At 47.0% G+C, this 144,179-nt stretch overlaps 1 protein-coding gene across 1 annotated transcript; it reads left to right on the top strand.

The window, feature by feature from the left end:
- The first annotated feature begins 25,934 nt into the window (after positions 1-25,934).
- Col6a3 (collagen type VI alpha 3 chain) lies at positions 25,935-104,339 on the top strand. Its single transcript, XM_050163028.1, has 44 exons — positions 25,935-26,158; positions 41,949-42,064; positions 43,539-44,156; positions 49,170-49,772; positions 55,220-55,804; positions 57,957-58,556; positions 59,974-60,546; positions 62,166-62,759; positions 64,849-65,454; positions 67,709-68,326; positions 69,247-69,846; positions 70,497-70,834; positions 72,364-72,442; positions 74,195-74,343; positions 75,392-75,484; positions 76,023-76,076; positions 76,910-76,981; positions 77,594-77,620; positions 77,721-77,765; positions 77,874-77,927; positions 78,791-78,853; positions 79,413-79,478; positions 79,782-79,835; positions 82,270-82,305; positions 82,794-82,856; positions 83,567-83,629; positions 83,876-83,938; positions 85,239-85,301; positions 86,030-86,080; positions 86,220-86,255; positions 86,694-86,756; positions 87,725-87,787; positions 89,324-89,356; positions 89,439-89,475; positions 89,583-89,594; positions 89,683-90,176; positions 91,720-91,816; positions 92,370-93,068; positions 94,266-94,368; positions 95,620-96,395; positions 98,077-98,340; positions 99,626-99,709; positions 103,108-103,272; positions 103,585-104,339. Exons 2-44 carry the CDS (start codon positions 41,977-41,979, stop codon positions 103,596-103,598), a joined length of 9,858 nt encoding a protein of 3,285 aa, XP_050018985.1. The 5' UTR covers positions 25,935-26,158; positions 41,949-41,976; the 3' UTR covers positions 103,599-104,339.
- The last annotated feature ends 39,840 nt before the right edge of the window (positions 104,340-144,179 follow it).

A 144,179-nucleotide genomic window follows, 5' to 3' on the forward strand; every position in this document is an offset into this window, starting at 1 on the left:
AAGGAGTGGAAGGTGCTCCTGCAGCACAATGGGCTCCTACTTCAGAGACTATTGGATGAAGGAGCGGAAGGTCCTCCTGCAGCACCTCCTGCTCCGACCAGCATGCCTTCCCTGCCCTGATGGTGATGGACTGCATGACCGGGGCATGCTTTGGTCAGGAGTCTTATTTCAGCAACAAGAAATAGAATCAATACAGTGGCAAATACAATGTGCTTCTCTGGACCATGGTGGTCTACATCACATCAAAGTCAGGGGCCTCATCCAGTCCTTTCCACCACCACTTGAGACCCCTTCTGAGGGTGGGTCCCTCTGAGTGTCTTGTAGTATAACACAGTTCAAGTATTGTGATTAAAGCCTACAGAAATGTGTTTTCCAGTGTCCAGGAGGCCAGAACTCTGAGATCAGGGACTAGAAGGGCCATGTTCCTTCTGCAGGCTCCAGGTGGTCCTTGCAGGCAGCTGCATTCCTCCAGTTTATGCCTCTGTTTGCACACGGCTTCTCCCTTTAGCTGTGTCTGTGCCCTCATCCTTTTATTTCTTTTCAAAAGCTTGTTTTAGTTTTATGTATATGAGCGTGTGTCTGCATTTATGTGCACCACAAGAGTGTAGTACCCATGGAGGCCAGAAGAGGGACCCAGATCCCCTGGAGTTGGAGTCACAGATGGTTGTGAGCCTCCAAAAGCATGATGGGAATTGAACCCCAGTCCTCTTCAAGGTCAGTGAGTGCCCTTAACTGCTGGGGCATCTCTGCAGCTGCAACACACTTTGATTTCTTATGACGACATTATTTATTGGCTTTAGGAGCCAGGTAACCAAAGACAATCTTGTTTCAAAATCCTTCATTGTATCTACAGAGATTCATCAATTTTTATTTTACTATTAAATAGGGTCATATTTTGGGGGCCGGGGGCAAGAGTCTGGACATATCTTTTGGGGACTACCATGTGGCTTCCCACACTTCTTGTACTCTTGACACATTCTTCTTTCCTGCCTAAGTGTCTGCATGATGAGAGCTCTGCCGTACCTGCCATGTCTGTAGACTCTAGGATATGAAAGGAGAGATTAGAGACTGCACGGAGGAAGGGGCGTCTTATAATTTGTATTCATTTAAAGGGTAAAGACTTGTGAGATTGCTCTGCAGATGAGGGTACCTGCTACTCAAAGGTAGAGGCCGCTCCCAATTTGTGATTCCTTCATCTATGCTTTTTCCCCTGTGTCATGACTCACAGATACAAAACACATTTAGTAGAAACTGAACCTCAGACTCTGCTGTCGACCTTTCCATGAGCTAATAATGTGTGTTCTGATCTTCTTGTGTTTCTGAGCAATGGCCATGAGTGCAGATCAGTTAATTTGGGACCCTAAGGGGTATAAGTGACGTCTGTGTGGGCTGTGTGGCTAAGGGAGCATGTTCAGTAGGTTAGGGCACTAAATGCATTTTCCACAGTTGCTATTCTTGAGTGAAGGTGTGTTAAGGGATCTGGCTTTATTACGAGTTGGGGGGACATCTATATTTGTGTTCTATGTGGTGCAGAGTGGGCACAGTGGCACAGAAGCTTCTTCTGATGGACCCACATCTACCACTGAAGTTTATGGTCTCTCTTAGTGCCAGAATCACACTCCCAACTCACAGACTCTCCATTGGATCTTGACATTGGCTTTTCCCCAGTTGGACTGGGATTTTTCTGAGGTTGACCAGTTATCCTTCCTAAGCTCCTGCTAAAACTGACCTTTAAACCATCACTGGAATGCCCAGACCCTGGTAATAAAGCAGGCATTCATTGCTCCTCTCAGGTGAACATTTCGAGATGGGACAGCCATATTCCAAAGAAGGGACCAGCATGATAAGTTTAGGCAAGCTGGTGACTCAGAAAGCACCATTGTAAAGGGTGGGTACTAATTACAGTAGTAAAAACTCATAGGACACTTAGAGGTAATGTTAAAAATAAAACAGCAAAGGAACTGGATACGGGGAAAATGTGGCAGAGGGAGAAGGGGCCAGGGCTGCATTTGTCCTCAGAAGTGTTAGCATATTCTGTTTGGAGCCCGTTGCCTAGCGAAATTCCACAACGGGAGCGTCATTTCTACTGGCTCCTGACTTGTCCAGAACCCTCCAGAGACCAAAGGCTTTTGCTATTTTAATATATGGGTCAATGGAAAACAGTCGGAAATCTGGTAGTTAGCACAAGTTTCACTACCAGACTCCCTTTTGAACAGACACATTTATAATTTAGCTAATATTCTAATAAAATGACACCAGAAGGGGATGAAAAATGAAGTCAGAATATTTCGGGGGAAGGAAGGAGAAGCAGAGATCAGGAACCTGGAGCTGGGAGGGACCCGAGAGTCCTTCCCTGGTCTCCCTCATCCTTGTTGGAGAAGAGGTAACAGACACAGGCATGCCTTCCACTTTCCAGACTCCAGCTGTCTCTGTTCTCGGGGGGAAGGTCACAGCTAGAGACCTGCAAGATGTGTTTGTTTCAAAGAACACATCCCGTGACATCTGAAACTCATATTTTACACTAAAGGGAGAACTCTGGCTTTTTGGACAATACTGAAGTTTCAGCTGCCTGGGCTTGTACCCCTGTTTGGGTACTGGGATGTTCCATTTGGAACCTTGATGTTTCCAACTTCACCTTAGTTAAGGATGGGAGGGGCTTCTGAAAAGTATCAGAAATGAGGAACCTCGAAGTTACCTATCTATAAGAGACATACATAAGCATACATATGCCCACCCCATGCATAGCTGGGAAGTACAAATGGCTGGAGGGATGGGTTTGGATGTCATATAGACCCCCTTAGGGATGAAAAGAATAAAAGCTGACCCTCTTGGCCCCAGGTATGTCAGGCGTGGACACAATGGGGAAGGGAGGAAGGACATGGCCACCTATAAACCGTAGAGCCTTGTATATATATCCCAAGTCTTACATAGTTCCAGAAATCTACAGGACACCTACCTCAGCCCCCGCCCCCAGTCTCCATTATAGACTGCTCAGAATTGGTTTCTGAGAGCTGTTGAGACAAACACACAACTCTCACCTTGTGGAGAATAAGGCTTTAGTCTAAAGCCAAATTTAAGTGAACATGGCCTGGGAACACATATTTAGGTTACCCCAACTACCATGCTCCAAAAATGGAAGAAGTTTCATGAAGCTTTTATGGCAAGCTAACAAAGAAAATCATAAACCAAGGGACTTTTCAAATACATTGGAGGAGACATTAAGTGGTTGGTTTCAGCATAGTTGAGAGATATCTCAGCTTGGGGCTTCAGCTGGGGACACCCTTAGCCCTTTGGTTGGTGGAGGACAGGATTTTGTTAAGTTAATACATTCCAAAGGTCTTTAAGTTTAGCAGGGTCTTAGGTTTGACACAGAGGTAAATGAGAGGACAAAGAGGGTAAATTGCAACTAGGTTCTGGACCTGCAACATTCCAATCACTCCAGGTACTAAAGTTCTAACTAGTCACCCAGCCTTTGCAGACACAGCTTCTTTCCAGGAATTCCCGTTCATAGAATCTATATGCTGTATTTAATTAAAAATAAACCAATTAATGCATTTTATAGACAGAATCTGCTCTTTCATTTCCTGGTCACTCAGAACAGAATAAGCACACAGAAACTATATTAATCACAACACAGTTTGGCCAAAGGTTCACGCATATTTTTAGCTATCTCTTACATCTTAAATTAACCCATTTCTTTCATCCGTGCATTGCCACCAGGTTATGGCCTATTGGTAAAGTTTTAGTATATCTTTTTCCTTCAGCAGCTTCATGGTGTCTCTGACTTCACCTACTTTCTCTCTATACCTCTGTTTGGATTTCCCACCTGGCTTTATTCTACTAAGCCATTGGCCGAAACAGCTTCTTTAATAACCAATGGTAATAAAACATGTTCATAGCATACAGAGGGGGCTCCCACATCAAATGCACAATTCATAACCTTCCTTTTCTCAAGTGATTAGAGATTCCTTACTATATGTAAAGACCCTGTCTCTATGGACAGTCATTAGAGGAAGTCAACAGAGGTCAGCTGGAAAATATTTGGGGACAGGGAGAGAGGCACTTAGAATTAGAAAGTATAATTGCTTTTGAAAGTTAGGCATGATTCTTGTTTGGTGAGTCAGTCTGTAGAAAATGATCTTTATTGGGTGTGTTCTGCAGCCTGGCCTGGATGGTGCTGCAAGCTTGGGCAGGAGGTACTTCCATAGTATGTGCTGATAGAGCCCTTTGCTTCTGTTAGACATAGAGATAGGGTTTGGAATGTGGGAATTAGGAGGCATGTACCCTACCTATAAGGGACACCTCAGAAGTTACCATACTCTAGGGGGGTTTCCAGAATCAGAGTCACATGTCACTCCTTCTGGGAAACCATGGGCAGGAGGTCTGAAGTCTTGCTCTCCCTAGGGTGGCCAGTACCACCCAACAGTATAACAATGGGCTCAGCTACCCCAAGAAAACTTGAATGTGAATCCTGCAATCATGGAGAAAAGTGTTTGCTTGTCCTGCTCCATCTTAGCTGGCAAAGATGGTATCCTGTAAGTCCTAAAGGGTGGAGGTAGGGCCATTTGGAAGATTCTAGAAGAGGCAGACTCTTGTTTGGTGAGGTCTAGTCTGATAGGTAGTTCAGAGCTGCCCATTGTTGTCTTCAGGAACGGCTGGCATCTTCTGGAACTTTTGAGGGGCCAATACCTTCACTGTCTTAACACACTCAACCTGTTTTCAGGATACCCTTCCAGACCAGTATGACTATCATGCTTTTGTTACAGAATACTGAAATCTGGTGGGTAGGGGAGTGGAGTACCTGACTAGACAGCTGTGAAGTTGAGATTTGATTCATATCTGGCTCACTTTACTTTTGGTCTGGCTGCCTGGAAGCAGAGCCAGCAGTAGGCTCTCTTAAAAATGGCGGACCCAGTGGGAAACACTGGGCAGGAGGGAGGACCACAGGAGATGGTAGGGAGTGTGGAAGGGGTTTGTGTTGGGTGCAGCTCCTGGTCTAGAGCACACGCTAAGATGCTCTGCTCTCCACCTCTGCCAGCCTTGGGTGCTGGGCTCTTTTCTGGGGAGATGGCTCCAACGCTCAAGGACCAACTTCTGAGAGAGGTCCTCACATGGGCTTTGCCCAGTTGAAGCTCCTGAGAGATGGGCTTTCTTGGCTCAAAAGGAGGACAAAAGCGTGGTGGGAGACAGTGATGTGGCCTTAATCACAGTGAAGAGCTGGGACACGTCCCAGCCCCAACTGCTCTAAGATTAGCCACGATAGTCCCCCTCGACTGGGATTCCTTGGGGCTACAGAACCTTGGCTGGTAGCCATGATGGGGCACAGCTACCAGGCATCTCTCCACAGGATACCTGGAGGGATTCATTGCTTGGGACAGTGAAGGCAACAAAGGGTACAAAGGACGTCCTGAGACTCGGAAAGCCTTTCCCCCACCCTGAGAACCTGTGTGTTTCATTGTGATTTGTATCTTTCCTTCCCACAGGGTCTAGCAGGTGGGGACTCTCAGGGGTGGGTGGCTTGAATGAGTGAAGCAATGATACAAGCAGGCTAATGGCCTGGCAGTCCCACTGGGGAAGACACCCCTCCTTATGTGATCCCTTTCAGTCCTTCTAGGAGATGTACTTCAACCCACCCACTACCTCTCCCAGTATCTCTGCTGCAGATTTGACTCATACCCTGGGCACCTTCTACATACTAACTGGAGGTGTAAGCTGTCTAGGTGAGAAGTGATGGGGTAATTTTTGGGTGCCCAGTGACCATGCCCATGGCCAAAGAGGTGAGTAGAGGAGACTCTGAGGTGGGGAGGCTCACCCATGGTGACGGTCGCTGTTTACAGCTTCCTGGCCATCCGTGACTGCAGCCAATGGAAAAAGCCCTTCACCAGTGCTCATAAGCCATGAATCAGTGGCTGCCCTCACTAACGGCTTTAGTGAGTATCTCATTTACTTTGCCTGAGGGAGGGCTGAGGTGGCAGCTGGAACAGGACACTCTTGTGCCAGTTCCTATAAATGTTCGTCGGGCATGCCTCATTGACCCCCAGTCAGGGTTTCAGCCACTCCCTGTCTGTGGTCACACTGAGAGGGTGGGATTTGATCCTGGCTCTCCTCAGTTACTCATCGCTAGCTCATCCACCCACACAGCTGCTGATGGTCCCCTGTCCTGGGACAGCTTCTGTAGGGAGTCCTCATTCCTGCTTCCCCCCTCTCTAGAACGGTTTTCATCTCTCACCATTCCCTTTTGTGGGGCCTCATCTCTCCAGTCCTGTTGATTAGCCGGGGTTGACAAAGATGTGGGTATCATGTCTTGTTTAGGATAGCAAGATCTTGTCACAGCACGTAGAGTAGCTTCACCTGGGAGCCCACACAGACCTGACATTGCCCTGGCAAGTGGCGCCTGTCTTATCCAAGGTGTCAAAGAGGCAACTGTGGAAAGTGTTTCTAGGCTAAAAACAACCTGGGTGTCTCTGTCATTCCAAAGCTCCATGTGAGTTATGTGTACCAGAACAATCTCTAGTCTGTGAAACATTTGTACTTATTCCTATCAGTCTCCATGGCAACACCCAGAAAGATGGGTGTTATTCCCATTTTACCATGGATGGAGCTAAGGAGTGAGTGGCCAGATCAAAATCTCATGGTTTATCCCTGAGAGACCAGTGTCACATCCGACCCCATCCTGGGTGCTCATGTGCCTGCCTTGCCCCTGCCTCTGCTTCTCCATTGATGCACATAACCTGTGTTCTCTCATTTCTCTTTACCTTGTCTGTGCCCATTTCATTGTATTCTCCTTCGCCGCGTCCTAGCACTATGTGACCATGCACCGGTTTGTCATTATAGATTTACCATCTCAGGCAATGTGTACCTGAGAAGGGGGTACCATATACTGTGTGATCTTTTGTGCCAGGCTTCTTTCACCTAGAAGGAGGTATTTTGGGGGGGCATGGAAGAAAGGGTTTGTTTTGCTAACACTTCCACATTGTAGTCCCTCACTGAAGCAAGCCAGGGAAGGAACTCAAGGCAGGAACCTGGAGGCAGGAACTGAAGTGCAGGCCATAGAGGAACACTGCTTATTGGCTTGCTCAACATGTTTTTAAAGCCTACCCAGGTTGTAGCACTATCTTTTTATACATGATTAATAGCATATTATATAATTTGCATTTTGTTTATGCACCAATCACTGAAAATTTTCATATTTATATTGTACCTGTGTGTGTGTGTGTGTGTGTCCTAGGGAGTATTAAATGCCAACTTGCCACAGCCTAGAATCACCTGAAAAAGGAGTCTCAGTCCAGTAATTAATTTATCAGGTTGTCTGTAGGGGATTGTTTTGATTATTGATATAGAATGGCCAGCCCACTATGGGCAGCACCATTCCCTAGGAAGATAATCTTAGGCTGTATAAGAAAGATAGCTAGGCACGCGCCTGTGAGTGAGCCTGCAAACAGTGCTCCTCTACAGTTCTTCTGCCTCAAGTTCCTGCCCTGACTTCCCTTAATGATGGACTATGACCCAGAAGGGAAAGCCAGATAAGTCTTGTCTCCCCTAAGTTGCTTTTGGCCAGTGTTTTGTCACAAAAACTAGAATAATGTGTGAACGCACTTTTTGTGGCACACGTGTGGAGGTCAGAGAACAACCTGGGGGAGTTGGTTTTCTTCTTCCACCATGTGAGCTCCTGAGATTGAACCAGGTTGTTGGCATCGACCACAAGCACCTTTACTTGCTGAGCCATCTTGCTGGCTCTTCACTAATTGTATGATGGGCATTTATGTCATTTGGATGCTATTAATACTGCTGTCATGAGTATTTGTATAAAAGCCTCTGAATATACATACAAAACTGATGTGTTGCTTTTATTGGTTAATGAATAAAGAAACTGCTTTGGCCTGTGATAGGGTATAGTAGAGCTAGGCGGGAAAACTAAACTGAATGCTGGGAGAAAGAAGGCAGAGTCAAGAAAAGACATACAGAGTCAAGAGAAGACATGTAGCCACCAGAGGAGAAAGACAGGAGCCACCAGCCTTGTGGTAAAATACAAAATAATAGAAATGGGTTAATTTAAGATTTAAGAGCTAGCTAGCAATATGCTTAAATGATTGGCCAAGCAGTAATTTAAATAATATAGTTTCTGTGTGGTTATTTTGAATCTGGGCAGCTGGGAATGAATAAGCAGCCTCCCCCAACACAAAACCATATATATTCATATCTCTTAGATGTATAGAAATGGAAATGCTGAAATGCAGTAAACTAGCTTAGTTTGAAGAGCTGCTGAACTAGTTTTTTGAAGTCTGCATTGTCTTCTGTTCCCACCACAGGCTTATGAGTTCTGTTTTCTCCATGTTCTCACCTCTGCTTAGCATCTTAGTCAACATAACGCATGTGCAGAGGTACCTCACTGGGAGTTGTGATGCTACCCTGATGCCTGCCCACTGCATACTCTCCTGCATCCCTCACTCATTTGCTCATCTCCTTTGGGACAATGCCTATTCAGGCGCTGTCTTAGTTACGGTTTCTATTGCTGCAATCAAACACCATGACCAAAAAGCAAGTTGGGGAGGAAAGGGTTTATTTGGCTTACACTTCAGCATTGCTGTTCATCTCTGAAGGAAGTCAGGACAGGAACTCAAACAAGACAGAGTTTGATTGCAGAGGATAAGGAGGGAAGCTGCTGGCTGTCTTGCTTCCCATGGTTTGATCAGCCTGCTTTCTTATAGAATCCAGGACCACTAGCCCAGGGATGGCACCACCCACTATGGGCTGGGCCCTCCCACATTGATCACTAATTGAGAAAATGTTTTGCAGCTTGATCTCATGGAGGCATTTCCTCAGCTGAGGATCTTTCCTAGTTGATAATACTAGCTTGTGTCAGGTTGACACACAAAACCTGCAGTATAGGTACCTTTCTCACTTCTTACATTGGGTTGCCTTTTTTGTTATTGAATTGTAATAGTTCCTAATATATTTTTTGCTTCAAATTCCATACTCATCTATACACTTTTCACATATACCATCTCTTTCTATAGTGTCTTAATTTTCTTGAAAATATCTTATGAAGAATATTAGCTTTGAAACATGATGAAATCCAATGTATATTTTTTCTTTTGCTTTTGTCTTCAGTGTGTATGAAGATTTCATTGGCCAACCCAAGGCTGGGAAAACTTAGACCTGTGGGTTTCTTTGTCCTCAGAATCTTATAGTTTTAGCTTTTGCATGTAGGTCTTTGACTCATTATAAATTAATTTTTGTATTTGATGTGAATTAGGAATCTAGCATTGTTAATTGGTTGATTTTTTTTTGATATGGCTATCCATTTATCCCAACATTAATGACTGAAACAAAAGGCTTTTTTTTCCACCTCGGAACTGTTTTGTTGAATAACTTTGTTGAACATGAATGCAAGGGGCATCTATAAACTGAGCAGGAACATAAGGGTTATTTTTAGATTCTACAAGATTCTCTTAGTCTTCACCTATTACAATATAAAACCTATATTGTCTTGATGCTGTTTTCTTTGTAGTAACGTTTGAAGTCAGGAAGAGAGAGTCCCCTTCAGACTCTGTTCTACTTTTTCAAGATGCTCAGGGTACCTCATATCCTTATGAATTTTAAGTCAGCTTGTCAATTTCTACATTAAGCTTCTGATAGCTGGATCTTCTTACACCCATGAGACAAACTCAGATTGACAACAGAAGTTCAGAAATGCAGTTGTTGTAGGGGCAAGGGAATGTGGAGCAGGAGCAAAGTGGAAGGAGAGTCCGAAGGAGACAGACTCTAGGGGTGCTGTGGAGACACGCTTTCTTTGGTTGAGTGTCCTCTCCTGAGACGTGGGCAGATTAAAGACATCAGTATCATCAAGTTTAACAGAGCTGTTTAGCAGCCTCAGAGAAGCATTTCTACCAAGCTGGGAACAGACTCTTTTGGGGCTAGTGAGAGAAGAAAAATTTGCTTTCAATGATGAACTTATTCTGCCTTTAATTTTCATACAGCCAGTTTGGGCTCCACAGTTGCTTATTGTTTTGGAGATTTTTGTATTCCAAACAACTTCCTGAAAACCAAGGCAGAATCACCTTTGGTTGTGATCTTGATATATGAGCTAAGGACTGGATATGGGGTGTGACCCAGAGTCACTTAGATGATGAGGATGATGAAAGGGACCAGCAGAGGTTGATTTGCTTCACAAAAGCAACAAATCTCACTAATGTGTTCTTCCAACAGAGAGCTAAGCAGTAAAAGTTGCCATGCTTGGAGGCTGCAAAGAGCCAGAGCTGAGGACAACTCAATGTTCTTCTCAGAAAGTTTATGTTTGTGTGAATTAATTTTAAATGTTTACTTGACATAACCTGTAGTTTTCCAATAAGAAAGCCACAGTTGAAGGATTGACAAGATCAGATTGGCCTGTGCACAATGGAGGATTGTCTTTATTGTTAATTAAAATAAAAGGCCCAAGCCCTCATGGGTGGTGCCATTCTCTAGGCAAGTGGTCCTGAATATATCAGAAAGCATAGACCTTCCTGCTAGCCAGTAAGTAGCACCTTCCATGGTTCCTGCTGTGTGTGATCGCAAGAAGGCCTGCTTTCAAGTTCCTGTCTTGATTTTTTCCAATGATGGATTATATACTGGAATTGTAAGCTAAATAAAACATCTCCTCCCCTACGTTGCTTTGTGTCATAGTGTTTTTATCACAACAGCAGAGATGAGACTAAAATAGTTAATGCTGAGACTGTGATACCCCACAAGGAAAGCCACAGGCAAAGAGACCGGGAAGCCTTGGAACCTCCAGAGGACTTCTACAGTGGTCCAGCCCTCATTCCTTCTTACCACATTTCCAGATCTATGATACGAAGGCCCCATGCTCTATATTCTCTCAAGAGACTTCAAAGATCATGTTCTCCAATTCCATAGCTGAATCCAGATTGGTGTGGCACAAGGTTGTGGTGTTCATTAGACTAAACAGCAGGCTGAGGGTCTGAACTGGCCTTCTTCGCTACTCGATAACGTCCACTGTATTGACCATGTACATCTGTTTGGTTGACCATTACCATCTGCTTGGTTGACCACGCACAACTGCGGCTACTTGGTTAAACATGAATATCCACTTGGTTGGCCATGCACGTCTGCTTGGCTGCTCATGCATATCCTCTTGGTTGAGCATGCACAACTACTTGGTTGAGCACATATACACCTGCTTAGTTGGGCACACATGTCTGCTAGACCATGTACATTGATTGACCATGTACATCCTCTTGTAGGACAATGCACAGGTACATTCTCTTGGTTGACAATGGACATCCACTTGCACATTTGTTAGATTGACACTGTACATCTGCTAGGTTGACCAGGCACATCTGCTAGGTTGACCATGTCACCTGATAGGTTAATCATGCACACCTCTGGGTTGACCATGCATACTTGCTTAGTTGACTATGCAATCTGCTAGGCTGTGCATGCACACCTGCTCGGTTGACCATTTACATCTGCTTAGCTGAACATACATATTCACTTGGTTGACCATGCATATCTGCCTGGTTGACCGTACACATCTGTTCGGTTGATCACATATATATCCATCCACGTACACAGCTGCCTTATTGACCACACTGTGGTGGTGGTTATTGCCACTCGTTGGAGTGACAAGGTTCACAGAGTGCACAGAGCTAGTCAGATCATCCTTCTGAGCACCTGCTGGAGCTCATAGCTTGCCACAGTGACTCAGAATCTGAGAACACGATGATAAGTCAAGAAGGCTCCTGGTGGCAGAAAAAGACATGTATTACTGGGCACTGGATGACACAAGAACCAAATTCCAAGTGAGGAGCATCCTGAAGTTCAGCAGGCCTGATGACCTGCCATTGATGAAGCAGTTGAGTGCAACAGGATGATTTACAGGACACTGCCTGCCACACTGACACCTCAGGGACTGACTGGGTGGATGAGAGAGGACTGTAGATTAGATGGACAAATAAAACCATCCTGGCCCTGCTGGGGAGAACGGCTGTCCTTGTGAGTGGCAGACCTCTCAGCATCAGGAGAGGCCTCTAGAGCAGTCAGTCTGACCGTGGAGTTGGTAGAAGGTTGGTTGGCACAGCCTCACCTGTACCTGGAAGCTCAGATGTGAGGACTGGAGTGCAAAGATGAACCATGAGTAGGTGCTCATGATCTTGAAGCTGCCATATTCCTATCTGAGAAGAGATGGTTATAACAGAAGTATTCCTAGACCTGAGACATTCAGGATTCCTGAAGTCATCTGAGATATCCACTGCAAAGAATTATAAGCAATGTGATGTGACCTGGCCAATGAAGGGGGTTGTGGACACACACATGCACATGCATGCACATGCACACACATGCAGACACACATGCACACACACATGAACACACATACAATATAGCACTAGGGATTGAACTCAGATATTCTTGCACAGATGTTGGACAAGTGTTCCACTGCTTATCTAAATCCCCAGCCTACCCTATATACTATATTAAATTTGACATATTAAATTTAAAAATCACTTGAACTGTGAAGTCAGTGTCCTCTAAATCATACTGTGTGGTATAGACTTGTTAGGAAATGATCAATTAGTAGAAGGCAGAGGTCATTTTAGTTAGTAAGTAGGTATTGTCAGAAGTTTCAAAGTGCCCAGTTTATACTCTGGGGTGAAGAGACAAGGGTAGGCTTTGAACCTGATGAACACAGAGATGGATACATTTTAGGACAAGACAGGGCATGGTCAGAGGAGAGCTCTGCGTTAGGGAATGATCCTCTACACTCCAGCAATGCACAGGCACTGCAGTCCCTTTCTCAACCAACTTGCCTGTCAGCTCTGCCGTGCATACAAGCAGTCCGCAACGCTGCAGGCTTTCCACATGGAGCATTGGCTGCTTCCTTGTGTCACAGGAAAGAACTTGTGGGTTGCTCTCATCAGCTTGAGTCTGCATTGCTGAGCAGAAGAAGCAGCCGTTGTGTGTCACTATTGTGCAGAAGAGAGACGTGGAGAGTGGTGACATCTGATATGCAATCTCAAAGCCACTCTGTATCTGGCTGAACTAGTCATGGACTCCAACACATCATGGGGCACCAAGGTGAAAGTCATGGAAGACTCCAACGGCAAGGTCCACAAGAACTTCCTGGCTAATGGAGCTGACTTGACATCCTTTGTGACGCACTTCGAGTGGGATATGACCAAATATCCTGCCAAGCATTCAGTCACTGGTGAGCATGGTGGACACACTGACCAAGCAACTGGTATAAATTGAGACAGACCTGAAGTTCTGCACAGCCACATACAGTGTTCTGAAGGCCAACCTGAAGAACTTGGAGAAGAAATCCACGGGGAACCTCTTCACTTAGACACTGAGAGATCATCAGCAAAGGACTTCGTACTTGATTTGGAATATCTCACAATCTTGCTTGTCATCGTTCCCAAGTCAAACTATACACAGTGGCAGAAGACATATAAGTCCCTGTCGGACATGGTGGTCCCTCGATCAACCAAACTGATTGCTGAGGACAATGAGGCTGGCCTCTTCACAGTGACTCTCTTCTGCAAACTGACTGAAGACTTCAAAGTTAAAGCCAAAGTAAACAAGTTCACAATTTATCTCTTAAGATAGTAGATGCAGAATAAGAATTGATTAGGAATATGCAGAGGCCCTCATTTCTTTGGCATCTAAGAGGGTGACTCCTGGGAAACAAAGGCCTAGATCAACAGTAAAGCATACCATGACCATGACCCACAGTCACCCCCTGAGGCTTCTCTGAAGGGGGGCTGTGGGTTTCAAGAATGTGTTGGGCTCTCTCACTTCCTTCTGATTGCCTTTGTAAAGGATAATGAAAAGGGAAAAGCCCGAAAGCTTGAAACTTTAAGCCAAAAGTCTATTTCTTCAAATTGAAAAGTGGTACTTTGGGACCAACACACTTGATGCTGTTGCTAGGAAACCCAGTCCTAATTTCCTACCCTCTAATCATCCTGGCGAACTTAAAACCAGTATCAAAGGGGAGGTAAGATATTGGATTTTCATCGTGGCTTTTCCCCCCCTTTAAAAAAAGGATATGGCTTCTCCCCTCTTTCTTTCCAACAAACCCAAATCCACTAATCCTCTATCCCATCCTTTTTCAAATCCTGCCATCTGTCCTGGCAAATGATTTGGTTTTGGTCCCCATCTGTCTGTTTCTCCAGGCCTTCAGATGTCCTTCTCTGGACACCAGATCATCTCTGTCTCATGTTAGCCATCTTTCCCTCCCTCTCGAGTGTGTCATGAGTTTTGGTCAAGTAACTCTTCAGCTTGTGTGCCTCTGAGAACTAACTATGACCCCACTATGGGTTTTGATGCCTATATGTGAACCTATTTTGATTCCCCAAACCCTTTCTCTTATTTCCCCAGCTCCTGTGCCTCCCTTAGAGCCCCACCCTGGTTTTTTGATCCTCGTGCAATGGTCTTTTGCCTCTTCCATGGGCTATCTTGAGTCTGCCTGGATGCACTGTGTTCCTGCAAGCTCTCCCAGCCTGGATGTGTTATTTCCTGCAGGTCTCCCTTCTTCCCTCTTCCCTGGTTTCCATCCCTGTGCGCTGGAGCATATCCTTTAGTAGAATTCTGGTAAAAGTAATGGACAACAATTTCTTGGGGACTTCTCTTACAGCATCTTTCTTCCAACTTTACTTTTGATTAATAGTTTGTTTGAACACAGGATTCAAATACTTCCCAGGCATTTGGAAGCACAGCTCTCTTGTTCGGTTGCTTCCAGAGTTACTAGGGGGAGGGGGAGGATTAGGTACATATTCTGATTCATGATGTCACAACCATCTCTTGTTGTGACAAGATACTTGAGAAGATTAACTTTAAAATAGGAAGTGAAAGGTCTCAGATGTAGGGTCAAGGGACACTGAGATGGACCATTGTGGGGTAAGATGTTTATTAGGAGAGTTATTAATTCCATGGGTAGACAGACAGACAGAAAGACAGACAACAACATGGCAAGGCTTCTGGGGAGAGTTTTCTGGAGTCAGACAGTATGGGCTGGGGGGAGCCTAAGAAGCATGGGTGCGGGGCCTATGAAACAGACTCAGGCCCATGTAGCTGAGTCAGGCTCCCTTCTGAGAGGATGCAGAAAAGATTCTCAGTTGGAGCCAGCGTTTAGGTTTCCTGAGTTCCCCACAGAAGGCAGGGAATGGGGTTTGGAGCAGGGTGTGTGGTCACTAGCATCCCTTCGGTATGATCCCAATTCATAGTCAAGAAGTCTGGAGCACCCAGAAGCCTGTTAGCTGGAGGTTCACACAATGCCCTCACTAGTGTGCCCGTCAGCACTTGTAGGAAGGCAGGGGCTGCTGCAGGTGGTACAGCCACAGCGGAAGTCTGGTCTGCTTCCTAACAGCGAGGAAGAGTTTATTTTAGCTTATGCTCAGAGTTTCGGCTCACTCTCCAGTGGCTCCGTTATTTTGGGGGCAGCTGTGCACAGAGCACTGTGGCATGGAGCAAGTGTCACCTCTGGCAGCAGCTGGGAGCATGGTGCTGTGGATGGGTATGAGCAAATGCATTTGGAGCCTAGAAGCTCTGGATCCCCAGGAGCTTGAATTATAGGCAGTTGTGAGATGCCTGCCATGGATGCTGGGAACTGAACTCCGTGCCTCTGAGAGAACAGTCTGTGCTCTTAACTGCTGAACCATCTCTCCAGACCAATATCTTTTCTTCGTTCCCTGTGAATATTCACTATTACATAATAGATATATGAATGATGTTATATATTATAATTATATCACTATCAATATAAACATTAGCATTATAATAATTATTATATTAATATTAACTCCCCCATATTAATTTATTTATTTTTAGGTAAATCACGATTTAGTGATATGCTATGTAGGGTATTACTTTGTAGTACTGACTGGCTTCATTATGTAGATCAGGCTGACATTGAACTTGCAGAAACCCTCCTGCTTCTAGAGTGCTGGGATTCCAGGTGTGTACTGCTAGACCTGTCTCCCTTAATCTCCTCTCTTTCCCTTCCCCTTTTCTTTCCCCTCTCTCTTTCTTTCCCCCTCTTTCTGTTCTTCTTCCTTTCTATCTCTTTCTTTCTTCTTTCTCAGTGTGTTAGTTAGGGTTTTATTGCTGTGAAGAGACACCATGATCATGGCAATTCATATATAGAAAAACATTTAGCTTGGGCTGGCTGACAGGTTAAGAGGTTTAGTCCACTATTGTCATGAAGGGGAGCATGGCGACATGCAGTCAGACATGGTGCTGGAGAGGTAGCTGAGAGTTTTACATTCAGGCCAGTAGGCAGCAGGAAGAGAGAGTGACACAGGACCTGGCTTGAACGTCTGCGTCCTCAAAACCTGCCCTCTAGTGACACACTTCCTCCAACAAGGCCACACTTCCTATGAGCCACTTCCTATGAGCCTATGGGGGCCATTTTCATCCAAATGGTCACATTCATGCTTCCCTTTTCTCCTTTTTTTGTTCTCACTTTTCTTTGTTTGTTTTTCCTTCTTTCTTCTTTATGTCTTACATCTCTGTTATTTCCTTAGAGGGCATGGCTAGTTGTTCATATTAGGAAGGAAGTAGTAGAAAGCTAGTTGGAATCTATGCATTTACCAAAAAATTTGTGGAACAATAAAGTTCCCAGTTGGGTGGGAAAAGGACTTCACCTATTTTTCCAAATCAGCAGGGTATATCTTTCTTGAGATCCAGTCCTCTATAGGGAAGCCTGTGTTTATGCCACAAGGACACTATAGTTTGAATTGTGTTCCTCTGAATAGAGGTATTAAAGTCTACCAGCCAATATTCACAGTGTGTCTGTCCTTGCTCAGAAGCCAAGTCATTGTGTGTGCAACTAAGTAATGACATGGCTACTGGGGAGGGGGCTGGGTCTAACCAAGCATGGCCACCATGAGGATGAGAAGAGAGAGACGGACCCCGGAGAGCCTCACAGGAGGCAGACACAAAGAAGCTTCACCATGAGAGGCTGTCATGGATGAGAAGCACCTGGAGCCATGAGCCACCTGTAGCTGGAGGCTACTCTCTGGGATGCTCTGGAAACCATGTGACTCTGCCACTCCCTGACTTTCAGCCTCTGGGACAGTGAGAAGACAGGTTTCTGTTGCTTCAGGCGCTTCATCCTGGTGCCCTGGTGAATGAACACGGGTGTATGTGCCTATCGATATTGAGTGATTTCCATTGGGGAGGTCCAGGCAGGGAACCAGCTTCCGCAACAATTCAACTTCATTCCTCCATTCTCTTCCCTTGGCGGCATAAGATCCACCCTTGTTTGTCTGTACTTACTGTTCCTGAGTCTGGCTCTCTGGGGGTATCTCTTAATTAACTGCTCTCGACTTTATTAGGTTGCAGACTTAGGGTCTTGCATCTATTCTGCACAGACCTCCAACAAATACATGTCCATTCAGCCATAGCTCAGTTTTGGAAAATAAAAACAACCCAAACTTCTTATTGCTGAGAACCTTCACTTTGTCTCCTCAAATACAATTTCTAGTTCTCGAGTCTCTCTAAGGTCACAGCATCCACAGCCCTTATTTCTCCAAGATGTAACTGCAGATGCCCACTTCGGGCATTCCCAAGCAGGGGTGCTGGCCTTTCTGGGGCTCCTGTCAAGTAACATCAAGATAGGTCCTGGATGGGAATCTCCATGGAGATTTGTCTGGGCGGCGCCTCCTGGTCCTCAGATTCCACACAGAGCCCCTCAGGACACGTTTGTTCACTGGAAGCAGGAGCTGAGATGACCGTGAATCTATAGTAAGGAGAAGTCTGACTCTAAGCACAAAGAACAAAACCTCTGCCCAATCCCTGGCTGTTTGTATCAACCTGACACAAGCCAGAGTCATCAGAGAGGAAGGAGCCTCAGTTGAGGAAATGCCTCCATGAGATCCAACTGTAAGGCATTTTCTCAGTTAGTGATCAAAGGCGAAGGGCCCAGAAAGCAGGCTGAGCAAGCCATGGGGAGCAAGCCAGTAAGCAGTACCCATCTATGACCTCTGCATCAACTCCTGCCTCCAAGCTGCAACCCTACTTGAGTTCCTAGCCTGACTTTCCTCCCCACTTGCTTTTTGGTCATGGTGTTTTGCCGCAGCAATAGAAACCCTAACTAAGACAGATTACTAAAGAGAGACTGGATCCACCTACTTTTTACAAATGGCAGTTTACATTTCAAACTGGAAAAAAAAAGCAAAGAGTCAAATCGAAATTTTCATGTGGTCCTATAATTATAAAACCAAACACATCTTCACTAAAGTCTTTGAATTCCAATCAACTGCAGAAGGCTTCTTGGCTCCTCTCACATCCAGGCTTGTGACAGCCTTAAAATTAATCAGCTAGACCTGGTTTATGGCTTCCCAGACTTCTAGGAAGACTGTTATATTTTTAACTGGGTGATCTTGCAAAATTTTCCTAGAGCCTGCTCAGGGCTGATGTGGCACTTTCTGGTTCACACAGGCGTCCCACCTCCCCAGAGGCAGAGTTAAAGTTCCCCCTCCCCAAGTTACCGATTCAAGAAAAACGTAGAAGTCCTCAGGCATTTCTTTCTTTAAAAAAAAAAAAAAAGGTTTTGTCAGAGAGGTTTTACCGCAATCTTCAGGTCAAACGTCGATTATAACGCCATATTATGAGTGGGATGCGCCATGTTCTCCAATGGACCCGTGTATGAAAGGCTTTGTCCCAGTGAGGGAGGTTTGGGGGGTGCTCTGGAAGTGATTGGATCATGAGGGCCCTCTTACCTTCACTCTTGGATTAACTCATTGATAGGTTTATAATTTATAGACTTTTGGAGATGACGGGAAGAGGTGAGTCCCCGGGGGCATACTGCACAAGCACGTGCCCCCTCCATGTGCTTTTTGGTCACTTGTCCCCTGCTCTCTGGCCATCACGAGCTCATCGAGGTGGGCAGCTCCACCCCACAGTGCCCTTCAGCCTTAGTAGAGCCACAAAGCAGCCAGCTGGCCATGGGCTGTCACTTCGGAACTGACACCAAGTACTTCCCCCTTGAAGCTGCTTTTCTGAGGTACTTTGTCACAGAAATGAAAGTCCGACGTACGTACGTACTAACACGGGCTCCAGGTCTTCATGTGTCTCGGGTTGATGTTGTGGGGGGACATCTGGCATTCGGTTTACCTTTGGGGTCTTCATGTCAGTGATGTGTCTATTTTGCTTAGAAGAATGTTTTATGGAACACTTGTAGAAGGTGTTATGGAACTATAGAGAGAATATTGTACTGGCTTCAATGGCCTGCTGGCCCCGGACACGTTTTGTAGTTTGTCATCTTTGACACAGTTTTATGAGTGCATTGTGCAGGACGTTTTGGCTGTGTCAGGAACCTAACTTGAATTGTTGTAGAAAATGAACACTCTCCCCCCTTTTTTTTTGACTGATATATAAGGCCGACTTGAGATGAAAGTAAGACCAAACTCTGGGGCAGGCCTGTCGCTGATGTCTGGACTTAGGACAGCTGATCATTCTGTCCCCTACCTGCTCTTTGCTCTCTGGTTTCCTCCAGAGGGCAGCAGACAGACAGCTCCGGGAATCACATCACTGAGGGCTGAAGGGGAGCTGTGCGCCAGGTGGAACCCTGAGGCTCTGATTGGTCGCATCCATCCTGAACCGCCCCCGTGGTTGCCCTGGGAGGCTCTGCAGGAAGGGGACAGAGTTCTTCTCATAAAAGGAGACAGTGGGAAGGAGCTGGCCGAGCCACAGAGCCAGCAAGGGACTGTTGGCTGCGGCCAGCATGGCTCCCATTACACCTTCTGTGTTTCAGCGGGTTAAAGGGAGAGGCCAACTGATTGCCATATTCAACGCTGCTAGAACAGCATTGCGTGTGTAACAGAACAGAGTCCTGGCCGATCTCTAATTCGATAACTCCTCCTGCAAGTGTGCCTTAAAACAGGAGTGTACAGAGAGGGGCAGCAGAGACTGAAAGGGCCAGAAGAGCCTTGGGAGTGCCTGCCCCTCATTTGCCTCTGTCAGGTTCCTGGCAGGAAGTAGACAGAACTGGACACGGTGAGCATCACTTGGTTCATGCATGGAGTCATTGGGAAGCTCAGAGGAGAGGCCTTGAGCCAGCCCTCCAGTGGCACTTCCCAGGAACCCCAGCACTAGCCTCTGCTACACTTCGGAAAATCGGAAACAAGATTGAGGTTTAGGAACATACAGCACAGTTGCCAACCAGGTCTGAGGGGGTGGAGGGCAGTACCCTCCAGCGGCTGCTGGGTGCTGGAATATGAATTTGGGATGTTCACTCTGCCACTACAGCTTCTGCCATCTCCCGGAAGACAGGGGAGGGGCTGGGGTGCTAAGTCCAACTCCCACAGCCTGAGACTGTCTCTTAACACCCAGAGGGTGGCATTTTTGCTTCTCCAAGATGGTGTATCTATGTTCAAATGCCCTTGAAGCAGGGTGCCCTGCACAAGTGATTGCTGAGGGAGAGTGCCCACCTCATGAGGGTGAGTGAAGAAGACCAAGGGAAGGACAAGAAGCCAGAGTGTGGCTGAGGAGATCCCTGGGGGTGCATTCTCAAGTGAATTTTGTCTGGAGACAGAGAGGGGTGGGTGGCCACTGTGTGGGCTGAGGAGGGATCATACCAGGCCTGAGGAGATCCCATGGGAGTTCAGAGTGTGGACTGAGGAGATACTTGGGGGTCAGGCTTGTTCCTGAGGGTAACCCATGGGAGTTTAGTATGTGGGTTGGGTGGGTCCCATGGGGATCCAGGCTGTGGGGAATGGTGTATGAGATCCTATGGGAGTTTGGGGTGTGAGTCATGATTAGAGGTTGTCTGGCCCGGGGTAATGGTCTAGAGGGTTGTGCCCACATAAGCTGGTCCTGGATGTGGGCCATCCCATGGGAGCCAAGGTCAACCCTGTATTAGTCATCTAGGGCTGTGTAACACGTTGTCACACAGTACGTGCATTGGTATCCCGGTCAGGACTTTGGGTGTGGCTTGGCTGGGTTCTCTACTTGGGGTCAGTAGGTTGGCATCTAGATGCTGGCTGAGGTTCACATCTTTCTGAGCTTAGGGTCTTCACAGCTCCTTGTGGTGGGTTTCAGGAGTCTGTTACTGTGGCCATAAGGTTCATGTCTGGCTCCCTCAAAGATTATTGGTCTGGGCTGTTGGGCACTGCTGGAGACTCCTATGTTAGCTTGCTGTGTGACCCTGTCAAGGGGAAGCAGCTGGCTTTGTCAAGGCTAATCACTGTCATTGGGGATGGGCTCAACTCACAGTGGCAGAAGTCTCCATCTCCACAGTTCTGGGGAAAGACGCTCAAGAGCAAAGCACCAACAGCCTCGATGTTTGGCCAGGTCTGCTTCCAGCCCAACTCCACTCTCATGGTCTAAACCTCCCCAAGGTCTTTACTATGGGTGATTATAATGTCACCTTGCCACAAACTAGAGTCACTTGACTAGGGAACCTCCCATGAAGAAGTGCCTTGATTTTGATTTGAATGCAGGCAGACCCACCCTGATTGTCAGGGGCACCTTCTAGAATGAGTTCAGCTCATGAGGACGGTAGAGGGAAGAGCACCTTGCCTGGTGACTGCTTCCCCTCCATCTGTGGCAGTGCTGATTCACCCTGTTGTCACTGCCATCAAGTCCTTTGCTGATAGAAGAAGCAACTGTCACGGTTTCTTTGTGACTTAGGGACCCGACCCGTGGCTCTCTGGGAAACTTCCTGGCTTCTGATACCAGATTGGGACTGCTGAGGTACCCAGCTGCATGGACTGAGTAAAAACTAGTAGTCAGGCATAACCATTGAGGGGTTGCCCTGACTGCGGAGGAGGCACCCAGACTCAAGCACTGAGTAACTACCAGGTTCTCAGCCACTCAAGGGCAGTTCTGCCACTGGTACTGTTTTAAGGCTGACTTGATAAGCCCATGGCATACACAACATAGCCTGGGGAGTGGTGAGTTCACCACATGGATGCAGATGGACATTCAGATCAGAGAAGCCAAGGAGAGAAGAGCCCTATGAAACAGGAAGTGATGGCGGAAATGACTCTCCCACTACCACTGCTGTGTGTGGTAGCTTCAGTGAGGGAGCCATGCCCCTTGTCAAACTGCAGATGGCACTGATCAGGAGTGTTTAGACAGGGCTCTGGTCACTGGGGGTCTTTCTAGACTCTGACTACAAGGCCCAGAATCCACAGGCACTGGCCCCCGAAAGCTTGGGATTGAACCAATAGCCACTGTCTTTCGTATGGAGGACTCCTGTTGTTAGAGGCCGCTTATTTGTTTCCCGGCTGCCCAGACTCCCAAAATAATCACACAGAAATCTGTATTAATTGCAATGCTGTTTGGCCAATAGCATAAGTGTATTTCTGGCTAACTCTTATATCTTAAATTAACCCATTTCTATTGATCTGTGTATTGTCTCATGGCTGTGGCTTAACAGCAAGGTTCTGGCATGTCTTTCTCTGGTGGCTGCTAAATGGCAGTCCCCTGACTCCACCTACTCTCTCTATATATCTTTTCCAGCCTGGCTATATTCGTTTAAGCAATTGGCCGGAAGCAGTTTCTTTGTTCATTAATCAATAAAAGCAACACATATACAGAAGGACTTCCCACACCAGACTCTGTGAGGAGGACCCATAGCATGTTCTAAATGAGGATGGCCTATGGAAAGGTCAGCCAGAGGAAAGTCACTGGTGCCCCCTGTCCACCTTCTGCACAGCCATTGGCAGTGCATCCAAGGTGGACCTAACCCCCATCCCGCTCCAGAGCACAAGGGAGCCCCAGAGATGGACCCTGCTAACTCTTGTCTTATTGGGCTCAGAAAAGGCAACAAGGGTCCCCTCCTGGGACCAAGTAGCAAAGTAGAATCCCAATTATTGATGGTTGAGTGAGAAAGACATAGGACTGGGATCTCTTAGCCAATACAAGGGAGATTTGCCAAGGGTGTCACCAGGTTCCAGAAACTTCTGTAGTCACAGGAGGTGTGGAAGAGGGTCTAGATCAGGGCAACCATTACAGGGTAAAGAGTTTAACCCTTTGCTGATCAGAGGCTCTTGCTTCTTTAACCCTGGTTATACCTGGTTCAGCACCCACATGCCATTTCAATGAGACTAAATGAGTAGCTGTTTTGAAAAAGCATGGTTGCATTTGAACTTGACAGAGAGAACCCCGTGTGTGATCTTGTGCAAAGTCCTGGCTCAGTTAATCTCGGTGGAATGAGTTGCTTGGGACATAACGTTGTTGTTAAAAGTTGTCTTTTGCAGCAGCCTTGGGCAGATAGATCTTCCTAGTGCAGACCTTGCATCCCAACCAAGGCAGCAAACATCTTGGTGTTTAGGGGGGCCAGGATATATGCCTGCAGGGTAGAAAAAGGATTTGGGTATGAGCAGGGAACACTGTTTCCCCATGCCATGTGGGGATTGTGGCTTTTACACCTAGAGCCTCTGTTCCTGATTCATTTAAAGGAGGTGGGTGAGGAAAGCCCCAGGTCAAGTCTTCATCCTTGTTACCACCCACGCCACACCCAGCGAGTGAGTTCCCATGAGGTCCCAGTAGCTTAGCGGCCCTCATTTCAGGGCATCAGGAGTCTGTGGAGCTGCAGGCTGAACTTCCTTTCTGGGGTGCTGCCTCCTTTACTCCCCTCTACTGGTAGGCGGTAGCATATGGATAGAGTTAATGATTTCACTTTTCTGTACACGGCATTGATGGGATGGCCTAATAAAATACACTCTTCAGATATCTGCCTGTGTTTTGTGATTTCTAACTCTTCACATGGACCACCCGATGGCCGAGTGGTGAGAAGCGTATGGCTATCCAAAGTTGGCCCTCTGACCTGGGCTCTGACTAACTCGGTGGGAATCAGAACAATGTTACTTGTCCTCTTGCAGCATGGCTTTACTCACCAGTGAAACAGGAGCATAATTTTACCTAACCCAAACTATCATGGGGACTGGAGAGACGGCCGGGTGCATGGGAGCACTTTCTAAGCAAGCAAACATGAGGACCTGAGCTCGAATACCCAGGACCCACTTAAGAAGCTCGGGGTGGCCAAGTGTGCCCCTGTAGCCTCAGCCCGGTACAGTGGGGGAGAGGCAGGATTGCTGGGGCTTGGTGACTGACAGCCGAGTTTCAGGTTCAGTGAGAGACCTTTCTCCAGGGAGTAAGGTGGAGAGCAAGCGTCAAACGCTGGAACCTGTGATTTTCTCGGCCATCTAAGTGCGCATGCGCAGTCCTCCTCCTAGCGCATATTATTTGAAAGGGCTTCGGGTGGGAAAAGTCCTCTAGATTTGCAAGAGAGAGGTTGAGTGGAGATGTACTTTTAAGTGCTTCGAAGGCACAGAGTTCTGTAGACACCCATGTTCTGACTGGAGAGCTTTCTGAAGAGTCCGGGCCAGAGAACCACCCCCATCCCACTACCCACATCCCAGTGTGCCTCTGAGGAGGAGGCCAAGCCTCACAATCAGAATCATTATGTATAGAGCTCTCTCTCCATCTCTTGCCTCTCGCCCTGGCATCAGAGCTCTGGTTAGCGGCAAGCCAAGGAGACGTCGCTAATTGCTGGGTTTGATATTTGAAAAGAGAGATTATTAACAGAGGTCTCAGTTTAGAAACTTCAAGAAGAAATGGGAGGGTGTGGAGAGGGTGGAGGGGGAGATTGCATTTCCTGTTTTCCTTTCAGATGGTGGTGGGAAACCATGGATACCCACGGAGAAATTCCAAAACTCATTCCTTTTCCTGCCAGAGGCCAGGCCCAAAAGGTGATGGGCAGAAGTGGTCAATTTATTATTGTTATTTTAAAGCTATTGAAGTGGGTTTAAGTTGAGTGTATCTTTATTTTATATAGATAAGTGTTTTTCCTGCATTACTAGCTGTGTATCATGTGTGTGCCTGGTACCCAAGGAGTCACAACGGGGTGTCAGATCCCCTGAAACTGGATGGTTGTGAGATGCCATGAGGGTCTGGGAACTGAACCTGTGTCTTCTGCAAGAGCAGTTAGTGCTCTTAGTCACTCTTGTCTCTCCAGTCCTCTGTCGTGGTCTTCTTCTCTTTCTTTCTTTCTTTCTTTCTTTCTTTCTTTCTTTCTTTCTTTCTTTCTTTCTTCTTTTTTCTCCATCTCCCTCTCATCATCATCATCATCATCATCATCATCATTATTATTATTATTATTATTATTATTATTATTATTATTACTGTTACAGACAGGGTCTCTCTGACTTGGAGTTTGTTGATCTGACCAGATCTCCTGGTCAGTGAGACCAGAGATCTTACCTGTCTCTGCCTCCCCAGTGATGGGATGACAAGCATGGGCCACCACTGGCTTTTTTTTTCCCTCCTTAACATGTGTTTTGGGGTCAGGATCCAAGTCCTCAGGCATCAAACAGTTTACCAGCTCCTGTGGTTCTCAACCTGTGGATCGCGGCCCCTCTGGGGTTGCATATCAGATATCCTGCATATCAGATATTTACATTAAAATTTGTAACAATAGCAAAATGCGGATATGAAGTATCAACGAAAATAATTGTATGGTGGGGGGGTCACCACAGCACGAGGAACAGTATGAAAGGGTCGCAGCATGAGGAAAGTTGATGACTAAGGGGTGTCTCCAGCCCTTTAGGTCCCCATCTTTACTACACTTGATTTCTGCATCAGCAACATTTATTTGACTGAAAATTATAACTCCTAGCTCATGATCCCTTCCTTCCTTCCTTTCTTTCTTTTTGAGTTGGAGTTTTCAGGAGTCCAGCTAATGGCTTGCAGGGCAAAGACGGCCCTCAGAGGTGACATCAACTTGCAGAGCAGGCCAGAAGCAACAGAGCCCAGGGTCTGGTTTTCATTTACAGTTTGGGTCCGTCCTACAGCAGGGAGGGGAGAAGAGGGGGTCTGGAGGAAGGAAGGAGAAGGAGGAGGAGGAGAAGAAGGCAGGGGAGGAGGGAGAGGGAGGTGGGAGGGAGAGGAGGAGCAGGAGGAAGCCCTGACTGTACCCCTGGACCCTGTCCAGTTTGGAATTCAGTCTTTCACCAAAGGCTGCTCAGTTCTCCAGCCTCCAGCCTCCAGCAAGGATTGCAAGAAGGGACCGCGTCCTCCGATCTTGGAGCCCCCTTCTCTTGGTGGGAAGGGTTGCGGCAAGAAAAAGAGATTTAGTGAGGGAAATATGTGTCCTGGTGAAGCGTGACTGAATCTAGAAGCCCAGGGACACGCATCTTCAGGTTTTCTCAGGGTAAGTGTGATTTTATTTTTTCCCTGCGGCATGAAAGAAACACTTCAACCAGACACGAAAGTTAGTGGCTCCTATGGGCACCCTGTCAGTCAGGGTTTTTTTTTTTTTTTTTTTGTCCAGATTTTAGGTTTCTAGAAGAGACCACCTCTGTTTCTTTCCGTTGTGGTCACTAGGCTTCTTTAACCTGCTGGAGGTTGTGGGTTTCCCAGCTGTGTCTAGGTTTGCTGCTGCTGGGAGTGTTCTGTGTGTTCCTGCTTGTGCCCTGTGCACCCCCGGCTGGGCTGCTGTCTGCCTGCTGGTTTGTGGAAAATCATCCCTCCTTCCCCAGGCCAGCTGGAATCTGCTTTGTTTGCAGAGGCATCCGATGGGAGCGTGGGGCAACCTGTAGACCCCTCTGTGTTCTCCAAGGGTCACGGGTGGGAGTTTACTCCTAAGTGGTTCTGCTGTGGGGAGGCTGGTCAGGCAAACTGATGTCTTCTGAGTTTGGAGAGATACTTGTGCCCAGGCTTAGGGCTGGGCCAGGGCTACTCAGCCATGACCATCAGGGCTTTCTTTTCAGGAACCTGAAGTCACTGTTGCAGGAGCTGTCCTTTAGGGGTGAGTAAGGGAACTTCAGGCCTAAAGGAGGAGGAACGTGCTGCTAGGGGCACCTTTCCCAGTGGATAAGGCAAGGCTCAGGGCTGCCTTGGCCTGGGTTCTCCAGATGGGAGGCCTGTGCCAAGTTGGGAGGCCCAAGGGCTATTCCCTGGCCATGAGGATACTGGGTGGGGTTCTGGTCCTCTGTCACTGAGGATAGAAAGTCTTCATGGACAGTTGCCAGCCTGTTTGGGGACCTATTTCAAGCTACTATAGGATCAATGCAAGGGTGGGGCCATGGGGAAGAGTTCATTGGAGTACTGGGCAGTAGCTAAAGAAAAAGGAATTTCATAAAAGTCAGGCAAACGTGCGACTGGTCTGGACCCCCAGAAAAAGCTGTTATGAGAATGAGGGGGTACCATATATCCTACAGGGGGCCATTTGTCTTCCTTCCCATAGTTGATCCCAGACGAAAGCCCCAGGATCTGAGCACATCAAGGGTGCTCATGGCACCTGAAGATAGTTCCCAACATCTCAGGGGCACACAATTCTGAATCCATCAGGAAGCTGAGGAAAAGCATTTAAAATAAAAGGCTCTTAGCTAAGCAGTGTAGAGCCAGCTGGTTGCTGTAGCTGCCAGCACAGAGATTCTTGACTTCTTTCCTGGGTGATTTCAAGCCGGAAGCTTCCAGTGCAACCATCCTTCGGCTTTATAGGTGAGGAAGGAGGAAGAGGCTCTCAGGTGCCAAACAACTTACCAGGGCCCACCTGAGAGGCTGGGCTTCCAGAAGCTTCCTTTCCAAGGCATGGCTGGAGCCATGGGGCTAAGGGTTCCAGCAGTAGGGGACCCTGATGAATTTGTACCTACATGTGGGATAGGCCAACAGATTTATACCCTCAGAGGAGACTGTCCCCTGTCCCCTGTCACATTCTGTTCAAAGGAGCAGGACAGTTGGCTTCGTCTTCATCAGGATACACCACTCAAGGGAAAAGAGGAGAGGTTCACCTCAGGGAGGAGGGCATGGCGCTGTGATTGGGATTTTAGTGTGGGACAGGCTAACATCCAGGCCACCTTGAGGGCATGGAGGACTCGCAGTGATAGCCTGAATTTTGCTCCATTCTGGTGTGGGCTTCTACTGAGGGTGAGGAAAGGAGGGGTGTAGAATGTCTTTTAAAGAAACTTAAGATTGGGAATAGCGATCCCATGTCTGGGTGTCTTTGATGAGACAAAAGCTTCATATTCCTACAAAGGGAATTCTTCCTTTTCCTTTCTCACAGCAGTGAGAAGCCATTCGGCAGACACTGGGTGGGGAAGATGGACAGGATGGGTGGCACAGAGTGGCTCTCCTGGATTTTTCCAGTCTGGGAATTAGAGGGTGTGGCCACAGTACCTTCCCAGGGGGTGGCTGAGGTGTCCTTGGCCTAAAAGTGTATCCTACATTGGAGGTGTGTACCACACCCCATTCTGGGGGAGACCCTCAAGCCTAGGACCTTAATGATGTATCCGAGACAAAATCAGCATGGTTCTGAGCGAGCATTGTCTGTGTCCCTGTGCTCAGCTTTATAGGTTGGTAACACTGTAAGTGTATTTTATGAGTTCATACAGCACAAACAAATCTAGCACCGCCCACAAAGTGGGAGAAATTCCTTTATTCAATTATCTGCTGGGGCCGTGAACTCTGACCTTAGTTTCGGAGTGGAACATACAGACCCCAATGCTGAAGGACTCCATCTCCTCCTGAGACCACCCCCCTCCCTGGAACTGGGTAGAAGTGTTTACCATCCGAGGCTCCCTGGCTTCCTTGCCTTCTCCAAACATTTGGTGACTTGGAGAAAGTGCGGCTAAAGCAGAGCAGCCGTCTCTGTCACCACCTGCTTCTTATGTGAAATTCCACATTTAGGAGTTAAAGTTCATTAGCGGGTTGCCAGTTCTGCTGCATGAGATGTTCTTGAAAGCATGCTAACTATGTTAGAAAAAAAAAAGTGAAGTTACTATCACTTCTTTGCAGAAGAAGCTGCGAATTGGGTGTCTTTTGGGGAAGGGTGACAGGTGATACCCAGGGCGAAATGAGACCCCATGGACCAACGAGACTTTTCTAAAGTTGGCCTACAGGCAGGAACTGCACATGGTGTCCTGGCGGCGGTGGCAGGCAGGCAGGCAGTACAAACACACAACTGCTACATGAATAGTTGGTGACTTGAGGTGTGACCTGACATTTAAAAGTCCTATTAGCTTAACATAGAAAAATAAAAGCACAAAATGCTTCATATTTTAAGATTTATTTATTTTTTTATTATTTCTAATCACGTGCGCATGTGTGCCAGTGTGTGGGCATGGACTCAGTGCAGGTGCCCGCGGTAGCCAGAGGTGTTGGGTCCCTCTGGAGCTGGGGCTTCTGGCAGTTGTGAGCAACCTAATATGGATGCTGGGAACTGAACCCAGGTCCTCTGCAAGACCAGCGAGTGTTCTTAGCTGCTGAGCCATCGCTCAATGCCTGCTTTGGGTTCTAAAACATGATGTTAAGGTAGATGAGGACGTTCCTCTTTGCCCTTCCACTTCTAGGTAAATCTTTGTGCTCAGTGGAGTTTTAAAACCCCAAGAAATAACTCTCGGTAAAAACCATTGCCATCTAGATCGTAGAGCTGAATGTCTTGTTCTCAGGAAGCACCCGCCAGGTCCTGATTTTTAGAGAGACACTCTTTAGGAATTAATTATGTTAGCTTTTAAAATTGCAATCCCAGCACCACAGATCTGTTTAGGAATGGAAAGGCCAAGTGGACCCAAAACTGCTTCTGGGGTGCATTCTAGTTTCTTTTCACTAGAGGGCGGTGTATCCCAGAGTGTCAGGAAAATGAACGTTGCCAGCGCTTCCAAGGTGGGGTTTCAGGGCTTGTGGGGGAGTCAACCAACTCACACCCCAGCTGTGGGTGGCAGTTAGGATTGGCCTACAGCTGCTTCAGCACAGTCTCTGTGATGGCTCACATTTAAAATTCCACTTTTCTTCCTTGATTATGTGTGAGCGTTCCGAAGTGAAATTCATGCTTCCAAACAACACATTCGCCACTCTTAAGCAATTCCGTCTCAAAAGTACTGGGAAATTGGTAAAGTTTTAAAGGAAACACACTTGCTGAACCTAAATTACCAGAGCCTCCATGGGAGCATGGGGACTAAAGCCTGCTTGTACACACACTGTGGGAGCTCTTATTTTAATACTGGAAGGGGTATTAAAATCTGCTGATTTTATGCACGCCCTTAAAGTGTGCATAACCTGCCCTTTGCTGTTCTTCCCAAACATCTTTGAAAGAAATTCACACACACACACACACACACACACACACACACACACACACACACACACCTCATTTGAAATACTTTTTGATTAAAATATATTGGTGACTCTCTGACTTACCATTCACGAGGAGCAGGGGCACTAGATTCGACCTCAGAGCACCGCTCCCTTCTGTTAGTTTACCCAGCACAACATGCTGGCAGATCTGCCATTTTTGCTGCACTCCAGGGTGCTCAGCTTCAAGATCAGGGTACAAACATGAAGAAGGCCTAGGCTCTGCTCTTCGGGTTGGTAAATCCATGGCTTGTGTTTGGCTGTTGAGGTCTTACAGAGAGCATTGTCTTGGTGAATGCTTTCTCCATACTCTTTGGGGACATGGGACATGCTGTCAGAGAGGCTGACTGCTGGTGTGTGGCCACACTGTTAGGAGTGGTAATAATGCCAGCCCCACCCAATGCTCTGTACCTGCCTGCTGGATTTCACCAAGCATGCACCCAGGACCCAGGCATGGGTGGGGGTGGATAAGCCTTAAGAAGTACCATGGGTTTTATCATGGGTCAGACAGAGGACTGACCTCCAAATTACACAAAGAACTAAAGAAACCAGACATCAAAAGACCAAATAACCCAATAAAAAATGGCGTACAGATCTAAACAGAGAATTCTCAACAGAAGAATCTCAGATGGCCAAAAGACACTTAAAGAAATGTTCAACAACCTTAGTCATCAGAGAAATACAAATCAAAACAATTCTGAGATACCATCTTAATGCCGGTCAGAATGGCCAGGATAAAAAAAACTCTGATGGCAGCTTATGCTGGAGAGGATGCAGAACAAGGGAATGCTTTTCCATTGCTGGTGGGAGTGCAAACTTACACAGCCCCTTTGGAAATCAGTGTGGCGGTTTCTCAGAAAATTGGGAATCAACCTACCTCAAGACCCAGCAATACCACTCTTGGGTATATACCCAAAGGATGCTCAATCATACCACAAGGACATGTGCTCAACTGTGTTCATAGCAGCATTATTCATAATAGCCAGAACCTGGAAACAACCTAGATGCCCCTCAACTAAAGAATGGGTAGGGAAAATGTGGTACATTTACACAATGGAGTACTACTCAGCGGTTAAAAAAACCCAACAACAAAACAATGACAACTTGAAATTTGCAGGCAAATGGACAGGACTAGAAAAAGCCATCCTGAGTGAATATGTACTCACTCATAAGTAGATAATAGATATAAATCAAAGGACAACTAAGCCATAGGCCACAACCCCAGAGAACCTAGGTAACAAATAGGACCCTATGAGAGACATACATGGTTCCACCTAGGAAGGGGAAGAAAAGACAAGATCTCCTGAGTAAATTAGGAGCGTGGAGGGCGGGGTAGGGTGAAAGGCGAGTGGGGAAAGTGTGTAGTACACTCCTATCCAAACAGCTAAAATGAGGAGGATACAATAAAAAATTAAAAAACAAAATTATTTAAAATGAAAATAAAAAAGAAGTACCAAGGGAAGAAAGGGATTTTTGTATTTTCTGGGTTTTCTTTGGAGTTGATGCAGCAGAGGGGTCACTGTCACCATTGCTTGAAAATATTCTGGGGGGCCTGGGGTGTGGCTCGGTGGGGGAGTGCTCAGTTCTCAACACCACACAATCTCAAAACGGTGATGCATGCCTATAGTCCCAGCATCAGGAAGATGAAGGCGGGAGGATCAGAAGCTCAAGGCTAGCCTTGGCTATAAAGTGAGGACTAGACCGGGCTGGGCTATATACGTGAGACTATCTCAACAAAAGAAATCTGGACATTTGAAAAGGGAGAGAATGAGACAGATACAGGGTGGCTTGCTACGCCACCGTTTAGAGGCAGGGTCTGGCTGTGCATAACCCGTCACCATCCTCTCTTCTCCTTAAACATCCAGAGGTGTTTGTGAGGTGGGCGTGGCCAGGGAAGGCCTCACTGGGAGCCATCTCTGTTGAATCCCCCACGGTGCACTGTTCTCTTGACTTCCACAGCCCCAGCACTTTGGGAACCAGCCGCTGGAAGAAAGAGCACACAGGTCAGATTAATTTCAGAAGTGACCAGCAGCTGGAGATGACTCAGGTCTCAGGGGAAACTATTCCAGAAAACTAGCGTTTTCACTTCTGGAATGGTCTCTGGTTGAGTCAGCAGCCAGCAATGGCATCTAAAATCTGCTCAGCTTAAACCCATCTGTGGCGCTGTAGGGGAGGTCAGAGACCTGCTAGGTTAGACTCAGTGGATGCAGCTGTAACCCAGTGGTCCAGGGATCCCTGCCAGCTCACACCAGTTGGCCCGTTTTACTCCTAAAAAGTAACCCTGGGGCAGGTTGCTGGTAGAGGCATTAAGGAGGCAGATAAGCTGTCACAAGACCTCTGTCTACTTAAAGGTGAGTTTTTCCTCTCACACTCGAAAGCAAGCCAAGGCCTACTTCTTCCTTAGGGTCGTGAGAATGCTGTGGCCACTCTCACTCACAGATCCTCAATGGGACACATGGTTTTGAGTGAGGCTGGTGGAACCCAAGTCTCTCGCCAGCAAAGGAAGAAATGGGACAAATGGGAGGCGGGCTGGGAGTGAGATCGTGGGTTGGAAAAAAGTGCCACTGGCAGAACTGCTTGTGGAGCATTTTCTAGCAGGCGCTCTCCATGATTGTCAAAGCCCATGCTGTCTCCGCCTAATGGTTATAATTATCTGCAGAAATGGGCCCAGCGTCCCATCTGGTTAGCACACAATTCAGATCTCAGAAAGCCTTTATGTTTCATGGTGGCCTTTAGCATGGCGGATCCAGAACTTTCTGCCTTCTGATTGTTTTCTTGGATTCTAGAAATAGACTTTAAATTCCATTCCTAAATAGCTAGACAACTCATCCAGAATTTGCTTCTGTCCCTTCTTTTGGAGTCAGGGACTCATGTAGACCAGGATGGTCCCAACTCACTATGCAGCTAGCTGGCCTTGAACTCCTGAAATTCCTGCCTCTGCCTCCTAAGAACTGCTTCCAGACAAGGAAAAGAGCTAATGTGTGTGTGTGTGTGTGTGTGTGTGTGTGTCCATGTCTTCCACAGGGGCTCTCGTTATTAGAGGTGGCCATACCCTCTCTTTCTCTGTCACCTCTCTATAGCCCCCTATGGTGGCTACAGAACATCCGGGCATTGCCCTGTTAGGTCCCAGCAGGAGGAGCTGGTGCTCTCTGGTGCTGGCATGTGACAAGGAGGGTGTTTGCTCATGCACGATCAGAAATGTTGAAAGAATTTGCAGTCACAGGAAAGATGCAGACTCTAATTGTTATTGTTGAGATAGAAATACAAGGCCATAGTTGTCAAACCAATGAAAATACTCAACTTCTGATGCACTCCTTTGGTGTGTGTGTGTGTGTGTGTGTTCCAAATCACTTGCTTCTGAAGAGTTCTGCAAGGCTGGGTCAAACAGTCACATAGTAAACCCTACTCTCTTCTGCTAGGTCTCACTATGGAGCCTCTGCCACAAGGGGGTAGGGAAGGGTGAGGGGAAACAACAGGAGCGGGCACTTTGATTCTTAAAGGTTTCTAAGTGCAGTGGCCCACAGAATCCTGAAGAGGATGTTTCATCTCTTGAAGCTGGAGCTTCAGGCTGCTGTGAGCTGTCTGATGTGGGTACTGGGAACAGAACTTGGGTCCTCTGCAAGAACAGTATGTTCTCTTAACTGCTGAACCATCTCTCTAGCCCCTACTTTGATCCTTAGTCAAGACAAGAGGGCAGGAAAGGCAAGTGTAAGCAAACCTCCCAACTGTAATGAAATTTGAGAACTCATTCCACAGTGGTGGGGGCTACAAAGCTGGGCTCTTGTTGTGACTTTTGGTGATTGCTGTGGCCCCAGCTTGAGCAGGACAGTGAGGCGTTAATGGAAAGCCTCAGAATGTGAACTCTATAGGAGAGCAGGTTGGTTTTATAAAGCGGTGCCCGGAGACATATCAAACGCAAGGCTTCAAAATGGGAGCTCTGAAAGCATTTATGTCTTTGTTTCGAAATTATTTCCTTGTGTGTGTATGTGTGTGTGTGTCCTTCTTAAAAAAGATTTCCAGACATGGACAATGAAAATGCTTTTGAGGAGGCTTAATGAAAACTAATTTGGCAGAATTGCAGAATGGCCTGGGAAAGACTGCAGCACCATCATGACTGCAACTTGAAGCCTGGGGAGGGCAACCTCAACAATAAAAGGAGTTTCCAGAAACCCCAAGTGGGCAGCAGCCACGTGGGAAAAAGACACCTCAGCTCTGTGAAAAAGAGGCAGTGAGATACAGGACTTAGACCTGCTAACCCTAAAGCCGAGGACACAGTTAGTAAGGCACTTGGGTTTTTGAGTCAGTTGCCCCAAGGGCACGGAGTCCTGGACAAAGGGACCCCACCCAGCTAGAGGGTCCCAGGCAGCCAAATCTGACTTTGATGTTTTCATATTGGGAATAATAGAGCTGGACATTCACCAACACCGAGGATGTCTGTTCTTACCCCCCTCCCCCAAGACTCGGGGAGTTTCCTGGAGGTCTCTGCCAAAGGCTGCCTGCCTAGCCTGTACCATTTCCTGAGCTTTGCCTCTTCCTCGGAGCCGTGGACTTCAGTCCAGATGCTGGCACTGTCTTGTTTTATCTATGTGGCTTTTGCAAATCATGCTTCCTCACTGGTGTTACTTTCTCATGGTAGGGGTGGCAAGCAGCCACCAGATGGTTGGAAGGATGGGGGACGTCCTGCCCCTGAGATAGAAGCCAGTGGCTATCTCTTCAGCCCACTTCACTTTCCTTCCAGAGAGTGATGAGGAGAAGCGGGTATGGCTATCTCTGTTCCCCTTCATTAAGGGAAAAGGGGGCGTGGCTACCTCTGCTCCCCTTCATCAAGGCGGGCAATCCAGGTCATGATCTGGGGAGATGATGTTTGACCTCTTTAGTGAAATTGAGATGGAAGCTGCTCTCCCCACAAGCCCTCCTTTGCCATTGTCCTGAGGAAGCAGTCACATGATGTAGGGGTTCCGACCCCACTGTTGAGTGTTTATTAATTTTTACGGTTAACTCTACTGTGTGGTTGATTACACCCTAGAGTCTGGCTTTCCTGGGAGCAAACCATAGAGACAATTTCTTTTCAGTTTCACACCTGGGGATCCAGCAACTTAGCTGGTCACCAATAGAATGTCAGTGATACATCACCTCCAGCTCCGCTTCTCAGAGGTGAAGGAGTCCCCTATCCTTACCTCTCCCTCAATACCTGGATGGATTCTGAGAAAAATAAAAAACAAAACCCCAAAACTCCTGTTTGTGTCACATTTATTTTGTCACCCGTGAGCCATTGGTCCTTAGGAAGCTGTTCTTCCAAGTTGAACACTGGGAAAATGAGCATCTTGGCTCAGGTCTTTCACATAACGTGTGTGCCATTTCCTTAGAGAAATTCAATTAGCGGATGGCTTCAGAAGTCTTTACAGAATCGTAGCATCAGCGCTCAGATCTTAGGGAGCTCCGAAGGCGAGGAACTCGCTTAGGGGTTGCTCTGGGGTGACTCAGCCAGTGACTAACACACGGTAGAATTAGTATATTCAAAGGATTCCCCTGTGTGAGGGGCAGGGACCGTTAAGAAACCATTAGCAAAACTACTCCACATGACTCACCCACACTGAGCTCCCTGTCCATGAGGTTTGCAGAGACATCCCAGCACTTCCTGTGCTTAACTTAGACTCAACAGTGTCTAAGTTAGCCCTCACCTCAGGCCCCACCTTTCCCCACAGGGATCCCAGAGCCTACTGCCTCATAGCAAGGCGCTAGGATATTCTTGTATCCGAATTCTCCCGCAGCATTGCTACTCGAAGGATGGGGTAATGGCTCGGCTAGTCAAGTCTGCCTGTGGAAGCCTGAGGATGGAGTTTCAGCCAAGACTCCCATAAAAGGCCTGTGCACACCTGCCGTTTTGGCTCTGGGAGGCAGAGGCTGGATTCCTGGTGACTTGCTAACCAGTAAGTCTAGCCCAACTGGTAAACTCCAAAGTCATTGAGAGACCTTGTTTCAAATCATGAGGCAGAAAACAGTTGAGAAAAACATAACATTGATGTTTGATCTCCTTATCCCGTATATGTACATGCACCCCGCCCCCACAAACACATATGCACACCCGCACAATGCTACTTAAAGTCAACATTTCCTGTCTTGATTAAATATTTAAAATAATTGAACCAGATTGCTGGAATGTGCATGCACATTTTTTGGTTGAAGTTGTGAAGCGTGAAACTTGCATGGAAGGTGGTGGCAAGTAGTGGTCTCCCAGTCTGAGTCACAAAGGGATGGGCCCAGTTCCTGGGGCATGGCGCTTTCAGAGATGCAGGTCTGTGCACAGTTGGGAGAGAGTTGTGGGTCTTCAGATATGTTAATCTAGTGTTCAAATACTACTCTAGACTAGTTACAAGACCACTAGTGACTCCGGAAGCACAGACTGCGTGAAGGAAGCAGATTCTCCATCAAATGTGCGATTACCAACTTCAGCAGAATGAGGAGTAGCGTGTGTACAGTGTTCTTCGTGTGTCCTCGAGTGCAAACCCTCAGTTTAGTTAATTTAGCATGCACACACACACACACACACACATACAGAGAGAGAGAGAGAGAGAGAGAGAGAGAGAGAGAGAGAGAGAGATTGCACTTGCTTTAGCCTTTTTAATGAAGAAAACCCTAGCATGGCCCAAAAGAGTAAAAATGGCCCAAAGGTTCTTAGGGTGGAACTTAAGATTGATAGTGTTCTATACGGTGAAGGGGTGGAGCTAGACCAGAGACCCGGTGGGAGCGAGACCAGCCACCAGCGGTGGGAGTGAGCAGTGGGTTCTCCACTGGCTGTGGGTTGTTCTCTGGGCCTCACCACCGGCACCCAGGCTTCCTCAAGACACAGGTGCATTGTGGAGCCACAACACTGAGCCCTGCAGGCTGCTTTTCAGAGTCGTGTGTTTCTGTGTCGAATGGGCAATGTCCAGGACAAGTCGAGAAAGCGAGGCCGGATATTGTAGTGTTGCCACAATCTGGCTTCACTGCAGAAAGAACTGTGTGCAGTTTCCCGGATGCCTCTACAGAGCTGACATGTTGGCAAGGGGAAGTTGAATGACAGGTGGTTTTGTGGCAGCTGAGCTATGTTCCTGAAGGTCTCCCAGTCTGAGTCAAAGGCAGGTTTTGAGTCACAGGTGGTCCTCACTGTTACTAAGAGCCCGGCTAATTAGATACCTCATGTGAGGGATTCATGCATTCTTTCTTCTTGTTATTGTTACCATTTTTTTTTGTATGTTACTGCTCTTAGTATAATGTCCTCAAGGTTCATTACATTGTAGCATATGACCGTTGTAATCTTTAAGGCCCAATAGTGTTCCACTGCATGGAAAACCACATTTTCTTACTCATCTGTCTATTAAAATCATTCAGATATTATGAATAAGGCTGCAGTGGCCACGGCTATCCAAAATCTCGCTTTGCTTTAGATTTTTGTATCTGTATTCCTGTGCATAGATTGCTGGATCATATGGCCATTCTGTTTTTAATCTTTGAGGACCCTCCATGTTGTTTTCCTTATTATCTGCCCCATTTCTCACCCCTGCTTATAGTGTCCAGGAGCCATGGCCCCTGTGCGTCTTTGTCTGCCCTGCCTCTGTGTTTTGGTAGCAGCCACTGTGATGGGCGTGATAGTGCATTATGGATCTGGTTTAGGTTGCCCTGATCTTAGTAACATCAGACATATTTCCACATGATTATTAGTCATTGTGTTGGAGAAATCCCACCTCATGCTCTTCACTCATTCAAGCAGATGAGCTTTTATTTTTGTGTATCTTTATGCACTGTGGATGCTCACCCTTAGTCAGAGATATGGGTCTCAATATTTCCTTTAGCTCTGGGAGTTGTGCTTCCAGTGTAATGGTTTTTGTATTATTGGTTGGAGAGAAATTATCTTTCCAAACTTTCTCTCTTTTTTTCTTACTGTTTGGCTGAGGATGACTTCGAACTTCCGATCCCATTTCTTCCGTCATCTGTGTGCTGCTGTTACAGGGGTGTAACCACAACTGGAAAATGGGATGTCACAGATCAAACCCAGGGCTTTGGGGATGCTGGCCCAACACCCTACCAGCCGAGCTGCAGCCCCAGCATCTGGGCAGAGTCTTTAAGTTTGATGGAGTCCCATTTGCCAAGTCTCTCTGCCTGACTGGCTTTTGGGGTCTTACACAAGAAACCCACACAAGTGCAGTGTCACAAAGCTTCTCCCTGTTCTCTTCTAGGAGGATTTGTATTAATGTTTTTCTTTATTGTTTGAGAATTTCCTACAAAGTATCTAGATCATATTCTTTACTCCTCCCAGGGTCTTCCCCAACTCCCCACCCAGCAACTTCATGTTCTTTTTTTCTCTTACATATTTTTTAACATTTTGTTCCATTTATTTGCTTGTGTGCAAGGAGGTCAGAGGGCAACTTGCAAGAACTGGTTCTCTTTTTTGACTATCTGAGTTTCAGGCATCTAACGCATGCCATCAGGGTTGGTGGCAATTATCTTCACCTGCTGAGCCATCTTGCTGGTCCTGAACACATTATCTGTTCATCTGTCCATCCGTCTGTCTGCCCGCCCATCCATCCATCCATCCATCCATCCATCCATCCATCCATCCATCCATCCATCCATCTATCTATCTATCTATCTATCTATCTATCTATCTATCTATCTATCTATCTATCTATCTATATCTACCTGTCTACGTGTGTATAAGTCAGAAGAAAATTCAAAAGGGTTGGTTCTTTCCTTCTGCCTTGTGGGTTCCAGGGATCAAATTTAGGTTGTCAGGCTTGGTGACATGAGCTTCTATGAACTGAATCATCTCCCCAGCTCTACAGCTAGCTCTTTCATTTTGAGTTAATTTTTGTATGTGGTGTGAGGCCAGGGTCCAATTCAGTCCTTTGCTTGAGGACGCCCAGCTCTCACAGCACAGTGTACAAGCCGTCTGCTTATAGAAATGGCTTTACTTTTCCTTTCCCATTTGAGTGGATTTAGCTTCCCTTTCTTGCCTAATTGCTCTGACTAGGACTTTTTTTTTGTTTGTTTTCTCTTAAAGATAAGTGAGAAAGAAGGTCATGTGACTGCTCAGAAACGCTCTGTTTTCAAACATGCCTTTTATTGTTAGGGGATGGCGTCCAGGATCACCTAGAGCTAGGCAAGTGCTCTAGCACTGAGCCCTGCCCCAAGCGACTGTGGTTTTAAATTTTTTTTCTGTTGAATATGATGCTTGCTGAGAGTTTCTGGGTATTATTTTTATTGTGCAGTGCCTTCAAGTCCCAGTTTGTTGAAAGGTTTACTTATCTCTGTCATGACAATGTGTTAAAGGGTGTCAAATGAATTCCTGAATATCTGAGATGGTCTTTGGATTTCTTTCATCATCTGTCTATCTGTCTGTCTATCTATCTATCTATCTATCTATCTATCTATCTATCTATCTATCTATCTATCTATCTATCTATGTTTCACACCGTCCTTGCATTCCAGGAACATAACCCATCTGGTAATGTGTCCTCATTTTAAGCTGCTGCATTTGAGTGTTACCTAGAATTTGCCCGAGCATGCTTGTACCAGCTTTTGTCAGGAATATTGTCTGCAGTTTTCTTTTTTGGTCATTTCTTTTCATATTCATGTTTCACTAGAAGGATGGCCGTATGGAATGAGTCTGGTAGTGTTGCCTGTTTTGAGGAGGGTTTGGGCAGAACTTGGGTTAATTCTTTAAACGTTTGATGGGATTTCCCGCTGCAGCCACCCACTCCTGAGCCCTATTTTCAGGAGGGTCTGGCAGTTAACTCAAATTCCACAGTGGCCACGTCAGCTCAGAGGCTTTCGAATACAATCTTTGTGTGTATTTCTGGAAACAACCGATCATTCAGGTTATCTGGTTTCAGGTATTCTCCTGCCCTCACACCGTTGAGGTCTCGCAGAGCCTTGTCCTAACCACACAGTGGCGAAGACTGTTGTGCAAACCACATGACATGCCCACTTTGTTCTCTTTTCTCCTTGTCCCCCACAGACTCGACCCATTCCCAAAACAGGGATGTAGACGAGATTTACAAGTATTTGGGCTTTTAATATAATAAGATTAAAAAATACACATTTGAAAATCTGTCATGTCCTTGTGAAACAGAGAGGAGAGAGAGAGAGAGAGAGAGAGAGAGAGAGAGAGAGAGAGGAGATGGGATGGGAGGTCCTGAATTATTGTTCACACTGATGCAGATGGCTGCAGCCTAGAGCTTTAATTCATGGGAAAAGCCTCTTATGACATCTAAAACCCCTAATAATGAAGCATAAAGTATGAAGTAAGCCCACTATCCCTAGATTAAATGATTTTCAGTTTTTTAAAGCAGGACAGACTTTCCTCTTGAACAACAGACTAGATGACTCCCAGTATCAGACAGCATGCTCTCAGACTCAGTACAGAAGAAAATGGAGTGAGAATCTGAAATCATATTGATGATATGCTTGGTTCTGGTCCCTCTCCTGGGCCTCTTTGAAATATCCTTGCTCACCTTCCAGCCTTCCCAGTTTCTCACTGGGAGATGCCCAGTCCCACTACCAAAGACAAATGCTCCCAAATACCAAAGACATGACAGGAATCAGTGCCTTACGTCAGGGAGAACTGAGGAGAAGTAAGGAGACCTCAGCCTAGACAGAGACATTCAGCCAGCTCTGTGCAGGAGTCTTTAGGAAGGGACCCATTCTGAGAACTGTACTGGGTGATTTGTTATTGGATCCAGGAGGATCCAGGAGGATGAGGGGGCTGGTGTGAAGTCTGAGGGGGTTGGCAGGCTTGAGGATGTGGGCTGTTGAACATTCTGAACCTGAACTTGCTTTCCTGGAAGTCAGGTTTGCAGCTGCTAGCTGCTGCATGATGGGAAACCAGGGAACGCGCACTCTGCCCTCAGCTCTGGCTTCATCGGCATGCAAGCCGAATCTCTTTGGGCTTGTTCCATGATGATGGTAGTGGAGGTTGGCACATGCAGGGAAAGTGCTGGCTAGCAAGGGAGGACAAGGCAGAGTTCGAGACAGGCCTCGGCGCTTTTGGTTGGGCAGAGCCTATTCCTGTCAGGAAGGCGAGCATCCCTGACACCCGTCACCCTCTGTGCACAGCACGAGCCCTTCACTCCCGAGCCTCTTTCCTCAGTCCATTTCCCAAGGAGCACGCTCTCTTCAAGTTGCTGCCTGCCTCAATTTGGAAAAAGGTTTAGTTATGTAGTTCCTAACTGTGGCTGACGTGTGCAGTCATTAGAGTAAGAGAGTCTTGCTTGCAGGGTTATTTGATACTACTTTCCAGAAGAGGGTGCCCACTTAGCTTGTTACTTAGCAATTGGAGTGAAAACAGAATGTTCCAGATTGTGGGGCAGGTACTCTGGAGGTCCATTCAGAAACTAGAGATATATACCTTCCACATGGTGTTTGGGAATGGCTAGCCAGAGATGATGTGCGCGTGCGTGTGTGTGTGTGTGTGTGTGTGTGTGTGTGTGTGTGTGTGTGTGTGTGTGTGAGTGTGGTATGCAGTTATATGTCACTTAATAATGGGGACCCATTCTGAGAACTGTACTGGGTGAATCCGTCCCTGAGGGGACATCAGAGTGCATCACAAGAGAACTGTAATGTTAGTAGGTAATAAACCTTGAGGAATATTGCTGTCTATAGGGGTTTTGCCAACTGGATATCACAATGACATGTCTGTTTCTGTCTGCCTGTCTGTCTGCCTGCCTGCCTGGTTTTTATCATCTATCCATTTGCAGCTGGTCCAAAGACTGAATCACACCCCCAAGCCTATTCAGAAGCCTAATATGACACAGAAAACAATAGGTTTTGGAAAAATTTGCACTATGAGAGCTAAACACTGATCATTCTTTTCTCCTTGTCCTTTCTTTTAGGTTCACACTTGGTGCTTAGACATTCAAAATGAGGAAACACCGGCATTTACCCCTAGTGGCCATCTTTAGCCTCCTCCTCTCAGGCATTGCAATGACGCATGCCCAACAGCAAGCAGGTAAAGTTTGCTTTAAAAACAAAACAAAACAAAACAAAACAAAACAAAACAAAACAAAAAAACCCTAGCACCAGTTGCTTGAGTCTAGATCTTAGCCACCCAGAGCTTGACATGGAGCCTGGGGATGTCGAGAGAGAGTGCAGCGCATGTCACAGGTAGTATACAAACTTTGCAGGCCTTTCAGACACTGTGTCCAGGCAAGGTGACTTTTTTTTCTTTGCTAAAACTTGAGTTTCAAATCCTGAATTGCTTGAGGGCTGAATTATCTTCACATTGGGTCTTAGCAGCTTCTCCACCCCACGGTTCACCATCTGGGGGACTTTCCCACATCCCTGGCACCAGTTTGCAGGAGGAAGACAATTACCGGATAAAAGTCATTTTCTTAAAACAAGAAACAGAACCAAACAAAACCCAACCTCCCTTGTCTCTAACACCGGACACAGAATGACAGTTAATCATGGAGCCACTGTATCTTAAAAAAAAAAAAAAAGATGTTTCCCTAGACAACTTTAGACAGCAGACCTTAACACCCTACAAAGAATTTGCTTTCAGAATTTTAGGGCAGCAAGGTAAATTTCCTGTGTTGGAACTAGGAGCCCTTGTCGGGGTCTCCCTGTCATTTCACAGGGGTACTGGGCCTTCCACAGTGCTGTCTACAAGGCTGGGTTCTTTAGATGGAGTATAAGGTAGCCTACCTCAGTGGGAGAACAGCAAGGCTTAGGGCCTCTCAGGGAAAACTGAGGTAAGTAGAGTGTCAGAGGCAATCTGGCTGCAGCTTCTGAAGGCTCCTCCCAGGGCCACAGATGGCTTCGTCCCAGGGTTTCTATAAATGCCGGGAAACGGCTCATCCTAAACCAAGCGTGCTACTGCTTGGAGCATAGGCAGGTTGCTCTGCTCTGGAAATAAATAGTAGCTTCTTAGAGAGCTTCTCCCTCTAAGTAGCCCCAATTTTCTCCACGTATAGAACCTACTTGTCATATTACATTTCTCACAAGGTTTTAGAAACCCTGGGGGGGTGAGTTCTCATAAAGCACTGGTGGTCTTTCTGTATCCCTGTCAGGGCCGCTTTCTACCCCACACTGAAGAGTGAGCTGCTAATGATGGTTGTTTGCCAAGACATGAGATCCCTTTGGTCTGGTCATGTGGACATGGGGGTGGGGTGTCAGATTGTCACAGTCATGCCTCAGCTCAAAGGTGCCCTCAGATCTTTCCCCTATTCTGGAATAATCCACTGGTCTCTGATTTGGGGCTACTCAGTATGGGACTTGGAGTATTGCTGGGTGTAGCAGCAGCCGTGTCCTGGTTCTTGGCTCTGCTCTGCAGGTAAGTCCTCCTCCCTGCCTCCATGGTAACCAAGATATGAGTCACTCATTAGTAGCGGAGGATCTGCTTAGCTCATTTAGGAAGAGGCGCTCCAATGGGAGATCATGGTTTGTATCAGGAGAAAAATCTGAACCAATGTCTTTTTTTGAAGTTGTCAGAAACGGTGCGGCTGCCGACATAGTGTTTCTAGTGGATTCCTCTTGGAGTGCTGGAAAGGACCGTTTCCTGCTTGTTCAAGAGTTTCTGTCTGATGTGGTAGAGTCTTTAGCTGTGGGAGACAATGATTTCCATTTTGCTCTGGTCCGACTCATCGGAAACCCACATACCGAGTTCCTGTTTAATACGTACCACACTAAACAAGAAGTCCTTTCTCATATTCTGAACATGTCTTACATTGGGGGAAGCAATCAGACTGCAAAAGGATTAGAGTACATAATTCACAGCCACCTCACCGAGGCTTCTGGAAGCCGGGCCGCTGATGGAGTCCCTCAGGTTATCATAGTGTTAACTGACGGACAAACAGAGGACAGCTTTGCCCTGCCCTCAGCGGAACTTAAGTCTGCGGATGTTAACGTGTTTGCAGTTGGAGTTGAGGATGCAGACGAAGGAGCCTTAAGAGAAATAGCAAGCGAACCGCTCAGTATGCATGTTTTCAACCTAGAGAACGTTACCTCTCTTCATGATATAGTAGGGAACTTAGTGTCCTGTATACGCTCCTCCGTGAACTCAGAAAGGGCTGGGGACATGGAAAGCCTTAAAGACATCACAGGTAAAGTCTTCACTGCCAGGCAGCTCCCTGCCCTGCTGCTCTGTGCCTACGAGCTTAGCAAATACTGGCCTAAAGCAACATAGTGCCTAAGAGATGCTGCGGGCTTCTGGAAGAGATGTTCTCAAGCTTAAAAACAAAGGCTTGACTAGTGAGTCTTCTTCCGTCTCCTGCAGACACAGCCTCCACCAATACCCAAGAAGTTTCTGAAACAGCCGACATGTGAACCTTAAAACTCGTATTCTGACAACTATCCCAAAGCTCCTTTACATCCCTTAAATAGAAAGCCTCTCTCGGACGAGCGGGCATCCATCTAGGAGCTGAGAGTTCTGGTCCACGTTTGTGTCTGGCCATCGGTGGACCATTCTTGGCCACTGAGTGGAATTTATTAAGACATGACAGAATCATAGGACAGGGAGTCCTAACTGGGATGTAGTCCAAGTTTGTTTGGGAGGAACTGAGTCCTCGAGGGTAGATGACAAGCTGGGGAAGGAGCCAGGGCAGAGCCGTGGCATCCCTGCCCAGGGTCTGCACTCTGGTGTCTTTTGTGCCCCTGGGACTGTAACCATGAGACTCTTCGGATTCTAACAGCCTGCTCACGGTCACCCTCAGAGTGTGTGACAGCAGCTGGTTATCAGCCTGGGTGTTAATATTACACAGATGAGCAAACTCAGTAACCGGAGAGTCCTTAAATCAATCAAGCCTATTGGTTTTCCCCTTTCATTGATAAGTTCCAAAAGATGGAGAGGGAAGGAATATGACAAGATCGTAGATTGTCCTGCTCAGCCCCAATCTTGCCTAGGGGCCAGGATTAGCTTCTCCATTAGATATGGGCAGATACAGGGCACCCTGTGCTAGAACATAAGTCCATGCAGCATGTGGAGAGGAGCAGAGAGAGGGTGGGGAGTAGGGAGGCATGATGGGAGAGGATCATGTCTCCTCTGTAAGAAAGAGGGTCTGCACCTAGGATTCTGAGGTGGGTAGGAGAGGAGCTGAGCAGCTCACGTGAGTGGGCATGGGTCATTTCTAGAATGCTGGTGGCAGAGGGGGCAGCACCAGGGACAGAAGCCTGGGGTCGGAGCTGTTTGGAGCAATGGGCGCGGAGGTTCCCACAGTCCTTAGGAAATGGCTGCCGACTTCCAGCAAGGTTCACTAACAACCAGAGCTTGCCAGTCGAGGGACCTTGCCACCAGGATGTCCCGCTAGCTTCCTTCAAACTCCTCAGGAACTTTCAGAATCGAAAGAGCTCTCAGATTGGGCGTTTCAAAAGAGGGAGTCCTGCAGTTTGGCTGCAGGTTGCTCTCCACGTGACTGAGGCCACAGAGAGAGGCTGGGCATGTGGCTGGTGGCTGGTTCTTGACTAGGGAAAGAGGGATCATGCAGTCAGGAGTCAGAAGACAGGTACAACCCAGAGGAAGTGAGAGAGGAAGCAAGGCTGATGAGCACCTCTTCTCCTCCCCCAAGAGGATGGGCGAGGCAGGAGGCTGGAGGTATGGCAGCTGCTGAAGTCAGTCTCCCACTAATGAAGATACTAAGGAGTGGGATGAAGGGGCAGGAGAGAATTTGAGGCGTGAATCAAGTACTCTGAGGGGCGTGTGGGGAAACCTAGGGGTGGCTCAGAACAATTTGAGCTGCTATAAGGAAATAATGCCAGACAGGTTTTCACCACAGGGACTTAAAAGCAGGAGGCCAAGAGGAAGGTGGTGTGTATCAGCAGAAGGAAACACATTGCCGTGGACGGGAAAGGCTTGGGTACACAAGTGCTTTAGGGCCGAGACATCCTAAGAAGTTTCAGAAGGCTGTTCATCCCATGGCTTCTCCATGGTCCCCCATGATCTCAGCCTTGGTAAAATTGGGGTCACCAAGGTCTATCAAATGACAGGGAAGAGACGGTCTCCCTCTTGTCCTTCCCTCTGAAACAGGAACCACGTATCTGTACTACTGGGGTTTCCTGCTTCCAGTGATGTGGGTTCTCTCATCCAGCATTGTGTTATTCGCCAGGTTATAGGACATGGAAGTATGTTCTAGATGTCACCCTAGATCACATTCCTGTTTCAGAGGGAAGGACAAGGGGAAACCTGGGGTAACAGTCTGTGGCCACCAAGATTCTCTGACCCAACCCTTTCAGACTATGGGTGTAGTGACAGACTCACTTAAAAACGTGTTTGGTAGAGAGTGGCACATTTTCAAAGTTAATGTCTTGGCAAACTAATGAACAGGAAGAGGTGATGCAGCCATTTATATGGGTAAAACCAGGAATGACCACTGCAAGAGCAGAGAATCTACCAGCTGCATATTTCTGTTTAGCTAAAACCTTTGTTTTTCTGCCAAGAGAACATCTCCGTCTTCTATGTCTAAGTCACCGGCAGCACCAGCACCAGGGTGGAGTGTGAGTCATTCCTCTCTTCTGATTAACTGCACCCTGCAATTCCTTCATACCATGTCTCACTGTGTGCTCCATAACAAGACTAAAATAAGATAAAAACCAGTAGCCAGGATCCCAGGTGCGAGCCCTGAATAAAGTTTAGGAAAAGGCATGTCGGTGGTCTGAGTAAGGTTGCAGCAGGGACCATTTCCCTGTAGACTGTTCTATATTCTAAAGCAAGAGCCTACACACAGAAAGCGTTAAGGGTCACCATTCTGAATGGACCCTGCTCTTCTTGTTAGAAGTCCCCTTGTCACCCTCTGAAGATGGATGTACCCGAAATAAAAGCTGAAGGTGACTCTGAGTTCAGCATACATTTTCTTTCAAATGTGTGCTTCTCACAGGAAACAGGAGTGTGCTGTTTCCTGAGAGCTCAGGCAACTAGGACTTAGGGCTCTTCCTTGTCACCTTGAATGCTTTCCATAGAAGGTGCCACAGAGAGTGTGACACATGAGACACAAAGTAGGGAACCAGACCGCTTACAGTCTGGTTTCTCTTGGACTTGGTGTTGGCCGTTGGTGTGCCTCGCTGCACACAAGGACCCAGGGGTCCTGGGTCTCTGTGAGGCTTCGGCTCTCGCGGCTAACAATGCATGCTCTGTGTGTTCCATTATCATGTGTGTAAGAGGATCATGGTTTTTGATTCAGTGATGACAAATTATCCACCATTTTATGACCTACTGTTGATGGTGTTCAGCCTCCTTTCCCACCCAGAGAGTTCTTTTCTGGGATCTGCACCATTAGAAATTGTTGCCAAAGGGTATCAGATATTGGAAGTGGAAGTGAGGAAGACAGCATCATGCCCTGCTATGGCTGAAGATCTTTCTATTGTCCATCTCGATCACAATTAACTCTCTTTTAAAGTGTCTAGATAGGGTGACTAAGAGACAGGTCCTTCTGTGTCCCTTGAGGTCACTGACTTAGGCCTAGAAACATAGAGGCGTTTTATGGTGTCCACCATGCAATGGTGAGAGCCATTTTTATGGTCTGTGTAACCCACATTCCCTGATCCTCTCAAGATCCTCTGAGAATCTTGTATTTTGGCTGCAGACTGGTGGAATACTTTGGAGTTCAAACCAAGGGTCCGGTCTGCTGATGTTGAATGACAGCTATTCTGACACATAAGATCTCAGTCGCTGTAGCAAAGCGATTGTCGTCTTGTATTTTGTAGGGAGGACAGTGGTAGCAACATTCCAAATTGCCACATCTCAATGGCTTAAACCTCTCTCGGGATTACAGCCTGATGTATAGTCAAGGATTTTAAGTACCTGGGGAAGAAAGAGCACACTGAAGCCTGACACTCCCTGCTTCAGCTCCCATGAGAACACTGTCTGAGAGAAAACTAGTCGGTTTTGTGAAGTGAGCTTTGTGGGTCTTTCCTCAGAGAGAACATAAACAGATTTTCTGGCACAAGGAAAATCTAAATTTAAATATGAAACACTCACTGGCACTCAAAAACCCAAATAAAAGGTCTGTTCTTGTGTTACAGTGTCATAATTATGCCCCAGAGCCCAAAAACATGACTATTCATACTCACGAAGAGGCCCTTCTTGGCCCCTGTACACCCTTAAGTATTAAAACATTTGCTGCTCGAGGTAAACCTTTGCACTTCCTTGCCCTGGCATATAGACTTACTCCTCGCTCCCCTTTACCTGAGTCTCTGTGTAGTCCGATTTTTCTGTAATAGAATGGAAGTCTCAAGTTCCCATCACAGGGTCAAAAAAGGTCTTTGACAGCCATTTTTATGTCCTTCAGTGATGACCACACCCATTTTGGTTTAGCCAATCTTAGTCCTGATAGGTGATCCACTAGGATGTCATAAAATGAGGTTGGATAATTATGTCATGGCTGGTTTCATGTCACTCTACTTAACACCGTTCTTCATTATTTGACTGAATATAGAGGCAACGCAAAACAAACATTTCTGACCCCAATGCCATGTTCGATTCCACACGGCAACACACTCGAGAGATGAGCATAGGAACCATCACACGTCAAGGGATTTTTTTTTAAACTGTGTCTGAGTTTTGGGTCCTAGACATGTGTGGAATCATCTGTTTTGATTTTCAAGAAACAAAATGAACAATATTTATCCAAGGAATCAAATAAACTTCGGGAGCTATCAATCACTGGGCCACAAACCTGAGCTTTTGTTTCCTAAACTGCATTTGCATCAAAATCGATGAGAAATGAGAGCCCAGATCAGAAGTAGCCTTTGGGTTTGTGACATCCTAATCTCCTGCAGTATGGTACCTTATCATCTGATGCAATGATACCTCCCTCCAAATTTAGAAATAAAGGTCCGGAATATTGACCTCCTACTTGGATTTTAACCGTGAAGGTATCACAGATGAAAACTGGTTATGAGTGGCCCCGTTTCCACCACAATCCCTAAGCAGTTGCCTCTTATCCAATCAGAATGGAGAACTAAAAGAGACTCCACAAGCCTTCATTGACACCGTGTTTTGTTTGTCTGTGTTTCGTGTTTCTTATTGGTTTCCAAGGAAACAAGTCAGGTGATGCATGTGGTCACGTGTTCTAATGCTTTCACTTTTGTTTTTTTTTTCTTTCCTGCATTTCTTTCCTTTAAAGCACAAGACTCAGCCGACATTGTTTTCCTTATTGATGGCTCAGACAACACCGGAAGTGCCAATTTTGCTGTCATTCGAGACTTCCTTGTAAATGTGCTTGAGAGACTCTCAGTTGGAAATCAGCAGATTCGAGTGGGGGTAGTCCAGTATAGCGATGAGCCCCAAACCGTGTTCTCCTTGGATACCTACCCCTCCAAGGCTACGGTTCTAGATGCCGTGAAAAGGCTCAGCTTCGCTGGGGGGGAGTTGGCCAACACAGGCCTGGCCCTTGACTTTGTGGTGGAGAATCTCTTCACTCGGACAGGTGGCAGCCGTGCAGAGGAAGGGGTCCCCCAGGTGCTGGTCCTCATAAGTGCTGGGCCTTCTAGTGATGACATTCGGGATGGGGTGGTAGCTCTGAAGCAGGCTAGTGTGTTCTCATTCGGCCTTGGAGCCCAGGCCGCCTCCAGGGCAGAGCTTCAACACGTAGCTACTGATCACAGCTTGGTGTTTACTGTCCCGGAATTCCGTAGCTTTGGGGACCTCCAGGAGCAATTACTGCCGTACCTTGTTGGTGTGGCCCAAAGGCACATTGTCTTGCAACCGCCGACTATTGTCACACAAGGTATGTATGCCTTTTTTGCCATCTTTACAGGAATGGGGGTGTGTTGTGTGGTGCTGGTCATGAAAGAAAGGTGGACACTGGAGTGAAGCCGTAAGTACCCATAGCCAGTCAGTCGTTCTCTGATGTGCTGAAGTCTGTATGGGCTGTGTGTGGTCATTGCATTGGTCAGAGAAATCTAAAGATGGACGAATGAATAAAACGTTCTTAGAACTTGGGTTGTAAGCAGGACATGCTCTTTAGGCTAACGCAGCAAACCTGCTACTTTGAGATATTAGACATCAATGAGTGATCCAGTCACCTTGAAAGGGGCTTGAGGGACTTGCCAGTTCTGAGAAAGCTATTCCAGGGTATTGTCTGTGTATTCTAAGTGCACTCATCAATAGTGGCTCCCCAAAAGCAGCAAAGGGGAGTGGTGTCTGCTCCTGTGTCAGGGTGGTGGACACAAGAGGGACATTTCTGAAGGTAAGGCCCAGCTGAGCACCTACTGGACGGGGTATTCATAGACCTTTCTGGTCCTCTGCTTTCAAAGGAATTGTTTTGAGTCACAGATTTATCATCTATGGCCTCAAGTGGAAGGCCTTCAGCAGCACGGCCAACTGCAGTCCTTTAAAGAAGCCAGTCAACATCATACGAGAGCTACACACTTAAACACGGGAGGTGTGGGGACACCAGAAAGGCTGAGGGTCTGAGAGCCCATCACTTTCAGATGGTATCTGCTTCATGGCCCCAACTAGGCCAGTTGGAAACCATCCAGTATGTGGGGTCACACTCCCAAAGGCTTCATTACCCACAAACACTCAGTTCACTTCCTGGTGCTGCCTTCATACAGAGATACCTTCGGATCTGTCCTTGGTCGATCAGACCCTGATCCTCATTGTTCTTCAACAGCACGTGAACAATGGCTCACAGGAGGGAGACTCTGGCTAGCATCTGTAGTCTGTGATTCTCATTTTTCTGTGTGGAAATATTTGTCTGTCTATCTATGTTTGCTAGCTATCTAAAGGAAGAGCCTGGACCTGTGAAATGACTGTTGTCATAAGGAGTAATACCCATTGTCATAAGTAATGTCCACTGTTCCCTGGGATTCCTGGCTGGTTTTTCTTAGCAAAAGGGATAACAGTGTTCTTAAAAAAATAAACGTTTTGGTGAACATGCCAGTGTATGAAATTATCAGCAGATCACTTTAAAGTCTCAATGAAAAGCTTTCTCACTGGCTCATGTATGGAGTTGACCTCTGCTTCCTGGCACTGGGGTGAACAGGCAGGTCTAGTCACAGAGTAAAGGTAGAAGAAAACGGACCACACCTCCTGGTGTGAAATCCAGCCAGAATCAGGACAGCTTCCTTCAGATAAATTTCAGACAGTGCACTGTGACAGAAAGCTCAAGGCCACAACATCTTTACCTGGCTTTGGCCCCAGAACTAACCATGTGCAAGCCTTCCCGGGAAGTCTCTTGGTATCCCTGGGTTCAGAGGTCAATCAAACTGCAGCTTGTTGTGCCCCTTTCTCTTTGCTGCTCCTCCTGTTTGGATGGGGATGGGGATGGGATACAGGAAGGGTTGTCAGTAGCCTAAGCTGCATGCACTGTGAGGAAAGACTGAAGCAAGGGACGCCGGGTCTTTACACTGCTGTGTGCCTGAGCCTTGCAGTGGCCCTGGTCATTACAGAAACAATGCCAGGGGTGGGGTGGGGATTTTCAGCCCACTGAGCTTCTCTGAGTCTGCACACACTGGAAGCAAACCACTGCTCTGTGTTTTAGAAACAAAGTAAGTACCACAACTGCCTCTGGGAGATCTGGCTCTAGTCCCAGTCTTTTGTCATCCTGGCCAGATGTCACATCTCCGTGCACTCATTCCTTCACTTCTTACCAAAAATGTTGTACCAGGTGAAGATACTCTTGCTTCAAGCGAGGCTTCAACTTCTATATTAAAATGGGCGGCGTTCTGCCCTTATATTGGATTTTCTGTAGTTAACAAGTATTTTAGATCCTTCCTCACAGACATCACTGTGAGTCTCAGTGATGAACTCCTAAATCTTCAGTAGATATTCTTGACTATTTGATATATTCCAGTAACTAAGCCAAGCACTGGGGGCACAGGGTGGAGAAGGAGAAAGAGATAGTCGTTGGGTCTGTACCACGTGAGCTACTGAACAAATGATACACTTCTCAAGTGTGACAAGCTACAATTCCACCAAATGGGGCTGTGTTAGAGAGCATGGGGTCAGGGAACTTAGCGGACCTGTCTGCAAAGTTGTAGGGCAGATACGAGCAGAGTCCAGGCATCACAGAGGGAAGAGTGCTCTAGGCAAAGGGAAAGGGCAGGCAGGCTGTTCTTGCAACATGAAGTGTGGCCTCCCTGAGCTGGCAGATGACAGGGCAGCTGGGGTTCTGAGGATGAAGAGCCTAGCAGTGTCTAGGCTTATTTGACAGGCCAGAGAAACAACTTTATTATTATCATTACAGCTGTAGGTGGGAGATTGGATCCTCCTATGGCAGTGGAGAGGAGAGAGCAGAGAGGTGACTGAGAATGGGGAGACCATTTTCCTGGGAGCATTCCATTGTGGCACGCTGGTGCTGTCAGCCGTGTGTCGAGTGCAGGCTTCCTGTTTGTGTTATTTCCCCGGGAGCATCCGTTTGCTTGAGTGGCACACGGGGAAAAGGGGAGAGCACCACGGAGGCTTAGCCAGGAGGGTCTGATGGAGGACTGGGGGCCTCAAAAGTGAGGTTTAGTGAATCAGAGAGCCCACGAGGATAGCACAGAGTGAGGGTTGTGAGTTTGAGAGCGGTTGGCCGAGGGAGGGGAAGGGCTGAAGGTCAGATTTGAGAACTTGGTGGATGAAGAAGTGGGGGTGTCATTTGTCTGAAGAGGAGAGGCAGTGGCAGGTCGTGGGAGATTTCAGGGGTGTACACGCCCTATAGTATCTGTAGAAGATCATAAGATGTAACCCTAGAAGCATGTGTGGAGTGGACGGGAGGACATAGTCGCTGTGAGCACCAGGGGCTTCAGGTGACAGGATTCCCAAGTCCTTCAGAAGACTGCAGAGAGACACAAGAGGATAGGCGGACTCTCCAAGGACAGGGGACAGCAGTACATGGATGGGACGGGGTGACTCTTGAGAGGATTTGACTGGGGATATCAACAGAAAGACTGCCGATGTCCTTTCCCAGCTCCCAGGCTTTGGGGAGAGAGAGAAGGGATCCTGGGGCTGTCCTGTTCGCGGTCACAGGAGAGAGTGCTGACGAGGCTCTTTCACAACTGAGATTAGCAGGCCCTTCAAGGTCACTCCCTCCCTAAGAGACAATGACTCACCAGAGCTCTGAGGAAGAGAAAACCTGGCCCTGTCAGATCCCTGAAGGACGCCTTGGTGCATCCTCAAGATGGATCCCAATCAGGAAGCCTGAGAATCACATGGTTTAAGAACGGGGTATGAGCTAACTGGGTGGTGGCGGTGCAGGACTTTAATTCCTACACTCGGGAGGCAGAAGCAGGTGGATCTCTGTGAGTTTGAGGACAGCTTGGTCTATAGTGTAAGTTCCAGAACAGGCTCCAAAGCTATAGAGGAACAAACAAACACCCCCTTCCAAAACAAACAAACAAAAAGGAACTGGGTGTGAGATGGTGCATAAAGCAGCCCCTCCATTTCCAGAAGTAGACACGAGAGTACACGAACCCTCAAAGGTTCATCAGCTAGTGTTAGAAGCATGTAGCGGACATAGGAACCTGATCATTCTTTGAGGGGCTTGGGCCTTTTTTTTTCGGTGCTTATTATGTTTGCCTAAGTGCTATTCTAGGGATCCCCCTGTTAGCAGCTTCCTGAAATGTAAACACAAACCAAGTGACCTCTTTTGTAACCAAAGAGGACTTGGGTCATGGAATCTGGGAACCCTAGGACACACTGCAGAATCCACAAAGCTAAATCCATGCTGTACAGTTTCAGCGTCCCCCACATGTGGACATCTGTCCTTCCCGTGGACCACTGGTAAAATGTACTGCAAGGTGCTAAAACTTGGGAGGTTTAAGTGTGACTTGCCACAACCTGGAGGTGGGCATGGCACTTTTCAGGTGGCCCCTCCCGTGGATATTTTTCTACCAGTGTGCTGCGTGAGCGATGCATGGTAAAAACATGTGGTACAAATGCGGAGCATTGTATGTGCAATATGTATGTATATTCATTCGCTTGTGTGCACATTGTTCCCAGTGAGACAGAGGTATTAGAAACCCACCACACACACATGCACTAAGCTAATCTGCAAAGACATGTTTACATTACAATCAAAGCTCCAACCCCAAGAGACTGCATGTTCTCAACTGAAGGAGGAAAGAGATCCTTGAATGGATGTTCACGGCCTAAGGAGGAAGGGCAGGTGGTGTTTCACACACAGTCACATCAGAAGATAACCGGGCACCTGGACTAAACTGCTCATGCACAAACACCTCTCTCCTGGAAGAACTCAGATTTGGCCCCTTTGGGTGCAGAGAGTGTTACAGAGGAGGCACAGCCAGAGGAGGCAGTGCCCGTGATCCTGATATCATCTTCCCAACCTCTGGTCCCTGTGATGAGGAATGAGCTGTTTTAGAATACACCGTGAGAGGTCTCAGCTCTTAGAAAGCTCTTCCTTTCCTTTATTTCCAACTTTCCTGCTTCTGTTGGGTATTATAAAATTAGATTGTCATACCAGATGTCTGGTACAAGGGATACCCAGGGGCCTTTTGTAAACACCCCCACCTCAGCTAATATCTTTACAGTATAGGAGCAGCCTGAGACATCGACTCTGGTAGAGACCTTGTTCCATGCCTTGGGTAGGTTGTCCACATTCTGCAACAGTGGCTGGGTGAAGTCACAGTCGCTGCCAGTGGAGTTCTGAGCCAAGGCGTTTGTTTTTGTGGTTTGTCTAAGCCATGCAGGCCGCGGTACGCCACTGACTGCCATTCCCATCCTGGGCTGTGAAATGAATACCCATGGCTGCCCTTGGTGGGGTGGACGCTGGTTTCCTTTCCCAAGATTTATGAAAAAAACCATTAAATGTCTGTTTTGCCTGCCAAAGGAAGTCAGATAATATAGAACCAAAGAAAAAGAGGCGATGCCCGTTCTCTTTCAGATTTTGCATTGGGCAGTGTGTGGATTTGGCATCAGGTTAGTGATACAAAACGCTTTCTGAGAAGACCCAGGCATTACTCACCCAAACTTTCAAACCTTGCTTATAGCAATGAAGAGCCAATGATCTCTTTAGTGGTGGTGTGTGAAACTAAAAGTCATTTTCTTTTCTGAAGCGATGTCTTAAGCACAGTGCAAGTTGGCATGGTTGGAAGTGAGCCCATCACTCATATGTGACAGTTCCCCTCCTGAGCGAGGGAGAGCTGTCTTTGCATAGTGGGCTTTACAGTGTCACTGTTGAACCTGATCACTGTGGCTATTCAATTCACATTTTATTATTACTATCTACAGTCATGGAAGTCAACAAGAGGGACATAGTCTTCCTGGTGGATGGTTCCTCCAGCCTGGGGCAGTCCAACTTCAATGCCATCAAAGACTTCATTGCCAAAGTCATTCAGAGGCTGGAAATCGGACACGACCTGGTTCAGGTGTCAGTGGCTCAGTATGCAGATACTGTCAAGCCTGAGTTCTATTTAAATACTTACTCCACCAAAAGGGATGCCATAGCCTCTGTACGGAAGATGAAGCCCCTGGAGGGCTCAGCCCTGTATACGGGCTCGGCTCTGGACTTTGTCCGAAACAACCTATTCACTAGCTCAGCCGGCCACAGGGCTGCTGAGGGGGTTCCTAAGCTCCTGGTGCTGGTCACGGGTGGTAAGTCCTTCGATGAGGTCAGCCAGCCCGCCCAGGAACTGAAGCGGGGCAGCATCATGGCCTTTGCAGTCGGCAGCAGGGCCGCTGATGAGGACGAGCTGAAAGAGATCGCTTTTGATTCTTCCCTGATCTTCACTCCTGCTGAATTCCGCCCTACTACTTTGCTAAGCGTGCTACCCAATCTGCTGGCGCCCCTCAGGACTCTCACTGGAACCACAGAAGGTATGGTAGCTATGGTCTGTACATACAGGAGGGGGCTGGCAGGCAGAACCGCTGAGAAAGGCCCAGTGACTTATCGATGTTTAATTGACAGAGCACTGTTTTGTGATGAAAATGGCCACAGCAAACTGTTTATTTAAGGTTTATTTTTTCTTCAGGGTTGAGACTGTGGAGTTGAAAATGTCACTCTGCAAATGCATATGACACTAAACTGTACCATCACAAGGTCATCCACCCGTGCTTCTGGCCACAGAAGTCACTCTATGCTCTGTTTTCATTAGTGACCCTGTCTAGAAACCTCCCCTGAGTCAAGGACCTTCCCTTCTGAGATGATAGTATCTCTGCTCACAGAAGATGTGGTGTAGTGCACTTAGCTTTTGACCCCTCTTTTCTCTCTGTATAAGGGGTTCCCTTCAAGGGATAACATACTGATAGATGGGCATGACAACCAAGCCCATAGTCCTTCAGCTCCCTCACTTTATATGATTGACCGTGCAGAGCTATTCCTAAAGACACAGTAAAGCTCTCAGCCTCTGAACTGGGTAAATGCCAACCTCCATCCTCAATGACGAGAAGATGGATATCCTGGAATCCAGCTTGCCCTCCTCACAGACCTCACACTGAAGGACTCCACAGTGCATGAACCTACTGCATGAGTGCCTGCTTGCTCCTCAGACCATCTGGGCTTGAGAGTACTCTCTCTCTCTCTCTCTCTCTCTCTCTCTCTCTCTCGCGCGCGCGCGCGCGTGCTCTCTCTCTCCTGAATTCACTCTTTTATAACCAAAGTTAAATTTGATGAATGAACATAGAATCCAGTTAGTCTGAACTACAATGAGGCATGGGTGGGGAGTAGTAAGTTCTAAATGTATACATAAGGGATGGGTCAATTCCCTCTGCCCATGGATACAGAAATCCACAGATGCTCAAGTCCCTTGGTTAAGATGATAAAATGCTCAAATGGAATTCATGCCACCCTCTCTCTATATATAACAAATGTGATGCCAGCGTTATAACCAATCTGAAGTGCTGACAATTAGTACATTTTTTTCAAATATTTTTGAGCCTTGGTTGAATCCCTACAAATGGGCCCCATAGAAAAACTTCTTCTCGTGCAAGCAATTTTGGCCTGACACAGGATATGATCTCTTTGCATTTTACTGTCACCTAATTTCCCTGATATCTGTGACAAATTCCGTGACACGAACAAGGAATGGAAGGAACGACTGATCCTGGCTCACAGTCTAAGGATGCTGCCACTATGGTGAGGGAGGCCTGGCAGCAGGAGCTGGTCACATTCACAGTCAAGAAAGCAGAGAGAGAGGGATGTGGCTGCTCAGCCAAGAGTTCTCCTTTGAATTCTGCCCAGGACCCCAGCCCACAGAATGATGCCATCTCCATTTAGGGTGGATCTTTCCACCTCAGTCAACCTAGAAAAACTCCCTTTATGGGCATGCGCAGAAGTTTGTCCCCTAGGCAAATTTTAGATTCTGTCAAGTTGACATTGTATTAGCTATCACACCTACGATCCTGCCACACCTCCCTGGAGGATCTGTCCTGGGTACCCTATTGCCCAGGACTGAAATGACCCTTAGGAAGACAGGAGAACAGTAGAGAATGCCAGGGGGATGAGGACTCCAGTCAGAGGACCACATACTTTGATTGACAGGTAGTCTGACTAAAGAAGGGGTGTTCCTAGGGCCGTGTGGGCCGATGTTTCTAGGGCTTTGGGTGGAAAGAGCCCTCTTTGTGCACTCAGGGGAGTCCCGGAGGGTTCAGCCAGCAGGGGCCACCACCCTGTGACCAGGAGTCTGGAGATGCCGGAAGGACAGCGCCCCTGTGCAATTAATTCCAGGGAAGGGATGCTGTTTCAGGAGTCTGGGGATCTTGTTGGTTGTACACATTCTAACTCGAGCACTTTGTCTGTCTGTGAGCAATCTCGGTTTTGTACACTTGGCTATCAGTGTGCCTCACCAGCTCTAGCCACCACAGGAGGAAAATATGCAGCCGCTTGCCATATTTTACCAATGACCCGCTCTGCCACGTTGACTTCCTCTGTGTTGTTCTCTTTGCGCCATGTGTGCCCTCACGGGAAGGGCACACATGGCAAGCCCTCTCAGGGGGCGTGTCTCACCGTGTTTTCTGTGCTTCACTGCAGTTCACGTAAACAAACGGGATATCATCTTCCTTTTGGATGGATCCGACAACGTTGGAGAAAGCAATTTTGCTTATGTGCGTGACTTTGTAACCAACCTAGTTAACAGCCTCGATGTTGGAAGTGACAACATCCGCGTTGGCTTAGTGCAATTTAGTGACACCGCGGTCACGGAGTTCTCTCTAGACACTTACCAGACCAAGTCAGAGATGCTTGCTCACCTGAGGCGCTTGCAGCTCAAGGGGGGCTCGGGCCTGAACACTGGCTCTGCCTTGAGCTATGTCCATGCCAATCACTTCACGGAGGCAGGCGGCAGCAGGACCCAGGAACGTGTGCCTCAGCTGCTGCTCCTGCTCATGGCGGGGCCTTCTGAGGATGCCTATTTGCAGGCCGCCAACGCCCTGGTGCGCGCAGGCGTGCTGACCTTCTGTGTGGGGGCCAGCCGGGCGGATAAGGCTGAGCTAGAGCAGATTGCTTTTAATCCGAGCCTGGTGTATCTCATGGATGATTTCAGCTCCCTGCCAGCTTTGCCTCAACAGCTGATTCAGCCCCTAACCACCTATGTTAGTGGAGGGGTGCAGGAAGTTCCGCTAACCCAGCCAGGTAAAGCTCCCACCAGCGTGGGCCCCTCTCCCTCTTCAGATGCCTTCCTGGCAACAGTGGCCAATGAAACCACAGAGCCGGTGACATGTGGATGATGGGTGCATCTTGGTTGCACTGGTTGAAGACACTGTGCTAGCAAACTTATAAGAGTGTTCAGCTAAGCTCTGTTCTTGCTGTCTCAGATTCTTTTGGAAACTGAACAAGGTTCTAGAACAGTGGTTCTCAACCTTCCTCATGGTGTGACCCTTTAATTTTAATACAGTTCCTCATGCTGTAATGACCTCCAACCACAGAATTATTTCATTTCTACTTCATCACTGTCATTTTGCTATTGTCATGAATCATAATATAAATATCTGATACGCAGGATGATCTTAGCTGACCCATCAGATGGGTTGCAACCTACAGATTGAGAACCACTGCTCTAGACTGAAAAATCCACGAGAAGAGGTGGGGAAGGGGAATGAAAAATGGGAGAGAAGGGGGAAAAGGGAAGGAGGGTGAGAGAGGAAGAGGGGGGGCTTGACCAATTGACTCTATTATATGATTATGTCTTAGCATCCTTTACAATCCGAATCCTTCCTTTATGTGACATTCTACGTTCAGACTCTGCCACACGTAAAAAGCTATCTGTTCATCTTTGTGCAGCCGTGAGTCCGTGTTGCTATTACCGTGGCAGATGATTATGAACCTCAGTAATTGACATATGAGAGCTACCAGTTTTCTGCCTTCATCACCCAAAAGCTAGCAAGCCTGCGCCAGTGGCTGCCTCACTGAAGTGGCTCTCAGAGCAGTTTGAGATGACATTCATATGGCATGGCCGTCACTTTTGGCTGTCACTCATGTTTTCTGGGCTTCAGCTTTCATAGATTGGAAACGTTAGTAGAGATTTGAACCCCACACCAACCCCAGAAAAGCATCGACAGTTAGTATTTTGGGTCTTAACTCTTGACCTTAAAGTTACTGAAGACATTATTGAGTTTGAGCTAATCCAAGTCAACCCAGGTGTTCATGGAAGTTAGTCTGTAATGGGTCTCTGTCACAGGAGATGGAGGTCAGTTTTCACAAGTATAAAAAGGAACACAGTTTTGATAGTTCTGTTTGTAACATGAAAACACCGTCTGTTCTCGGTGGTCTAACCTGCTGCAAGAACAGGACGGGCAGGCTTTCCAGCAGATTGCTTTGTCAAGAATGTCTGGGTGGTGGACTTGTAGACTAGCCAGCCAAGTGCTGTTACTTTGCAAATTTTCACTGTTTTGGAACAGCAGAACCATGACAGGGCCTTCGTCCTCCTCTCTTGTTGGTACAATGATGTCAGATGAATCTGGGAAGCTCCCTCAGCACGTGGTGGCGCTAGGCAGAATCCACTTGGTGTCAGGGTCTCTTCACTTACTGTGTCCATCCATTTTCCTTGTAGAGGCCCAGCGGGACATTCTTTTCCTCTTTGATGGCTCGGCCAATGTCGCGGGCCAGTTCCCTGCCATCCGAGACTTTCTCTACAAGATCATTGAGGAACTTGATGTGAAGCCGGACGGGACCCGAGTAGCCATTGCTCAGTTCAGTGATGACGTCAAGCTGGAGTCACGCTTCAGTGAGCACCAGAGTAAGACTGAAATCCTGAACCTCGTGAAAAGGATGAAGATAAAGACAGGCAGAACCCTCAACCTGGGCTATGCCCTGGACTTCGCACAGAGTAACATCTTCGTGAAGTCGTCTGGCAGCCGCATTGAGGATAACGTGCAGCAGTTCCTGGTGCTGCTGGTGGCCGGTAGGTCGGCAGATGCCGTGGCCGGGCCAGCAAGCTCCCTGAAGCAGAGAGGAGTGATACCGTTCATCTTTCAAGCCAAAAACGCTAATCCCGATGAGCTGGAACAGATTGTGCCCTCCCCCGCGTTCATCCTGGTGGCAGAGTCACTTCCTAAGATTGGGGACCTCCAGCCCCAGATTGTGAGCCTTCTGAAAGCTGTCCAGATTGAAGAGCCTGAATCAGGTATGGCACACTATTGTGAGCTCCCCTTGCAGCCCAGACTTTAGCTTTAGAACGTTAGAAGAGGCTGCTAGCTATAGGTTCTCAGATGAAGCCCTCCCAGGGCTTACAGAGAACATGGAAGTTACAGGATGTTTCCAGGGGAACAAAAGAAAAGGAGTGTTCTCTCTTTCATTTTCTAACTTGTGTCTTGGAATGATGCGGGTGAGTCTTTTTAAGGCACTAGAATATTTAATAAGAAGATGCATTATAGAGGTTGAGATAACAATAGCTTACATCTTAAAAAAAAACTCCTATCTGGTTATAAAGCCATAGGCTAGGGCTATGTCAGAGCTAAAGCAGCCTGTATCTTGATGTGAAGAGGCAAGTGATGTGCTTTAAGTGCATGTAACTGATGGAAGTCCTTCAATTACGTTCATCAAAAATCTAAAGACATTAGAGAAGACAAATGAGTTCAGTTCAATCATGAAGACTGCATTAAAATTTCTGACTGAATTTACACTCCCTTAAGTTGCTATTTAACCATTATTTATTTGGTGATAAAATGAATATATATATATATATATATACATATATATATATATATTATGGGAGAAATGGGTTATCTCCCAAGTCCTCTAGCAAGAAGGCAGCCTGCCCCACCAATAGAACCTACACATACACTCATGCACACACACACACACACGTGTGTATACATATATATTATGATCACCATCTATACACATACTGATCATATATCCTTTTTGATTGAAAACTGAGATGCTTGAGGCTCTTTTCTGAAATGAGGATTCTCTCAAGGTTAGTCTGGGTCACCCTGTGACCCTGACATAAGGGCCACATTCCTTCTTCCCACCCATTCTCTTGTGTTCTGTAGTGAACCCTTAAAGTCTTCACAACTGCAAAATGCTTGGCTCCGCTGGCTCAATTATTTTCTGCTTCCTGTTCTTTTGTTGAGTTTACCTTTTCAAGTCAGCGATTATTGATTGATTGGTGAGACAGGGTCTCACTACATAACCCTAGCTGGCCTGGAACTTGCAATGCAGATCAGGTTAGTCTCAAATTCACAGAGACCCTTCTGCCTTTATCTCTTATGGTGCCTTTATCTCTTTGGTTTTCACTTAAGAAGGTTAATGCCAAGGGCCCTCTGTGCTGGCATATTTATATTCCATTGCTGCCTCAGTGCTTTACTGCACATGTCATGGCTTACAACTGAAGGAGCTCCTTCCTAACAGTTCTTTTAGGTCATGCATCAGAATCCATCCTTCATAAGCTAAAGTTAAGATATTGGCAGGGCAGGCGGCTTCTAGATGAAGGGTCTGGGAGAGCGCCCATTTCTTTCCTTGCTCAGATTCCAGAAATCACTCAAATTCTCTGGCTCACGGTCTCGTCCCCATCCTGCGGATGTGCAGAATGGTATCTGCCCTAGTCCCTCCTCCTTCCTGTAATGATGTCGTGCCTGTTTGGGGGAATACACACTCTACATTCCTAACTCATCTTCTTCACAGACAGAAGGATTTGGTGTTGGACCTCCTTGGGGGGTTGCTATGCCACTCAGCACAGTGGTATGTTGCTGTTGTGTCCAGTCCTGAGTGAGTCACCAGCAGTTTTTCCTCTGATTTCAGGTGAAAAGGATGTCGTGTTTTTGATTGATGGCTCCGAGGGCGTCCGGACTGGCTTCTCCCTGCTAAAGGAATTTGTGCAGAGAGTAGTGGAGAGCCTGGACGTGGGTCCTGACCGGGTGCGTGTGGCCCTGGTGCAGTACAGTGACCGAACCAGGCCTGAATTCTACCTGAATTCCCATATGGACCAGCAGGGCGTCATCAATGCCATCCGCAGGTTGACTCTGCTGGGCGGCCCAGTCCCCAACACAGGGGCTGCGCTGGACTTTGTGTTGAGGAATATCCTGACCAGTTCCACAGGGAGCAGGATAGCAGAAGGCGTCCCCCAGCTCCTGATTGTACTCACGGCTGAGCGCTCGGGGGATGATGTGAGAGGCCCCTCCGTGGTCCTGAAGCAGGGCGGGGCTGTGCCCATTGGTATTGGCATTGGGAATGCTGACATCACTGAGATGCAGACCATCTCCTTCATGCCAGATTTCGCTGTGGCCATCCCCACCTTTCGGGAGCTGGGGACGGTTCAACAGGTCGTCTCTGAGAGGGTGATTCAGCTTACTCGTGAGAATCTGAGCAATATGAAACCAGTTATTCCGAGAGCAGGTGAGGACTTGGGTGTGGGTTCTTTGAGTTTCTCATCCCCATAATCACCTTGGCTATTTGTTCAGACTGTGCGCTAAAAAGCATTTTCAGTTATGATTCCTCTGCCACATGGAGTGTTAGAGATGTGTGAAAAACTAGGAGCTTTTTTTTTTTTTGAGACATCAAATAGTGAAGCTAAGATTCATGTTTGTGGCCAAATTAAAACTTCAAAAAAGGGCATGCTCATGGCGTGGATCCAGGCTCTACAGAGGAGCCTGAAGAGGACCCTTGCTGAGTGTTTAGCCTCAGTGGCACCTTTGGAAACAGCAGCCTTCTGCCCTTTGGAGAAACCAGACCACAGGTGTTCTGCTCTGGGGAAAGGGGTAGAGTCTCTGAAATATTTGTATCTTAGCACCAATGTGGGAAGCTTGCTTGGGGCCGAGAGGTGTCCCAACCGTCAAGAGGATTTCCCATTCTCTGTGCAATGGCCCTGAATGAGGTCTGAACTGTGGCTGCTAAGAGGGAAAGAAGCTGAGATACACTTACTCATCCTCAGGACGTGTCAGCCCAGGGCCTGTGCTTCCTCGGCACTCAGGCAGGGCGGTCCCAGGGCGGAAGGAGGCAGATGTGGCCTTGCGTTTTTGTGACGTGGAGAAGGGAAAGTGAGGGGCCAGGGGAAAGTGAGGGATCAAGGAAGGAAGCTGGAGTAATGTAAGTGAGAGAAAGTCAGAGGCAGGGTTTGCCTCCCGCGTGCCCTGAGGGGTCAGCTTCTCCCTGGTGTTTGGGGGAGAGCAAAGGGGCTCTGCATACTTATATAGAATATCTGGAGAGGTCACACTCATATACATTTGGGGATCTCTCTCTCTCTCTCTCTCTCTCTCTCTCTCTCTCTCTCTCTGTAACATAGGGGCATCTGTCAGGGTGGACCTTGAGGCCCTAGGGCTCCTGTGCTCAAGGGTGTGTGTGTGCGTGCATATGTGTGTGTGTGTGTGTGTGTGTGCACACGCAGAGCCTGTCTCTTGGGAATCCAGATCTATGCCTCCATAGGGCTTGGTTCCTGTTACACACACACACACACACACACACACACACACACACACACACACACACACAGAGGAGCATCTGCCAGGGTGTACCTTGAGGACCCAGGGCTCCTGTGCTCAAGGGTGTGTGTGTGCGCGCATGTGTGCGTGTGTGTGCTCGCACGCAGAGCCTGTCTCTTGCGAATCCAGACCTATGCCTCCATAGGGCTCGGTTCCTTTTCCCCCCAGTCTCCCACACATCAGAGGGACCAGTTTGTACGCCCTTGCTTTCTTCCCACCTTGTGTCCTCCACTCCTCTCTCCCCACACCTTCCTCTCAGCTTCACACCTTGAGTCCCATTTCCCAGAGAAATTACAAGGGCTTTGAGGGGAATGTTCAGAAGCTCGGCTTGGTCTCTCCCAGCAATGGTTCCTCACTTCAGAGTGATCTTTTATCCTGGGGTGGCACAGGTCTGCTTCGCCTGCCCTTCTCTTCGTGCCTGCTCAGTATGTACCCACCCCACTCTGTCACCCCTGCTCCGGTCTCCACTGTACTGGACGATTCTTCTTACAATAAATGTGCATCTCTTGGTGTGCAGCCGCCCTCCAGCAGCTCCTTCACCTTTATAAGACTTATAGGTGCGCTATGCAAGGTCTCTCCTCTTTGATTCTCATCAACCATTGCTATCCCTCCCCTCACATTCCTCAGAAAGTGCTCTTGTCCAAGACCCCTCCCTGGCAGAACCTTCCTAGCACCGTTGTGTGTGGCCTCTGTGGGTAGTTCTTGTCACAGTTGATGTCCCCTTCCTAAAGCACCATCCCCATCATGGTGTAGATACAGCTCTTTAGTTTTTGCTCCCCTCAGACTCATCCTTCCAAGTCTCTTGCTGTCTTCTCTCTTGTCTGACATTTAGATGTAGAAACACACAGGACTGGCTCTTTGGACTGGTGTTTTCACTATAATATTTGGTACTAGGATATCCTGCCCCCTGGGCATAGGTTTGATGACAGATTAGGAAGTGAGTGGTTCAAGAGCGCCTGAAGTCTGGAACCCTTGCAGTTGAAGGCATGGTCTCATCTGCTTTGCAGGGACGGGTGGCAAGAAAGATGTGGTCTTTCTCATCGATGGATCTCAAAACGCCAGTCCGGAGTTCCAGCACATCCGAGCCCTGATTGAGAGGCTGGTCGAGGACCTGGACATAGGCTTTGACACCACCAGGGTAGCAGTCATCCAGTTCAGTGAGGATTCCAAGATAGAGTTTCCTCTGAATGCCCACTCCAGCAAGGACGAAGTGCTGAACGCGGTGCGCCGGCTAAGGCCCAAGGGTGGGAGGCAGGTCTACATCGGGAACGCGCTGGAGTACGTGTTGAAGCACATCTTCCAGAGGCCGCTGGGGAGCCGGATAGAAGAGGGAGTCCCTCAGTTCTTGATCCTTATCTCCTCGGGGAAGTCTGGAGACGAGGTGGACAACTCAGCAGCGGAGCTCAAGCAGTTTGGCGTGGCCCCCATTGCCATAGCCAGACACACAAGCCAGGAGGAGCTGGTCAAGATCTCCCTGAGCCCCGAGTACGTGTTCTCGGTGAGCACCTTCAGGGAGCTGCCCCGGCTGGAGCAGAAGCTGCTGACGCCCATCACCACGCTAACCTCCCAGCAGATCCAGCAGATCCTGGCCAGCACTAGCTATCCCACTACAGGTAAGACCCGAGGAGGCAGGGCTGCTCTCCTATCCTAATTTTTTTAAAATAAAGTTTTCATACTAGTATATACTGTAGGGACCCCTCCTCCTGTCTCTTTACCCTCACTTTTCTATCTTCCAACTCTTTGTACCCCCAGAACAGTGGTTCCCAAACAATCTGACCACACCGTGGAGAGGAAAAGGCTTAGTTGGCTTATATGTTCTGATCCCAGTTGATCATTGAGAGAAGTCAGGGCAGGAAGTCAAGCAGGAGCAGAGGCAGGAGTCATGGAGGAGCGCTGCTTACTGACTGGCTCTCCATGGCTTGCTCATCTTGCCTTTTCATACCACCCAGGACAAATTGCCTAGGGCTGGAACCGCTCACAGTGGGCTGGGCCCTCTCACATCAGTGTTAATGGGGAAAATGCTCCCAGTTACTTGCCCACAGGCCAGTCTGATAGAGGTAATTCCTCACTTGAGGGTCCCTCTTCCCAGAGTGATTCTAGTTTATGTCAAGTTGGCAGGAGCACATAGGGGAATTGACAAGGTCAAGGTCCTCTTTTGCTTTTCATGGAGTCTTTCCTACCGTGCCGAGAGCACCGGGATGCACTCATCACAAGGTGACTGTCTCTCAGGAGGGCGGCGCTGAAGGCCATCCAGGGTCCCATCTTGTGGTAGAGAGGATTTTGCAAAGCCAAGGATGCTTTGGCCTGGGTCTGGGACTGCGCAGAAGTTTGTGGTAATTCTGCAGGCGGTCACCAGTCTTCTCTAGAAGCAGAAAGGCCTTGGGGAAGAAGGGAAATATGTAACTGTCACTCCAACTTGCCAGAAGAGGGACTGCAGGCTGTCCTTGGGTTTAGACAATACTTATCTCTTTATGTTTAGATATAGTTGGTGGAGTACTCTCGCCTTCATCACAGGCAGAGTCTCCCTGACGCCGAGGTCCTAGCGGAAGGGTGTTGTGCTCAGCCTTGACCCAGGCCAACTCCCCAGTTTCCTTTCTCAGTAAATGGTCTCATTTCATAATCAACTCAACACTTCACATTGTACCATTGCACTGTAAAAGCCTGGAATTGAGGCAAAAGCTAGACTTAAACTTACCGAGAGGCGATGTAATAGTTTAGTTAAAGGCTACCTGAGAGGCACCTGGAATTCTGACAGGAGCATGTGGCTCATCTTTCCCAAGATATTTTGATTAATTTTATATAAGTTGAAAAATGTTTAATTAAAAATTACTGGGACCAGAATTACTTCATATTATGGATTTATTTCTACTTTGAAATACTTGCATATTCATAACGAGCTAATATGGGCATGAGACCCAAGCCTAGACATGGAATTGCTTCTGTTTCTTATAAATCTAATGCAACAGTCTTCAGATAATTTGATTCAATTAAAAAAAACTCAGCATGAAGTAAAACTTTACAATGTAGAGTTTTCCACTAGTTAAAAAAACAAGTTCTGGAGAAAAGAGAAAATAATAGTAAAAAGAGAAAAATTATTGAATGCTATGGATTCATTAAAATGCAATTTAACAAGATTTAAGGGATATAAGAGCATCAATGTCTGGGGACAGGTAACATGACTCTTGACATGAAGCATTGCATTGCATTGTGGGAACCATTCCTCCATGGAAAGAGACAGAGTGGCAACAAATGCTAGTGAGTCGCATGGGTTCTTCTCAGTGGTGTACACTATGGACAAGTGAGGACAGTTGACCAGAGATGTCTCTCTCTTCTCAGAGATGTCAGGTTCAGTGATCACAATCTCTTTGGTGGTTTCTGCTCGTGATTCATGACTCTGTTGTTATGGTAACATAGAATTACTATTTCTCAACAATTATTATAGGTTTTTAAATTAGTAGTAACCTAAGCCATAAGGCTGAAACCCAAATAAAGTTGACACAGAGAAAGTTTTGGATGACTTAAAATAGTTCTTAAAAAGAAGTAGTTGTTACCTGTATTTAAAATGGCATTTTGTTGTTGTTGTTGTTAAAAAGAGTGCGTGTAGGTCAGAGGGCAACTTTTGAGAGTGGTTGTTCTTCTTGTCTGGGATCTTGAATTCAGGTCATCAGGTATGCTGGCAAGCACCATTAACCTGAAAACCCCAACTTTTAATGATTAAGTCTCAAAGGCCCAATATATGTGTTGGAATGTAACTTCAGTGTTGGGTCACACAGGGTGTGACAAGCTCAAGTTCCAGAGACTGAAGTCATGATAAAGTTAGATCAAGGCTGCGCAGGAACTCATCTCCACTTTCCCTTTTATCTGCAGTGATCGAAAGTGACGCAGCGGACATCGTCTTCCTGATTGACAGTTCCGATGCCGTCAAGTCCGACGGCATTGCTCATATCCGAGACTTTGTCAGCAGGATTGTCCGCAGACTCAACATTGGCCCCAGTAAAGTGAGAATCGGGGTCGTGCAGTTAAGCAATGATGTCTTCCCCGAATTCTACCTGAAGACCCACAAGTCACAGGCCCTTGTCCTTGATGCCATACGACGCCTGAGGTTCAAAGGAGGGTCTCCCCTGAACACTGGCAAAGCCCTGGAGTTTGTGGCCAGAAACCTCTTTGTGAAGTCTGCTGGGAGCCGGATAGAAGATGGGGTGCCTCAACACCTAGTCTTATTCCTGGGTGGGAAGTCCCAGGATGACGTGACTCGGCATGCCCAAATCATAAGCTCATCAGGGATCATGAGTTTAGGGATAGGTGACCGAAACATCGATCGGGCAGACTTGCAAACCATCACCAATGACCCCAGACTGGTCTTCACAGTTCGGGAATTCAGAGAACTGCCCAACATAGAAGAGAGGGTCATACTTTCATTTGGACCATCTGGGGCTACTCCACAGCCTCCCGGTGGTGTAGATGTATTTTCTCCTCCACGGCCAGGTAAAAGCTGTTTGATGCATGGTGTCAGAATGTGGTGTCAGCTGTCTTAAACGAAATGATAACTAGATTTTTCTGAAATGATTTGCTCACGGTCATGCCTGCAGATGTTAGAAGTTAAATAGTGGGGAAATAGTTCATTTGACATTGTTGAGGGAAACATGTCCCCAAAGCCAATGGTCATCAGTCCGTCAACCCTGAGGCTACCTGTAGGGCTGCTGAAAGGCTTGGCATAGGGATCCCAGTCATTGACTGGAGTCAGCCAGAGTCACACTGCACACAGCTTTGGAGTCAGGTCATCCCTCATGGTGGCTTACCTAGTGTGGTCTAGGCACCCTTTCTTCTTTGAACCCATATGGTCACCATGACTGTCCTACTTACAGCAGCCTCTTCGTGTTCCAAGTTCTCACCCATGAGACTCTAAACCAACCCCTCCAGACCCCCTGCCTTCTCCTCTTCCGGGTGATGGTCATTCAGACACTCAGTGTCCTCAAGCAGGGGTGGTTTTTCTGAGGGAGCCACGGTCCCTGTTGATTCTTTAACTGTCTCCTTTTGATCTGGGTGGCCACATTCTGTGTTGATCATACTGTCTCCAGTCTCCCATTCTGGCATTTCCAGAAGCATCTGCGATTGCTGGTCCCTATTAAACTCTCAGCCTACGTCCATGTGGTCAGGCAACTGGGTCTGGTTTGCTGAGTTCTTAAAATCCTTTTCCTTTTATTTAGGTGACTTGCCATTTATCTTCCAGTTTTTAGTGTACTGTCTGCAGGATGGGGCCAGAGGGGCATGGGCTAGGGTGGGGGCTCTCCTTACACATGAAGCAGTAGACATGTTAGCTGTCTTGATTTGCGTGTGTGTGTTCATACTCTGAGTCTGGAGACCTGAACTCCCCTCATTTTCATCTTCTTTGTATTCACTTGTAGAGAAGAAGAAGGCAGACATTGTATTCCTGCTGGATGGGTCCATCAATTTCAGGCGGGAAAATTTCCAGGAAGTGCTCCGTTTTGCCTCTGAAATTGTGGACACTGTCTATGAAGAGGGTGACTCCATCAGAGTGGGGCTGGTCCAGTACAATTCAGACCCCACGGATGAATTCTTCCTACGGGAATATTCCACCAAAAGGAAGATCATTGACGCCATCAACAAAGTGGTCTACAAGGGAGGGAGGCATGCCAACACCAAGGTGGGCCTCGAGCACCTGCGGCAGAATCACTTTGTGCCCAGTGCTGGCAGTCGCCTGGACGAGCGGGTCCCTCAGATCGCCTTCGTGATCACGGGAGGGAAGTCAGTGGAGGATGCTCAGGACGTGAGCCTGGCCCTCACCCAGAAAGGTGTCAAGGTGTTTGCTGTCGGGGTGAGAAACATTGACTCTGAGGAGGTGGGGAAGATTGCCTCCAACAGCGCCACGGCCTTCCGGGTGGGCAGCGTGCAGGAGCTCTCGGAACTCAGCGAGACGGTACTGGAGACCCTGCATGACGCGATGCATGAGACCCTCTGTCCTGGTGTGACGGATGTTTCTAAAGGTAAGCGATGTGCGCACAGCTTCCCCCATCCTGCTGACACGGAGTGTCCCTAGTGCTGCCCTGGGGGTTCCTCAGGCTCATGGCTGCTTTTATTTATTTATGACTCTGTGCTCTTCTACCTACTGTTCTAGAAGGTTCTTGTGGGATAAGAGTCAAAGTCTTATCAGCTTCACTTTTTTTCCCACTATTTAATTCTCCAGATAGTTTGGACTCACCTCTCTCTCTCTCTCTGTCTCTCTCTCTCTGTATCTATCTATCTATCTATCTATCTATCTATCTATCTATCTATCTACCTATCTTTGTGACATAGCCTGCTTTGGAGCCTAGACTGACCTGGAATTATGAAACATCTGGGTGGGCTGGTGCTGGGGTTATAGGTGTGCCTTTTATATGTTTATTGATTGGATCAGTTGCCAGGGTGGGGACATTTGTGTTCTACAGTACCTTCAATTTAAAACACCAACTTGAGATATACTTAAATACCAAATATACATGATTGTGCCCAAATAACTAACACCCCCAACTCCCAAAAAGCAAACATGTATTCAAGTTTTGGTCCCTGAGAGTGAGAAAGAGTCAGAATTAGCTGTTTTCTGAGCTTGCACGTGGAGGATCTCATTTTTCTCTTGACCTTCATCTCTCCTTGCCAGCCTGCAATCTGGAAGTCATCCTGGGCTTTGATGGATCTCGAGATCAGAACGTGTTTGTGAGCCAGAAGGGCCTCGAGTCCAAGGTGGATACCATCTTGAATAGAATCAGCCAGATACAAAGGATCAGTTGCAGTGGCAACCAGCTGCCCACTGTGCGTGTGTCGGTGGTGGCCAACACGCCCTCTGGGCCAGTGGAGGCCTTTGACTTTGCTGAGTATCAGCCAGAGCTGTTCGAGAAGTTCCGCAACATGCGTAGCCAGCACCCATACATCCTTACGGCTGACACGCTGAAGCTGTACCAGAACAAATTCAGACAGTCCTCACCCGACAGTGTGAAGGTGAGCGGGTGAGGGCTGGGAGCTCCATGTGCAGCACCGCGGGCTCCTCTCGCTTCGGGAAGCTGTCCTGAGTGATTGGTGTGGCTCACGGTAGATGAGACAGGGTTGTTGGCGCCTGTGAGGAAAGTTACTCTCTTATGGATGGACCATAGTTCCCATGTCTTCTTCCTCTTGTTAGATCCCCTTAAGCCCCCAGTGTCCCAGATATTAGTAGCTCAGCTGGGAAGAGGTGGATTTGTGATGGACCCACTTTTAATTATAGTCCTATTAAAGGTACACTGTTTGTATTCGCTCTCTGTACATACATACATCATACACATACACATCACACCACATACACATACACATACACATAGCATACATACTCACCACACTGCATATACACTAACACACCACATACACACACCATACCACATATACCACACTCCCAAATACACATTTTACACATAGCACACACACACATTCCATCACACATACATAGAGCACACTCACCACACTACACACATACCCCACTGCACATATACACAACACACACACTACTATACATGCACATAAACAGAGACACATGCATATAACACACTCGACACACTACAAACAGACACACACTCACACACACTACATCACACATACACAGAACACACTTGGCACACTGCACACACATGCACCACTGCACACACACACACAGACACATACACAGACTCACACACATACACTACATCACACATACATCTAACACACTCGACACACTACACACACACAGACACACACTCACGCACACTACATCACGCATACACAGAACACACTTGGCACACTGCATGCACACACACACACATACACATACACACACACACACACACACACACACAATGTGCACTCATGCTTTATTTGTTTGCTAAGACTGCCAAACAAAATACCACAGGCATCGTGCCTTAAACCACAAGAATTTCTTTCTCACAGTGTTGGAGGCTGAAAGGTCCGTGTGAGGACCTGGGCAGGGGTGTTCTCTGCATCCTCTCAGCTTGACTTGTAAATGGTAGTGTTCTCCATGGGTCCTCACATGGTCATTGATCTGGCTGCTTGTGGCTCGGTCATCTCCTCCTAGGAGGTCACCAGTCAGACTAGATTAGGGGCCACCCAGCAATCTTACTCAGCTTAGCTGCTTCTTTAAGGTCTTGCCTGAAAGTGCAGTCACATTCTAAAGTATCAGAAATTAGAATGTCAACTCAGTTCAGTACACACGTACACACACACATGCACACACACACACACAAATTTCTAGAAACTATCTCATAAGTATAAGAATGAGATAAACTTTTGTTGCCATTGTTAATAGGTTTTAAAGATAAATCAAACATGGATACACATTCCTTTATGTTACCTGTTGATAGCACAGTGCCCTTGACCTTGGCCTACAGTTTCGTCAACTGTAGATGAGGAATTCGACCTCACTACAACTTCTCAGTTCCCTTTCAATTGTCTTTGATGTTCCCCGGCAGTAGCGTGAGCTTTGACTCCTCCATTACTTACAGGTTGTTATCCACTTCACGGATGGAGCGGATGGAGACCTGGCTGACTTACACAGAGCTTCAGAGGAACTCCGGCAAGAAGGTAGGTCCCAGGCTTCCATGGCGTGAGAAGTGAGCCCCTCCCTACCGCCAAAGACAGACCTGCCACTTTGCTGAAAGAAATCTGTCAACACCACCTGTCAACACCATACCTGGGGTGTGGGATCTAAGAGGCCCTTGCCCTGGCATCTTGGCCCTCCATTCCTGCTTGGGCTGTAACATAAGGGTATTGAAGCTACTTTTGAGCAAGGGGCAGCTTTAGTGCCAGGACCTGGCTCCGGTTCAGAGACACATTTACCAGGAGAAGTATACAGAATTATATTATTCAGAATTATGTGGGGCTTTGGCATAAAAAGCTCAAGTATTAGTTCATTCAAGGCAATCGTATAACTGAGGATGGGATGAGCTGACTAGAAAGTCATTACCCTATACAGTTGCGTGTCCCACAGCTTAGTAGTCAAGCCACCACATATAACACAGCCAATAGTAATCAATGAAATTAATATATGCTTGACTAATGTAAAATAAATCACATAAGCTCTTATCAAGCAGATTTGCCCATGGCTGGATGAGCAGCCTTTCTTGTCAGATGAGCGTTGGAAAGTCCCGGTGTTGACTGTCACTCAGTTGCCAAAGCCAGAGATTCTAGAGCAGTGGTTCTCAACCTTACTAATACTGGCCCCTTTAATACAGTTCCTCATGTTGTGGTCACCCACAACAATAGAATTATTTCCATTGCTACCTCAAAACTCTTAACTTTGCTACTGTTATGAATTATCATATAAAATCGGATATGCAGGATATCTGCTATGTGACCCCCCAGAGGGGTCGTGACCCACAGGTTGAGAGTCGCCTCCCTAGAAGATGTTAAGGAAGCAGAGCTATGCAAGCACACTGTCTTTAAATAAAAGTTTTTATTTATTTATTTATTGTTTGTGTGCACACATGTGTGTGAGAGAGTTTATGTGGACCAAGTGTGTGCAGATGCCCTCAGAGGCTAGAAGAGGATATATTGTATCCCCTGGAACTGGAGTTACAGACAGTTGTGAGCCGTCCGTTATGGGTCCTGGGAACCGAACTTGGGTCCTCTTCCAGAGGAAGTGCTCTTAACCACCTGAGCCATCCCTCCAGACCTACCTAAGTGCATTCTATGGATTAGCTGTCTCCTGCCCCCAACACAGTGGAGAGGACCTGCTGTGTCCTGATTTTAGATGCATTAATACTTCAGTTCTCTGTAGGGCCAGTCACGGTGTCCTTCATGGGTGTCTCTTCAATTACTCAGGAGAGTTCAGTATTCCAACTCTTCCAAGAAAGAAGGAAATGGGTTTCACCAAACATGAATGGGTCACAGCAATGTTTTGCTGTGAACATTTATTTTAAAACAAACAACAAACGAGCACATACAAGGGGCCGGGGATGTATCTCAGTTGTAGAAAGTAAGCATAGCGTGCAAACTGTTCCCAGTTTGGTGCTTTGATCCCCAGAATCACCAAAAGCAAACACGGGCCAGAGAGATGGCTCAATGGGTAAAAGCGACCGCCACCTCACTTGCTGACCTGAGCTCGATTTCCAGGAGCCCACAGGGTAGAGGGAGCAAACCAATTCCTCAAAACTGTCCTCCTCTGACCGTCATATGTGTATGTGGTGCTTAAAATCACCCTCCCAAAATGAACAAATGTAAATTGAACAACAATAAAACCCCCAAATCGGATAACAGAGCGAAACCAGTCAGGTAAAAGGACATCTGGCTCTTTAATGCCTAGATGAGGTGTGTTAAATGGTTCTCTCCTCACAGGTGCCCGAGCTCTGATCCTGGTGGGTCTTGAACGCGTGGCCAACCTGGAGCGGCTGATGCAGCAGCTGGAGTTTGGGCGGGGCTTCATGTATGACAGGCCCCTGAGGCTCAACTTGCTTGACTTGGACTATGAGCTGGCAGAGCAGCTTGTGAGTTTTCATTTCTGTTAAAGGGTTTTACGCACATACTAATTTAGATTTTTTTTTTTGGCATCTCAGGACAGAAAAATGGGAGGATGTCTTGATGGCCTGGTGATTTGATTCACCTGAGACCTGCTTTATTCCTGTATGAGTCCTGGATATGCTGTCTACCTTATCTGCATGATAGAATCAAGGATATACAGGGAAGGAGAGACAGAGAGCACTTCCGGGTGGGACAATCCTCTTCTTGCCTCCCTTCCGGGCTCCTCTCTCAGTGAAAGTAGTTGCCTCCTGGGGTGGGGAGTAGGGGTGAGGGACAGGATCACTGATTCTCAGATAAGAGTGGGAGGGAACCAGCTCTGCCCCCTTCTTCCTCTCCACTTCTTTCTGTCATAAAAAAAATAGGTCGTTTTTATTGGGTAGAAGCAGGTTCAGCCTAGAACAGGGCAGAAAACGAAGTCAGTAGGGAGTTCATTGCACGAGAACACTCATGATCAGCACTCCATCTGTGGACAGAAATATAAACACATTGGGATGTGTAAGGTCAGAGGCTGAGGGAAGGATACAGAGGTGGCATTAGAGACACTGGTGACCCACACTGTGGTGGTTGTGGCTCAGTGCCCAGGGTCCCATGGCTGCTCCAAGGTCTCCTCCAGGTAAACAATGATTTCCATGAGTCTGACCACAGCTCAGAGGAAGGCAGGGCGCGGGTCTCCAATTTCGAATCTTCTTTGACCTCAGCCAGCTTCAATGTATTTGTTGGATTTTGCATTTGAGGCTTAGACATGTTTAAGTTATACTGAAAATGCAAACCTTGAATGTCTGCACTGGAAATTGGGCCCAGTCTAGGGTACTGTGGATAAGAATTATAGTTGGTTGCTCTTTCCTCTTCTAACAATGGCATCTCACCCTATGTCAAAATCTGAGCCCTCAGCAGCAGCCAGCTTTAGGAAGCGGACTTAGGTAGCTTCATTGTGTGTGCCGCAGACTGGGACTGTTACCAGCACACTGGTGTTTGCTGTTTTCTCTTCTTTATATTTATTTGTTTCCTTGGCAGGACAACATTGCTGAGAAAGCTTGCTGTGGGGTTCCATGCAAGTGCTCTGGAGAGAGAGGAGACAGAGGGCCCATTGGCAGCATCGGGCCAAAGGTACGGATACAGCTGCCTTCTTCACGCCGCAGGCTAGACTTTAGGCTCAGACACGACCTAGCTGCGTGACTTCTCCAATACCGTGGATGGGCATGAGAGAGGGAGAAAGGCCCTGGTCATATGGCCAATTCTGGACTCCTAGGCATCCCCAGGGTGTGTCATGTTGGTGATGGAGAAGGCCCAAGCACCTGACACATTCCTCTCTTCCACTAGTTGGGAGAATCTGCTCTTCGACACCTGGATTTGTCTTTAAAACAGCTTGAAAAACCCATGCCTACCCATTGGCAGCCTCACGATGTGGGTCAGTGGGACACTTAGTGCTTGCCTTGAAGGAGTGCCACCAGCTCTCTTGGTGGAGAAAGAGTCTGAGCCATTCTGATGGAAAGAGCCATCACTGAGGATTGAGTGGGCAGCACTCTCAGCTCTGCCCACTGTCCTACTGCCCTGCTGAGTGTCAGAACAGCCCCACCCAGTGACAGGACCACTGAGATGCTTTATGAGGAACACAGATGACTTCATTTCGTGTGCTTTATTTCAGGGTATCTCTGGGGAAGACGGCTACCGAGGCTACCCTGGTGACGAAGGCGGACCCGTGAGTAAAAGCTACCCTTTCCCTCAAGTTTTCCCTGGCTCCTGTTCTTCTCTAGGCGGGACTGCACAGTGGCGTTTGTCACCTGTATGGTGGCCAGGGCCTTTCTTATTTGGAGGAAAGTGATTTCCTAACTTACTTAACCATTTTCCTCGCATTTTTGTGCTATGAACAGTGAGGGTCTTTGGGTGTGACAGTTACAGGTGTGGTTTGCAGAGTGGACGAAGGTTAGACAGAGGGCCACCAAGTATGGTGTGCCCAGTGTCCACTTACACGAATAGGAGCAGAAAGTGGTGGTAAGCATCCCTAATCCCAGCTTTTGAGAGGCCGAGGCAGGGGGATGATGGACAGTCTGAGCTATTATGTAGCAAGACTTTGGCAAGTCTGAGAGGCTTTGGGACCTTAGGTAGGACAAGGTCCATCTTTGGGATATAGGACAGAGAGACTCCAGAGGCCTCCAAGTGTCCAGCCTAGGTAAGTGAGTCAGTGCTGGCCCTGTTGCCATGGGACAGCTAGAAACCTTGACAATATAGAGGGATGGTCAGGGGGAAAGAACATCTATGGGACCCAGCATCCATACTGAGTATCAGGGTCACTGATATTCAACCAGTCAGGCAGTAGCCCATGGACGTTGCTACCATCCCAGAGCCTATTCCCCCCCCCCAATAAAGTTGTGAGTTCTTGCTCAGCCAGGAGCTAGGAACTAAGGATGTTGTGGCACAGATAGCCTGGTTATAGTGAAGTTCTCCTCATGCTGCGTGCCATTCTCTGAGGCAGGGTTAGAAGAGACACCAGACAAAAGACTCCGGCTTTCAAAATGCCTCTTTTCTTTGCAGGGTGAGCGAGGTCCACCTGGTGTGAATGGAACACAAGGTTTCCAGGGCTGCCCAGGCCAGAGAGGAGTCAAGGTACAGTATGGATTTGGGGGTGTAAGAGAGTCAGGGTAGTGCATGAAGGAAGGAATCCGACCTCTCCATGTGCCTTGAGGAGGGAGGGTTGCAGGCTGGGGTTTTCCCCATTCTCAGTGCCCAGTAGCTCTGCACTGGGTGCATCAGGAGTCCAGAGCAGAGGCTATGGCTGGAAGGGAGCCTGAGTGTTTCCTGTGGAAACGTTTAGCAGCCAGGAGTCAGTTGGGAGGTACAAGAGGCTGCAGGGAAGAGCAGAAAGGGGTGCAGTCATGAACTGCATAGGATTCCAGGGTCGGCTGCTTGACATGGAGAGCAGAGGTGGAAGGGAAGGGCTTGCACACCACAAGTTATGAAGCTGGCCTTCTGTCTGCGGATTTACCTCTCCTTTCTGGAGATGAATCCCACCCAAGTGTTCATCTCTAGGCAAATTCACTTTACAGCACCCTACTTGGCAGTGAGAGAGGAAGCCAGAATACATGTTTAATATAGAACCCTCAGAGCCGGGGACTTTTGGACGTAGGCACAGGGGTGGGGGGGTGGTCGTCCTTTGGCTTCTGTACTGAGGGACTGGCTCTGGGTCACTGGTGTCTCCTTTGTTCCCGTCCCTTCCAGGGTTCTCGAGGATTCCCAGGAGAGAAGGTAGGAAAGTTTGTTTGTTTTAATGAAAATACCCCGATACTTCTTATTTTCCCTTGATGGGATAACTCATTCCACTCTCTGTCTGCCTCTCTCTTCCCAGGGTGAACTGGGAGAGATTGGCTTGGACGGTCTGGATGGTGAAGAGGTGAGCGACTTGACTTCCCAAGGACCTCTGTTCACGAGGTCCAAGTTTCCAGCAGCCGAGTCCCTAGGAACCATCACATCATGTGACTCTCTCTCATTGCCTTTACAGGGAGACAAGGGGTTACCTGGTTCATCTGGAGAAAAGGGGAGTCCCGGAAGAAGGGTAGGTGTTCCTTTATCTCAATGTTCCCTGGGACAGGGGAAGACATAACACCATCTCCATGGACCAGCTAGTATTCTTCCCAAGGGTTTGCCTCTAGATGTATGAATGATGTCCCCTCTCAACTGTAACATCCTATATGCTATGTCCTTGTTGGGAAGCATGTTCCACAGGGTGGAGAATGAGTTTGTTCTGTTACAAATGAATTCCCAAAGCCTGGTACTGAGTGGCTCCCCAAGAAACCTTTGTGAACTAACCAAACTCATCAGAAATATTTTGGTGTTATTTGGGAGCTAAAGAGATGGATGAGTGGTTAAAACCATACCCTAATCTTACAGAGGACCCTAGCTCAGTTCCTAGCATTCAGGTTGGATGTTTCACTACTGCTTTTAACTTCTACTCCAGGGAATATGATGCCCCCTGCTGGCCTCTGCAGACATTGCACTCAGGTGCACACATACACAGACACATATACATACTTATAAAGAAAATGTACCTTAGAAGTGACTTTTTTCTAGCCTCATGCTAAGTAGGAAGTAACAACAGGTGTTATAGTGAGACTTACAAAATGGAGAATGTAATTTTGATGAATGATCTAGATGTCTAATTATGGCATGAGGTTATAATTAATAAACACTGCCGTATTAGAAATTCTGGTTAGAATAGGAAACATCAGTTGCTTTGATCACAGAAACAAAGCAATTGGTTGGGACAATAGATACAATCGCTTCCTTCACTATAGCAACCATCCCCCAGCTGTAAATGTCTCATGCCATCATGTCATAGATCTCAAATACTCACTAAAATGCCTGAAAAATTCCACCAGAAACTTCTAGTTTTTAACTTCCATTGTGTGATTGGTATAGGGTGACAAAGGACCCAAAGGAGACAAAGGAGAGAGAGGAGATGTTGGGATTCGAGGTGACCCGGTAAGGTGGAGTCTCTATTGTGGATGTCTGGTGGGGGGGGGGGAGGAAGCTTATGGAAGAAGAAAGGAGTGGCTTACATTTTGAAATTGCTTTAAAATGTGTTGATCAAATTTATCCTTCCCTTTCAATTTTGGGGGTCGTTGGAGATGATATATTTCCACTGCAAGCATTGGCAAGTCACTTGGTAGCTGCATGTCCCAGAGTCTTCCTAAGACGCCCTCTGGACACTTCGTGTTTGCCTTAGAAAATGACCCAAAGTAGTTCTTGGTAGTTCATAGCTTTGTAAACCCTTTAAGCTAAGGCCCACTGCTGAGATGACCTGTTCTGCAGGTCAGCTACCTCTGTGGTAGAGGAAGGAAAGTGAGGCCAAATGTTTTCCACAGTAAGGAAGGACTTGTGCTGCCCAGTGGGGACCATGGTTATGCTCTGGGTGTTAGCTGGGCAGGGCATTGCTTGGAGGACAGTTTTTGAGAACCTTCCCTTTGTGCTGTTAGAAAGGATTCTAAGGGCTGCATCTTTTCTTATGTGGGACTCCTTTCCCAACCCCTGTTGTTTTCAGGGTGACTCAGGACGGGACAGCCAGCAGAGAGGACCCAAAGGAGAGACGGGTGACATTGGCCCCATGGTACAGTGACCCATACCCAGAGACCCCTGTGCTCAGGGCAGAAAACTGACTCTCGAGTCCTTCGCCCCTCACTAACTGCAGCCCCCATGACCTGCAGAGTCTGTGAGACCAGCAGCTTTGTTCCCCCAAAGCCTGAATTTTTCTAAGAGTACCTGGAGCTTTGTCCTGCAGTCAACAAACCCCTCCCCTGGAAGTAGACCCCGCCCCCGCTGCTCCCCCTCCAGTGGCTCCAGCACCATACTCTGGGGTGAAATGTTCTTCTCTGCTGGTGAGAATCTCACCCATTTTTTGTTCCACCCCCAGGGTCTCCCAGGCAGAGATGGTGTCCCAGGAAGGCCAGGAGACCCCGGGAAGGATGTGAGTATCTTAGGATGCTGTGAACTGCCAGGCTGCTCCGTGGCAAGAGATTGGTACAAAATGTCTGGTGCTGTGATATGGAGCAGTTCCTTACTGGGGGGATAGAGCCATTCCTGAAATCATCTCTGTTTTATACTGTACAGACACAGTGCAAAAAAACCAAGACAATTTGCATCCATTTTAAACGAGTAGGGTTTGAGTTTGATTTAATGTTGCTGTGCCCCTAGATTGTTTGCTTGGCCAACAGTTCTGGAAGTTTCAGGAAGGCCCCACAACATAGCATAGGGCCTTCGCGCCTTCACAGAGCATAGCTAGCAAGGGCCTCCATGCTTGTCCTTCCACGGTGGAAAGGCAGAAAGCAAGGTGAGTCCTTCAATCGAATTTGTTGCTTATAGAAAATTTTTATTCTTAGTTTACTCTGTCCCCCGTTGCTTCTCCTTCCCTCAGTCTTTCCTCCTTCCGTCAGCCCCTTTTTTTTCTTTCATAGAAAACACTAAATACTTAAATGAAAAAAGCTCTTTGCTGTCTTCAAGTATTTGGTTAACTCTTACCCGCTAAGTAGTTAAAGCATCCAAACAGAAATGCCAGTGCTGGCGGCCGAGGGCACAGGGGACGGAGGCTGAAGGAGCAGGCACTTGGGTGCCACTCACATCAGGAAACCAGGTGCAGTGTGGTTTAGCACATTGTATTTTTGATTCAGTTCTGGAATGTGTGTCGCTGAATAGCTCATTGCACACCCAGTCACTGAAAAGAGGTGGAAGCCAAGGTAAAGTCAGTCACTGTTAGGAAGCCACGTGACAGCTTCCGGGGTCCAGGTGAGCAGAGAGCAGGGTCCCAGTAGCTGGGAGAAGAGGAATCCCACCTGAGAAGGAAGAAGTGGCCAGGAGGCCACAGTCCTCAGGGGAGTTCTGGAATTTAGTAGTGGCGTGTGTGTGTATGTGTGTGTGTGTGTGTGTGTGTGTGTGTGTGTGTGTGTGTAAGAGGGGGCTGGGCAGCTAAGGATAGGATCCCCAGCATAGCTGGGCCCAGCAGCTGACAGTCACAGGGAGTTTCTGAGGCACAGGGCTTTCCAAAAGGGGCACTCCCTTGCCCTCAAATGGCTTCCAAGTTTCTAAAACAAAAATAAATAAATAAATAAATTATTGCCTTTAAAAGAAGTTTGGACATTTTAGACTGGAGAGCTAGCTCCGTCGGCCAAATGCTTACCCATACAGGCTTGTGAACTTGAACTTGAAAGTAGAAGTGTAAAGTCTGGGTGTGGTGGTGCATTAATGTGGGTGAGCCATGCGGAGACAAGGGCTGTTGCCATCAGCGTTAAAAACCCAGCTCTCAAAACGGTTTCAGAGCGTGACTAGAAGTCCAGTGGGGGGTACGGTCATGTGGGGGTAAGGTCATGTGGAGGTACGGTCATGTGGGGGTACGGTCGTGTTCACTCCTATGTGTGAGGTGAGGCAGAAACTCCTGTCGGAATCCAGGGCCTCTTTTAGTCTCCATTTAGGGGTTCCCTAAGTAGCAGGGGATGGAACACAGTAAGTTTACCTCAGGGTGAGGACCAACAGAGAGGCCAAACACAGACCAAGATGGGCTCCGTGGGGTCAGAGCACGCTTCAGCTGCCTCCTCTAGCCTCTGCAGGCTGCCAGGGAGCAATGAAACCCCGTTTCTGGTGGAAGAGCATGCTCCTTAGGGAGGAGCAGGGCTGGATTGCTACTCTAGGCAGACAGGAGTGGCCCTCATGCTCACACTGACCCAAGGAAGGAGGACAGAACCGTAGTGACTACAGAATGGCTACTGTGGCTTCTGGGACTGACCCCCTCCCTGGGGGTGGAGAATGTGGCTCCTAGCTTGGCTAAGCCCTGGCCTTGCAAAGATAACCTAATACACCCACAGATCCCCCCCCCCCACTGGATCAGTCTTGGTTCTTCCACAGGGAGCCTCCATTTTTTTAAACTAAGGTTCACCCCTGGAACATCCAGGGAGAAGCTGCCAAGACACGAGCCCCACCTGCAGGTTCACATGTGTGCACCAGGGTTGCTCTTGTTGCATTTGGCCAGGAGGGTTGAGAATCCGGGACTCCCTTTGCCACAGTGAAATCCCAGCTCTGCTAAGTTAGGGCCATGGGCAGGTTGGAATTCCTGCTTCTCATTCTTCTCTGGGAACTGGCTGGGATTCTGCAGCCAGAAGCCATTATTTTCCTTGGCAGGTCAGGAGTCATTCCCAAACTTCCACTGGAGTAACGAGCAGGCGCGGCATAGAAGTAGAACCTGGTGGAGATGGGGGAGGAAGAGTGGAAGGAAAGTCTCAGTGGGAGCTTGCCGGACTCCTAGACACAGGGGCTAATTTCTGGCATGGAGTTTGCACTAGAATGGATAGATACATATGTTAGGATTCGGTATTCCCCACCGCCTCCTCAAAGTCATATGGCTTCTCCCACAGGGTGGCTTTGGCCGAAGGGGACCTGCAGGAGCTAAGGTGAGCCGCTGGACTGGATCTGTATGTCTCTGGTCTCTCTGTCACCCAGTTCCCCCAGGAGACTCCCGGACACTGTCAGTCCAGGAATTAAGCTATTCTCCCGGGCCAACGGCTTACAAAGCGTCTGCCTTCTTCCCCATCATTGTCTCAAGCTCAACCGCGTCTACAGTAGAAGGGTTTCATGTGATCTCCAGAGCGGGTGGAAGGAAGGGAAATGACTGACAGATGAAGTTCTGGGCAGCCCTCTGCCAGTCATGCCCATGTGTCTGGCCTGCTTTTATACCTGTGCCAGAGAGGATTCAGTCCGAAAAGTCCTTATTTCTCAAAGTTGCCCTGTGGAACAGGCAGGTAACAATCGCGTAGGCTCAGAGAGACAGCTGCTGCCCCCATGAGTAGGTTCTCGCCCTTGCTGTCATCAGCTGTCGGTACCCATTTCTCAGTCCGGAACAGAGAGCTGGGGTTATTTACCTGCTTGTCTTGTCTCCAAGGGCAACAGGGGCGGTCCTGGCCAGCCAGGCTTCGAAGGAGAGCAGGGTACCAGAGGCTCACAGGTCAGTACCCTGGCATGAAGTTCCCCAGAGACCCTTGTCCTTTCGTTTTAAATTGAGGTGATGGTCACGTAACATATATTCAACCTTTACGGACAATTTCACAGCATTTAGACTGTTCGCCGTATTGTGAAATAATTTTGAAATGTTTTATTATCTCCAAAGGAGGCGTTGTACAGTCACCCCCTCCCTATTGCTCTCCACCTTCATTGCCCTCTACCCTATCAACCCCCACCTGTTACCTTTGTCATTTCCCACCCATCTCCCCTCACCCTTATAGACCCCCACGCCTGGCCCCCTAACTCTTGTCACTGTCTACGCTTGTCACCCTTCACTCCTATTGCCCCCACCTTTATTGCCCCCACCTCTGTCACCTGCACCCTGATGCTTCCACCTCTGGCCAACACTGGTCTTCCTGTCGTCATGGATTTGCCTGTTCTGGATATTTTGTATAAATGGAATCGCTTGATAGGTGGACTTTAATGTTGGGCTTCTTTCACTCATTACAGTTCTCCCTGAACTTTAGACATGTTCTAGCACATGCCAAAATTTTATTCCTTTCAATGGCTGAATAATACTCCACCACATGGATGAAGAACTGTTTTTCCATTTATTGATTGCTTAGCATTTGGGTTGTAACCACTTGTTGGTTCCTGAGAATTCATAGGATCTCAGGCTCAGCTCAAGATGTGACATGGCCTTTTTCTCCCTAGGGCCCTCCTGGTCCCACTGGTCCCCCAGGCTTGATTGGAGAACAAGGAATTTCTGGACCTCGGGTAAGCATCTGAGTGTGGCACCAGAGTGTGTGTTGGCTGGTGGAGCTGATGCAGGACTGGCTGACCATGTGGAGTCTGCAGGAACCACTCTGTGATTCTCGGGGCTCGAGTGGGTAGTGCTGAGGGTCACTGGACACTTGGGGTCTGTGGGTGAGACAGCTCACCACTGACTTCGGACAGGGGACAGCCAAGATCCTTGGTCTGGACAACTGATGCTTCATGTACACCCCTCTCCTTGCCTTACAGGGAAGCGGAGGTACTGCTGGGGTTCCTGGAGAACGTGGAAGAACTGGCCCACTGGGGAGGAAGGTTTGTCTGGAGGACAGTAGCTCTTGCTTAGGGATGGAGGCCTGTGCTGAACTGGATGCTGCCGCCTGCATGCTGCCTGTCTCCCATGCCTCTTTGCATGACCCCGTGCCTCAGTTATCACAAGCAAAGATACCCTGTCCTGACTTTCCCCACTGAATGTTACAGTTCATGGTGGTACACACCTTTAATCCCCGAACTCAGGAGATAGAGGCTGGTGAATCTCTGTGAATTTGAAACCAGCTTGGTCTAAATAGTGAGTTCTATGACAGCTAGGACTATATATAGTGGTCTCAAAACATCCAGCCAAAATGAAGAAAAGAAGTTAGGTATGTAGCCACTTGTGGTGGCTCATGCCTACCATCTCAGCACTTGGTGAGAATGTAGGGCAGGAATATTACTGTAAATTTCAAGTCAGTGTATTCTACATAGTGAGATCATGCAAAAAAAGCATATATAGTCATAGTATTTTGTTTTTTATTGTAAAGTTTAAAAGATGTTTAAAATGTATGTATGTATGTGTATCTACCCACCTATCTATCTATCTATCTATCTATCTATCTATCTATCTATCTATCTATCTATCTATCCATCCATCCATCCATCCATCCATCCATCCATCCATCTATCTATCTATCTATCTATCTATCTATCTATCTCTCATGAGTGTGGTGGTGCGCTGCACACACCACGGTGGGTGTGTGGAAGTCATTGGACAATTTGGTTGGATTTGCTTTTCTTGCTCCACCACATGGAATTCAGGTTTGAACTCAGGCTGTTGGACTAGACAAAAGCACTTGCTTCCTTTTCCCCAGCCCCTACACGTAGCATTTTAAAGTTATGGATATAACAGTACCTATTAATTTAATACATACATATAATGATAAGGTCAGAGAAATGGTCATTTCTTTGTCTTGGGACCCTTGACACTTTCTCTTCTGGTTGACGTATACAACAAATTGTTCTAAACTCCAGTCATCCCACAGAGCCTACTAGAACATCCCACTCTTACCTAACTGCATGCTGGTACCTGTTATTCATTTGTGCTCTGTTCCTCCCCCCTCCATCCCTACTGGTAATGGGTCTCCACTCTCTCATGATGTTTTACCCTTTGTCATTTCACGCATGAAACAGCATGTGACCCTTGTCTTGCTGTGTCTGGGTTACTACAATTAAAAAGGAATCTCATGGAAACCTAAAAGATGAACAATGAGGCACCCCCCAGTACAACACTACCCCCGATATCAGGACAGTAATTGTGGGACTCGGGTCCCCAGGAGTCATCCTTTCTTCCCCTGTGTAGGGTGAGCCAGGAGAGCCAGGGCCGAAGGGAGGCATCGGGAACCGTGGACCCCGTGGGGAGACGGTAAGGCCACTCAGTGCCCTGCAGGGCTCATTGATCGTGCTGATAGGTGCAGAAAGCAGGGACCCAGAGAGGCTTGTTGTGGCCCCTGCTTGACTTAATGGGAATGTGGTTGAAAATTGCGAAAGCTGCTCATTGCAAAGTGGGTTTTGTTTCATTGGCAGCTTTATGAATGGAAGATAAATCTATAGGCGGTTGGGAGATTGTCTAAAAAGAGCCACTCTTCTTGAAGACTGTGAAAGGGCAAGCCAGCAGATGCTTAGAATCCCAGGCTTTAAAGTACCGATATGTCTTTCCAACACACTCCTCTTGTTGTAGAACAACTAACGTGTTCGCTCTGAGTGCCTCACGTGGTGTGGGCACAGGCCTGGGGACATGGAGCCCTGAGGAGGGCTGTCTGGAGTGGGTAGCAGGGTGACATGAAGGCCTTGGGGACCGGAGAGTAGGACCTAAGCACAGAAGACTCGGGAGGTCTGAGCGGTCAAGGTCACCGTTCCTGCTCTGAAGGAGCCTTATAAATAAATGGTCACATAGATCTGAGCGTCTCTATGGACACGACCTTGCCCACACCTGTGGAGGAGGGCACAGGGATGGAGGGCCTCCTTCTCTTGGCCTCTGGTCCAAAACCATTCATGCACCCCCCCTTCACTGGGGGTGGAGATGGGGTGGCATGTTGGTTGTGAGGTGCCTGGTGCAATGGCTTGCAGTAACATTCTCTCTGTTCCCCTTAGGGAGATGACGGAAGAGATGGGGTTGGCAGTGAAGGACGGAGAGGCAAAAAAGTATGTATCTGCAGTGGCTCCTTAGGAAACCCCCGTTGTTGAGAGTCACTAACAGTGGCTTCTCACATCTTATATGAAAATTTATTTTAGATGGCTTTAAGTTGGGACCCAGTACTGAGGCATTTACTGTCTTTTACAGGGAGAAAGAGGATTCCCTGGGTATCCAGGACCAAAGGTGAGCGCCCTGGGTGATGGAGCACAAACATTGCTGTGGATAAGCCTGGGTTTTCCCATGAGTTGAAGTCGATATATCAGCTTTACTCTTGGGTCAGCCACTTAATGGCCACACTGGGAAAGTCCCTGCGCTCTCTGAGATGCTCCCTCTTGTATGGATGGAGGTGGCAGTGCTCACTGTCCATAGTGCTTGAAGTTATGTGCACAGTGGAAGAACTGGGGACCTGTAAATGCCATAACCCCGTGGCAGTAACACCAGTGATGAAATAAATCTAGGCCCTGCCAATGGCACCAATGCACTGGAGCCATTTGTAGAAGCGAACCTGTGAACTATTTGGGAAGTATGGTCCAGATGCCATGTTGGAGTTCTGCCCCAGGGACTCTCAGCAGGACCTTCTGGTGAAGACCTTGATGGCTCTCTTCTTGGCTCTTTTCCCAGGGTACTCCTGGTGAGCCAGGGGCTGATGGACCACCAGGACCCAAAGGCATCAGAGGCCGAAGGGTAAGTTTACCCAAGTCTGACTGGATGGGAATGAGCAGGTTCATGGCAACGGGATGGGGTGCTGGGCCTTTAAAAAGTCATCCTCTTTTTTCTCAGCCTGATCAGTAACAACCGAGGTGGTAGAAGGGAATTCCAAGTAACAAACCAGTGCCCTCATGGCCCATCTTAGCTGTGTTCTGCTCTGTCTTCCTTTAGCCATGTCCCTTTGGGGGAGGCTCTGACAGCTCTTTCTATAGCATGTCTCAAAAGTCACTAGTGCACAGATCACCCCAGCATGGTTCCAGGGAGGCTTAGGTCCCCGGCTGGATCACCTCAATCTTCACAGTCCCATCTGGTTATATCTGTTCAGATGTGACAGAACAGGGCTTAATGGGGGCGCAGGCTGCTCAGAAGGCCTGCAGCATCCTAGCTGAGTCATGCCTGGGCTATGGGCTCCTCATTCCCTGATTTCTGAGACACTTCTTACTTTAGCTACTATTGCTTCTGAATTTTCCTCTTCAATGATCATCCATCTACCCTCCTAATATTGGATGGAATCTTAATTCATGGTCCAGATATAGATATAAGCTACTAATAGTTGTTTGTAGCCTAAATATAGTTAATAACAATAACTACCCAGTTAATTTGACCCTAAAGACAGTCAATCTAGATCCTTTTGAAACAACGGGCTAAGTGGTGTTCATGATCAGTTATCTAACTGATTGGCAGGGGCTAATTCTTTTGGACACTCAGAGGAATTTTAGTGATGGTTTGGGACAATCTTCTATCTTACCCAAGCCTGCCAGAGTGTAAATTGTGGAGGCTCAAAGAAGCTTTTTGGGGTCATTTGTCCTTTACCCCTGAAGTTTGGAGACAACTTAGCCCTGTTGAAGTGAGAGACGTCTCAAAGGAGAAGGTTGGAATGGATTCTTCCTTACCACCCTTCCACCTACAGGGGCTAAAAATGTTCCATCTTCTACACCCTCAAGGGAAATTCAGGACCTCCAGGGATAGTTGGACAGAAGGGAGACCCTGGCTACCCAGGACCATCTGTAAGTATCCTTCCAGTTCCTGACAAGTCAGTAGGTGGAAGGATGGGTGACGGGCATGTCTGACCTCTGAAAACTTCCGATCATCTTTCGGTCTCAAAAACGCTCCCTGCTCTTGCGTGACTATCTGTTCATTAAACTTCTTCCCTTCTGATATCACAGTGGAGAAAAGTACATTTGAGTTCTGAAACATTACAGTTTGAAAATGTCTTATAGGAGCTGGGAATGTAGCTCAGTGGCAGAGCATGTGCCTGTTATGGCTTTAATCCCTAGAACCATAAACAAGAAAACAAAACCATTTTTTTGAGGTACTGGGAATTGAACCCAAGGCCCCATTCATAGTAGGCAAGCTGTCGGTCTACCACTGAGCTCTAAATGTGTTTTGTATGCTTCTCCACGCCTTTGTAATTTCTCTCTCTTAGTTTGTTCAGAGAGAGCAAGTTGCAGTACGTTTGCGTGCATCTTGTAGAAGTTGCACAATTAGACCAAATCTGGGTTTGGGGAACACTTGCTGTGGCTATAAAATTCCCAAGGGAGCCACTGACTCATTGTTTAGAAACCATCAGTCATGCTTTCCCCAGGGCCAAGAAGGGATCTTTGTGACTGATACCACTGTTTCCATGTTTGGTTTGTCCCTCTATTGAAATGCATGAGGTTCAAGGAAGAATGGACAAGATGAACCAGGAGCTGGCCAAGCTTCCTAGAGGGAAACTCAGAGGGACTGGGTTGCTTGAAGCCAAGGGACGAAGGTTGAGCCTGGAAATGTGATGGTTGCTAGACGGAGGAGTGGCCCACTTAATAGGGTGGCTCACAGTTATTTCAGGTTAATAGCCAAAAGTAACTGCTTCAGGGAAAGCCAGCCAAGTAGCCTGCAAAGCTTGGCCATCAGGTTGACCAAACACAGGGACAAGGAGGGCAGCTGTGAGTCTATCTCTAGACCTAAGTGTAGAATTCTGCAGAGATGGGGTACTTTTGACATGGATGGGACAATGTGGGGATCCCTTACCTTTGCTTCTCCAGGGACAGGGCTGTGCAGAATGTGCCTGGTAGAGGAAGCTGTTTTCTTAGGAGAAACTGTGCTTGTTGCTAAGAGCAGTTGAGAGGGGCCCACGTGGTTGTGGTTAGACTCATGAGTTATGTAGATGGACAGCGAGCTTCCAGGTGTGACGGGTGCTTCTTCAAAGCCCGCTCACTTCCCAGGGAGAACACTTGGTCTTCAAAAGTGTCTTTCTTCTACTAAAACAATGAAATCGATTTTAGATGGAGGGGCTGCGGAAGCTCAAGGTTATGTCAGTGTCTATTACTTCCCATCATGATCCTAAGGCTAACGAGTGACCATTTTTTTTTAAATTTTTCTCTTTGTTATAATTCTTAACACATGTTCATTGCACAGCCCATTGGGTTTCCTCTGCTGTTTCCATAAGTGCACATATCATGACTTGATTGTGCTTGCCCCCTCCACATTAGTCCCCCTCCCCTCTAATTCCACACCATACGCATCTGCTTCCTCTCTCAGATTGTCCTTGCTTGGTTTTGCAGGGTCACAAGGGCAACCGAGGCGACTCTGTTGATGTAAGTAGAGAGTGTCCAGAGTGAACTATTGTCTTGCATGCCTTTCACCTGCCCTCTCTAACACTCTCCTTTTCCTTCCAAGCAATGTGCCCTCATCCAGAATATCAAAGACAAATGCCGTACGTATTAGCTCTTCTCTTGCCCACGGCGCATCATGTTTTTATGCTTGGCATTCTTAACCAACAGACCTGACTTTCATCTTTTCTTCTCCTTGTTTCCTTTGTAGCTTGTTGCTATGGTGAGTTTTAGTAATTTCGCATCCTTCTGAAGAGAGAAGGCTCCTTTGGGTGAGTAAAACTTGTCTCTGAAACCCCCATTTCCCACAGGGCCCCTGGAGTGCCCTGTATTCCCAACAGAACTTGCCTTTGCCCTGGACACCTCTGAGGGGGTCACCCAGGACACCTTCAGCCGTATGCGAGATGTGCTCCTGAGGATTGTGGGAGATCTGACCATCGCTGAGAGCAACTGCCCAAGGGGTGCCCGAGTGGCCGTGGTCACCTATAACAACGAGGTGACCACAGAGATCCGCTTTGCTGACTCCAAGAAGAAGTCTGCCCTGTTAGACAGCATTCAGAATCTCCAAGTGGCCTTGACATCTAAGCAACAGAGCCTGGAGACCGCAATGTCCTTCGTGGCCAGGAACACATTTAAACGCGTGAGGAGTGGATTTCTGATGAGAAAAGTGGCCGTTTTCTTCAGCAATAAGCCCACGAGAGCATCCCCTCAGCTCCGAGAGGCCGTGCTCAAGCTTTCTGAAGCAGGGATCACGCCCTTGTTCCTTACAAGCCAGGAGGACCGACAGCTCATCAATGCTCTGCAGGTCTGGGCTCTGTGCTTTGGTCCCCCTCCCCCCTTATTCCTGAGAAGGCTCTCTGGAATGCGTGTTCTCCACTGAGGATTCATGGTCTATGTCTTCTAAAGGGTCCTAGTGGGGCTGGGCTAATTGAGACCTCTTGTGGGGTGTCTAGAGCAGCCTATGGCTTCAGCATTGTACCAACCAACAACCAGGGGACTGTAACTTACTCCCTCCAGGTCCCGTCATACATGCTAATAGTTCTGGCTGGGTAGCAAGGCTCTGTGTCCTTACCAGGCAGGTAGAGGGTGTTGGTTTGAGTGAATTCTGTCACTCAGTGGAGTGGGATAGTTCTGGCTCCCACTCCCCCCCCCCCCCCCCCCCCTGGCTCGATTTGAGTTTTGGATGACCCTGTCTTGGGCATTTGCTTCCTACAATGTGTCTAAGCTTTGTACTTTAACTTCCACCCAATGGACAAGAAGATCTTGGGATTAGTGAGGACCCCAAGTGTGGAGAAGCTGCTGGGCCACCAGATTCTGAGATCCATCCACTGGATATAGCTCGCTCCACTGTGTTCTGGAGGAGACTCTCCCAGAGCTAGTCATGGGGGGCTTACAGCCTCTCAGGGAGGTCCTCAAAATATGAGTGGCCTCAAGATCTGTCCCACTGTGAAATCCTTTCCTTAACTAGGCCCTAGGGCAGCCTATGGAGAAGACACACACTCTCCTCACTTGGGTGTTTAATTGTTAAATGACCAGCAGTGTCTATTCAGAGCCACTTCTAGTGACACTAGTCAAGACTCAGGGATAATAGATATGAAGGACTAGAGTCCCTCACCAGAATTAGGTGTCCTTAGTCCTCACTGCCACCTGCCTTATAGGCATGGCACATTACTCCTCTCTGTGTCTTGGGTTTCTTTCTTGGGAGGTGAGGCTGGGTGACATGGAATCTTGTGTCTTACCAGTTGGGATCACCGCTTTCTGTGTCAGCAAGCTAAGGTTCCCTCAGGGCCACCATCCCTCAGTGTTTATTCTGCCAAACTAGGCTGGTTTGAGGTCAGACACTGGGTTTGGAGTTCAATATTAAACTTGGGCTCCTGGCCATAAGTTCTTACGAGCGAACATATTTGTTCATCTTACTTTGTGTGGGCTGAGCGACTTAGAAGCATATAAGAGTATTACAGTTTCCATAGATCAACAGGAATCCCCTCACTCATTCACATCTGTGACTCATTACATGGATGCTACATGCCCATGGCTAGGATGGGCAGGACCTTCTCATCTCCTAGGAGTGATATTCTCGGTTGCCTTGTCACTGTCTAAACTGGAGGAAACTGGGAAAGGATGGATCAGTGTTTGCTAGCTTCTGCCCCTGCTAAAACCACCACTATAATATTTTATCCCACTCTGTTTATTAATGCCTAATTAACCATCTAAGTACCCAGAGTCCAAATGGAAGGCGCTGGGCCAAGGGGGGGCTATCTCGTTGTGTGTGTCCTGTCCCTACTCCCTGTTTGCATAATGACCCCTGTATGTGTGTCCACCCCAACATCTCCCCTTGTCTAAACCAGATCAATAACACAGCAGTGGGACATGCCCTGGTTCTGCCTGCAAGGGGGGACCTCACAGACTTCCTGAAGAATGTCCTCACCTGCCATGTTTGCTTGGGTAAGCTGTCCATCTGGGCCTGGGGTTCTGTCCAGCCACTAACGTTATGACTACAGAGGAACGTTTGGATGAGGAGTGACGATGATGAGCTTAGTTCGGTTAGGACTCAAGGCTCGTTATATTTACCAATATAACCATGTCTGGAGGTTATATTGCATGCAGGAGCCATGCAAGGATGTTCTCATCTTGGAATCTAGAGCCTACGTGTTTGGCTCAAAAGCATTTTTAGAACGTGTTTCTTTAAGGACAGGAGTGTTTTAGCTTCACGGAGCATGACTTTAAGTCATTGACAAGTTTCATTTAGTGAAATGAGGGGACAGAAACTGAGATCTGGCCACAGTTAGGGCAGTGAAGCATAGTCTTAGTATGTATCCCAGGCTGCCTCAACCTGGCAGTCTCCTGCATCAGCCTCCCCAGTGCCAGGATTGTAGGTGTGTGCCATCCTTCCCAGCAAAGTTTCTGTCTCATGTGATGATAGTGGTACCTGACTCCCAGAAGGTGGGGATGCTGAGGGAACCACAAGATAATAGGCCACTATACTTTTTTTTTCTAGACATTTGCAATATCGACCCATCCTGTGGATTTGGCAGCTGGAGGCCTTCCTTCAGGGACCGGAGGGCAGCGGGCAGTGATGTGGACATAGACCTGGCTTTCATCTTGGATAGCTCAGAGGCTACCACCCTATTCCAGTTCAATGAGATGAAGAAGTACATAGGCTACGTGGTCAGGCAGCTGGACCTGAGTCCAGACCCCAAAGCCTCCCAGCACTTTGCCAGAGTGGCTGTCGTGCAGCAGGCCACCTATGAGTCCGTGGACAATGCTAGTGTACCCCCTGTGAAGGTGGAATTCTCACTGACAGACTACGGCACCAAGGAAAAGCTGCTGGACTTCCTTAGCAGGAGGATGACCCAATTGCAGGGAACCATGGCTCTGGGTAATGCTATTGAATACACCATAGAGAACGTCTTTGAAAGTGCACCAAACCCACGGGACCTCAAAATTGTGGTGCTGATGCTGACGGGTGACATGCAGAGGCAGCAGCTGGAGGAGGCCCAGAGAGCCATCCTGCAGGCCAAGTGCAAAGGGTACTTCTTCGTGGTTCTGGGCATTGGCAGGAAGGTAAATGTCAAGGAGGTGTACAGCTTTGCCAGTGAGCCCAACGATGTCTTCTTCAAGCTCGTGGACAAATCAACCGAGCTCAACGAGGAGCCTCTGATGCGCTTTGGGAGACTGCTCCCGTCCTTTGTCAACAGTAAGTCCTATGCCACACATAGTATATTCTGGTCCATACTGTGGTCATAAAGCTGGGAGAACAGTCACAGAAAACACATATATACATCTATGTGCTGATGTGAGCTTGTTCATTCACGCACCAAGTATGTATATTAATACAATATAAATATATACTCATTCAACACCATATATACATACACATATACATTACATATATGTGTGCGTGCGTGTGTGTGTGTGTGTGTGTGTGTGTGTGAGAGAGAGAGAGAGAGAGAGAGAGAGAGAGAGAGGACCCTGTGCCTTGAGTTAGGAGCTAGAGTCAACAGGGCATACATAGGCCACACCTTTTGTCTCCTTGCTCTCTCATTCTGCCCATTTGACTGGTACTTTCTATCCATCCATGAGACATTGATGGTGTTCCAAAGGGTTCACAACTAGTTTACAAATAAATCAAACACACATTGCCTATGCATGACCCAGTATGCTGGTGTGCCAGAGGAAGTCTATCCTGCTGGGGGATTGAGGGAAACTTCTAGAAGGGGTTGCGTTGCTTTGGGATTTGCTGTCAGACCTATGCATGCCTCTGGGTGGGACACACACTCCCTCTCATTTCTTCCTTTGTCATCTCAGTGCCTGCTCTGTGTTTATCTTAAAAACTAATTCCCAGTAGTCCCCACCTTTGAACACTGGACTTAGGGCATCAGTTATGTGGCTTATGGGTCATCTGTCTCTTGCTCTGTGGTGTCTGGAGACTGCATTCTCCATAGGGACTAACAGGTCATTGTATTTGCCAGGGCATGGTATGGTTCCCAGCAAATCAGCATATGTCACATATCAAACAAATGAGGGCGGTCTATAAAACTTAAGAAATCATGCCCATGCTGAATATTCACCACTGAAGAGGAAGCCGAGCCCCTTGAACAATATCCTGTTCACATTGTGAAGGCCTACCTCATAAAACAGTCCAGGAAAGAAGAGCGCACCCCACAAAACGTTCAGAGAACACTAACATAAATGGATTATAATTCGATGTTCATGTCTGGAACCTGTTATTCTTTCTACTTAAAGTTTCGTCGATTCTGTTCTACTTTCTCCCACTGAGGACATATTGTCTTTAAATGGAGTCACCCAAGTAGTGGTGTACCCAACTCATCAACACACTAATTTTAATTTCCATATGATCCTCATGAAGCTTGATTTTTTTTTCCCGTTCTAGGTGAAAATGCGTTTTACCTGCCTCCAGATATCAGGAAACAGTGTGACTGGTTCCAAGGGGACCAACCAGTGAAGAATGGTGTGAAGTTTGGCCACAGACATGTGTAAGTATTGTAACTGTCATACCAAATGGCCATAGCACTAGAGATGTTGTAGGGCAGAATTTCTCCAACCAATCCCAAGCTTCGTGGAGACACTGAAACAGACAATACGGCTTCCCTAAAGTAATGTGAGTTCTTAAGCATGCTTTTGTGTTGGTTAGTCTCTGCCATGTAACGAAACACCCAGGACTCAGAGATTTAAAACAAGAGTAGTTTTCAGTCCTGTGGGTTAGAAATTTCTGACTGGGTTCAGTTGGGTGCTTTTTCTTCCTTTTTTTCCTGCTGGCCTCTTTATGTTGATGACCATATGTTTCTTTGCTATAGAAGGCTGGTCTAGCCTTGTCTTAGATGGAAGGTTCATCTCTGCTCCACAGGACCTCTCGTCTTCCAGTGGTCTAGCCTGGGCTTGTTCACAAATTAACTAGGAGGATTTTCACAAGAAAAAGGACTAAGTATAGGGTTTCTTGAGACCTAAGCCCATCCTAGAACGTTGTTGCTTTAATCCACATTTTATGGGTCAATATGTCCCAAGGCTAGCCTAGACTCAAGTGTGACGAGTGTGAACTGAGTATTGCATTACACAACCCTCTGCCTCCTCTTCTGCCTCCCCCACTCTCCCTCTCCTTTCCTTTTGACCATTTTAGACATGGTCTTACTGTGTCGTCTATGCCGACCTGGAGATCTCACTCTGTCGCCCAGGCTGATCTCAAACTCATAGCAATTCTCCTGTCTCATCTTTCCAGTGTTCCAGGAGTACAAGTGTGAGCTACCTCCCCTAATGAGGAGATACTTTATATGCGAACAAATAGTACTGGTTTCGACATTCATGACTCAGTTAGCTGTTTAAATTAGAACACTGTTAGACATCTTCCCCTGTCCCTTTTGCTTTCCATCTTTTCTTATCAATTGAAAATAGCATAGCTGATTTATTTATAATTGATGTAGTTGTTTTGAATAATTCTATTTTAATATGCTGTTCAATATTTTCTTAGTGGTAGACTCCATAGCCGATTTATTTATAATTGATGTAATTGTTTTGAATAATTCTATTTTAATATGCTGTTCAATATTTTCTTAGTGGTAGATTCTAAAAGTAAGAAATAGTACATGCAATGCTATATAAAATCTACCAATGCCAGTACCTGGATATTGCTAAAACCACAAATTTCCTATTTATCATAAGGGTTATGACTCTCTATTTCACATAACATGCAAAAGTATGGGTACAGGTAATGCTTGATTTGTTTTTAACAGAAACACTCCGTATAATGTTAATTCAAGTCTTACGCCCAAAGTTGTGACCACAATGAAGCCAATGACAACAACCAAACCAACAGCAATTGTGAATCTGCCAGCTGCTAAGCCAGCACCAGCTAGGCCAGCCCCTGCTCAGCCAGCAACCCCTGCTAAGCCAGCCCCTGCTCAGCCAGCAACCCCTGTTAAACCAGCCCCTGCTAAACCAGTAGCCCCTGCTAAATCAGTCCTTGCTCAGTCAGCATCCCCTGCTCAGCCAGCAACCCCTGTTAAACCAGCCCCTGCTAAACCAGCACCTCCTCCTGCTAAGCCAGCCCCTGCTCAGCCAGCAACCCCTGCTAAGCCAGCCCCTGCTCAGCCAGCAACCCCTGCTAAGCCAGCCCCTGCTCAGACAGCAACCCCTGCTAAACCAGCTCCTGCTCAGCCAGCAACCCCTGCTAAACCAGCTCCTGCTCAGCCAGCAACCCCTGCTAAGCCAGCTCCTGCTCAACCAATGCATACTCAGCCAGCCCCAGCTCAGCCAGCCCCAGCTCAGCCTGTCCTGGCTAAACCAGCCGCTGTGAAGCCAGTCTCTGCCAACAAGCATGTGGCAGCCAAACCCGTGGCCACAAACACAGCCACAGTCAGACCTGTGGCAGCGGCAAAGCCAGCAGCAGCAAAGCCCGCAGCAGCCAGACCCATTGCTGCTGCTTCAAGGACAATTGCTACTAAGCCAGAGACCTCCAGGCCACAAGCCAAACCAGCTGCCACCAAGCCAGCCACTACTAAGCCCATGGGTAAGAAAAGCTGACTAGAGAGCCATCTTTGATGCATGAGTTTACCACTCAGAGGCTATGGTCCTGGAAGCCGGTATACAGGGTAGGTTGCTGATCCACAGTGGGAATAGCTGATGACAGACTGTAGAAGATGCTAGCTGTGACTGAGGATTGTCTGCACATCGCTTTTGCTTTTCTCTGTATCGCGAAGCAGCTTTTCCTTACAACCTCTCAAGGCTGCTGGGGTCCTGATGAAGGCAACGCCTTCCCTTACTGCCAATCCTGCTTCCTCGGGTGTAGTTTCCCTGCCACAGATGTACTGTGTCCCCGGCTCTTACAGCATTTTTCCCCCTTCTTCCATAATGTTCCCTGAGCCTTAGCTGTAGAGGTTGTGTTGTAGATGTATTAGTTAGCGCTGGGTATCCCACTATCAGTTGGTCTCCATCTGTTGCAAAAAAGAAGCATCTTTGATGAGGGGTGATAGCTGTACTTACCTGTGGGTATAAAGATAAGCATTTAGAATGCAGCTAGGAATCACACTGGTTCAGGAGCACAGCAGTAGTAAGCTCTTCTCTGGGTCCCATGGCCTCACCACCAGTGGGTCCCATGGGTCAGGAGTCTGTCCAACTTTTTGACATTGCTATATGACACGGTCATGGCCAAAGTTCAAGCTTGAGAACTCCGTAATTGAGTTACACAGGAAACGTTTTGTAATATTTTAAGTAAGTTTATGATTTTGTGTGGGGCCACAGTCATAGCTGTCCTTCCTTCTTTTGTTCCTTCTCTTCCTCCCCTTCCCTTCCCTTCCTCTTCCTTCCCCTCCCTCCCTCCCTCCCTCCCTCCCTCCCTCCCTTGTTTCTTTCTCTCCTTCTTTCTTGAACCAAACCTTCCCCCTTGTAATATGACTTGGAAAGATCTAAGCTAGAGCCATGATAATCACTCCGTTCCTTCCTATATGGATGCCCACAGAAAGAAGTCCCACACTGAGCTCTGTGTCAGTACTGGGGGTTTGTTCAGTAAAGTGAGAGATTGCACCTCAGAAACTCAATTGTTCCTCAGAGGCTGACACGCATGCTCGTTCTGACCCAAGGAAAGCACATCCCTCAGGCTGTTAGCGAGGGATGGGTGAGTTAAGGAGACCCAGGGAGGATCATTGTTTCCTTTCTTTCAAAGAGTCTACAGAATGCCATAAGCTACAAAAGAAGAGGAGCCTAGAATATACGTGCTCTCAAGACAGTGGAATCTATCTTTATTTTATGAGCAGAGGGAGAGCTGAGACCTCCTGACAACCAGTTCTTGCCATAGCCTAACAAGTCCTGATTTTCTATGGCTTGGAATCCCAGGACTTTGTACGAGGGTTTTGTACTGCACACCTAACTTCCTGCTATCATGCTGGAAGTTAGTATCTAAAGTATCATCTTACCAAGTGATTTTTTTATAGAAAAATCAAAGTAGTTATTTATGTGCTTTATTGATAAAGAAGTGGGGGGGCAGCATTGTTACTGTGCAGTGACGTGCCATGCAGGCTGGTGGAGGATTTGATTGATGGATGGGACATTGGTTCCCTTTCTTGGCAAGCTTTGGGATGGCTGTCCGCTGACATCTTCCAGACCTCTTTTGAAGCTCCCATGTGTCCATGTGAAGTGTTCCGTGTCATGAGGAGTTTTACTTTTTAACCTTGCTCTGTGCTCTGTTTTTTCAGCGAGAGTGTTTCGAGAAGTGCAGGTCTCTGAAGTCTCGGAGAACAGCGCCAGACTCCACTGGGAGCGGCCCGAGCCCTCTAGTTCCTATTTTTATGACCTCACTGTAACCTCGGCCCATGACCAGTCCTTGGTTCTGAGACAAAACCTCACTATCACTGACCGTGTCGTCGGTGGCCTGCTGCCTGGACAGATGTATCACGTGGCTGTGGTCGCCTACCTGCAGTCCCAGGTCAGAACCATCTACCAAGGAAGTTTCAACACAAGTAAGTGCACGGCTCATTTGGGAGCACTTAATTCTTGATTTCCACATGGCATGCCAATTAGGATGTAAAACAATGATGTATTGAGTCTTTTCTGAAGCACTAACCCAATTAAAGAGTAAAATCTGGGCCCGGTGGTGGTAGCACACACCTTTAATCCCAGCACTTGGGAGGCAGAGGCAGGTGGATCTTTGTGAGTTCAAGGCCAGCCTGGTCTAAGTGAGCTAGTTCTATGACAGGCACCAAAAATAAAATAAAATGCAAACCCTGTCCATCCTGGGTACTTAGGTTCCACCCTGCAAATCTAAAACACAGCAGCCACATGGAAGATGGAGCCCCCTATACAATGTTCTTATCCTTGGCTTCTGGGATAATTTATGAGGGAGACCAGATTTGCTCTGCCTTAGCCCATCACACCCAGGGCAGCTCCTAGGGAAATGGGGCTTGAATCCTAGCTGTGGAGATGTTGGGGTTTCTGTTGACACTACACCTGTCCCTTTTTCTAAGTTCAGTGAATGGAAACGAATCCTTAGGGAGCCAGGGAGGAGTTTAAGAACTCTCAATATGTGGAGAGTCATGAGGTGTCTGACTCGAGGATCTGACACCAGATGGGTGGGCTGCCAGTCTTTCCCTCCCTGGCCCTACACACCCATACTCAGCTGGCTTGTACACTTTACTCAGGCCTTTTTTCTCTCTTTCCTTTTCAGTAATTTTCTATTATTATTATTATTACTATTACTGTTGATAGGTCTCTATGTTGTTTAGGCTGTCCTGGAACCCTTGGGTTCAAATGGTCTTCCTACTTCACTTCTCAAGTGGCTGGGACTTGCACCATGTACACACCACCATGTCCTTCATTTCCAGCCCTTCTGAACCACTCGGGACCATACCTCTCTTCTTTCCGAGTCATTCTGGGTCCTCATCCCTCTATTCTTGACCCCTCTGCTCAAGGATGTGGGCGGAGCATCTCCTTAGTTCAGCATGCTTCAGATGGTGGAATCATTCTTGAAGAAATGAATTCCCACCAGTAGCCCCAGGCTAGGGAGTCTCCAACTCCAGGACACCATTCTTCTGGGTCAGGGGATCCCTTCACCTGCTTTGAAACAGGTGCATTTAACATGTATATTACAACATCTGTAGTGTGTACAGACTTCTGTGTTCCGACAACACCCCATTACCTAAGAGATTAATTGTCTGGAAAGGCAAGTGTACATCTGTGGCTTAGCATTCCCCAGTCCTTTTAGTTTCTACGTCAACTACTAGTTGCCTGCATTTCTTTTCCTTATAGAGAAAGCCCAGCCAGCGCGACCAGCGTCTAGTTCAACCATCAATCTAATGGTGAACACGGAACCATTGTTTCTCACTAAAACAGGTGAGTCATGGCAAATAATAGGCCCACTGATGGATCTCAGGAAGTATTTGCTCAGGCATTGTGAATCTTTTGAAATTGAGGCCACCTGCCTGAGACTAATTCGCATGACTTCCATGGGGTAAGTTCCAAGGGGGCTCTTGGTGCTGAGTTCATCTCATTCTGCAAACTGCCTGACTCAAATGCAGAGAGCCATGCTTGTCACCATACTTTGGAGGGAGCTGGAGGGAGCTGCTTCTGGGCCCGTGGGTAGCATGCTTGTCTCTATTAGTCACTTCCTCTCTCGGTTTAAGATTGAGATTAGGGTTGACTTTGTGGTCTGCGGTGCTGCAAAGAATAGGGTTTCACTCACTCATTGAATTACCTATAAGAAACTGCTCAGGAAACACCAGACAACCAGATTAGACCCCACAGAACACGAGGATTCGGATGTGTTTCCAGTTCCCGAAAAACCACATTCTGGCTTGGTCTTGTAGACCGCTCTTTTGGGTGCCAGAGTGTGTCTGTTATTGACAGGCATGACTTATGTCCTTGGAATATGAGTCTAAGAACCAGTAGCCCCCTATATTAGTTAATGTTCTGTTGCTGTGATAAGACACTATGACCAAGGCAACTTATGGAAGAGAGAGTTTGTTTGGGGCTTACAGTTTCAGAGGAATAAGGGTCTATTCATGATGGAGGAGCGGAGGTAGCAGGCTCCAAGCAGCGAGAGTAGCAGAGAGCCAATCTCCTGGTCCACAAGCTAAGAACTCACTGGGGGTGGTGGGAGGATTTTAAAGCCTCAACGTCTACCCAGGACACACTTCCTCCAACAAAACCACACCTCCTAATTCTTCTCAAACTGTTCTGTCTTAGGGAGGGTTACTGTTGCTGTGATGAAACACCATGACCAAAAACAACTTAGGGAGGAAAAAGTTTATTTGGCTTACAATTACAGATATGGTTCATCATCAAAGGAACTCAGGGCAGGAACCTAGAGGCAGGTGCTGATGCAGAGACCACAGAGGGGTGCTACTTACTGGCTTGCTCCCCATGGCTTGCTCAACTTGTTTTCTTATAGGACCCAGGACCACTACTAGCCCAGGGATGGCACCATCAATCACTAATTAAGAAATTAATTGCCTACAACCTGATCTTATGGAGAAATTTTCTTAATTGAGGTTCAATCCTCTCAAATGACGTTAGCTCTTGCCAAATTGTCATAAACTAGCCAGCATAGGGGACCAAATGTTCAAACACACGAGCCAGTGGGAGTCATTCTCATGCAAACTACCCAAACTACCATGTTCAATTAGCAGAGCAGAGGCTTGGCTCATCTCCTTAGCGTTGAGGAAGTGATAACTGCAGTATTCAACATATTTGACTTAGGATGGGTCAGCCAAAGATGCCAGGACTCAAAATTCCGCAAGAACTTAGATGCAGTGCTGTTTCATAGTCCTCAGAGTGCAAGCTTCTGTCAGCGTGGAGATGGTGTGGTGCTTTCTGGCCCATCCGGAGGAATGGAATGCCTCTCACTGTGTCCTTTTGCTGTGAGTCATCCTCCGTAAGAAGCATTTGCAGCGGCAGTAACACTGAAGAGCCACCACAGTCTTAAGATGCTTCTGTCTTCTGCCTGGCTCACAGTCTATTCCGGTGTATACTTAGAAGGCCCCAATAAGAAGACTGACCTCACATAGAAGCCACATCTCTGTAGCTGGGCTCTCCCAGATTTCCCTTCAAGATACTGGTTATGGAGCAGTGAGATGACGAAGTGGGTGCAGCACTTGCAATGCAAGCTGGACAACTTGATTTTGACCCCCCTAGAATCCATATAGATGTGGAAGGAGGGAACTTACTCTCTATTTTCCTTTGACTTTCATACTCACACTGTGGCACACCCTTCTCTCCTATCATGCGTGCGCGCGCGTGCGCGCGCGCACACACACACACACACACACACACTAATAGTAATAATAAAATTTAGGAAGAAAAAATAAAAAAAAACAGTCGAAGAAGACCTAGTATGCACACACTTCAAAGCACAGAAAACTTCGTGTTCCATTTGAATCCCTCTTACTAGCTTTTGCCTCTTTGGCAGTGGAAAATGCAAAAACTCTAGCAAATTCTTGTTTCATGGAGAAAAAAAATGGCTTAGAGGAACTCCTAGATAGCAAGATTCAGGGATGGTTTTGTTTCCTTTATGTGTATCTCAGAAGGATAAGACTGGATAAACAGTGTGTAGTTGGTGTAAACAGCATAATCTTGAAACACGAATCTGGGACAGGCTGTTCTGTGTTTCAGTGTGGAGTTGTCGCTTTCAGATTTAGGGAGGCATTTTCCAGCCAGACAGGCAGCACTATGTGAAAAAGAGGTGATGCTGGTTTTGCTTTTTAATGGAGCCCAAGACTCTGTCAAGGTTACAGAGCATCTGTCAGAGGTGAATCTAAAATCTGTCTCCTTCCCACTGCTGGGCCTGGAGCACCCAGCCTGAGGCTGTAGGTAAACTTCTGTGGCTTGACACAGCCTCACAAGGGGAGGGGGCTCTGACTCCACGTCCATCTATCTTCTATCTACCACTGATTGACATAAGATGGTGCAATGGAGGGAAATTTATGTCAATAACAATTTAAAGAGCTAAACTCTGCAACTTGAGAGAAATAGGTAAAAAAAATTGCTTGCTTTCATTGGCTGTCCTTAAGGCTGGTGATCTCTTAGGAGAAGGCCGCTTAGCTGGTTACAGTGTTTGACTTATAAACCCTGAAAGGAAGCATCTAAAATTTAGCCACAACCACACTGAAAACTGAAGTGAAACGTTAACACTCAATTGTAGACATGGGTTTCTGGCTTCAGAAACTTACACCTGCCTTGGAGGGTTGGCAGAATCTTATATCCACACATCAATACTGCTGGTACCCAAGGTGATCAATTTGTGTTCTTAAAACCAGGAACTGCCGAGGAACACATTTCCAGTTATATTTTGACTACTTTTGACTGAGCCCTCTTGAGTTTGCTCAAGGAAGCACTTACTACAGCAATCACATTCTGGTTTGCACAGGGTTAAATGGAGGTGGCCCTCTGTAAGAAGAGCGGCATGTCAGGCTGGTAGCTGCTGGCACACACACACACACAGACACACACCCACACACACACAGATTATCTGCTTCCAGGGCTTTTGTTGAAAGAAGGCTTTGACTTCCAGACTTTTGGATTAAAGCACTTTACATGCACACATCATTCCCCAGCAAACTCCAGAGTTTGCCAGAAAGTTCTGTAAACAGGAACCTCGCGGCTCTCACGCTGTAAACTCACCTCTGTAGGCATCCAGAGGACCTGGCCTTCCTTTGCAGGCTCTGACATGGACTCTGGAGGCTGAGTTGTTGGCACTGTCTGACTGGCGCTTTTTTCTCTCCTTGATACTCTAGATATTTGTAAGCTGCCCAAAGACGGCGGGACTTGTGGCGACTTTAAGTTGCTATGGCACTATGACATGAACGAGAAAGGTTGCAAGAGGTTCTGGTATGGAGGTTGCGGGGGCAATGAGAACAGATTCAAGACCCAGGAAGAATGTGAGAAGATGTGTAGTCCTGGTAAGTGGCCCTTCCCTTGGGTCTCATCTTTCTCTCGTGTGGGGAGGGAGAGGTCTGGGTTAGCAACCTCACCACTGGGAAATATTTGAATCACAATGATTGTGGAAAACCTGAACAAAGTTAAACTGTATCCTCAGATAGAATGTGCCAATGGAAACACCAAAAAGAGATATTGTTTTTAATTTTACACACACACAAAGCCACACAACATTTTTTATGTCTAGTGATGACCTCTCTTCTTTTTCTTCTCTCCCCATCTCTTGCCTCATTCTTCTCTTCCTCCTTCCACACTCAATACTTTCCACGGCCCAGATTTATCAGCCTGACCGGAACCCATGCATGGCCTTCCGGCAACACGTACCTCTGGGAGAAGAAGGAGGCGGCCATTTCCAAATCATTTTTTATAGAAGCTCTGGGTAGATGCCCCAGCACGGTGCCTTTTCCTGCTTTGATTGACACTCAACCTCGGGAGGAAAGCCTCTGCACGTGACCTGTCGATATGGTGCTAAACGTGTCTGTGGACCCTGCTCTCCGTCTCCAGGCAGTTCTACCGTATACTTGGACCGTTATGTAACAGCTAGCCACTGCTGGTGTTTATGTGAACATTCCTATAAACTCGAATTCCAGCTGGAGTTTCTTTGGATGCCTGTGCCAGGCAAACGCGATGTCTAGAACATAGTCTCAATGTCACAGCTACTCTGCACGTTTCTGCTTGGTTCCTGTTCCTGTATTTGCATGACTTAGATGGAGAAGCAAGAGTCTAACCTTTTCCTGGCCCTAGTTTCCTGGATTAGATGTTAAGCAACTTCCTTCGTCTAAAGTTCTCTGAAAAATGATCTAATTAGAAGAAAGTAGATCCCCTTCATCTTTGTGCACTATTGGGACAAACGCCTCGATTAAAGAATTCGAAGAAAGTCGTAATAGAGAATATTTTTGCCATTCCCTTAATGTGGGTTCTTTTTTTTTTTAATTGTTGTTGTCTTGGAGTTTGGAAGTGGGATTTAATGTTTAAAATTTTAGGAAATTTATACAAAGAAACTTTTTAATAAAGTATATTGAATGTGTCATGGGTGTTGTGGTCTTGGTTTTCTTGTTTCTATATTGCTCACTGTCAAGATTTCACCAAGGCCAAGGATTTTTGGCTCAGGCCCAGCCTCTGGTTTTACTGGAGGGGACAGAAGACCCTATAAGACAATGTTCCAGGAGGTCATTGAGTTGGAGCACAAGATCCAGGTGCACACTGCTTATTAGAGCCAAGCCAGGTATACCAGGTGTACCAAACTGTTTTTTTTTTTAATTTAGAGACAGCACTTTTCTGTGTAGCCCTGACTGTCCAGGAACTCATTCTGCAGAATGGACTCGAACTCACAGAGATCTACCTGCCTCTGCCTTCTGATTGCTAGGATTAAAGGCGTGTGCTACCACCACCCAGTTTGTACTCTTGGTCTTTCTGGTGTACCCTGAACTCATGTAGACTCAAGGGAGGACTGATGCTCACACAGTCCTCTAACTTCTGATGGACCCAGAACCTCAGCTTCTGATCGCTTCATAGTGATTTTCTTTTCTTTTCTTTTTCTTTTTTAACCTACCCAACAACAGCTGAGAGAGATGGTTCCCTTTGATTCCACTGCTTCCCTGGGATCTCTAAGTCAAAATATACCTTGTTGTTGATATTTTTCCCTTTTTAACAACCTTTTCCCCCTTTTTTTCAGCAATCTCTCTCTCTCTCTCTCTCTCTCGCTCTCTCTCTCTCAGGGCTAGAGAAATGGCTCAGTGGTTAAGAGCACATGGATGCTAACAACTGCCTGTAACTCCAGTTTTGGGGATTCCAATGCCTTTTTTTTGACCTCTGGTGGTATCAAGCATACACATACTGCATAGACATATATGCAGGCAAAATACCCATAAAATAAAATGATGCAGTCTCCCCCCCTCATCCCCACTCTGCATGCACATATACTTGGTGTTCTCTCTCTCTCTCTCTCTCTCTCTCTCTCTCTCTCTCTCTCTTTCTCCATCATCAACAACAACACTACAAGAAGATACACTTTCAGAGGGCACACAACAAAATTCCCACGGGGGAAGAAACTGTATTATTTGACAGAATGTTTCCACTCTGACAGGAGCCAATAGTAATACCCACCTGGGACCTTAAGCGTGAGCAGAACTGTTAGTGTAAATCCAAGGGTAGGTTTGCTAGTAGATTTATACTGAAACTGGAGGGGAGAGGGACAGTGAGGCATGCAGAACCTGGGAAGTTAGGGGAGACAGTAGCCCCAAGGACCGTTCTTAGAAGACCTGAAAGATTCTCAAAGGAGATTTTGAAGTTCTCCAAGTGGGCAGATGTTTAAGAAACAAGAGCAAGAATTGGACTCTGTGCTGATGTCACTGTGTAGACACGAAGAATGGCTTGGGTCAAGGAGAGCTCTACCAGAAATGAATGATGGTCTTGGGAAGGGCCGAAGACTTCATGGTCCAAGATGCTGAGGACTCGAGTTCATGTGTATCTTGAGTCTAGATGATAAATGAACATCTGGGTGGTTTCAGAAGAATTGCAAAGCTCTGGGGACATTTCAAGAGGCCTCACAATCAGGTGGTCTGAAAGTCTATGCTGGATGGTTTTATGTCAACTTAACATGAGCTAAAGTCATCTGAGAGGAGGGAACTTCAATTAAGAAAATGCCCCCACAGGATCAAGTTGTAGGCAAGCTTGTAGAACATTTTCTTACTGATTAATGGGGGAGGACTCAGCCCATTGTGGGTGGTACCATCCTTGGGCTGATGGTCCTGGGTTCTATAGGAAAGCAGGCTGAGCAAGCCATGCGGAGCAAGCCAGTAAGCAGCACCCTTCAAGGTCTCTGCATCAGCTCCTGACTCCCTGTCTGACTTCTGCCCTGTTTGAGTTCCTGTCTTGACCTCCTTAGATGATGAACAGCAAGTATAAGCCGAATAAGCCCTTTCCTCCCCAGATTTATTTGGTTCTAGTGTTTCATTGCAAAAAACAGAGACCCTAACTAAGATAAAGTCTAAACCAAGTTATCAGCAGAACTGAGCTGCCTCTGAAATAGAAGAGAGAGTCTACCTCCACTTGCTTCTTCCTGCCTTTTAAGGTTGCTGCAGCCCCGGGCATGTGCCAGTTTTAAGATGCTCCCCACCAGTCTCCTTCAAAATCAGGACTTCTTCTCATGCACCTCTGTCTTCACACGGCTGTCTTCTCATGAGAACACCAACCATATTGGACTAAGATGCCCATCCTCTGGTTTGGCCTGAGCTCAACTAATGTCGTCTTCAGTCACCCTCCTTTCTAACAAGAACATATCCTGGGTGACTTGGTGGTCAGGAAACCATCTTGTCCATCAATAGCAGTCTTGCTTTCATCATCAATGTGTGCTCCCACTTCTAAGTGCTGATCCATCTCATTGCTGGATATTGGCTCCACTGATGAGACCACAGCAAGCCTCACTGTTCCCTTGTCATGGTGGTTACTGAAACCATCACCACTGAGTCTTAAAACTGGGATCTCCTATCCATTTTGAAGATTAAATCTCAGACCCTAGATGAACTCTTTGTGTCTTAGCCTTCTTTAGGCTCCACTCCCCAGGATAAGCTCAAAGTCCTGACTCTGGGTAGAACTTGAGTGGCAAATCTATGCCCTGACCTCCCAGTCTCCCCTCTGTGTTCTCCAGGCACGTAGAACCCTGGTGGACTGCTTCCTGGACTCTAGAGGGGAGGTATGAACTGGTGCCTGCCAGTTGCTATTCTTCTGGGCTCATGTCTGTGGCGGGTTTCCCCTGCCAACTAACTCCCTTGTGAAGCATATATTGGTTCCCTGGAGGACTCTTGGTTGCCTAGCTTGAGGGAGAACTTCCTTTTCTCTCCTGCATCCCTGTGTAAGGCAATGCCATCACTCACAGGCTCTTGATGCTAGGATTCTTTATCAGACAGGTTACCCTCTGGTGGAGAGTAAGAAAGTCAGTATAAGTCCATCACCTTCCAGGGTCACTCCTTCTAGAGAAAACTTTCATGACATTGCCACAGAAACCAGCATCCTGTCTTTTTGCTCAGTCACCATAACATCTTTTGTGAACATACAAAGGCTGGACTTGTGGTCAGTGGAGAGTGGAGATCATCCTGTGACTCAGGGAGGGGAAGGAATGGCTCATATGCCTGTCCATAGAGCTTTGAGTGTCCCCTTAAGGGACTTGAGGACCTTGGGTTTGAGGAAGGATCAGTTGAATGCCCCTCTTTTCTCCACAGAAGATGACAGAAGCATATATCTCATTGCAAGAGTTTGTCTTTGTCCTCACGAGATCACTAGGACCTTCTTTCCTGGTCCTCTGCTATCCCAGCAATGATCACAGTGGATCCAGTTAAGTACTCCGATATGGAGCATTGGTAACTGATGGCTCTGCCAAAATAGGACTACCAGGCACCCAACCCCAGTCCCAAAAGGGCCCTCAGTAGCAGAGAACTTTGGACCCTCACAACGGGCTGAGCTCTGCATCTTCCTTCTTGATTTATGTGATGTGAACCTAAAATGGGTTATCATGACCCAGTGTTCTTTTTGGGGTTCCTTCAGAAGCATCCCCGAGGAGTTAGGTGTGAGTCAGTTCTTAGAGAGAAGCTGGGGAGTGGAAGTGAGGTAGAGGAGAGACCAGGATTAAAAGGTGGTTGTCAGCCACTGTGGGGGTCATGTTTGATTCAGCAAGGGAAGTCTGAGAACCACTGTGGCTTGTGAACTTTGAGGCCTACCTGTGGTGTGAAATGACAAAGATTTCTTACACTGGTTTTCAGGGGTGACTGTCTGATTATTCTGAAAGTGAGCCCTCTGGTTGTTCTTGCTTGTATATCCACTGGCCACCAGGCCTGTGTGTCAAATTCTGGAAAAGATCTGTAGGTACATATGGTGTTTATGGAGCACAGGGCAGTGCTTGGACCAAAGGTGTGTGAAAGGGACCTCTGTACTTCTGACAACCCAGAAGGGTCTGTTCCAGGTAAGCTACAAATAAGCTGGGTTGTGTCCATTACTTGGTGTGTCATTTCCTCTTCCTGCAGAGAGAAGCTCTCTCTGTTCTTCCTGTCTGCTGTTGCTAGCACACCTCACTCAGATTTGGTCCACAGCACACCTGCCCCATCGCTCGGATGTGGTCCACAGCACACCTGCCCCATCGCTCGGATGTGGCCCACTGTGTCTGTGTGCTGCTTTTCTGTGCCTGTTCTTGAGCTGTTTAAGGTTGCTAAGAAAAATCACCCCAACCACTTTTCCAGAGTTAGAAGTGCAGATCACAGGGATTCAGGTGGTTGGCTGAGGGGACCAACCCATTCTCATGCTGGGCTTCCCTGCTCCCTGGAGCAGGGGCATGTGGGTGACTCCCCACTTTCAAGAAGTTCAGGTACTGTGACAGAAGGATTGATTCAGGCCAAGTCCCTACAAGGCAGAACAGCCTCTCCTCCTATTTAAAACATTCTAGTTTTATCCCATCACTGGGCTAATGGCCATCAATGAAGGCACCATTTCTCTCAGATGCATTTACTTGACCCCAGACCCTTTGTCTTGTCCCTTGCTGGTTTTGAACAAAGGTGGTGTGCCAAGCCAGCCCCACATACTATTACAAAGCTGTCTCTGTCCTGCACTTTTGACAAATTTTCACCTTGCTGAAGGCTTTTTGGGGGAAGAGCAGCCCCATGGCCCACTCTATGGTTCAAATGTGTCTACTTGCCCTTTAGCAGGCTTTGTCATTTCTGAAGTTCCTCCTCCCCAACAACTGTCTCAAGTCCTTTCCAGTGTTTGTGCCCAGGTGTCTATAATGCCCTCTGCTTGTGCAACCAGCAGCTCAGCCCTGCCTCTTGGCTGGAGCACTGCACCCGAGAGAACAATGAGCCCACAGAAATTAAGTGTGGCTCCATTCTCCCATCCTGTCTTCTGGGAGTCATACTATTTTGTGGCGGCCATCTTGCTTTCTGGGAGTCATATTAATTCCTGAGTTTCTCTTGCCTCTTGTACTATACATGTGAGAGGCATCTATCTCATTTCATTAAAAAATAAGCTTTATTTATATCCGTTGAGATGAAATGCCTTACACACAGGCATTTATTTATACATAATGACTGGTAATTTTTTATTTTCATTTTTATTTATGTTTACTCTTTAATACACACCAAATTTTGTCATTTTACCCTTCATTACCCCCTCTCACCGCCTCCTCCTTTCCCACCGACATCTTTATTCTTTTAAATAAGCCTCCTTTGATTTTGATGTGCTTTCTTTTTAAATGTATGACTCACTGAATTTAATTTCGGGCACTTGCATGAGCATGAATATTCCTCCTGCAGCAGCCTTGCCTGCCCGTAGTCCTTTAGTGAAGGGTGGGATCACATGGACCTCCCTCACCAGTGCAGTCTTGCACAGATCTTAAGCAATTAACTCTGGATGCAGAACTCACTGGTGCAAAAACCTTGCCATGTGCAAAACACACCCTTTGCAGCCTGCTTAAACCTCTGAGATCATTACATTCTCTTTGTTCCCTCTTTTTTCTCTGTTTTTAAATATATAAACACGTTGTCTTTATCAACCAGTTATTTTAAGGTCAAAGCTACCTTCATGAGAGAATTATACCATTAGTGAGTTAGATTGTCTCCTTCCGTGTGCTGTGTAGATATACACAGCTACACGCCTGTCCTAGTTTCAATTCTAATGCTGTGATAAAATACACTGACAAAAAAAAAAAAACCAAGTAGAGAGGAAGGGGTTTATTTCTGCTTATAGCTTCAGGCGGCAGCCCATCATTGGGGGAAGTCAAGGCAGGGACTTCAAATAGCTAGCTCTAACACATCTACTATCAAGATGTGTAGAGAGGAATGAATGAACACCTGCCAACCACTCACGTCTTTGTTCTTGGCTTGATTCTTCCACGTTTATTTCAGGACCCTCTGTCTTCAACCTTCCTCATGCTGCAACCCTTTAATATAGTTCCTCATGTTGTGGTGACACCCACCCAACCAAAAAATAATTTGATCACTACTTCATAATTGTAATTTTGCTTCTGTTATGAGTCATAGTGTAAATATCGGATATGTAGGATATCTGTTATATGACCCCCAAAGGGGTTTCAACCCATAGTTTGGAAGCTGCTGGTCTAGCCAATGATATGGCCCACAATGGGAGTTTTCCTACATCAATTAAATTAAGATAATCCTCCATAAACATGACCATCCACCAACCCAATATAAGTCTTCCCTCAACTGATGATGGCTAACTGTGGGGACCATGAGTGGAAAGGGAAGGGGTGGCATCACTAGGCTGTGATGCCATCACTGTGTCCTCAGATCTCCATAGGGATCCCTGCAGGGAGGCAGACGAGAAGGAAGTGTAGGGTCAGAGTTCTTCACTGCAGGAAACTCAAGGCTGAGGATACTCAGAGGAGTAACAAGACTGGATAGGTCCATGGGTGGTCTGGGCTACTAAGAGGGAAGGCCACAGGCTCACTGGGGTGGTAGAAGAAGGCTGGTTTTGCTCACTGAAATGGGATGTATCCAGGAGCTCGGAGAAGCCAATGAACATTGAAGGATGCCCAGGCTGCCATGTATGGGTAGACAAGATGCCAGGACTGCAGGCAGGGCTAATCAGCCATGAAACCACTGCAGAAATTCAGGGAAGACAGTACTGACAGTTGATGAGACACATAGTTGTGGCTTCTGGGATCGTTTTGACCTGAAAGATGCAGAGTGACATAAGTTCTCACACAGCAAATAGACCAAGCCATCTATGGGGTTGTTTATGCTGACTAGGACGGGGAACAGTGTGATTTGAGCTGCGTGGCCCCTCCTGGTCCTCGACTTCTTGCCATGGACCACTCTCAAGAACTCTTCTTCACTAGACTGCATGAGCTTTGTGTCTTTTCTTGATCCCTGACTTATTCGTGGCACTAGTGTCCCCTCAGTTTCTTTGGGGCAGCTTCTCACTCTACTTGACAACAATGAGCACTGTGTGTGTGTGTATGCACGCATGCATGCGTGTGCGTGTTTAAGAAAGGGATGTCTCCTGGGTTGAGGCATTGAAACCATGGGCTGTTCTAGCAGCTCAGTACACACAAGTTGCAGTCATTGGTAGCACTGGAATCTGGCATGACCATTGGTGCTACAAACACATGCACGCATGCACACACACACACACACACACACACACACACCATTTCAGGTGGTTCCCTCAGCTGTATGGATAACTATTCAGAATGTCATGCTGGCCAGTTCACCCAGTTACATTATAATACACAAGGCATTACAACCCAGAAGCTCTCCCGAAGTTCCAGTGAATATGGGTCCCTGAGTGGTACCAACAGTTGCTCTTCAGAGGCCTTGGCTTTCTGTCTTGCTGAAGTCAGAGAATCTTGTGTCTTCTTCCAGAGACAAGTTCACCCCCTTTTGGCAGCTCTGCTTGGACCTCCTGTTCTTCTCTCAGACAAAGCATCCTCCCCTGTCCTTCCACTGTGACCTTCTCTATTCATACTTGTTATCTGAGCTGCTCTGGCTTCCTTCAGGAGGCCCTGGGAAGCAGGCTGTTCTGGAATGTGTCTCTGGCTTGTGGGGAAGTGAGGACCTGGGCTGAGGACCTCTGGTAGCCCTGCAGGCTGCCCTCTCCTATTTGTGAGCATAGAAACTAACTCAAACTTGCCTTCAACATCTAAGTAGGATTTTCAAGTGTGTAGTTTTTATTAATCTCTATGATTCTGCACACAATTTAAAAGAGGCTGAATTCATGTGAGCTGGCGCCAGGCTTTTTGTAGGAAGGTGGTATCTGGATCCATTGAGATTCATTTGGAATGTATTCCTAGGAGTGATTTCTTTGGAAGGACTGGTTCATAGCTTCATGTCAGATTTACCTGCTGAACTTTCCAGCTGGCCCTGCAGCTCCCTGGAAGGCAGGATGTTAGGGTTCCACATAGCTGGGTGTGACTTCTGGGAACCTGAAAGTTGCCATGTCTGACTATGCTGAGTCATGGGGTCGTGGTGCAGGGCTGGTGGGCCTTGGTGCAGGGCTGGTGGGGCATGGTTCGTCAGCGGCTCTTGGCTCTGCTCCTTCTCTGTTTCTTTTTTTCTTTAAATATTTATTATGTATATAGTGTTCTTCTACATGTATGCATGCTGGTCAGGAGAGGGTGCCAAATCGTATTAAGATGGTTTTGAGTGACCATGTGGTTGCTGGGAATTGAGCTCAGGACCTCTGGAAGAGCAAGCAATGCTCTTAACCACTGCACCAACTCTCTGGCCCCTCTCTGTTTCTTTCCAGATTTGAGCTTCCATGCTGCCTGTGGGCCCCATTCTTCCCTGCTGCCAGGGACTGGTAGCTTCTCTAAGGTCCAGTGCATTCTCAGGGCATCTTTGCTGTTTGCTTGGAATCTTGTATAAGGGTTGGACTATTCTGAGCTCCTGAGGCCCCACATGGATCCAGCTTGTATAATATTAATTCTGTGGCCTAGGTGTGGGCACTCAGTTGCTATGTAGCAAAACACCAGTGGGGGTGGGTTTGTACGACCTAGTTGTGACATTTGGTAGTGAGCGATGAACAGCGAAAGAGGTGCTGTGTAACGAGTTTACATGATATTCAGCCAGGAAAACAGACACTGGGCTCCTGCCTTGAGCCAGAGGTGTCTGAAAAACCTTCACGTGGCATTGCAGTCATCGGACGGAAGACATGAGGGCATCTGCAGAGGGGATGAGTCGCACATGTTTGATTTCAAGAGAACGATGGACTTCCAGGATTTGCAAAATTTTTCCAGAGATCTTGGAAACAGAAATAGCACAACAACCAAAAGAACTTGGTGGAGTTTATATACCTAAGAAAACGTATTTCTGCTTTTGGAAGCTAAAGTTAGAGCTTGTGTGTCTGATATCTACTCTAGTCCAGTGAGTAGAGGGGCCACATGTAAAACAAGTTGCCTGAAGCAGGTCCGCATCCAGTTTTGGCCACAAGTAGCTCTTTGGAGATGCAAAAGAACTATAGGGGATGCAAAAACCAGACCACAGGGAAGCAAGACTACAGTGTGAGAAAGTCAGCGTATGTGCATTGTGAGCAGCCTGAACTTGGTCACGCTGAATCACTGGGGGCCTGGGGACAGTGTGGTAAGTCATAGGAATCTGGGTGTTTATCTGTTTACTCTCAGTTCTTTGGTTGGGGGTTAACCTGGGCGTGCTAACCCTTTCCATTTGGCGGAGGACCTGCACACTGCTAAGGAAGGAACCTGGGCAGAGAGGCAGGGGATGTGAACCACACAGCACAACTGGAGATGTCCACCACCGATACAAGTGAACTCAGGGTGGGCTGAGGATGGAGGAACAAGTCGGGTTAGCCAGGTGCATTGGACATGAACCTGGAGAAACAGTAGTGGAGACAGAATCAAGATGAGAGACTGCGCTGCCCACCCTCTAGAAGAGAGGCATGGGTTGCCTGGCTGTGATGATATTCTGAACAAGCAGCAAAGCCTGCTGTATGCCTGGTACTCTATCCCTTGGGATCAGTGAAGTTCACTGGTAAGGAATACATTTATGTCAGAGGTGGCCACTGAGTGCAGAACCTGTCTGGAATGTGAACTCTGGCAATGGTTCAGGATGCCTAGGTCCTTGTTTCCTATCCAGTTTTGGGACCGAACCTGGTTTTGAGGCATCCTAATGTTGCCAAAAGCTTCGCAACAGTTTTCACCTATTTCCGACCATGGGAGGAACTGGCAAGTTCTCCTCCAATGTGATGGAAAGCCGTGGGAGGCTGGAAGCCAGGATGTGGTGTTCTGATAGAGTGAATTGGGTCCCACGGTCTTTCCTAAGTTAGGCATTAGGAACAATGACTGGGGCTCAGAGAGTTGGCTCAGAGGTTAAGAGCACCTGCTGCTTTTGCAGAGGACCTGGGTTCAGCTTCCAGCACATGGTCACTCACAACCATCTACAACTCCAATTCCAGAGGCTCCAGCGCCCCTTTCTGATGTCAGTGGGTACCAGGCATGCACATGGTGCACATACATGCATGCAGGCAAACACCAACACACATACGGTGAAGTAAATAAATTGAAAAAAAAAAAAACCCAAAACCATGATTTGAAGTTTTCTTGAATCAAGTAAGCCTGAATCCAGGGGCAGAGACAACTCTGAGAATCAACGGGGCTCTGAAAAGAGAATTGGGCTGAGGGAGTCCACGACCACACTTGTGAGTACTCTCGTGTGCACACTTGTGACCTAACAATTCACGTCATTTAACAGACCATGTTCATCTATGCAGAGGGCCAAGTTTTATCTTCCCTGCTGATGGTCTTGATGGTCTCTAAAGAAATCAAAACATTAGAAACAAAATCTGACAACTTTTGTTAAAGAGAACACCTGAGGTCTGGGACTAAGGACTTTTGGAGTCTCCTGCTTCCCTCCGTGGGGACCAGGAGAACCGAGTCTGTGTGTGACTATCAGTCAGCTGTCTCAGCTGGACTCAGACTTTGAGGAAGTCCTGGAGTTGGATACTAGAGGATGTGGGACCACACTTCAGACACACCTTGTCCTCTGCTCACTTTCTGATGGTCTTCACTAGTCTCTAGACCAGATCTACCCCTTTGACAGAATGGACAACAGGAGTGTGGGCCAGCAAGATCTACATAGCAAGTTCTAGTACAGCCAGGGCTACAGAGCGAGACCCCGTCTCAAAAAAATTTTTTTGTTTTCTTTAAAGCCAAAGAGGGCTTTGGCAACACGGTGCCTGCCTGTCATCTCCACCCAATAGTTTGTTGAATCTTTCATCTCAAGGGATAAATACTCAGGGTAAGACACAGCTTCAAGATAAAAATAAGTAATTGCCATTTCTAGGAACAGCGCTTTTACATGCTTTGAGTTATTTACTCAGAATTAGGCCCCCCGGTGGAGACAAATTTTAATTCTATTCTAGTTCCATTATTCTATTCTACCTTTCCCTCAGAATGCCTTCAAAATGCTTTCTTTCTGTGGGGAAATCTGGCACTGGGGACTTAGTTTAGCTGCAAGCTGTGACCAACGGGCGACATAGCTTTGATTGGAAAAGTAAATGCCTGGAGGAAATTTATCCAGGGTCCCTGTCTTTGGTCTGAGCTCATCATAGCTATGGCTTCTAATTGTTGTCCCTCTTGAGGTTTCAAAGCAAAACCCTGTTTTCCTTTCTGAGCAAGTCCATAGGAGGTTCTGGGGAGTTTGCTGTCCTGAGAAGCTCTTGAGAACAGAAACGTGTCCGCATCTGTGGTCCATATTCCTAGCTCACAGTCAGCCCACGGACTTTCTCCTGCCTTTTAAGGAAGCAGGCGCTAGCCCCGCCCCCTGGGGGTGTGTTTCTGTTTCTGCATTCCAGTCTGCACGTGTGGCATCCTTTGCCTGCCATTGAGCGGGAGCTTCTGCCAACGTGGCAGTAAGGAAGGCTAAAAATAGCAGGGTGGACGGCAGCAGCAGCCGGCTTTCATCGACTGAATATAGGGATGTCTCATTGGGACGATGCTAATTCCCTTGTTTGGCAGGAGCCATTACTCACACCCCAGCCCAAGCCAACCGTGGGTGTTCAGAGAAATGGCACCAGCGTGGAATCTCTCAGATTCTCGTCCTAGAGTCCCCCAAGCACGAAGCTCTTACCTCCTTAAACTCCAGAGTCAGGAGACATCACCTTTCTGGAAATGGACTAGTCAAGGAAAAGTCTCAGCAACCAGGGCATCACTCTGGTTACCATGACCACCCTGCCTCAGCCCTTTGGGGTCCTCCTGAGCCTCACTAAGGGTGCTCGGGTTAGGTGGAGCCACAGGCTTCAATGACACAAACAGCCAAACAGGTATCACAGAGGAGGAACGCCAGAGGAAGAGCAAGGCACCAGGGATGTCTGTTGTTGTCAGGTAAGATCTATCACTTTGAGGATGGTCAAGTTTAAGGATTTTGACACACTACAGCTAAATAAACGTATCCTAGGCAGGTATGGACCCTGGAACACTGGCTTGCGAACTCTGATTTTAGAAGCACTGACGTAGGATTCATTTCCGAGGACCGGCTCCGGTGGGTGGTCAGTTGTATATGAAGGTATGAAACTTTGCAGCTTTGGCCTGAGCGTAGATCACCGGATGTGGTCATTACATAAAGACTGCACACATGACAAGGTCTAGGGGTGTCATAAACTGGATCGTGAGGAGTTCCATGTTGTATGAAGGCCCAGTGGGTCGAGCAAGGAAGACCATGTGGAGTACCTTACCCACTGCATGTGGGCATTCTTATTTTGCCCCTAGACTCCAAGCCATGGATGACCGAAGACCGTTCCATGTCGGGAGCCAAATACTGAAGAGTTTTCATAAGCTGGAAGCAAAAAGAAACTTCTAGAAGTAAAACTTCAGGCCAGGTTACCCTTCGCAAGCTGGCTGTGGGGGTGTGGCCTCGTTTGGTCACCACCACATCTAGTCATTACAAGGCGGATGCCTTTCTAAGACCCGCCATGCTACACGGGTAAAGTAGTAAGCTGGCCAGGCACCACACCTTGTCACCAGGCAGAACTACGTGGACAAGAAGAAGCCGTTTAGGTTTTTATCTCTCTTATCTAGTGAGGAGATGTGTGTAAGCGGTGACCGCAGTGCAATGTGGTAAGAACCATGATGGTGACGAGCCTGACGGAACTGTCCCCAGCCAGCCAGACGCTGCAGAGCTGTCACGGAGAGGTGAAACCTCCTTGTCCTTGCTCTGGAACAGCATTTCGCGACAGCATAGGTGAGTGAACACACCAGCGTTTTGGTTGCGGTGGAGATGAATCTGGAAGTTTCTGCCACCTCAGGCCCGCTGACTCAGAGCTGCGGAGACCATGGCAGCCACCCTGGATCTGGTGCTGTCTCTACACACCTCAGTCAATCCGATGTCTGATCCTCAGAGCTGCTGCTGTTGCCTGGCACTGGGAGGGGTCTGCTAGCTGTCAGTCAAGCCACTAAACCACCCTCATCTGACAGTTCTCATCGCTTAAGGAAAATCTTCAAGAAGTGCTAATAGCAAATAATAATATCCATCCAGTTGACTTTCTTGGTGAGGTCTTCTGTTTATGGTTTCCCTTTAGGCACAGGACCTCAGACAGGGCCGGGTCCTTCTGGTGTCTCTCAGTAGGTTCCAATGGGCCTCTTAGTAACCTGGGGGTCAAGTCCTCGACTTCTTATCACATCCTCAGTTCATCCTTCAGTTCATTTCCCATTTGCACCTAGTCACATATCCTCCACCACACTGGAGAACACTTCCCTTTAGTATGAAAGGTATCGGAAATATTGGCTGTGGGGCTGGAAACTGCTCTGCGCTTCGTTATTTAACGTCTTTAGCTTAAAGTTGAGTGACTCGGGGCGAGAGAGATTGCCCAATGGTTCAGAGCACTACCAGCTCTCCAGGGGGACACAGATTTGACTCCCAGCACCCATAGGGTGGCTCATAGTTGTTTGTAACTCCAGTGCCAGGGCTTCCGACACCCTCTTCTGGCCTCCACAGATACCAGGCATGCGTGTGGTGCACAGACATACATACAGGCAAAAAGCATAATGCATAAAATATTAATAATTTTAAAATGAAGTACAAAGAGGGTGAGGAGTCTCTCTTGGAACTGGAGAGGTGGCTCAGTGTTAATAGCACCCACTGCTCTTGCAGAAGACCTAGGATTGCTTTCCAAAACCCACATAGCAGTAGATAACTATAATTCAGTTTCATGCTCTGCTGGTCTCTTTGGACCCTGCAGACATGTGGTGCATATACATATATACATTAAAAAATAATACTCATACATATTCATACATATAAACATTCATATATACTTTTTTTTAAAAAAGAGTAAGAGTAAGTGATGTTATCACCTTTCTCTCTCTCTCTCTCTCTCTCTCTCTCTCTCTCTCTCTTTAAATGCCTGTGTGTGTACATGTGTGTATACCCAAGCATAGCGTTTGATGAGTGTGCACATGCCACTGCGTGTGTCTGAAAGTTAGGACAACCTGCAGGAATCAATTCTCTCATCCTATCTGCGGGTCCTGAAGATTAAGCTCAGCTCATTAAGTCTGATTGGCCGAGGCCATTCTGCTGGTCCCTACTTTTAATTGATACATTTTCATTTTGAGAATTTTATCTCTGCGAATCTGGACAACTTCCATTTATTGCTACAAGGCAATGACATACAAAACGAGGTTTTAAGTGTGGTCCATCCTCCCCGGACTTCGTGACCGAGAGTGTTGGGACACCATAACAAATACTAGGCTCGAGGCCCAAAGCATCGTACAGCCATCTCGGAAACTTGTCTTGGATAAATCAGTCATGATTCATCTCCAGGAAAGCATCTGCTCCTGCTTTTGTCACGGAAGCCCTGCTATCTAGCTTTGGCATTGCCTTGGCAGTCTCCCATACGTCAATTCCTTTTACTTCCCCGCAGGCACAAAGGGAAGACTGTGCAGGGATGAAGATGGCTGCGAGGTGAGGAGGTAAGGAGGTGAGGAGGGCACAGTATGCCTACTCCACAGAAGGAGGAATCAGGTTCTGAGAGACTCAGGCTGCCTTTGCCAAGGCTGCACATGTATGGGGTGGGGGTGGGGCAAAGACAGACAGAGAGAGATAGACACAGAGAGGCAAACAGAGAGAGACAGACACTGACAGAGGAATTTACACATCACCAGATTTTGAATACATCCAATGGCCACTCTGTGGGCTTAGAAGAATGGCCATGTGCTATTTCTGGTCTTGGTTTTGAACAGCATAGACTAGCAGGTGTGACCATCCACTCAGGAGACTTCCCCACCAGCTGTTCTTGAGACCAGGGACACAGCGTCCATTAACCCTGTTGCTTTGAGTGCAGGCCTGAGCATAAAGGAAGTGGCCATAGACACCCTGCCAATGTCACTGGATAGCTTTTTTTTTTTTGCACATGCACACATACAGACACACACAACCACCAAAAACAAACTACCCCTCCCCAATGTTAGAGCCATAACTTAAGCATTTTCCTAAAAATAATTTGAGCTGTGAAGTACGGAACTTCAGAATCGGAGCTCTCTCAAGATCAGCTGTAAACTGTTGGGAACCGTTTGTACTGTCTGTAAACCTCAAAACTGACCGTGTATGATAGATGTATTTAAAAAATATTTCACTCATTCTTTGAGATTTCCACGTCTGTATACCATGTACTGTTCTCATTTCCACCCACACTGCCTCCCTCCAGCTCCCTCAGGGCCTAAGGAAGCTATTTTGATTGGTATTGTCTCTCAAGCTTTGCACGCAGATTCGGGGCACATCTGAGCCGGGAGAGCTGGGGTCACGGAAGTTGTGCCGGGACGGCACTGTGGTTGCCTCACGCACAGCACCGGAGGGAAGTTCCCAACATGTAGGCTCTTAGCTCAGCTCCGTCAGTGTTCACACTGAGTCAGGGACACATAGGTGAGCTATGGAGCTTGTGTTATTTGCAGGAAACCAAGTGAGCTCCTGTGCACCCAAAAGGCATCCAAAAGCAGACCCAGTTGTGCAATCCTGCTCTTCTAATTCTTTATCTGCAGCAGTAAGGGAGCTAAGCGTCGTTTTGAATCCTGGGCTAGTTTGAAGTCTTCTCTATCCCCACCGTGCTTGGTGGGAGATCTAGGGAGAACCCCTCCCCGTGGCAGCCACTGCCTGCAGAACTCACTCCCTGCTCTGGCAGGCGTGGCCCTGGGAATGCGGTTTCTCCCTGCTCCATCTGTTCTCCATCAGGGCATCTGACAGCTCCTGAAGATGGGATGCAGCCGAGCAGAGAGCTGTGTGTGGAGGTGGGGCAGCGCGGTGTGTCACTTTCTGGTTAGCGACGACCAGAGGAATCCCTGACTCGCTAAGCTGGAGTTCTGGTTATATGTTCAGAGCTCCGTTCCTGATTCTTGTCTGGTCTGTGTTTTGGCCAGTGCTGTGGACAAAACCATGAAAGTGAGTATTTCCATGGTTAGGGATGTCATGAAGCAGAGAGGAATGTGAAGAAATCTGGATAGAAGGAGACAGATTTCAGAAGTTGGGCTCGGTCTGGTGATACCTACTTCTGATCCCAGCCCTTGAGGCTGGTAGATCTCTATGAGTTTGAGACCAGCCTGGTCTACACAGAGAGTTCCAGGTTAGACAGGGCTACATAAGGAGACCCCGTGTGCTGGCTAGTTTTCTGTCAAGTTGACACAAGATAGAGTCATCTGAGTGGACGACACCCCAGTTGAGAAAACGGCTCCATAAGATTGGGCTCTAGGCCTATAGGGCATTTTCTTAGTGACTGATGTGAGAGGCCCCAGCCCACTGTGGGTTGTGCCATCTCTGGGCTGGTTATCTTAGGTGTTATAAGAAAGTAGGTTGAGCAAATCATGGAGAGAAAGCCAGTAAGCAGCACTCCACCACAGCCTCTGCATCAGCTCCTGCCTCTAGCTGGCTCCTGCCCTGCATGAGTTCCTGTCCTGACTTCCTTCAGTGATGAACAGTGATATGAAAGTGTAAGCCAGATAAACCCTTTCCTCCCCAAGGTGCTTTTGGTTATGGTGTTCCATCACAGCAATAGAAACCCAACTAAAACACTGTGACTCAAAAAAAAAAAGGCATCTGGTCTGCCTTCCAGTATAGATGAAGGATGAACTAGCATGTTGCCATGTTGTCTCAGTTCAGTCTAAACAGTGAACCAGGTGGAAAGCTAGTTTGATCTCAGGTAGAAGCAATGGGGTATCCAGGAGGAAGGCTGATTAGAACATGCCTATATGACTCCCACTCTGTATGGCCTTAAGGAATCAGGAGTGTATGGGGAGCACTGCGCCCAGGCATAGAGAATCTTTTAGAACATGCCCTGAGAGAATGGTGAAGGAGTCAGAGCTGTTCCACGTGACAAGGAGGAGATTCCGAAAAGCCCGCAGCTCCTTTCCTCTACAAAGCTCTGCAGTGGAGAAAGACCTCCCTTGTTCTCTTTAGCCATAAGACCTGAAAGCACATGGGACGCTGGTAGGGAAAGGGCTGGGCTGCTCAGAGTTTGGCTGTGTTCCCATGCCAGATGCATTCTAGTCCAGACTGTCACCATGAGGCAGGGAGGACTCCAGATGCAGTTTCCATCACGTGGCTTTAGTGCTCACAAGCCAAGTTTGCTCAGGAAACGCTCCAAGGCAGAGATGAAAGCCATCCTGAGCTTTGAAGAGCACAGAGGTCTTGGCTACAGGGGTGCTGGAAGTGCCCCAGAAGTCACAGGGCAAACGCAGAATGCTGGGTAACCATACAGAGACAGGAGAACGGATTGGTAGGTGCCTCCTGAAGTTAGACCTGTATTTGAAATACCCTGCCACCTGCTAGCCTTGTCATCTCGGTGCTGTAGACTGGAGGATGGCCCTGCAAGGATGACCCTGTCACAGGCCTTGTGATCTGAAAGATGTCTTGTTACATAGCACAGGGACTTGAGGTTGAAAATGGAGTTGAACTCAGCTTGCATTACTTAGTGGACACAATGTCTTTGAAAGTGGAAGAACGTGGGCATGGAGATTGCCTAGCTGATCAAATCCTTGCCGTGCAAGCGTGATGCCACGAGTTCGATTCCCAGAACTCAAATAGAAAAGTTGGTCCTGGTGGCACATGCCCATGGAAGTGGAGATGAGGGGATCATGGAGGTTCACTGGCCAGCCATTTTAGCCTGTTGGTCACCTCCAGTTTCAGCGGGAGACTCTGAGAACGATTGAGGCTGGCGCCCAAAGTGGACGTCTAGCTTGCACAGGTGCATGTGTGGCCACATGTGTCTCTAGGCATAAGTGGACACACACCTACACTGCACACTTTACTCTGAAGTGGAAGGTGAAGGATGGAGACCGGAGTCGGAGAGTCAGATGTGATACCGGAGCAGGGAGAGCTGCGGCATGGGTGTATCTTAACCAACTTAACCAACCAATATAATAATAATATAGATATTATATATTACATATACTACAGTGTGCTAGAACCCTAACTTTGGAATAGTCCAAGAAAAGGCCGGACCAAAATGAATTCTCTTCTTCGTTTTTCTAAAAGTTAGTTAAGAAAATGATCAGTCTAGAAAATGGCAGCCCCGGGTGGAAAGAGGAGGAGGGAGGAGCCCATTCTTCTATAAAAGGCGATTCGCTGAGTAAACAGCCCTGCGTGGCCGAGCACGGTCCAGATGAGCAGTGATTTATGAGTGGGAATCTGCCCGGCTTCAGCTAAGCCGTGGGGGAAGATGGAAAGCAGATGTCTGACCTTCATCCCAGAGGCCCTCGGGCGAAGAGGCAGGAGAGTGGGAGCAGGGTGAGAAGCAGCCAGGGATCTCCAGGAGCCTGTGAGCTCAGGGGATCTACAGAGAGAGCAAGGAGGGGGGGGGCAGGAGAGAGAAAAGGCTAATGGGAATCAAATTGCCCTAATCAGGAAGGTCTGGCCAAACCTGGTGTTTGTGTGGGACACGTGCTTTGCGCTCGCAGGTTCCCATGGAAACCAGCTGGGAAGGTTCAGGCATTTCCTTTGACTTGACTACTTGGATTACAAGTGTGTGTGTGCGCACGCGCGTGCGTGCATATATATGTGTGTGTGACTATGAGTAAGAACGCGTGGGGATGAGTGAGCATAAGTATGTGAGTGTGTGTGTGTGTGTGTGTGTGTCAGAGAGAGAGAGAGAGAAAGAGAGAGAGAGAAAATGCTTGTGTGTAAGTGGGTATGAGTGGGTGGAGTATGAATGTACACGTGTGTGAACACATCTGAGTGGTTGTGTTTGTGTGATGTGGCATGTATGAGTATTATGCCTGCATATGTGTTTATTGTATGTTTATGATTTTCAGGTGTGTGTGAGTGCGCATGTGTGCTCTATGTATGTGTAAGTGGTGGGTAAGGGGTGGGGACACATATGATACATTTCAAAATACATTGTAGTAAAATGTCTCTTCTCTTTGAATCAGATCTCTGCCTAAAACATAATGTAATTCTAACAAAGCTGAAACCATTCAGGGGTCTGCTTGTCCTCACTGATCAACCAATGGGAAGGGGATGAAAATCTGGCACCAGGGTTGGCAAGGGGTGGCAAAGAGATGAACTTTTTGCCCACGGCTTGTTTTGTAAAGTCCATGATTACGTGTCACTCGAAGTCTCACATGAGATGAGGCCACGTCTGACCATTTGCCGCGGAGTCTGCTAGTTCTTGATCTAGACTCTGACAAGATTGCAAGTGAAGCAGGGCAGCAGGGTGATGGCTTCTGTGAGCCGGCAATTACTTGAAATACAGAGAGCTGTGTGGTTCTGCCTGGGTTACAGAGTTTGTCAGCCCACTAACCGGTGAGCCGCCATGAGCCACCCTGAGAAGCGAGGCATCGAAGGAGCAGCCTTGCTCCGTTGCAGGAAGGTGTATGGTGTTCTGGGCTGGGTGCGGCTGAGGTGGCAGTGCTTCCCAGCTTTGAGCTGGTACCCCTCTGTCAGGCCTCACAGGAGCGTGAACCCTGGACCAGGAAAAGTCAGGGGAGAGTGATGTTTCTTGCATTTTGAAGATTTCCCTAAAACAAGTCACACAAGGAGAAGCAGTCATCAGATAACCACCAGTGAGGCTTCTGTAACCATGAGGATAATACTATGTTAAGGGTGAAAATATGATAAACCCAAACAATAACTGAGCCAATGTCTACTAAAATCGCCCCCCTCCTGTGTGGGTGTGTGGTATAGCAGGCACTAGGTCTAGCATCTCTTATAAAGCCATCATCATAGCCATCATCATAACCCCGTGAGAATGAGAGAATAGACTCAAAAAGATCATGGTATTTTCTGGACCTGTAACCGTGGAACGGCTGTTTAAGATCCAGTTCTTAGTCTTCAAATTTATCAATCCTCAAATGAAGAAAATCCCAAAGTAAAGTATTCAGATATAACTCTGTAGGACACAAATGGAATCAAACATATCACATTTTATATTATATATTTATCATAAAATACCATCTTTATTTTATCTTACTCCTTTTCCCCCAAAGCCTACAAGAAAACCTTCAGAGCCAAGGTATTACATCACATGGTTCTAGAAGTTTTTTCCCACAGATTCTGAGATGGCTCCTGTCAGACCTGTCTCACTATTGTAGACTTAGTTTTTGTTTAACCATGAGGATAATAATATGCTAAGGGTGAAAATATGATTAAAAATATGAGAAAAATTAAGTTTCTCTTGCTTTCATCTCTTGTTCCTTGAAGCCCAGGTCAGCGGACAATACAATCTATCTTGGCTCCAGTTGGGAACAAAATCCTGGTCAATATACACAAGTTCTTCAGGAAACAGTGATCTCTTATCATATAAGGCTATACATGTCCATTGTGTCTACAACAGAGGACCCGTGTGGGGTTTCAGAGGAGGCTCAGCAGGGGCAGACATACACGTCTGCAGGCCTATGGGAGGCAGAGCTCTGTCAATCAGAGAGGGTGGTAGCGAGCTGAAAGGGCCAGAGTCTGCCTGTCTCTGGAATTCAGCTTTTACTGAACTTGGTCAAATTCTTACCTCTATTTGCCTGTGGGGAATGTGCTGGTTGCCTTCCAAAGTTCCCTTTTTGACTTGGCTTTTAAACAACTCATATATGAAGTGCTGAGAGGTGGGTTTTTTTTTTCCTTTTCAGTGTTTCCTGTGTTCTTAGGGAAGCTCTGAGTTTCTTTGATCTAACGTCATTCATTGTTTTGATATCATCTTGTCTACAATTTCTCGCAGTAATTCTTCTGGTCATCTTGTCTCTTTAGTAGCTGTAATTAAATTTGTGTTAGACTATTTTTTCCACTTGTAATAATTATATTTTACACAAGTGACAAAATATATACCCAATTTCTAAATCTTTTCACTTAAAAGAATACATGCTAATCCTTACAAAAGTATTTTTTGTTGTTTTCTTTTTTCTTTCCTTTTTTTTTATGAATCTCAAAATTTTCCCCAGTGTATAGACTCAGACTGGTGGACCTAACCAGAATTCTTAGCGTAGTCGTTCATGTTAAGATCATTCTTGTTGGAATAGAGAGAGCATCTAGATACAATTGAATGCATAACAACATCCGATGCTTTTCATTTCATGGGAAGAACTACTGAAATAGGATTGTTATCAGGGCATGGTCACATGCTAAATTATTGTAATAGCCATTGTGATACTGCTTTGGAGATGCCTCTAAAGATAAACCAAATCGAAGAAAAACCAATTTTCTCAGCCACTGAAGCATCTTTAGTTGTGCTGGGGTTGGCTTTCCTTCACTGCAGCCATGAAGTGTTGGGAGCTGTGAACCCCCCAGATCCTGAATTTCTGGTAAACAACTTGTAATGCTTGCAGCTGCTCTGAGCACGAGACCCTCAGAAGTTCGTGATGGCAGGAGAGTGGTTTCTGGTGGGTTTGGCTGGGGCGTGGCTATCAGTTAAGGATCTCTATATAAGCAGCTTTGGTACACAATAAAGGGGGCATTCTGGCATCAAGGATGACCTGTGTTTCTGTCTGTGAGTCTTTGTGTGTTTCAATCTCTAGCCCCTTGCCCGGTTCTTGAACTGTATGGTGGCACATAGTGCGCAGACGAACGTGGTGCACCACAATGAAGATCTTTGATATATTTCCCCACTTTGCTGTATTAAGAATTAAGACTGTTGGCAGGTCATTCCATCATGGCTGTGGTTGGGTGATTGCCTTTGTGGTACTACACATGCTGGCGTGCATGCGTGCATGAGTGCATGCATGTGTGCATATGCATATGTATGATGCGTATACTCAAGTGCACATGTGTTTATGTTGATAAGCACAAATGCACAGGCCACAATAGGATGCCGTGTATCTTCTCACATCATTCTGCAAACCATTCCCTGGATATAGAGTCTTCCACTCTGAAAACCGGGTACAGGATACATCCTTAAGAACTCCATGTTGTATTTTAGGGGGGGAGTGAGCTCTCCTGAAGGTCACTCCTTCTGCTCCCATACTTAAAGTGAGGATACCATAATGAGATTTGCATTTCAGAAGGTCGCCATAGTCCTCCCCACCGCCCCCACCCCCAGACTAAACAGAAACTGCAGAGCTAGCAAGTCCTGTGGCATTTAAGCTGTGGTCAGATTGTTAAATCCTATAATCTGTTTCCCCTTGTGTGGGCTCCTTTGTCTTACATGAGTGCCTTTCAAATTGAAGTCAGGGAACTCTGGAATGCATTTCTTGGGATCACCCCCAAAACCAGCCTGCCTTTGAGAAATCCTACCATCCAGAAGTGGTTGTGTTTCTGCCCTGGGCTGCGGTCATGGGCTCCCAGCTCTTGTCCATTTGCCCTCTCACGAGTGTGCCAAAGCCTTACTGGGCTACCACTGCTCAAGTTTTCAGTGAGTCAGTTCCTCTGGGAAGTGAAATGATGCTGCCTTGTACACGGAACCCTTATTAGGGAAAGGAACTTTGACCAACTAAGACTCTAAGGCAAGGAAGGATCCTTGAACACCCGAGTCCGATCTGAGCGGTTACCATGTGCAGTGTTTTGGGAGCTCCTGCCTCTAGACTGTCCCCAATTCACTTTCGGTTTGGATTTTAAGTAAAGACAGCAATGGTCATTATCTGAATATTCTGATATATATATATACACACACACATATATATGTGTGTGTGTGTGTTCATTTGAAACAATTATTTTTGGGTCAAGATGGAAAAATTCCAAGTGTTTTCAGTCAATAATAATTTTGGAATAATATACATTTTGCTAAGTGTCTTAAGGTTACTATTTTGGTCATGAAACACCATGACCAAAAGCAGGTTGGGGAGGAAAGGGTTTATTTGGCTTACACTTCAGCATCACTGTTCTTTGTCAAAGGAAGTCAGGAAAGGAACTCAAACAGGGCAGGAAGCTGGAGGCAGAAACTGATACAGAGGCCGAGGAGTGCTGCTTACTTGTTTGTTCAGCCTGCTGTCTTATAGAACCCAGGACCACCAGCCCAGGGATAGGCCTACCCACCATTGGCTGGACCCTTCCCCATCAATCAGCAATTAGGAAAATGCCCTACAGGCTTGCCCACAGACCAGTCTTAATGGAGGCATTTTCTCAATTGAGGTTCCCTCGTCTCAGCTTTAGTTTGTGATCCAGCACATGAAGTGATTCTATTTGGGGAGGAAACTTCTTTTTTAAGTGATGAGTATTAGGGATTTTCTCATGTAGCAAGCATCTTTCATGTACACCATTAATATGAGATGCTGTGTGAGTCATTGAGGACCCAGATAAGAACAGGATAGAGGGGCTGCTGTCTCCACATAGCTTGTACCTAGATTGAAACTGACTGGAAGGAACACAGATTCAGTAATGGGTCTCCTCCAACTATCTACTCCAACTCTCAGATCTTAGGTGTTGTCCCCCTCAGACAAGGGGCTGACATAGGTCCCCTTGCTAGTGTCTACAAAGACTGGAAGTGAAGAACCATCGTAGCAAATCATTTAATACAGGCCCAATTTGAGCTCCTGGGCTTGGAGGGGAGGAATGGCCCTGTCCATCAAGGGCTTGCTGTGTAAGTTGAAGACCTGACTTTGATGCTCAAAACACACGTACAAAGCATGCAGAGATAAGAGGTTCCCTGGGGCCATCTGGCTACTGAGCCCTGAGTCTCAGTGAGAGATGAGCTTCAGAATATCTGTACACTGTGAAGATGTATCTTTGCCAAGGTGCCTTCTGATCAGTTTAATAAAGAGCTGAATGGCCAGTCACTAGGCAGGAGGTACAAGTGGATTTTCCACGAAGAGAAAGGAAGAGGAGGAATCTGGGAGCACAGGAGGTGCAAGATGGAAGAGAGGGAACCCCACGTCAGAGAACATAGATTAATATAAATGGATTAATTTAAGCTATAAGAGCTAGTTAGGAATAAGCCTAAGCTATAGGCTGAACTTTCATAATTAATAAGAAGTCTCTATGTCACTATTTGGGAGCTGTCTGGCGGGACAGAAAAACACTCATTGTTATAGGTCTTACTCGAAAAACAAAAAAAAAAAAAAAACAAAAAAAAACCAAACAAACAAAAACCAATGTGGTCTTTTTAAAACCCACATAGTTTGCTCAGTGTTTCCAGTATATGCAAGGCTGTAGAGTTATCCACTGGAGCATGGACGTACTATTAGGGGTCGCATCCCAGAAAAGAACTGACCCTCTCTCTCCCAGCAGCCATCAGTCACCGACAGCTCTTCCCATAGGGGTCAGACTGCGTGAGTCCCTTCTCTTCCATTCTGGGATTTGGGCTCAACTGATTTTGTGTAGTTCTTGTGACTAAACCATACTATACAAATTTATGAAATTCTCAAACAACAAATTAAAAGAAAAAAGAAATATTGAGGTGTATTGACCTTTATTCTACACACACACACACACACACACACACACACACACACACACCACACTCACTACTTTATTCACTAATTCATCCACTGACTTGTCCCACAAACAGGGTTAGGACCCACATAGACCTGCTGAGAATTCTGTGTCTACAAAACCAGTTGTAGTGGGTTGCGTCCTCTTGATAATCTAGGGAAGTTAGCAAAGCAGGTATTATTTATTGAGTCTATTCTATAGTGAACAAGAAACACAATGCCCCATGCTCTTTAACCAGGGTCTCCTGTAGCCCATGCTGGCCCTAAACTCACTATGTAGGTTATATAGCTGAAGCTAAGCTTGAATTTCTGGTCCTTCTGCCCCCACCTCCAGAGTTCTGGGATTGCAGATGTGCCCCCACCACACCTGGCTTTAGGGACACCGCTTCTGGGTGTTTGTTGTGTGCTCAGCCCTGTCCCATCTGCTGTGGGGTTTAAAGGCATGGAGATACAAAGATGTTGCTGAGCAGAAGAAAATCTCAGAGCTCGAGTACACAGAGTGTGGTATGTCCCAAGGGCAGTCCTCTGAGGCAGGGTAAGTCACAGTGACCTCTCCTAGCCACTGTGGGTCAGCTGGCCTTGTGGGACTGGGCTTTCATTCTGAACACTCAGTTCTGCAGGAGTCCCTGCAGATGCAGATGACGGCTGGTTCCCATGGTGTGTCCTGGGAGCCGCTGAAGACATTTCCTTTCAAGATGACTCACTAGGGAGTGAGCGAGACATGGGGGAGGATGGCCCCTGATGGCGTTCCTCGCTGTCCTGCCGGTCGGGTATCGACTCCCACATGCGCAGTACAATTTGTCAAGGTTCCCTTCATTCCAAATAAGCTCAGAACTTCGTGGTCCCGTTAAACGGCAGCGCAGAGATTTACAGCCGCCCTTTAAAAATTCCATCTCGTTAGTTCTGGCTCTCGCTCCTACTTTCCTTCTGCAAGGGGTGGGTGAGGGTGGATTGCTCAAACCTTTCTCAGTTCTTGCTAGGATCCCGCCACGTCAGGGCCATGTGACACACAGATGAAGTGCCAGGAGGTGTCTGTCAGAGCTGCAGGGTATGGGGACAGAAGCTTAGGATGCTCCTCTCACAGAACAGGGACGTGTGAGAAGGCTGCCCTCATGCAGATGCCCAAACTGGCATGCATGATAAGACACGATGCCATGGTGCTGCTTGCGACTCGACCCCGCCCCCTAAATGTCTTGTCAACCCCCACTGCCTGTAGACCCCTGAACCCCTTCTGATCTTACCCTTTGTTGTGGTCTTGGGGTACCATTGCCAGCAACTTGAAAGCATTCTCCCACCCCCATACCCAGAGCCTCTGTCTCTGTCTCCCTCCCTTGTAAGGATTAGACTTCTAAGCATTTCTTTCTCTTCTTCAGCTTCACCCATGAGTACCATATGCCCTCATGTCTCCTGTTCTTAAACAAACAAGGACACACGGGCAGTATCTGCCGATGCTCCTAACGCATGCTTTTCTTCACTGCTTGCTTCGGCGTCACAGCCAAGCTGCTCCTAGGGCCTGTAGACGCTAACTCCACTGCAGTGGTTACAGTCAAGACCCTACCTACCCAACACACTGCCAAATCTGGCTGTGATTTTGTCATCGCCTAAGGGAGATGATTTGTGGCTTTTCACACCGCTGACCGCTCTGAGAACTTTGCCTCTCTTAGCTTCCTGGACTCTGTTCTCCTCTGGTCTCTGCTGCCCATGAGCACGATGTGACCTCTGTTTTAAAATCATTTGCTCAGGGGCTTGCACTGCCCTACCTGCAGGTACAGCACATGAGAGCTGATTAGTGCTCTTCATTTGTAAGTTAGAATGTCACCTCAAAAGATGAGTGAGAGCTGTCAGGGTGAAATGAGGAGACAGATACATCAAGGTGAGGCTCGTAATTTAGGTATTCTAAATGGAGAAAAGTGAGCCCAATTTCCCCTGTATTTTTATTTTAATTAAAGTGTTATTATATTCTTTATTTCCTTCTCTTTCCTCCATCAACCCCTCCTATGTTCTTTTCCAGCACCCCCATACCCCACTTAACCTCTTTCAAACAAATGGCTATTATTATTATTATTATTATTGTTATTATACACACACAAATGCACACATATATCAACACAACATCCCAAATCCATTTAGTGTTGCCTGTATGCACATGATTCCAGGGCTGACCACTTGAGATTGCATACACAATGAAGAGGCTCTGTTCCTATTTTTAAAAATCGTATTAAAAATGTTGTACTCATTATCAGCCTGGGGAAAGGATATTCTAGAATCACCAGGAATGCCAATGGTCAAGGTACAGAACAAGGGTGCCTTATGCTGTGCACTCCCATAGTGGTTGGGGGATGAAGGATGTCTCCAAGGGTGTGCACTTGAATATCTGTCTTGTCTATGGACCTCTGTGGACATTCTCAGGTTCTAATGTAAGTTCCTGAGACCATAGCTAACTCTTCAAAATCTGCCCTTTAATTTGGGAATGGTAGCTTGTGTGTAGCTCTGTTTTCACCGTTGTCAAGTTTGAGTACAGTACACTAGAAGAGACAGTGTTGTCTTTATGGCCTAGGTCATACAGCTGATGACAGCTGTTAAGGGCTTTGAGTTGTAGGTTCCTAAGCTTGGGGGATTCTACGTGCTGAGTGGAACTCAGAATCCCCTGTGGGAATGGAAAGTGTGACGGATGATGACCAGGAGGCCCAGAGAGACTACGGGAAATGATGGACGGAGAAAACAGAAGCCGTGGGGCATCCTCAGAACAAGCCTGTGCTGCCGATTTCACAGCCCACCCTCCAAAACTTTATTCCCCTCTCTTCACTTTTGTTTATCTTTGTAAGCTGTGTTTTTCAAAACTCCAAAAGGGTTGGGGAAAAAATCTAAAACTGAAGTGGTGGGAACAGATGGAGGGGTGGGGTTAGCAACTACCAACCAGATGAGGGTTTCTCCAAGGTCACTGTCCTTTCTTGGGATTTCTGCCTTTCCATCTTTTTTTAATGGATGGAACACAGGGTAACAGATGACAAGTGACCAGGGGTCATCCAGGCCACATGACGGAGTTGCACATGGCCAGGCCTCGCTACCACTGGTTACAGCACAGTGACTGCTTTCCACTTGTTCCCAGACATCAGAGCTATCCCAGGACCCTTCTCTGTCAGCTGCCAGTTCCCAGGGGAAGTCTCCACACAGTGTTTGTCCCCCTTGTCCCTGTCATCTCTGCTGACCTGCCCTGGCCCCTCACCATTGGGATTGTTCAAGCTGTCCCTCTGCAGATGCTCTCCCCTCCTGTGTTAGCATCCTCTTAACTTTAGGTCCACGGACCACCTCCTTCAGGAAGTCTTCCTTGCTGCCTGCTGGCTTTCTGGTGTGCCCAGGAGTTGTCAATCAGAGTTAGCAGTTATAAAACTGAGACGTGTGCAGCTGTGAGCTTGGAGTCTCATCTGCCAGCTGGTCCTACTTGTCATAAAATTCTGAAATAAGGGTCACAAGTTCTTCAAGGGGTGGGTGGGGGAACGCAGAGGTTCACAGTAGCCACCAGAACATCTGCGAACATCTGCTTGGATGTCAGAAGACCCTTCACTGCCTCTGAACAGGAACCCCAAGTGCTGACGTTGCAAGGAGAAGGGGTGGGGTGGAGGGAGCCTGGAGTAGGTGGTGTACCCTGACTCTCCCTGGCATTGATACCCATAGCTGCCTGGCTGGGATAGTAGGCTGCCAGGCCTGGAATGAACGGCTCAGATGGCTCTTGGCCAGCACTTTCACCCGCTGCTGCTGATAGAAGCCACTGACATGGGTTTTAGTGGCAAAAAATATCCCATTACCTCCCGCCCCCAGTTTTTCAAACTGTTTTGCCCAAGGTTAGACCCTCACGTTATGGTTATTCTCCACCCAGGGGCCTGGACAGAGTGAGTGACCCCAGTCCCTTGCTCTCTGCTGAAGGGGAGCTTCAAGGCACCCCAACATTCTTCACAGGGATAAGTGAAAGCTGCTAACCAGATAACAGCACAGCTAGAGAGTAGGGGGACACGCAAGGACCATGTGTGGACCCCCCCACAAAGTCCCAGCACCTAGCACAGATATCCCTGACCGCTGCCGATGGCCGTCACATTGCATTCTAGCATCAGTGGTGGCAGGCAGCTGGCGGGAGATGCTGGTGCACACCTGGACAGGCTGTCTTAAATTCTGCAGTGCACATCTTCCACAAACCTCTCATCAAATAGAATCATCCATAAGCATCCTGCAGCAGCAGCTGCTTCTCAGGTACGTCCCGAAGTGAGGAGAGGTTAGGGAGGAGGACCAGTTGAAAGCCAAGGCTAGTTGGAGCCTGCTCCTGGGGGAGGGGCAGGCCTGGGGCAGCCCTAGCCTCAGAACAGATTTGGAGGCGTGAGCCTGCCTCGTTCCTGAAGCAAGGAAAAGACAGAGCCATGCTTCTTCTGAGAGTTGAGGGTGAGCAGCTGTCCCTGTTCATCCCAGACAGGACGCCACGGCCTCCAGGGACTCTGCCAGCAGGCACGGGAACAGAGGCTGGGCCTTCATTCCTTTCCCCACTTGGCAGGGAGGGGCCCAGGATGGAAAAAACATTCAAACTTCTGCCTGGAGTTTTGCAGCCAGCCTTCTGCTCATGGTAGGGCAAAGGAAAAATCATAAGCCGCTTAGGAGCCGTCTGCCTATGTTCACAGGGAGAAATCCTGGCATTCACTTAATCCTTCCAAACTAATACCAGGTAGTATTTCCCTGGTGGCTTCATTTGAATGTGCACTAATTGGATTATTTTTACGTAGCTGTGACTACTCATTCACCAAGTGAATAATTTTACAGCTCGGAGCACCTGAATCCAGGTGCTGATCCCAGAGGCCATATCTGCCTAATTGACGGCTATTTTATTTGTGTACACTTCAGAGAGTGGTTATGGGGGTCTGTGTTTATGAAGTCGTTTTCGCTGTTAGATTGAGAGACAGAGACAATCAGAGAGAAGAGAGTGGTTCCGGAGCAAGTTGGTGTAGGGTGTTATCGGTCTCATCCGTGGGAAGGTTGGCAGGTCACAGAACTTCTTATTCAGGGTCTTGGTAGGGTTAATACGCACAGTGCTGTCTGCACACAAGCATTCAAGTACATGACCCCTGCCCACTTCCTTCCTGTTATCTAGTGCGGGGTCAAGCATGGGCAGACTGTGGACTTAGCAATTGTGCTCCCTGTGGGAAGACTATGGACTTAGCAAAAGTGCTCCCTGTGGGCAGACTGTGGGGTCAGCAATTGTGCTTCCCATGGCAATTTTGTGGAGCTGGGTCCCACTCTGATTCCAATTACAGAGAAAGAACTGACTTCCCCTGGATCCCAGAGCCAGTAAAAGTCTAAGTTGGGATTTGAACTCACACGATGTGGAAGAACCAAAGTTGAGTCTTTGTTTCTTCAGGACAGCAAAGGAAGAGGCTATCAAGGCTGTCCCACATAACCAGCATTAAGAGAGGCCTTGGGGGAGGTCACGGGATGTGCAGGAAAACAGAGAGGGCAAGAACGAAGGCAATTTGGGGAGGAAGCAAGACACCATTGTAGACCCCTGGGGAGGAGGAGGTGACCCAGGGGCTGAAGTCATCATCTATCCCCTTCAGGGTCAGCTGAGCTCTGTGAAAAGGCTACACAAGCTCCGACACATCAGATCGGATGACTGGGCCAAAGTGGACCCAGTGTGTCAGAAGAGGGAAGCTATTTCTAGAGCTGTTCTTGATACATTAAAGATAAAGTCTGGAAACTTCCAGAAGGCAAATGCATTACCCAACGCGATGGCTTCTGAGCTATTTTCTTTGGCAGACTGAACCTTGTAGTTGATCCAAACTCCCCATCACTCATTCCTGACAATTCAAGCCGGGCACCAAGTATAGAAGTGGTATTGAACCCAGGCTGCCAGCGATCCATGCAAAAGTTGTTTCCACAGAAATAGACCTGTCACCATGGAAACCACATGAGGTCACTTGGGACAGACACACAACTGCTTCGTATTAATTGTTCCAAATAAAATGACTTTTAGCTAATTCTGCCAGTTATTTAAAAAATAAAAAGACTTTTTTTTCTAAAAATTAAAATTTAAAAACCTATTATTATTTGTTGGTGTGTATGTGTAATTGTGTGCACAAGTAAATAGGGGCATGTACACAGTTGCCCATACGTGGAGGCCGGAGGATTAACTTTGAAAATCAAGCTTTCTCTACAAATAGAAGGTTCTCTGCTTTCATCCTGAGTCCTAGCCCCTCAGGTCATCAGGTTTAGATACAAAAGCCCTTGTCTGCTGGGCTATCTCACCAGCCAGCTTTGTTTTTATACACATAGGTAAATTATATACAGTCTTACCACCCATGTACCTGAATAAGCTTCTCAAAGTGAGTAGCCAACCATCTCACCTCAGACAGAGCAAGAACACCAAGGACCAGAGAAGGTGAGAGTCAGGATTCCCAGGCTGAAAACTCCAGTGATTATTATTTGACGAAAAGGAACCCTAAGCATCTGAGTGTGAGAGTTTGACATGATTGCGAACCAGTCCTGCCATCTTAGAGTTATTTCTTATGTTTTTCAGAGGGACTTAGAGACAGGCTAACTTTAACAGTATTTGTATTAAAAGGAGAGTAAGTCTTACCTGAGAGACACTGAGGAGAGGAAGCCTAAATGAGAGCTAAGTTGGGTCCAGCGCCCCAGTCCATGGCTGTCGTGAGACCTCGGCATCCTTTTAACTTTTCATTCTGTTTTTAAATAAAACCACAGTGTTCTCTGCTTTTGCGCTTCTTGTGGTTATAATGAATATTTCTACTACCTTTTGCCTATGATTTTAAATAAAAATGCAGTGGCCTAACTCTTGACAAAATAAAATGTTATTGTATGTGACGGCTTTTTAAAGTTTTAATTAATTAATTAGCTTAAAATCTTATGTGTATGTGTGCCTGCTTGCTACGTGAATGCGGTGACTAAGGATACTCTGGACTTGGAGTCCCAGGCGGGTGCGAGCCATCCCAGTGTGGATGCTGGGACCTGAATGCAGGTCTCCTGTGGTAGCAGCAGGCTCGTCATCACTGAACATTCTCTCCACCCTATCCTGAACCGTTTTGATGAAACTTGTCCCTGAGAATTTATGTTCTGGAAGACCCCAGGGTGGTAGTGCTGGGAGGTGGTGGCACCTGGACTTTAGGTCATGGGGATGCTGTGTTCAGAAGGGCTTAACATGGTTCTTATGGGGTCCTTGCAGGGTCTCTGTTGCTCAAGTGGTTAAAGAAGCCCTACTTCCTGCCTCTTGCACTCTTGCTACGGATGGACACAACCCCATTACTATGATACCATCTGTCCTGGGGCAATCACTAGAGCCCCTTTGATCAGGAACTGTACCATGAACCTTCATAACTATGAGCTAATTAAAAGTCTTTTTAATATAAAGTTTAATGCCTCAGATATTCTATTATTGTAGCATAAAATGGCTTACTATATGACAATACTCAATGATGTGTGTGCTCTCTGTCGCATGACTTATGCTTAGACCTATCTTTTTATGACTTTAGATTGGATACAGCCCTTAAAACCTGTCATAGATCAGAGTTTTCTTCATATCTGTGTATGTGGATGGACATGGAAATGTATTTCATCTTAACTCCAAGTTAGATGGAAATATTTTCTCCAGCCAGAGAAGCTGTCCTGCTGCGGAGTTCGTACCACAGCATCTGGAATGTGTCTCCTCAGTGGTTGGTTTATTTATTTTTATTATACTTGCTCATTTCTTGTATGTGGGAGGAGGTGTGGGCTGTGTGGAGACTCTCTTGTGGAGGTCAAGGACAACTCGTGAGAGTCTAGTTCACTTATTTATGATCATATCAATTTTTCCCAAGTTTTCATTCTCTCGTGCGTTGATGAGCAGCTTCATTCATGAGATTGACAGTCTTAGAATATTTTTCTAGAAGGCCTTTGACTGAGCCGGAATACATGGGACAAATCACTCTTTCAGAGACTTAAACCAAATTTCCTTTCCTAGCAGTTCCTTTGAGCTTTCTCTCTGTGTCTTTGCAACAAGAAGGGCCCGTTAATTTTCCTTTTCTTTTTTTTAACTTGGCGTTTTGGAATGGTGATCCTAATTTGCATTCCTGTTGGTTTGGTAAGTTAAACACAACATTTCTGATGTATTGATCCATTCCATCTTCTCTTTTGCAGATCCCCGGTCATCGTGCTACTTTTCTGCCTGGGGGTCACCTAGGAAAGCTGGGTAACTGTAATTTGATCTTTATTCAAAAATAAAAAAAAAAAACAAATTAGAGAAAGGAAATTGCTGCCGATCACTGGCCACCGAATTTCTCTTTATGTTCTTAAGTCTACTTCTCTTTTCCTCTCTTTTGATTTCTATGAAAATCTGAGCATGCTTGCCACATGGCTTTAAAATATTTTTGAGATGTATTTATTCGTATATTATGTGAATGGGGTTCTGCCTGTATGTCTGTGAGGCACACAGTGCTAATGGAGGCCAGAGGAGGGCTTTGGTGACATCACCTAGCGATCATCTTCTGGAAGGATTTCCTCCCTTTGCTGGAGACCCATGTCAAGTGACTCAGTCTTGACAAAAGTGTGTAGTTGGGCTCTGCTCTCCTTCTTTTCCTTTCATCCTGGTTTATAGCGAAGTAAACTGGAATTTATCCAACCATAGATCTTGAAGCACATCCTTGTCACCTGTCACTGTTCTTCAGGTAAAGCCAATCGCCAATCGGAAGTGCTAGCTCCTCCCACCCCACGGTGAGGATGCTCACCCAGCTCTGCTGCCTGACAAACTGCAGATAAATTTCATGGGGCTTTTTATCTGAGTGGCCGGTTTTAATGGTCAAATTGACACAGTCTGGAATCACTTAGGAAGGCAGTTTCAGTGAGGGATTGTCTAGCTTTGTCTGTGAGCGTATCTGTGGGGGATTATCTTGATTACTTTGAGGTGGGAAGAGTGTGGACAGCACTCTTCCCTGGGCAGGGGGTCCTGGAATATATAGGAGCAGAGAAAGCAAGCTGAGCAAAAGTAAGTGTACATTTGTTGCCCTCTTCCTGGTTATAGATGTGATGTGACCAACTCCTCCAAGCTCCTGCTAGGATGGAGTGTAACCTGAAACTGTGAGATGACATAAACACTCTCTCCCTTAAGCAGCTTTCTTCCTTCCTTCCTTCCTTCCTTCCTTCCTTCCTTCCTTCCTTCCTTCCTTCCTTCCTTTTGGTATTTTATCGCAGCAATAGGAAATGAAACTAATGGAGTTGCTTAGATTTTCCACACCCTCAGAAATAGAAAAATTAATCATCTCCTCCATAGTAATTTATCTTTTTATTTTAATGCACTGATGTTAAATGCATCTTAAGTTAAAGAAATAAAGCCATAATTTGTAGGTCTACCATGAGGTTAGAACTTGTTATGTGTCCGTGGTAGCATGCTTTATCCTTCTAAGCTTCCCATTCCTTTCCTTTTATTTTTTTTTTTTTAACCTTGGGAACAAACACGTTTCAGAAGCACAGAACTGATGCTGGCTTACAGCTATGGAAGATGTGCCCTGGAATCCAAGGTGATGGCATACAGGGGAAATTTGCTGAGGGGACAGTAGGGAACCAGGACCAGCTCTGAAGTGGACTGGACTTTCACCTCACTTCTAACAAGCTGTGCTCCTCTGGCAAGCATCCTAGCCTTTCGTTCATTGCATCCATTGATCTACAACAGCCAGTGGAAGGGCATGAAGGCGCCTTGGTTCCCATTGACTTGAAAGACCCAGGATGCTGGACCCAAGAGTTCACATAGGTGGACTGTGTGATCTCAGCAGCTTGCTGAGACTGTGGGAGCCGGAGGCTAATCCCTGCATGAGTCAGTGCTGAGTTAGTGGCCAAAACCAGTAGCTGCGTGAGCTGGCGTGAGAGCCAGCCCAAAGTGCTGCTGAAGGACACTGGGTGACTCACCTGGTCTGCGGGGACACCCCCTGCCCACGTCCCTACTCAGTGTTGGGGAGGTTCTAGAATAATTAGTCTAGGTAAGCTTCTCAAACTCAGGGTCTGTTGGCCGTCAACGCCACACAAAGCTTTATTTGTTCTGGGATGGGGGATGGAGGCTTTAGTTAGAAGGTTTAAGAATGTGGTTCTGCCGTTTCTCTTTGTTTTATTTTGTTGTTGTTGTTATTGTCATACCAGAGGTCAAATCCAAGGTCCAGGGAGAGATGGGCCAGCTCTTCGCCACCCAGCTACGTGCACCCATCGCCCTGTGCTTCCTCTTTAAATGGACCAAGTTCTGCAGGTACCCGACACACTTAAGCTCAGCCGCTCACCAGTTCTCGTCCCCCTAGTCCTCATGATCATTTCCTGTAACCCATCACGGGGCACCCTGCCGACCTCTGGGTCATTGATACCGTTTTTATTGTAGTCAAGAGAGGAAGTGAACATTTCTCAAGTTTTCCTCAATACCTTATAAAAATACAAAAACATTTAAAAGAAAGAACACTATGGTTTCCAAGAGGGGAAAAAAAAGGAGCATTTTATAAAAACAAAGCCAATTAATGTGCGAAAATGAAATGATTCTCTGTGTTTATGTCCCCCCAAAATCGTATTGTATACAGAAAACCTCCAACTAGAACAATAGTAGTAAACTTTATGAGCAGGGAAAAGGCTGGTGGAGAATTTAACACACTGTAGAAACAGGGGGTTCTACTGCTGCTGTGATAAAATGCCCCAGCAGTGACTTACGGGGAGAGGAGTTCATATTGGCTCATGGTTCTAGAGGGCCACAGTCTATCACAGAGGCAAGACATGGCAGCAGGCAGGAAAGACACGGTGACAGGAGCTGGTTGGTCACACCGCATCCACACTCAAGAAGCAGAGGGGAAGAGCAAGAGAAGCTGGGCTGCACAACCTCCAAGCCATGCCCGGTGACCCACTTCCCCCACTGAGGCTCTGCCTCTTAGGGGTCGCCTACCTTCTCTAACAGTGCCAACTCTGGGGAACAAGTAGTCAAGTACATAAACCTGTGGAGGATGTGCCACATTTAATTCCACACAAATACAGCTTTCCAGGTAAGTTCAGCAACTGATATGCAATAAAAATAAACAAATAAATAAATAAAGCTTGTGTTGTAAGTGAAAATAGCCATCCAGATATGAGGTCAAGTTTATCAGCATATCTTTCCAGAAGCCTAGAAGTTGTATAGTTTGCACACGTATATTGGCAGCTGTTGGGTTTGCTGTAAACATGAGGAGGGAGACGTCAGGGGAATGGTTACTCACTTGCAGTGCAGTTTCTTATTGACAAGGAAAGTCTGCATAGCAACAATTTTCTCTACAAGCCATGCTTTCTCAGGGGTCAGTGAGAATCTCTGAGAATGTCTTAGTCTGTTGTGCAGGATATTCCAGGTTTTGAGAAGGCACCAAGCTTTTCAAAGCTGAGGAAAAAAAAATCATAGAGTTGAATGTAGATGAATCCATATGGGCCCTGAGGGCCACAGCTGGGCACCTCTAACAGTTGTGCCAGTTGTTCTCAAGGCTGAAGCCACACAATCCAAGATGTTCAAGTCAAGTGATGACGCGTTCTGCTAACACAAAGGGCTTGGGATAGTCACAGCAATAGCATTCTCAGGATATACCTGATTGTCAAAAGAGAACAGTGAAATGGGTCAGTAAATCTGACATAGTTCTGCTCTGAGCACTATGTCTCTCTGCATTGGGACCATGCAGTTGGGTGTGGAAGGTCAGTAGTGATTGTGCTGTGGGAAGGCCCCTAGTGCTGTGGAATAATGCTCTTGTACACTGTAAATATTTGCCATTTGTATTGGTTTAATAAACTAGTGATTGGCCAGTAGCCAGTCAGGAAGTATAGGTGGGACAACCAGAATGGAATTCTGGGAAGAGGAAAGGCAGGCACAAGCCAGACGCAGAAAAAGCAAGTTGAAAATTTCTTACTGAGAAAAGGTACCAAGCCATGTGGTTAAACATAGATAAGAATTATGGGTTAATTTAAGTTGTAAGAGCTAGTTAGTAATAAGCCTGAGCAATAGGCAAAACAGGCTTTTTAAATTGATTTTATTGAACTATACATTTTTATCTGCTCCCCTTCCTTCCTCTCCCTTCCCCTTTAAACCTCTCCCATGATCCTCATGATCCCAATTTATGCAGGAGATCTTGTCTTTTTCTACTTCCCATGTAGATTAGATCCATGTATGGATATCTTAGGCTCCTCATTATTGTTTAGGTTCTCTGGGATTGTGAATTGTAGGTTGGTTTTCTTTGCTTTATGTCTAAAAGTCACCTCTGAGTGAGTACATATGATATTTGTCTTTCTGGGTGTGGGTTACCTCACTCAATATGATGTTTTCTAGATCCATCCATTTGCTTGCAAATTTCAAGATGTCATTATTTCTTTCTGCTGTGTAGTACTCCATTGTGTAAATGTACCACATTTTCCTTATCCATTCTTCAGTCGAGGGGCATTTAGGTTGTTTCCAGGTTCTGGCTATGACAAACAATGCTGCTGTGAACATAGTTGAGCACATGTTCTTGTGGTGTGATTGAGTATGCTTTGGGTATATATCCAAAAGTGGTATTGCTGGGTCTTGAGGAAAGCTATTTCCTAATTTTCTGAGAAATCATCTCACTAATACCCAAAGGGGTTGTACCAGCTCGCACTACCACCAGCAATGCAGAAGTGTTCCTTTTACCCCACATCCTCTCCAGCATAAATTGTCATCAGTGTTTTTGATTTTGGCCATTCTTACAAGTGTAAGATGGAATCTCAGAGTTGTTTTGATTTGCTAAATCTGATGGCTAAAGATGTTGAACATTTCTTTAAGTGTCTTTCTGCCATTTTAGATTCCTCTGTTGAGAGTTCTCTGTTTAGGTCTGTACTCCATTTTTTATTGTATTATTTGTTCTTTTGATGACCAATTTCATGAGTTCTTTGTATATTTTGGAGATCAGCCCTCTGTCTCATGTGGGTTTGGTGAAGATCTTTTCCCATTCTGTAGACTGTATTTTGTCTTATTGACTGTATCCTTTGCTTTACAGAAGCTTTTCAGTTTCAAGAGGTCCCATTTATTAATTGGCAAAACACTTTATAATTAATATAAGCCTCTGTGTGTTTATTGGGATTGAACAGCTGTGGGACCAGGTGAGACAGAAACTTCCATCTACACTCTAGTTCTAACACAGTAACAAAATGCTGTTTAAATCCATAGGTTAACATCTCACAAGGAAACAGTCCTATCCTATCCTCTATAGCAAATTTTGAACAAAGGCTCAACATTCTTTGCAAATTCAGCAAATTGAAATTCATGTTTGCTGACTTGCTTTTTCTCTGCTAAAGGGACAACTTGCTACATGATTTTGTGATTCAACTCGGACACTGGGAGCATGTCCATGTCCATTTTCCTTAGCTTCACCTGAATGACAGCTCTAGGATTGTAGGAGTGGAAGGTGATATCCAAAAGTGGCTTCTAACATCAGACTTGGTTAAAACGGCCCAGCATTAGGCTGTTTGCTGACTCCTGTGTCCAGGATCAGGAATGAAAGCACTCACAAGTACCCTTTAGTTCAGTGGATCTCAACCTACCTAATGCCGAAGACTCTTTAATACAGTTACTCATGTTGTGGTGACTGCCAAACATAAAATTACTTTCATTGCTATTTCATAACTGTAATTTTGCATTGGTATGAATTGTAATGAAGATATCTGATATGTGACCCACAAAGGGGTTGTAACCCACAGGTTAAGAGTCACTGCTCTAGAGTCACGAAGGGACATTTTGTAGTGTGGGAGATCTACTGGTGCCTGGACAACAACCCACTCAGGAAAGGCTGAGCCATTATAGAAAGGAATTGACATTTGGGAGCAGCAATACTAAATATGGACCTTTTAAACACTGCTTGATCCATTAGTTCTAGCCTCTTAATGGCTAATTCTCACAGCTTGCCTAGCCCATATTTAGTAATCTGTGTAGCACCAGTCTTACCGGGAAAGATTCAGCATGTCTGACCTGGTGGCTTGCTTCATCGCGTCTGCCATGGAGAGGAGAGGCATGGAGTCTTACCTCACTGCCTTCTTCTTCCCAGCATTCTATTCTGTTTCTCCACCTACCTATGTTCTGACCTATCAGGCCAAGCAGTTTTCTTTATTAATCAAGCAATGAAACAACAGATAGATAAAGACCCTTCTACAACAAATTGCAAATCCTGGGGGCTCTTGGTTCCTGGCTTGAGGAAGCAGGCTGTCTGGATTCTAACTTTAGAAATACATGATTTAATTTTAGGACAGTTTTTTTTTTTTTTTAGGTTTTCTGATAAGCTATGTAAAAGTTTAGGGAGTTCCTGGACACCCCAAACATTACTCTCTAACATCAAATGGTGTGCTTACTGTGGTTAATGAGTATTAATATGAGCAGGGATCCATACTTTGTTCATTCTGCCTCAGTCCCTTTGGTTTCTGGAACCCCACTGGGTCATCACATCAGTTCTCCCCTGGGTGGCTCTTACCTCTAGGATGGTCCCTCGGATGCTCTTTGTTTTGGTTTAATGGCTTTACCAGTTCCAAGGTGCACTGGGCAGGGTTTTTGTAGAATGTTCCGCAGTTGGGATTTCTGATGTTTTTGTCTGAATTAGAATGGGACTATGTCTTAGGGATCAAAGCCATGTCAAGCAAATAACAACTGACCGTTAGTACTTGGTCAGCAGGATGGTTGGTGTCAGTTGGGTGTCTCTAAGCATCCCCCCACCCCATGCCACATGGTGCTTCTAAGAGGACAACATTTATGCTCCACCAGAGCATGGAATTACCCCTTAATTTATGTGGCATTCCTCTGTGTGGACAAATGATTCCTCCTATTTATTTTGATATCATAATGGACCAATGTTTTGGTGACAACCTCATTCCGCTCTATCTTCTTGTTCGAATCTTTCTGCTTGGCAAAAGGAACTTCTGCAGTTGGTTCCTCTCTCCCTTTGACCTCACCCCATTGTTTATTTTTCCTTTAAAAGTGATTGACTGCTTCCTTACTTTCTGGCACTATAAAATGTCCAAGGCTCATCTTGTTTATTTCTTTTTCTTAAAAAAAAAAAGACTTATTCTATTTTAAAGTGTGTGTGCATGTGTGTGTGTGTGTGTGTGTGTGTGTGTGTGTTTATGTGTGTCTGAGTGTAGCTACTTGCAGAATCAAGAAGAGGGCACTGGAATATCTGGAGCTATACTCACAGGTGGTTATGAGTTGCTCAGTGTGGGTTCTGAAAACTGAACTCAGGTTCTCTGTAAGAAAGGTGTGCTCTTAATGGTTAATCTGTCTCTCCAACCTGACATCTTGTGTATTCTCAGCTCTGTTTCCCTTTCCTTTATTGGAGAACAATGTTTAAAATCAAAATTTTGGCACTAGAATGTAAGTTACAAGGGTAAGTTTTATTTTAAATTTCTTACCAAGGGCACAAGTCATTAAAACATGTTGGGTATTTTTCCTTTTTTCCTAGTAGAAACCTGCACTCAATTAGTCACATAAGAGGGAATGGGGGTGTGTGATTCTGGAAGAGTGTGTGTCAGTTCTTTATTTCACAATGATATCCTCCACAAGAAGTTGGTCAGTCACCATTAGTAATAAAA

Source organism: Alexandromys fortis, unplaced genomic scaffold (genome assembly GCF_014885135.2).
Source record: "Alexandromys fortis isolate MF-2015 unplaced genomic scaffold, M_Fortis_MF-2015_v1.1 scaffold_139, whole genome shotgun sequence".
In the NCBI taxonomy this organism is placed as follows: Eukaryota; Metazoa; Chordata; class Mammalia; order Rodentia; family Cricetidae; genus Alexandromys; species Alexandromys fortis.

Excerpts from the sequence above, each read along its gene's own strand:
- Col6a3 (XM_050163028.1), top strand. The coding sequence starts at position 41,977 with ATGAGGAAACACCGGCATTTACCCCTAGTGGCCATCTTTAGCCTCCTC. Across the intron at positions 76,077-76,909 it reads CTGGTGACGAAGGCGGACCC|GGTGAGCGAGGTCCACCTGG; the intron begins GTGAGTAAAAGC and ends TTTTCTTTGCAG. Across the intron at positions 76,982-77,593 it reads CAGGCCAGAGAGGAGTCAAG|GGTTCTCGAGGATTCCCAGG; the intron begins GTACAGTATGGA and ends CGTCCCTTCCAG.